The sequence below is a fragment of the Pinus tabuliformis genome, chromosome 1_1, assembly GCF_031772625.1.
Source record: "Pinus tabuliformis cultivar Carrire ecotype Pingquan chromosome 1_1, CPIR1, whole genome shotgun sequence".
NCBI classification, from domain to species: domain Eukaryota; kingdom Viridiplantae; phylum Streptophyta; class Pinopsida; order Pinales; family Pinaceae; genus Pinus; species Pinus tabuliformis.
This window is the reverse complement of record NC_142297.1, coordinates 806,167,546-806,311,724: the sequence shown is the minus strand read 5'-3', so window position 1 is coordinate 806,311,724 and position 144,179 is coordinate 806,167,546. Positions and strand designations below refer to the sequence as shown.

The 144,179-nt window shown below is 39.2% G+C and overlaps 1 long non-coding RNA gene across 4 annotated transcripts; it reads right to left on the bottom strand.

Annotated features, from left to right (window-relative positions):
• Positions 1–24,048: 24,048 nt before the first annotated feature.
• On the bottom strand, positions 24,049–142,394 carry LOC149216470 (uncharacterized). 4 transcript variants are annotated; one of them, XR_016250561.1, is made up of 7 exons: positions 141,852–142,393; positions 141,516–141,621; positions 141,265–141,449; positions 140,896–140,996; positions 140,627–140,709; positions 140,464–140,540; positions 24,049–24,332 (listed from the first exon to the last, which is right to left on the bottom strand). It is a non-coding gene; the product is annotated as an uncharacterized LOC149216470 (long non-coding RNA). The 4 variants fall into 4 exon arrangements; XR_016250559.1 differs by having other exon boundaries at positions 141,265–141,621; positions 141,852–142,394; XR_016250560.1 differs by having other exon boundaries at positions 141,516–142,313.
• Between the last annotated feature and the right edge of the window lie 1,785 nt (positions 142,395–144,179).

Genomic DNA, 144,179 nt, shown 5'->3' with positions numbered 1-144,179 from the left:
TCATATACTACCTTATTTGGGATATGGTACATCGATAAGCGAGAAGGCTCCATCGCATTGAGACTGATGTACAGGTCGCAGACATTCTGTCGAAGCCCCAGGGAAAGGTTAAATTTGTGACTTTCCTGAACGACTTGGAGTCGTTGAGAGACCCTCTTATGAGGGTCCTACATGATTGAGCTTTGGGAGCTCCGGGGTTGAGGTACTTCTTGGAGCAACAAGCGACCATAAGGCAACTCACCCTCCCCTATTGGTGCAATGTGTACAGGGTGAATGGTTCAGCCCAGTGATGATAATATCGGTGAGATATCGTCGATAATCGAAAATATCGCGACATTTTCGGCGAGCCAAAATATCGCTGAGAAAATATCGAGATATTTTGGCTCCCAAAAATATCGCGATATTTTCGAGATATCGTTGATATCTCGGCAAAATATCGTGAGACAATAGAAAATATCATCGGGCAAGTCATTTCATGACTACAAAAAGGGAAAAACGTATTTTTTTTCTTCATTTCTGTTTCTGAGTGTTGGAGAAGGAAGGGGAAGAGTTTTGTGGTGGTTGTCAAGGAGGGATTGAGGATCAAACAGCAATTATCACCACCAACTAAGATTTTTTTGTGGATCAAATCATGAAAGATTGAACAGTGAGACAAACTCCATTTCTTCCATTAACGGATCAAACAGCGATTATCACCACTAACTAAGATTTTTTTGTGGATCAAATCAGGAAAGATTGAACAGTGAGACAAACTCCATTTCTTCGATTAACAGGTATGTTCTTAAAAACCCCTATGTTAATGATTTTTTCATAGATTTAGGGTTATGCTTGCTTGCCTCTTTGCCTACCAACATTTTGTTTCTTTGTTTTTTTTCCATTTGCAATGATTTTCATGCCCATGAGCCAATGCAAGGGTTTTCTCCATATTTGGACAGCAAGCTTCATTTTTTTTTCAACTTTCTTTTGCACCCTCTTATTGCCATTTTTCATTCACATTGCAAAATGCAAAAAATGTAGTAATTTTTTTTAAATGAGTTGGTTATTACTTATTTTTTTGTTTTGGGGGGTTTAATGCCAATTTTTTGTTTTCTTTGTGCCCTAGGTTTGAATTAGTTCACTACAAATGTCAAATATGCCAAAAGCCTTGGACCCATTTTGGGAGTATGGGGAGCCTGTTGGTCGGGCAAATCAGGCATATATATCATGCAAATTGTGTGGGACCAAGATGTCAGGAGGGGTTAAGCGATTGAAATACCATTTGGCTAGACTCCCTACACATGATGTAGATGTAATGCCTTGTATGGTTGCTAGTGCGGAGGTTATACAAAAAACTCTTGAAGCAATTGCTGAACAAGACAAAAAGATAGCTGCTAGGGAGAGGGCATTGGTCTCAGATAGCTCGCTGCTAGTTTTATTTGTTTTGCTACATATAAGTTTATAACTCATGATGAGTGGTTCTCTTGTCGAGGCATCCTACCCATGCAGTATGGGACTCATGGGAAGTACCTCTTATCTCGCCAATGAGCAGGGAAATGGGGTTAAGGACCATAGTAGTACTATCAATTGACGCATCGTTGTATCTACCATACTCCCTATGCTAGGATGACCTCCATTGATCTGGGATCAATGAAACTGATATGGGATTAGTATGAGTGGTTTGAGACACTCTCTTTTGATATTGATCTGGAATCAATTGGAACTGAGTTCGGGTCAGTAAGAGTGAAATTACTCACTCACTTTTGGAACTGTCAGTAGAGAATGGTATGAGACATTCTCTATCAATTCTTCTTCTTCATGGTTCAGTAGAGCACTGATGGCAGAGATAGTACAGTCTGGCAAATGGATCAATGGATGGAGTTCTCCCTAGTTGAGAGGGAGTGTTAAAATTGGAAACTAGGGCCAAACTCCATGTGAGTCATCTTATTTATCACAGCTGATCTTTTTCTTGGATCCTTCTCATCGAGAGGTGTAGGATTGATCTGATGATCATCCGATTCCGATAAGTATTCATGAAGTTATGAATTTATTTGTGTTATAAGACAATTTGTCAAGGTCGGCCAGCAACCAAATAACCCCCACATGTGCTCAACGTTTTAGTATAAAAGGAGATGACTTAAGAGTCATTTCACACACACTTCTCTCTTGATTTTCTCTCCAATCGCTTTATGTTTTAGTGGAAAAGAAATCTATGAGAAGGATGCCTTAGCCGCAATCCTAAAGAATTCCCTAGCTGCAATCCAAGGTAGAAGACCCCTAATTCTATATGTTGCCCAACCTGCCCTCTACGCTGCCTAAAGGAGAGACATAGCACAGTGAAGAAGACCTATTCACGCTGCCCAAATACGCAGATCTATCCTGCCCTAGCCGCAGTAAGGAAGACCGAACAACGTGGGTTTTTGGAGGTTGTTTCAGGGTCATATGTGAAGGTCGAGTTGCTGTTAGGAGGGCCGAGATATCTTCCTAGAGGGTCGAGGCAGAGGAGGGTTGTTTGGGTTTGATGTGTGGGCCGTAAGCTACAACAAAGATACATGGGACAACGTGGGCTGTTTTGGGGTCATGTTATACCCTCATCTTCAGCGTGGAGGCAGAGGGTTTACACTAGCATAGGCCACATTTCATAAGGGCAATTTTGGGCTAGATTTGAGGACAGTTAGGGACTGTTGTGTGCCCTAACCAGTCCCAGAAATTACAACAGTAATGAAGTGACAAACAACAGCGTTTGTATGGTGTGTTGGCAGCAAGATACATGGGACAACAAGGTCACATGGTGCAGCAAAGGAAGATGGGACAACAAGGTCACATGGTGCAACAAAGGTAGATGGGGCAGCAGCAGCATGGTGCTACAAGGTACAACAGTATGGTAAGTGGTACAGTTGGACACGGTGCTTGTTGGAGCTTGGTACTTGGGACAGCAAGATTTGACATGGCACAGCAATGCTAATGGCATGCTAACAAATGGGACAATAGCATGACATGGTGCAGCAATAGTCAATTAGGACAGTAGTACGATAAGCGAGGTACAACAAGCACATGGTGGCAAGCATGATGTTGCAACCAAATGGGACAACAGTGTGGCAACATGGTGCAGCAATAGCACATAGGACAACTATGGTACATGATGCAGTATAGTGAGGTACAGTATGAGGCAGCGTTGGTGAGTCCAGCAAGATGATAAGGTATAGCAAGATGTTGCAGTACAGGAAGGTGCAGCATAAGGTGCCGCAATATGATGTGTGTAGCATGGTAATGAGCTCCAGCATAGTGATGATGGGTGCAGCACGATGCAGAATAGTGAGGTGCAACATGATGACGAGGTGCAAAACTATGATGGGTGATGGAGTCACCTGGGAGAATCAGTTGAAGCAGCGTGTCTTCAACTGAGTTCACCTACCTCGTGTATCATCCTCTTAGAGATGATGTATGCTCTTATATAAGATAAGTCAAAGTGTTGACTTCTGTTGTAAATGTACTATCTCTCTCTCTCTGTTGAACTATTGAAGAACATATAAGAAGAATTGATCAAGGGTTCCCCACATTAGGGTTTGTCCTTGGGTAGTGCCACATCTTGTGTCCTCTTGTCTTGGCTTGTCTTCTGCGATCTATGTTTATGTTCTATCTGCAATTTACTTTAATGTTGATGTGATTGCTAATCTGGACAATATATTGAGCTAACTGTGAAAATTGAAATAAATTGCTCTAAGCATAGAACATACCTAAAATTAACATGGTATCAAAGGTGAGGTGAAGAAAAAGCCCAAGCAAGAGTGAAAGAGCAATCACCGAAGATAGTTGGGAAAGGACAAAATGATCAATGGATTCCTCATCCCTCTTCAAATTCACCAATGGTGAAGTCGAATCAAAGAATATTATCAAAATGGCGTAGCGGAAGCTTCTAATGGCCTACCTAAAGTTCACTTCAATGGGAAGTTCAGATCTAAGGGTGGAAGGAAAGGCAGATGCCTTGTTTGTAATAAGTTCGTCCATTATGCGAAGTTGTGTCCGAATGGTAGGGACACATCACTTGATGATGATAAAAGTCATTCCAGGGACATCTTCAATTATCAAAGGAATGACAGGTAATGAAGGTCATCAAGGAAATCACCGACTCTTCAAAGAAAGAAAGGAACCCCGGGTATAAAGAATTAAATGTTGTTTCTGATAAGATAAAGAAGTGTTATCTTGTATTGGCCCTCTCGTTCAGACTCTTTGGGAATCTGACTTATTGATTGTAGTGCTTCAAGGCACTTCATCGAATAGAAGGGTGCTCTCTCTAATTTGCTAGAGATGGAAACAATCGTGGGATTATACTTGAAGTCGATGCCACCTATCCCAGAAAGGGTGTAGGGAATGTTACCCCTCAATTGGATGAGGGTAACTCGATTCATTTATGAGAATCTCTTTATGTACCTGATCGCAAGAAGAACCTGGTGTCCATTTCGGCAATGGAAATCAAAGGTTTCAGGGTGGCATTCATTGATGGAAAGGTACGTGTTTGAAAATAGAATTTTCAAAGATGTTTTTACTCATGGGTTCAGGATTGGCAATTTGTATCAAGTTGCAAGATGGTCCATTAGGGACCATGTAAGTTGACACATCTCATCTATAGCACTGGAGGTCTACTTTATGGGGCCCTACCCGATGTGAGTCAGATGGTGACAAGGATGCTTGAATTCAAAAAGAGCATGAAGATACATGTCTGATATGTACCAAAGGAAAAATTTACAAGGCGACCATTCCCCTCATGTAGCAAGTCCACGGGTTTGGAGAAACCCGAGGGGTTTGAGATTCATGATCAGGAATCTCATGTAAGCAGGTGGAATAAATCCCTCTATGGCCTGAAGCAAAAAACACCCCAAGTGCAGTATGAAAGGATTGATAGCTATCTGATGAAGCTGAGATTCACTAAGAGTGAAGCCGATCCAAACCATTGCTTGAAGGTTGTGGATGATAGACCTCTCATACCGGCACCTTCTGAGGACGACCTCTTTCTGACTGGTGCAGACCCTCTCATCTGCAAAAGTAAGAGGGAGTTGGATTCCAAATTTGGAACGGTGAACTACAAGCCCGTGACTACCTCGATGGAGCTTAACTTTCAAAAGCTATGTGGTAGTGATGCCTGACCAAATTTGGGAAATGTCTTTGAGTTTCATAAACTCATTCGCATTAATGTTCTTGGTGAACTTCCGTCCGGATATATCTTTTGCAATTAGCATGTTGGGCTCATATTTGGTTGAGCCTCACTGGATTGGTGCCAAGAATCTTCTGAGATATCTTCGAGGCACAATCTCTCATGGATTGAGATACACTATCGGAAATGAGAATTTGCATGATTATTTGAATGCTAACTAGGCAGGCAATGTGGAGGATCGCAAGAGCACTTCTGAGTGTTGGTTCTCTTTGGGTTCTGCTTCAATATCCTCGATGAGCATGAAGCAGAAGTCGATTGCTTTAAGAACCACTGAGACCGAATACATAGCTACAAGTATGAAATTGTGTGACGCTGCTTGGTTGTGGAAGATCTTCAGTGAACTGTGTGTACACATGATGGATACCACCGTGATATTTTGTGTCAACAAGAGGGGGATTTGATTATTGAGGAATCTCGTATTCTATGATTGCTCCAGCATATAGACATCAGATACTACCTTATCTAGGGTATGGTACAGTGATGAGCGAGAAGGCTCCATCGCAATGAGACTGATGTCCAGGTCGCAAACATTCTATGGAAGCCCCGGGGAAAGGTTAAATTTGTGACTTTCCCGAATGACTTGGAGTCGTTGAGAGACCCTCTTATGAGGGTCCTGCATGATTGAGCTCTGGGAGCTCCAGGGGGCTTGGGGTACTTCTTGGAGCAACAAGCGACCATAGGCCGATTCACCCTCCCCTAATGGTGTGTTGTGTACAGGGTGAATGGTTCAGCGTTCCCCTGTGATACCCTGTGGCGACTTATGGACAGGATGAGTGGTTCTCCTGTCAAGGCATCCTACCCATGCAGTCTGGGACTCATGGGAAGTACCTCTTATCTGGCCAATGAGCAGGGAAATGGGGATAGGAACCATAGCAGTATTATCGATGGACGCATAATTGTATCTACCATACTCCCTATGCTAGGATGACCTCCATTGATCTGGGATTAGTATGAATGGTTTGAGACACTCTCTTTTAATATTGATCTGGGATCAATTGGAACTGACTTCAGGTTAGTAAGAGTGGCATTACTCACTCTCTTTTGGAACTGATCTGGGATCAGTAGGAGTGGTATGACACAGTGTCTTAATATGGAACTGTCTTCAGGTCAGTAGAGAATCGTATGAGACATTCTCGATCAATTCTTCTTCTTCATGGTTCAGCCAAGCATAGAAAAGCACCGATGGCAGAGATAGTACAGTCTGGCAGATGGATCAATGGATGGAGTTCTCCCTAGTTGAGAGGGAGTGTTAAAATTGGCAACTAGGGCCAAACTCCGTGTGGGTCATCTTAATTATGGCAGCTGATATTTTTCTTGGATCCTTCTAATCAAGAGGTGTATTGATCTAAAGATCATGCAATTCCGATAAGTATTCATGAAGTTATGAATTTATTTATGTTATAAGTCAATTCGTTAAGGTCGGCCAGCAACCAAATAACCCCCACATGTGCTCAACGTTTTAGTATAAAAGAATATGACTTGAGAGTCATTTCACACACACTTCTCTCTTGATTCTCTCCACTCGCTTTGGGTTTTAGTGGAAAAGAAATCTAGGAGAAGGATGCCCTAGCCGCAGTCCTAAATGATGCCCTAGGCGCTATCCTAAAGTGGGTGATCTAATCGCATTCCAAGGGAGAAGACCCCAGATTCTGTATGCTACCCAACCTTCCCTCTACGTTGCCTAAAGGAGAGACATAGCACAGTGAAGAAGACCTATTCACGCTGCCCAAATATGTAGATCTATCATACCCTAGCTGCAGTAAGGAAGACCGGACATTGTGGGTTTTTAGAGGTTGTTTCAGGGTCATATGTGAAGGTTGAGTTGTTGTTAGGAGGGTCCAGATATCTTCCTAGAGGGTCGAGGCAGAGGAGGGTTGTTTGGGTTTGATGTGTGGGTCGTAAGCTACAACAAAGATACATGGGACAGCATGGGCTGTTTTGGGGTCATGTTATACCCTCATCTTCAACGTGGAGGCAGAGGGTTTACACTAGCATAGGCCGCATTTCATAAGGGCAATTCTGGGCCATATTTGAGGACGGTTAGGGACTGTTGTGTGCCCTAACTAGTCCCAGAAATTACAGCAGTAATGAAGTGACAAACAACAGTGTTTGTATGGTGTGTTGGTAGCAAGATACATGGGACAACAAGGTCACATGGTGCAACAAAGGTATATGGGACAGCAGCAGCATGGTGCTGCAAGGGACAGCAGTATGGTAAGTGATACAGCTGGACACGGTGCTTGTTGGAGCTTGGTACTTGCGACAGCAAGCTTTGACATGGCACAACAATGCTAACAATTGGGACAGCAGCAATGGCATGCTAACAAATGGGTCAGCGGCATGACATGGTGTAACAGTAGCCAATTAGGACAGCAGTACAGTAAGAAAGGTACAACAAGCACATGGTTGCAAGCATGATACTGCAACCACATGGGACAGCAATGTGGAAACATGGTGCAGCAATAGCACATAGGACAACTATGGCACATGATGCAGTATAGTGAGGTATAGTATGAGGCAACACTGGTGAGTGCAACAAGATGATCAGGTACAACAAGATGTTACAGTACAGGAAGGTGCAGAATAAGGTGCAACAGTATGATGTGTGCAGCATGGTAATGAGGTCCATCATAGTGATGATGAGTGCAGCACGATGCAGCACAGTGAGGTGCAACATGATGACGAGGTGCGACACTATGATGGGTGATGGAGTCACCTAGGAGAATCAGTTGAAGCTACGTGTCTTCAACTGAGTTCACCTACCTCATGTACCATCCTCTTAGAGATGATCTATGCTCTTATTTTAGATAAGTCAAAGTGTTGACTTTTGTTGTAAATGTACTATCTCTCTCTCTCTATCTCTCTCTCTCTCTCTCTCTCTGTTGAACTATTGAAGAACATATAAGAAGAATTGATCAAGGGTTTCCCCACATTGGGGTTTGTCCCTGGCTAGTGCCACATCTTGTGTCCTGTTGTCTTGGCTTGTTTTCTGCGATCTATGTTTATGTTCTATCTGCAATTTACTTTAACGCTGATGTGATTGCTAATTTGGACGATATATTGAGCTAACTGTGAAAATTGAAATAAATTGCTCTAAGCATAGAACATACCTAAAATTGACATTTTTTTCACTAATTTACCGGACCCAACATTATAGGAATATACGTCTCTAAGTAGGGTTGCATTTCTCCTTTTTTCCTATCTTGATTTCATGGGTTCAGTGAATTTGACCTAGAGATTTCCCTGTCAGTTTGATGATACAAAAAGGTTCATCATTGTTATAATTTTCTTTTTCTCTTCGTGTTGCTAAGGATTTGCATTCTAGAATGTGTAGGAATGGAGCGTTGGTACCACCATATGGTTGTAGGTATGTATGTATTGTTGTTGGAATGAGTTCAACTGAAGGAGTGCGTGCTTTCCAACCCTTAACTACTAATTACTTTGACACAGGTCAATTTTCGTCACGCTTTTCCCTAGGGATTCTTATTGCTAGATCATCACAAAATGAAAATTGGCTTTCAATCCCATCCTGGGTTCTCTATAGAGTTATTTTAGAAACCCCTCTTTATGAGGGTAATTTTATTTTAAAAACCCCTCGTTACGAGAGTAATTTGGTCATGGTTGGCATTACAATGGTTGTGTAATTTTGCACTATGGCCACTTTCCTTGTCTTCTTTATAAGTTGCAATGAGTTAAATTCCATTAAACATTTGTATGATTTTGGGGTGTTGGGTACACCTTGCCTTTATTGTTTCTATATATACCATAATTACTTTGAATTCTTCTCTAGTTTATGTGATTTGGAATATAATTTCTTTTGTTGGCGAGATGGGATGTAGCAGTAATTGCTAAAATTTATGTGTTATGCTATCTCTGGCTCATATTTCGTTTTATGCACTATGCTTTGAATACCTATGCACTTAACATATGTAATGCACTTATTTATAAACTGAAATAGAGTTCGCATCAAGTTGTAATTTTCCAAAAAGTTGTATTTTAATTTCCATTGATGAGGTACACCGTTCCTTTAGGTTCATAGTGGCGTATGGACATTTTACCCTTCCATGTTCTTTTCTAGACTACTTGATCTAATTTAGGCTCTATCTGTGCTTCCACGGAATTTCCTTAAACAAATTGTGCTGTAGTTCGTATACACTCACTTAATATTATTATACTACTATCGCTGCAAAACCGATAGTATTCTTTTTTCTGAAATTCTCAGGGGGTTTGTTCCCATATTTGGTTCACCCTTATGTATAAAGAAAAATTTACCATTGTCTTCTATTTCTACTTCTTTAATCTTTTGCATGTGAAATATTAGTCCTAAAGTTTCTTGTGACTTATCATACAAGACAAGGCATGGAGTGACCTTCGTTCCTTTTGTTCGCATACAATTTGGTAATGGATGTTATATAGACAGTACGAAAATGTTGGTTACTTCTTAATTCATATTTCAATATCTGACTTACTTCGCATTATGTTACCATTTGTTGGACACCTAATCCTCTAAGGGTTGGTGTGGAAGCCGAATAGACTAAGGAAGTCCAAGAGACCTTGGGATGTGGAACCCAACGGTCACACGAATGTACTATAAATGTATATCATTGTCAAATAATAGATGTACTCTCCTGCTTATCTTTAATATTCTATTGTTGCCATGTGTGTGTTTAACATGGTATCAGAGCGGGCGATCTCCTGCCCTGCTCAACTGTGAGCCACTTGTTTTTGTGGCCCTTCTGTGCATGCTTGTCCTGCAGCTTTGCCCATTTTCCTGATATAGAAAAACTGACATCTTTCCCTCATACCCAGGTGCGCAAGTCTCAAATTAATTTTCTGTACTGTAACTCCTATCAGATTTGTCCCTCTGTTGTGCATCTTTTGCAAACTGAAACCTCTCTCAGCCAAGCATTATTCCCATGACGGTTTTCTCTGCTCGACTGCTACCTTGTCAGAATGCTGACACTTAATGTTTTGCTAGTACGGACCTCGAATCTCAAAAGTGTTACTGTGGCCTTTACCTGCATATCAGTTCTGCCCTCCGCCCATTGAAATTGTTGTCATACCTTGTTTTCTCATCATAATTGCTGCCACGACCATTTATATTTTGGATTCTGCCTTGAAGAGCGATTTGTGGTATGTGTTGTTTTTCTGTGATGAATGTTGAATGATTTGCGTTTAGGAAATCTTCTACACAGAGAAATTCTCAACTTCAAAGCAACTCTCCAATCTGGATCATTAGATTCTATCCAGTAGCATTGTATTCTTCTCCTGGGGGTGTTGTACGATCATGAGACATCTCAGCTACTGCTGTTGTGGCCCTAACTAGTCTCGACATACCTACAATCATGAATGCATTGTAATTGATCTCTCTCACTGTTTCAACTTCTCTTCAAAATCAACATACTCTTTTTGTTGTGTAGTGGTTGAAGATTGTTCTCTGTTAGTATGTCAGATCTTATCTTGGCGACTTCCAAAACGCCTCTTGGTGGCAACTGGCAAATCATTGGTGGGAGATAGATTGTCTACCGAGCCCACAGATGTCCGTTGATGATAAGGATAATCCTCATTTGAAGTAACCAGAGTAGTGTTTGACACCAGACATCATCAGTTTCTTCCACTGAGCTCTCTTGTTGGATTTCAAACTTCAAGGCATTTGTCACTTCATTCGACAGGCACTCTTGGGCTATCGGTATCTCTAAAAGATGGTTTCGTCAATCTGTCAAACACATGAACTATTCTCTGAAGCAAGCGTGCTCATACCCATTTTACCACTTGCCATGACTCCTTCTAGATAGCCATTTTCAGGAATTTGTTTTCCATCAGAATTCATCCGAGACAAAACTCCTACAAGGGAGCTACTGTGACGAACAAGGCTACTCTTGGTCGCTGATAGTGGTAGGCTATTTGCTCTTTCACCCAGTGAATCAATAGCGTTATAGAGAACTGGATTCTGTTTGAACGTGTTGTTAATAAGTTGTTCACCAGACTGTGGGCCTTGTGCCTGGCACATCTTCGACATCTGAGAGCTGCAAAAGCTGTTTTGGGACATCTCCATTCCATTTTCAAGAACTGAAGCAACGTGATTGCGTTTGCCCACATCCTCCTCTGCAATGCTACCTGAGCTTCTCTTTCGATGGGAAGAGCTATGAACAACGATTCCAGGATAATTGTTGTGTTCCTCTAAGTGTTTAAATTCTGCAAGATATCGATGGTAATCACCCTTCATCTTAAGATAAAATACCTTGGACTCACCAGATGTGGATGACGGGATAAGATGTGTATCTAGAAGACGTAGAATGCCATCACAAATATTACTGAGCTCAGACTCAAAGTAATATTCAATCGCAGCAAGCCTTGCCACTTTCAAAAGCCATACCATCATTGTGGAAGATTATTCGTGGGTCAATGGCGTAAATTCCTTAGCTTCCCACTATTATTGTTGACGAATGGTGATGTATTTCAGCCAGCTTGGAGGGATTATGTATTTCTAAAGGCTTCGATAATGCCAAAGTCAGGGCCGAATTTGGGAGCGTGGATTCTCCTTCAACTGGTTTGGATATAGTCACGTCAGAATCTGGAGGTATAAAAATTTGGTGAGTTTGTTCTTGCTGAGAGACCCATCGTTGAAACCTCAGGCCGACGGTTCGAGTCTCCTCAAGTGAACTGTGTGCGCATCCTTTAGGAGTTTTGATGGGTTTTGAGTTTTGAAAATTATGTGAGCAGTGAATTCCTTTGTTCCATATTTTTTCTCTGTTTCAATGCCTGTTGCATTCCAGAGGCTCCCAGCATTAAAAGTGCATATGTGCTAGCGTCGTTGATTGAAATGAAGTCCAAAGTCGAATGATTTAAGTTGATTTTGGTTGTTTTGCATCTGCAATTTTCCGCCATAGTTCTAGTCGCTAAAACTAGTAGCCAACATTATTGTTTCCTGGAGAAGTAACTACCACAACGCGTAACTGCTCTTTGCATAGGGAATTTCTAGTTTTCTGAACAAGGACAACCAACCATTGTTTTGTTAATTTCTAGTGCCAACACTAACATCAACTGAAGACTCTGAACACCTGAGGAAAGTTGTTGAAGATGTTTCATTATGCTGATCGATGTGGTTAATTTTTCAAATGGCGAGGCACGAATGAGAAGTCAATCATACAAATATTAGGACATAGAACTGCAACACAACACAAATTTATCTGGAAAAGTTATTTTCGAACTATATGAAGAGGATCTCTTGAGAAAGTTGTATTCCGTTGGGTATTGGTGCATTAGCATCAACATTTGAATGTTGAGCGTTGAGCATTGAATAAGGCAATCTCTTTGGCATTGTATTGTTCAAAATTGAATGGGGGCAGTTGAAATTCCACGACCTGGAACTACTGTATGCTGCTTTAAATACGTTGAAGGCTTGCATATTTCATATGTTCAATCATATTCAATTGTGATTTTGAACTGATTATATATCTTTACGACTTGGCTTATTTATATATGGCTTGAGATCAAGAATCTGTATTTGTGAAATTCACCTTATTTTTTCAATGAAAATGGCCAGAATCAATGAAGTATTAGAGTTCCTCAAAACTCTGATATTGTCTACTACTCATGATACATTAAAAGTCAGCAAAGTTTCTCTCATAGACATTCAGGTCTGTCTACAAAATGCACAAGAGAAAATTGACTTTTTGCAGCTTGAATCTCAGCTACAGCGAGCAGAATTACAACAATGGAGTCATCATTCTGAACCTGTTTCTATTCAGAACAATGAAACAGACTCCCATAAGCAGCAAGTCAATATTGTTGAAATTGATTCAGATCCAGTGCCCAATAAAGCAGCAAAGTTACATGCAGATGCAGAAGTTCAATTTGCACTTCCCAAGCCCATCATCAGACCTTGGGAAGAGCTTGTCCACAACAAGCACAGAACTGGTCTTGGATATGACAAGGACGTGTCCTTTCATATTCTAGATTACTCAAAGCCCATCCAATTTCAAAGTGTTGGATTACTTCATGACAGTTCACCTTGAGTTTTTCCAGATTCTGCCCCTCCTCCACAGCGACAGCAACAACAACAGGTTGTGAAATGCCAACACTGTGACCAAGTTTGCCATCTAAAAGACCATTGTTTTGATCTTCATCCATGTAAGAACTGTTATAAAACCAATCATTCTTCAAACAGGTGCTTCAGAAACAAACCTCCTGCAAGAACAAAGATTCATCTTGGATGGATCGCTTCTTGGCAATGGGCATCAACAGCCAAGAAGATATTCCAGTCATATGTCAGAACTTGTTCTAGAGCATTGAATAGTCTTGCAGTTGAGTTTTCTCCATTATCTCACCTTGTATCTGACAAGGGGGCAAATTATGGTCATCTACAAGCTTCAAAGCCACATCAAGCGAGCCTGAGCCACAACCTGCCATATCAGATTCAGACTTGTAGCCAGAGACAAAGATGCCCCTAAGCATGCCTTCAGTCGGTGATACCTCTTCAAATAATTGGAGACACTTCCTCTAGCAGAAGACTTCAACTTCTTGTCAGTTTTGGAAGAGTTCCAGGAATTGCATTAAGCATTCCAAAGTTGTTGGTCATCCTTAAACCATCACAGGTTGAGACCTCCCATTTCAAGATGAGTTTCTCCCTTTTATGTAGGGTGATACCTCCCTTTCATGGTTGAAGGTTTCCCTCTTCAAAACATCAGGAGCACTTCCTCTAGCAAAAGACCTGATCTTCATGCCAGACTTAGAAGAGTTCCGGGAACTGCACTAAGCATTCCAGTGATGGTGGTCATCCCTAAACCACCTCCCTTTATACCAACATTTCAGAGAGCACATTCAGCCTAGTGCTGCCATGCATTTTTGCACATTTTGTATTACAGCTCTCTTCTTGGACTCATACATAACCCTTCGGATTAAGGGGGGAAATGTTGGACACCTAATCCTCTAAGGGTTGGTGTGGAAGCTGAATAGACTAAGGAAGTCCAAGAGACCTTCGGATGTGGAACCCAACGGTCACACGAATGTACTATAAATGTATATCATTGTCAAATAATAGATGTACTCTCCTGCTTATCTTTAATATTATGTTGTTGCCATGTGTGTGTTTAACACCATTTATTTCCTGTCTTATTACTCAACTAATTTTATGAACCATCTAAATTTAATTACTTTATATCCTACTTATTGTTACTCGTTCCAAAGTCACAGGAGCTTTGCTACTGCTACACTTTTGGAAATAGGAAATAAAGTATTATATTGCAGCTATTATATACCGCTAACTTCATCGATCCATGTTCTTGCTAACAATTTCCTCGATCATTTATTTACTACACTTGGGTCACTAATGAGATTAATTAAATTCTTCTCCTTTTCCATAACCCACTTACAATGACAAGGAAAAAGGCATATACACTCATGTGTTGTGAGTCCTAGGTTGCTTGTGTACGATACTAAGATTTCAATTTGGTAGCATGCATGTAGAATGATTCCTTGATATACATATTCCCACTGATAACCCTAGCAATACTTCTTGATTCCTCTCAAAAGATTTCTCTATGAATTCAATTACACACATGGATAAAGATCTCATCTACAGTCTCTAAGTTGTAATATTTAGTTCCTATTTTGTTTTTCATGTATATCCAACACGACATACTTTTACCAGTATAACTATAAGTTTTAAATACATAGTGATATAGATATATATATATATATATATATATCGAGAATTGAATCATTCATAAATGCAACAACAACAATCAGTTTTTCTAATACGCTACAGCTACACACCAAATTCCATTCCAATGTTATGATAAGATAAAACCAAGCATCTAACCGCAATTCTCAGCTTGAAAAAATATTTAGGAACCGAGCATGTTCCTCCCAACCACGAACTGCCTTTGCAAGTTCCCCCCGAGCTAAGATCTACTTACCACTAGAATCAACAACCTCATTGATTCCTTGGTGGTTTATTTTATAAGTTTCCTTCCCAACATATTTTTAGTAGGTTTGCAAACCCTTTTGCCTAGGCCTTTTGTTTTTCTTTCGAAAATGGTTCTTTCTTTTTTCTTTAAAGCCTGTCTTTTTCTCCTGCAACACTTTATTTCACCCAGACTTAGTATATTTCTCCAACTAAGTGATTTAATATGATCTTTCTCTCCCATCATATTAAATCCATTTATTTCTAATTATTTTCTCCTAGGGATTTTTAGGATATTTTTAGGGAAGGTCCATCTTGGACTTAACCACCAACAATTGTTTCCAAATTGGCAAGAAATCTTCTAACTCTAGTGCTCTTTTCCTCAGTGTTTTTCCAACATTTTATTTATCTTCCATAGGCATCCAATCTAATAATATTCCACGCCTAAAATAGTCAACATTAAAATAGAAAACAAAGGGTATTATAGGGTACAAGCATGTAAGATCATTTAAGGACATTGTCTGAGTTAGACATGTTCAAAAGACAAAAAAACCTTTCTAAACTAGGGCTAGCACAATGCCATACTTGGGAGAGACCATCCACCCATTATTGGGAAACAAGATGGTATCCCAGAAAGCCTTGAAGGCAAACTTTAAACACAAAAATGTAATTATCGTGTAACAAAACTAGAGGGAATTGGGGGTGTCTTTCCTAGATACTAAGGGTGCTCCTAATCATGTTGGGAAGTAAGTGAAGAGGTTGTCCTAGCCTTTCGGAAGCCACAGAGGTCTCTCTCATTCAACAATTATGCCTCCACAGTAGGTGTCCTCATCCTGATGCTGCATCTTGTCGCTTGGCTTCTCAACAGTCATTGCTTTACTACTAGTGGCTTTTTTTGTCCCTGCACTGCCCGATAGACCCAAATTATTAGTGGTCCTCTCCTCCCTATTTGCAAGATGTGGTTCTCAAGGCTGGGAGGGTAGGTTGAGGGAGAAACCAAGTTCAAGGGACTTGGAGAGGGAGAACCAAAGGAATTAGATGGCACAAGAAGCGGGGGTGGATGGGGAAACTGGATTCCCAACGCTCTTGCCACGACACGCAAAGAAGACCTCGCCTAGACAAGGTGGAAGTCCAAGCCAACAATACAATTCTCTACCACCCTCATCATGTCCTCCTAGTCATGCATATGTCGACCAAGTAATTACACAAAGCCCGGTGCCCATCATCGGTATTTTCGATTTCTACTACCTCCATCTCTGCCATCAATCGTTCGATGCGATGTGAGAGGTCCTCGTCAAATCTGTCAACGCCTGGACCATGCCATGGTGACTGAGATGAGTGACCTCTTACCATGTTGCCACGCTTGGGATGACCTCTCTCTAATCATGGTAACCAAGCTTGAGTTCCCATAACCACCTTTGTATAGTTGCTCGAATTTCTCAATTTTGCAAATGAGCAGGTAAAGGATCTGCACCTGAATTATTCCAAGTCTCAAACTCATTCCCCATTGTTGCATTGATTGTAGGTGCACCAACGTCCTGCCACCCTTCAGCGAGCATGGAATGTAACAGGGGGTGATGGCAGGTGTGATGTGCCACCATCCATCCACCACAAATTCCATGGAGTGACCTGTCATGTAGCCTTTAATTGACTTCATTCTCGGCCTATGCACCCAGGTCCAGGGCCGAAAAACTTTTCCCTAGGAGGTTGACATAGCTAAAAGAAAGTTAAAAGCATAAGATGGCCATAAATAAAGAAAAATAACAGTAAAATGCAAAAGATGGCTGGGACAAAAGATTAGCAAGTGGGAAAAAGCCTAGCATGAGCTCTACCCCTCTCATTAGCGATCACCTAGTTCCAAAGCAGCAAATTGTAACCCTTTCAATGTCTCAACCTGATGAGAAAGAAGTTGTCTCATCTGAAGGGGTAATAAATGATAAATCAATCAAATGCAAGATTAGGCACCTGAGCTATGCACCTTATATAAGCATTATAAAAAAGAAGTAAGAGGAGCACTAGAGTAGTCCGAACAGGGTAACTCATACCACCATGATTTCTCCCTCCCCACATCTATACACTCAGGATACCTGACCCCATTAGTTGGCCCCATGACCATGGCATTTTTCCTTGAAGTCTTTCCCAACTGTAACCACCATTATCACAAACACCTATGGACAAAAGGGTTGACCTTGGTCCTCCCACTTCCCCTTAGGGGCTAGAATCGCCTAATAGGGTTGACAATCTAACCACCTTTAAAGGTAGGGAACACTTTTAGGGGACTTGGTCTAGTTAGATAGTTAAGTGCATATGATGGTCCACTATGATGCATATATGGATATTGTCTCTAATGAATAATTGATTAAAATCTAGTTTGAGAGAGCTTGCTAAGTGGTTCTTCACACATTAGTGGAAACCTTGGGGGCACATTCACTACAAATGATGCCTAGGCCATATGACCCCTCCAGAGTGATGACCTTGGATGTGAAGTGTTGCCACAATTTAGTAGAGGATTGCACACTTGGATGATGTTAGCAATTGGTGGACATCCCAGATCACCCTATGATACTAGAAAGATGAGCTTCTCTTGCCTATCATGGAGGATTCTTGATGATGTGCCAATGGACCCAACATGCACCCAGGCTACTATTAACACTACTTGATGTGCATGCCTTAATCCAGGGCGTAGATGAGGATGGTTATCCAGCAAGATGATTGAGGAGTGTTTGTTGCACCTTATGGAGTACCAAGACTGGAGAGAGAGTACAATGCGTTGACTATTTGGCACCCATGGAGATGACGCAGGGCACCCACAACTAGCTTTTGGACACATGGAGATGCCTTGAGGCTTGATTTGAGGACCTTTCCCAAATTGAGGTTGATCATGATGCTTGGATATCCTTCTAGCCCTTCCATTGCACTTTTGGAGCATCTTGAGCCCTAAAAGGGCATGACACCATGTTTTCTAGAGGATTACAACTCACACATGTAGACATTTATTGGAATATTTTATTGCTATTGAGATATAGGGTTGGCTTGTAACCCTTGTGTTCATGTATACTAAAAAACTAACTTGTTTTAGGGGTATTCAGTGAATTATTATGTTGAGGAGACCTCATATAAACAGAGGAATTCCTCTTTCATTCATTCATATCACATTCGTGGATTCAACCTCTCTAGGAGAGCTCAACTAGCTTTGTTATACCTCGCTACTTGGGAGAGATGTGATCTTATGTGGATTTTGGCTATTGGAGACTAATTTTTGTTTTGGAGACAATATTTTGGGATTGAAAAAAGGCGTGTTTTTGAATAAATTGCGAGTATTTTTGTTGAATAAATTTTATGGTTTGTGCATGCAATTGAATATTGGTAGGGTTTCTATTTTCCTTGACTAAATGTATATGTTTATTGTAAATTAAATGTAATTAAAGCATGCTAAATCCCTTATCCTTGAAATCCCTAAAAAACCTCCTACTGATCCCTTTTCTTGTTAATTTCTCCCCTCAAAAAAGTGATAGCTAGGGTTATAAAATCAAAACTAGGATTTTATGTGAAAATTCCTTCAACTGCAGCTACTAGAATTTATTCTCCTAATAGATTATCAATTTATTAATTTTTTGATTAATATCGAATAAGTCTCGTTGCAATTCTTCACAAAAATAAAATATGTAGCGGAAAAATTAAACTGGAACTGAGAAATTCATGCACACAATTAACACAGTTATTTTGGACTAATGTCCCTGGAAAAACCCCAAAGGGAAAACCAGTGCAACAGATGAGGGTTTATATTATTATTATGCAGCAGTAAAATCTGAGTACAATAATTAGGATGCCCAACTAGCAATCCTCTAGCAAATAATATGGAGAAAAAATCCACCTTCTACAACAATTTGGCCTCCCTCAAGCCTGCTCATTTTCTCTTCCCGACAACACGACTTGCCTGAAACTCACGCTACTATCCTAGGAAATTTGTACAGCATGTTATTCAACCCAAAATGAGTCGTCCAACCTCCCTCTGCCTCTGGAAATGGCTCTCTCTGCTTTCCAGGTGATCTCCTAGCCTCCAACAACTAAAACAACTCCTTTTCTGGCACTCGCACTAGGGTTTTGGCTATGTGACCCTCTCTAAAAAAATATTTGGCCTCCTCTCTCTTGCTAGACTAGCACTAAAGAGACACTGGAAAATCCTCCAAATTGCTTTGTTTTTGCTCCCTCAATCATTGATGCTCCTCCACTGGCTTGAATTCTTCCCTCACTGAACCACTGTGCTCTGGGAAATTCGCACTGACTAGATGTTTGCTCCCTCACTTGTATTTGTCATCATACCATCGATCTACTCTTATAATCCCTCGTTGAAGCTTCAATGACCATGATTAAATCCTCATCAACGGCTAAGATCATCTTAGACTCGATCCATGTGAGTCTCTAGAGCATTCTCAATCATACTCAATTAATTCCCTTTAATTAATTGATTTCCCTAAGTTAGACTTAGGCATTTTTTAATTATCGATCAATTAATTTAATTGAGTGGTCTCTAGGTGTTTTCTCCTGAAACCTTTTATGGGTTTTGGAGATCTTGTGTTCCTTAGTCTCTTAGACACAAATCAAGACTAGAACACCTGTCTAATGCTACAAAAACTAACACTCCCTCTTAGCGAGGAAGGTGTTCTCTCAACCAATACTACTCTCACGGATCGAGACAGTCCTATGCGACTGTTGTCTGATTGACCTTCTCCAAGCTAACCAATCTCCCTGTCACTAGAAATCACTGTGAAGAGAATATTGTCCATCATGTTATTGTGCAAACTTTGATCTACTCATACTATTGGTGTTACTGCTCTGTTGTTATCTCTGCATTGTTGCTTCAACTACTAAAATGATGAGTTTGATCTCTTGAAATCCTGAATCACTAGCTTCCATAGGGTTGCTCCCTCTAAAGCTAGACTCCCCATGTGTCTCGATTTCCCTATGCGAAATCACTATGCTCCCTCCTAGCAACTCACATTGTCCTACTGTATTGGAAACTGAACTGCATAGTTCTGCATTGGGAATCTCCTGGCTATAACTACACCTGCATACTTGAAACTGAGCAATTCACACTACTTGTGTCACTGGAACTAGTTCAACAACTGTCTCTCGATCATGTAACTGCAACTAGCTCTACTACTGTCTATCTGACTGCTATCTGCTGACACTCTATTACTGCAACTAGCTCTCTGACTATCTATCTAGAATCTCACTGCAACTAGCTCTGCTAAAACTAAATCTTGTTACTATGAAACTGTGGGCCCCTGTAGAAAAGGTGTGGTCCTACCATAACAAATGGAACTAATCTTAACTGATCTCATTGTTGGAACTGCGTTGGACCCTACCCAACTTGATATGCACAGGTATCAAGCTTCTCCTCCTCCTAGAGGTATTGCTGCTATCAACGCAAACTCCTCCAATCTGGCAGTTAGTTCATCAATCTTTGCCGAAGTTGTTGTCTACTCCTACTACCCCTTCTTGTCCTTCTTCCTTTGAGGACACTGGGTGACATAGTGGCCATACTCACCACACCTGAAGCACTTGATCTTCGACATATATTTCTTCTTTCTCTCGCCTCCTCCTAATCCTTGTCCCTAACTGGGACCTTTCTTCTCTTCCCATACCTGCAAGGGCCATGTTTTCCTCATCCTCCTCCTCCTTCTGTCCCCCCTTGTTGTTGTTGCTAGTAAAACCATTTGCAAGACTGAGCCTCAACTCTTCTTCAGTGAAGTCACTCCATAGACGATCCCAACCAAGTAGCGTATCTCGCCCAAAAATAACTTGGACGAAAGTATGCCACTCCTTGGTGAAACCATTAAGAGTTGTCCTGACTAGCTCATTATTTGATGGTTTTTCTCCAATAGCCGCAAGTTCATCTCTGACATTCTGAATCTTAGTGAGGTAGGGTGTAGCGCTTTCTCCCTTCCACATTTTGGAGGTCCTCAGCTTCTCCTTGAGAATCATCTTCCAATTCTCTGATGGATTCTCATACAACTTGACTACGACATCCCACATTTCCTTTGTTGTGTTTAATGTAGCAACATGCGGAACAATATGATCCTAAACCCCATCTAGGATCATCCTCTTAACCTTGGCCATTTCTTTCTTGTATGTTGCCTATTGTTGAGAATCTATAGGTATGGCAACAACATTCTCTACATACTCCTTCAGACCATACTCATCTAATAGGAACGACATTCTAGCCTTCCATACGCCAAAGTTAGAGGCTCTGTCAAGCTTGTCTTGATCCCTAAGTCCTGTTGTGGCCATCTCTGCGAAACTCAAGTAATTTGGAGACTAAAACTTCTCCTTCCTGCTCGACCTCCTTCTGTGACTCGCACCCCTCACTGGAATGCATAGATATGCCTTACTTGGCGTCAAAAATCTTTTTCTGACACTTTCATTGTCGGAGACTTGCACTAGCTGGCAAGCTTGCTATGGCCTCCTGCAACTAGAAATCTGGAAATCCTCTTTTGTGTGCTTTTCTCTTCCTACCATGCGCAAATATGCAACTACAACACCTGCTACAAATTTCTGCAACCAAATTTGATAGATATGCTCTGCAAAATCACTAATTTGCCCACCAGAACCCTCTTTCCAGTAAATCCACTGTCAGTTGCTACAAATCTGACGCAATTCACACTTTTCCACCAATCTAGATCTGGAAATCGAACTCTGCCTCTTTGATATACGCACTGCCTAACTGGCCTGCATAGATCTGGAGAAAGTGCTTCAAATCTACCACTAAAATTGCACGATCTCACTCCTTCCTACCTCTGAGCTTCAAATTTGATCAAAATTGCTCTGTTCCCATGTGAAAATTCCTTGCACTGTAGCTACTAGAATTTATTTTCCTAACTGATTATCAGTGTATTAATTTTTTGATTAATAGCGAATAAATCTCACTGCAATTCTTCAAACAAACAAAAAATTGTTGCGGAAAATTAAATTGGAACTGAGAAATCCATGCACGAATTAACACAGTTATTTTGGACTAACGTCCCCCGAAAAACCACAAAGGGAAAATTGGTGCAATAGATGAGGGTTTATATTATTATTAAGCAGCAATAAAATTTGCATACAATAATCTAGAAGCCCAACTGGTAATCCTCCGTCAAATAATTTGGAGAAATTATCTCCCTTCTGCAACAATTCGGCCTCTCTGGGTTACTTGTTTTCTCTTCTCGACAACAAAGCTTGCCTAAAACTCGCACTACTGGCCTAGGAAATTTGTACGGCCTATTGCCCCCTTGTTTACATACCTAAGTTAATGTGGGAAAAATCCTCAACCCGACTAGGTGTGGCCTTGGTGGGAAAGCTCAGAGAAGGGGTTGTCACCAAATCCCATCTTTCTCCGTCTAAGCTCTCTCCTAGCTAAAGCCAAGGGCGGTGGACCCTAAAGAAGATTTCTAAAGAAAGTTTGCTAAAATTAACAAGTCTAGGAGCAACAAATGAAGAATTTAGCAAGTACAAGTAAACATGAGCAATAACATCAAAGTGTGAATAAACCAATATAATTCAAGGAAATGTAAGTAGACTAGTGCCCAAAATAAAATCTTGCAAGGAAATGAAATATACGTTTGAATAGTATTTGCAATAAATGGAAATATCTTCAAGCTACAAGAAGATTGAATTGAATGGAAGCTGAAAAGCAAACATTAGTGAATAAAACCAAAATCATAAAAATATGATACAATTTTGAAAGGAAAGCACTCGCACAAAATTGAGAACTTGCAAATAAAAGTTACTTGTGCTTAACAATGAAATATTGCTGAAAGACAATAATGATGTAAGGTTTTAAACTTGATCAAATGAGCGTGAGTAACTTACAAGAGTGAGTGTAAGTGCTTGCAAGTAAAAAGATGTAAATGCTTTCTAAATCTATTGCATGTAATTGAGAAAGATTTCTAATAATTCAATTAGACGCTAACTTTCAAATGCATGCAAATAAGAGACTTCCAAAATGTGTCATGGTGGTTGTGTGCCAAATGTCTATTCTAGGGTGATTTCTTCCCCTCAACTCCTTTAACTTGGTAAGTACTATAGGTGAGTTGCAAGAAGGCTAGAATGAGGAGGCACTAGTCCATTGTTAACGATACCTGCCTAGTTCTTCATGCAATCAGCATGCCTTTTTTCCTACAAGGGGACTAAGCCACACAAGACAAATGTGAGGCCATATGTTTTAACCCTTAATCAAAACTCAAATCAAGGAAGTTGAATGAAAGCTAGGCAAGATTGTGCTAAAATTCTATCAACCAAGCTTATGTTTGAAGGTTAATTTCAGAAGTGCAAGTAGTGATGCAAAGATGTTTTGCAAGTAAAGGAGCATTCCAAATGTGATGTGCTTCAAGATGCTTCAAGGAAATATACTCATTCACAATTTAGGACATAAAATACTTGCATAGAAGGAAATGGAACTTATATGATGCTAAAAGATAGCTGCAAATTAAATATGGAGCAACAAATTAACATGATATATGGAGCAACATTAGCATCATGAAATAAGCAATGAAAGAAAACATATAAGCAATGAAAGAAAACATATATCAGCAAGAAAATTAATTATATCAGCTGCAAAAGATGAGTTATATCAACAGCAAAATCAGATCTAAATTGCTCCGAAAGGACAATATAAAGTGAGAAATTGGAGTTACTCAATCAACCCAAGTAAGAGTGTGAAATGTTAGATCTATGGCATGTAAGAAATGAGAATAAAATTGCAGAAAATTAAATCTACTTGAATGAAAGAAAAGAAAAGAGAAAAAATCAAGTCACACACATGCAAAGGATCCTCTCAAAGGGAGGAGTGGGATGATAGGAGGATGATCCTCAAGCTCTCTCAAAGAAACCTTTTGTTTTATTAAAATGAAGAATCCCTCTAATGGAATAAGGACTTTGACCTTTGAGGGGAGTTTACAAAGAGCTCACAAGAGCCAATACTCCTCAATCAAAATAAAAGCAAATGGAAGAACAATTACAAATGCTTGTAGCAAGATACAATGAGAAACCCCAAATGGGATACTTTACTTTCCTCAAGGTGAATAATTTCTCAACCAATGGGTCTTCGAGAGAAAACTTCATGCAATGGAAGATGAAAGAAAGAAAATGGTTTGTAAGAGGAGTTTGGACAAGAAGGCCCCAACAATGTGTTTTTGATCTTCAAGAAATCCTCCTCAAATGAAGCTCAACAATGCCTGCGATCCTCCTAAAATTCTGCACAAGGCAAGAGAGGAAAACAAGTTAGTATAATGGTTATTCACAAATGATAGTATACAATATGAAACAAATGCATGCAACAAGAGGAGGAAGAGACTTCCTCTCTTGCGCAAGCAAGGAAAGGCTAGACCTTTCCACAAGCTCTCCAAAAGCTAGATGAAATCAAATAAAGCACATAAAGTATAGATCAAGAAAGATTTGAATTTAAATTTTGTGATCTTAGCAAGCTAAGGTAAAGAAAACCCCCTTCTTCGATTTCTTTTGATGAGATCTTTGAGAGAAACTTGGTATGGGTCCTTCTACTCTTGTCTTTGAGAGTGGGTTAGTCTATATGAAGAGTTACCCCACGCTCAAAGTTCAAACTCCTTCAACCAATCGTTAGATTTCTACACACTTTGAAAAGATGTTAGCACTCACAAGGGATTAGATTGTACAATGGAGGAGAAGGCTAGAGATTCAACCGAGAATCTTCTAGTGCTCCTCTTCCTAGAGTATTTCTCTAATCCAAAAATTATGCAAGATAACTTACATACATTAATCCAAAAAAATGGAAAAATGAGAGCTAATACAATCTAGAATCCATGTAGAAAATGAAGCATAGAAATTGAAGTAATATCACCTTACAATCATAGAAGGAGAACACCAACACAAGATTGAACCCCAAAGTATTTTATTATAGCATAAAGAAGTGAATACAAATTGTAGTAGAGTCTCCCCAAGCACAATAGCTCTTTCCAAAATGATTACAATAAAAGCCCAAGGCTTGTTTAAATAGGAAAATTGGAGAACATCTCAATGTAGAATGCAAGTGACAAGTGGAGAAGCTGACAATCCCAAAGCTAAAATGAATTTGCAAGTGGCAGCAAAATTGTCCAAGTGTAACCAACTGTTGTAGGTGATTATCAACAAGTTTATGAGTTAATCCCTGTTATGACCAGCGTACAAGCTTTTCTTCATGTGCAAAATTGATGGGAAGCCAAGTGTAAAAGATGGTGGGTGATAAGGGAGACACACTCCCATCGAATCTCAACAACCAAAACTGTGGTGTGACACCTCTACAATCAAGCTAACAGACTGCCCTCCAGAACTGTGTGTAGACTGCCAAGAATGCCAGTGCGGTCTCAAACTGCTATTGCATTGAATTATTTTGACAGCTGCGTGTAATCTGAGCATGTGTGTAGGTGATAACTGGTTGCATGGAGCTTTATGAGTCGAGCTGGATAAGCAAATTCCATGAAATCTTCTGCCTAACTAAACCTTGGATCGAACCTTCCAAATCTGTGTTGATATTTTGACTTTGCGTTGAATTACTTTCTGACATGTGCGTATGTGCGTATTGTTTGGATGGCCATGCGTAAACAAGGAATGAGGTGGGGTCTACTCCCCACTCACTCACATTACCTCTACACTTAAATCCATAACATTTGAATTAAATCTAAAGTGAAAATTTAGCCATACGTATGAACTCAGTGTTGGCTCATTTGACTTGCTTTGACTTTATAATTTATAGTTGAGTTGTGCCTTGTCCATTGGGCCCCACGTGGCTTGACCAGTGAAGCACGACCTGTTTTAAACACGCAGGTAAGGGCAAATCTATGCCTGGGTCGGGTCACCCGCATAGCCTGACGGGTTTTGCATAAGACCCGGCTACCCGCATCAAACCCGCGAGTAGCCCATAAAACCCGCATCAGACTCGTATAAGACCCTTCAGGCATGAAAACCCACAAACTGTCCAAAAATTCGAATTTTTTTTCTTTTTTGGAAATGAGGTGGAGGAAAAGGGAAATTGGAGGGGAAAAAACTTTATAAGAACCTCTCTCCCTTCCATTTCTCATTCACTTGTCATTTTGAGTGTTTGGCTAATTTGTGTGAGTGTTGAGATTGAAGCTAAAGTACTGTGAAGGAGTTGTTGAAGGAGGCTAAAGGAGGCTTCATCGGATCAGACTAAGCTTCAGGTAGGCTTCATGAACCTAGTTAGAATGTTTTCCATGTATTCATTTTTATTCATTTTTGCTTTTAATTTTTTTTATGTTTGCAAATTTTTTTATGTTTGGGGCTCAGCCACACAACGGCCCTATGTGGTTGAGAAACTCAACCACAACAACCAAAAAAAATTGCAAATTAAAAAATAATTCAAAACGAAAAAAATAAATAATAATAAATAAATAAATAATAAAATAAAATATATATATATATATATATATAAATAAATAATAAAAAAAGAAAAATAAAATTAAAAAAAAAAATAAAAAAATCTTTCAAATTTTGTCACCATGCCACCAAAGGGTTTTAGACAGACTCGTGATTTGGCACGGGCACGTGGTCAACAAACCATTACCGGTAATGACCACAACATCAAGTGCAATTATTGCAATGCTACAATGCATGCAGACATAAACAGGGTGAAGTACCACCTAGCCAAAATTCCTGGGAATGATGTGGGATGTTGTCAAAGTTGCCCTGATGAACCCACTACTGAAATGGTAGCTGCTTTGGAATCCATTAAAGAAGAAATTTCTAAGAGGGCAAGAAGGAAAGATGAGATTGTTGGGATAGGTAGATCTTCATCTCAAAGTGAAACAAAGTTTCAAAGTCCGGGTATTGGTAACTCCTCTTCAAGTGTTGTGGCAAACAAGAGTATAACCTCTTCTTTCTTCAGTCCTCGTACAACTCCAAGATCTCAACCAACATTGGACAGTTTCAATGAAAAGAAGAAGAAGGAGACAGATATGGTAGTGAGGAGGTTTTGGTACCATAACAGTCTTTCATTCAACTATGCAAAGTATTACTTTTATCAGCGCATGGTGGATGCCATTGCATGTGCTGGCCTTGGATACAAAGCCCCATCTTATAATGCACTTTAGGGAGAAAGAGGTAGATGAGGAGCTTGTGTGTGTCAAGGAACAATTGGAGAGCATTAAAATGTCATGGAAATTGTTGTACACTTATGTCTGATGGGTGGACAGATCAGAGGGGTAGAACAATAATAAATTTTGTTGTAGCTTGCCCTAAAGGAACCATGTTCCTAAAATCCATTGATGCATTTGCAAATGTAAAAGATGTCATTTGATTTTTTCATTGTTGGCTGATGTGGTGGAGGAACTTAGGGTTGCAAATGTTGTCCAAGTAATCACTAACAATGCAGCAAATTATGTGGCAGCTGGAAGGTTGCTTGTGCCAAATATCCCACCATTTTTTGGACTCCATGTGCTGCCCATTGCATAGACTTGATGCTAGAAGACATTGGGAAGTTGGAGTGGGTGCAAGATGTTGTTCAAGAATGCAAGCATATTACCCAGTATATTTATAATCATGCTTGGGTGTTGAACCTTATGAGGGAATTCACACAAGGTGAGCTTAGTCGCCCAATTGTCGCACAGTTTGCTACAAACTTTATTTCCCTCCAAAGCCTTTTGTATGAGTACCAAGCTTTGAGAAGAATGTTTTGTAGCGAGCAATGGGTATTCTGGAAAGATAGCACAAAACCATAAGCAATGTCTATGAAAACAATTGTCTTTGTTGATAGTTTGTGGGACAAAGTGATTGAGATTGTCAACTTCACTGAGCCCCTTGTGAAAGTCTTGAGATTGATGGATGAAGAGAACCCTGCAATGGGATATATCTATGAGGGCATGCGCAGGGCCAAAGAGGCCATTGAGACTTTCTATAAGGGAAATGAATCTAAATATCTCCCTATATGGCAAAATATTGATTCCAAGTGAGTCAGGGAACTACATTCACCATTGCATGCAGCAGGAGCATATCTCAATCCGAGCTTATTCTATAATGAGGGGTCTAGCATTCAAAGAGATCCCAAGGTGATGAGAGGTGTCATGATATGCATTGAGAAGATGTTCCTGGATCAAGATATTCAGGACAAAATCAACATACAACGAGATATGTACAAGGAAGCATCTAGCATGTTTGGATTCAGCTCAAGCCAACGTCTCAAGGACAAGAAAATGCCTTGTAAGTGCAAATTGTTAGAACTTAGCTTGTAATTTTGCTAGTTCTCTTTTATATGTTTGGCATTGCAAACTGATAATCTTTGTTGTTATTTTTTTACAACTCATTGGTGGATAGATTGTGGCACTGAGGCACCACAATTACAAGAATTCGCCATCAGAGTTCTGAGTCAACCCTGCAATGCTTCTTCTTGTGAGCGCAATTGGTCAGTGTTTGAGCACATCCACAGCAAAAAGAGAAACAGGTTGGAGCATGAGAGGTTGGAGAAGTTGGTTTTCATCTACTACAACCTTCGAATGCTCACAAAACAAGTGCAACCAAAGGAATAGATCCAATTTTATTGGATACTATTGATTTAGAGTCTGATTGGGTTGTGGAGGAGGAGGCCCCTGATTTGAGTTGGCTTGATGAAGAGACTGAAGATCTCTCTAGTTTGTCGTCTCAAAGGGAGACTCCAAATACACCTGCCTCACAGTTGCTTCAGCCTTCTGATGTTATCACTAGCTCCACGAGGGCTTATTTTAGGTGTGGTCGTCCATGAGTGATGAGACTCGAGATTGTTATGAGACAATCATTTATCATTTATGACATATGTATTTGAATTTTGAACTTGCTGACATTTTTTATTTTAATTATGGAATCATGAGTCCTTTTCTTATTCAGTATCTAAATGTTTTGCTTACAAAAATCGAATATGTTATGTTGTACTTTTATAGATATGAGATGATGTTATGAATTATTGCATATATTGTGGTTTTTATAACTTATAAGGTTTGGAGTTGTCATTAGTTTCTTTTTTGTGCTTAAAATTTACCATGTTTTAAGTTTTTTTTGTCTTTTGACGATTTTTATACGAGTACGAGTCATGCAAAATTGGGCTTGACCCATCACCTTGACCTCCATATCAACTTCCATGTTACCTTTTGACTCTTTTTTTACTTTGGAAAAATAATTATTTTTTCAATTATTAAATTTGAGGGACTATTAAGTCATTTTTTGACCTTGAAAGTGGGTCTTAAGATAATGTTGGATCTCTGAGGATGAATTTCAAGTTGTCACATGCCCTAGACATTTCTCAAGATTACTTATTTACATCACTACACAAAAATTAATTAAACAATCTCGTTTTGTGGGATTTTTTAATTATTAAAAAATCCTACTTATACCTAGTCAAATTCCGCGAAATTTCAGAGATGACCTAGAATGGTAATGTACATTTACCCTAGACACTAAGATGGACCTACGACATGATCTTCAAGCCGTCACCCCGGCTTTGGGGTGTGTGCGAGTGAGAAAACCTACAAAATTATTCACCGCTAAAAAGTGGAAATAATTAACCAAGTAAAAAATAACACTCCAATATGTACTCCCTTGTTGATCGAGTCTCAACATCCTACGTTTGTTACACAACTTCAATCATCATGCTAGTGACATTTTTACAATATCACTGTAGGGTTGGTGAATCTGAGGACTAAAGAAGAAAAAGAGAGAGAAAGAGCTTAGATGCCCTAATGAAATTTGGAACTTTGTAAGTGCATGAATGCTTTGAAATAATCCTCAAGCACGGAGTCTATAAGTGCAACTTTAGTGGTCAACACATCCTGCTATTCAGCTCAAACTGAGTCGTCCTGCCTCCCTCTGCCTCTGGAAATGGCTTGCTCTGCTTTCTGGGTGATCTCCCAACCTCCAACAACTGAAACAATTCCATTTCCAGTACTTGCACTGGGGTTTTGGCTCACTCACACAGTCTATGTGGCCCTCTTTGCTGAAATATTTGGTCTCCTCTCTCCTGCCAAATGGGCACTAAAGGGACACTGGAAAATCCTCTGGATTTCTCTGTTGTAGCTCCCTCAATCATTGATGCTCCTCCACTAGCTCAAATTCTTCCCTCACTGAACCACTGTGCTCTAGTAGATTCGCATTGCCTGGACGCTTGCTCCCTCACTTGTATCTCTACTCATCCCATTGATTTGCTCTTATAATCTCCAGCTGATGCTTCAGCAGCCATGATTAAATCCTCCTTAACAACTAAGATCATCTTAGATTCGATCCATGTGAGTCTCTAAAGCATTCTCGATCATACTTAATTAATTCCCTTTAATTAATCAATTTCCCTAAGTTAGACTTATGCATTTTTTAATTATCGATTAATTAATTTAATTGAGACCTCTAGGTGTTTTCTCCCGAAACCTTTTTTGGGTTTTGGAGATCTCGTGTTTCTTAATCTCTTACACACAAATCAAGACTAGAACACTTGTCTGATCCTACAAAAACTAATATTTTACCCCTTACTCACTTCAAAGATTCGATATTTCCATGGTTTAAGTTCTTAAGACTCCATCACCCAAGTAGGGAAAAGGCACTTACATCCTTCTTAATGGCCAAAACCTTGAAAATTGCATTAATTGCCTCTTTTCTTTACCCATTCATCCCTTTAAGGCAAGCCACTAGGGTTAGGGAAAGAGGTCAAATTCAACTAGGGCATCTTCAAGGGAAATGTTAGTGTTGATTTAGCATCTCTTTAGCTTGTTAAACCTTACAAACTCAAAATATAGCATGTTCATTGGTGGGAATTACCTTATCAAGGTTGACATCATCAAACCTAGGTAATTTAGGGCCACTTGAAACCCTAATTCTGCAGAACGGATTCAACATGGGGCCATTGAAGGTTTGTTATTCCTTTTGTTGATCATATCCTATGAAGCAAACCTTTTCTATGTAATTGTATTTCTAGATGCACCTTTGTTAAGCTACTCCTTGAAACCCTAGGCCTCAAGTACTACTCTATGAGCTTCTTGATTGGTACCTTGTTCCTTTACATAGAGAATTGTGCCCTAATCCAAGTGATAAGTACCTTGATCAAGCCTCCCTTACATCACCTCAATTCTATTGACTTAGAATACCCTTAAGTGATATATATTGGGAAGCCTCTCGTGTGGTGAAATTCCACTAAAGAGCATGAGGTGGAGTGCTAAGGTGATAGTGGCAACCACCTCATTGTTGTTTCCTAGTCTAGTTTGTTGCTTTGAGAGGCCTCTCACAAATTCTGCTAAATTAAAAGCACAACCCATTTTCCTCTTCAATCAATCAAAGTAAGCCACCTTTGTCATGTTTTTGCATCATGGGTTTCTCTGATTTCTAGTAGCCTAGTTGCCTGCAAAATACCAACCCCTATTGGTTTCAATTTATTTGTAAACATTATTTCAAAGTTTTGTAATGACTTCTTTTTAAAATGGAGTAACTTCATTTGCATACAAAATACCGATCCCCACAAGACTACTATTTTATACTTATTTTGCTTAATGTTACTTAATATAATTTCTATTTTCCTAGTGCCTACTTAATCTCACAACAAAATTGAATTAATTTGAATGCAGTTTTAAATTATAATATTATTGATTTCAAACTAGAAATTTAGATCTAAATGAATATTAATATGGTATGATTTAATATTACACCCATAACGTAGTGATGCCCTAATGCCTAGCATTTGTAATGAGTGCATGGCATTGAGAAGAATTCAGGTCTACAATGACTATTATTTAATATTATACCCATAGTGCAGTGATGCCCTAAGGCCTGGGATTTGTAATGAGTACGTGGCACTGAGAAGAATTTGGGTTTCTACAATGACTATATATTACTATTTCACTTGGTGATTAAGTTCAAGGCTTGACATCTATTATTTGTGGCTATATGGTGTAGCAAGTTAACCCTGAGGAAACTAACTCCCATCTCCTTGAGGTAAGTACTTATGTTACCATGGATCCCTACATTGTAACCAAATGCACTTTATTTAGGTCAAAACATTAAAGAAGGTTGCTTGGGATATGGAATTTTCTAATTCATATTTATATTATATTCACCTTATTCCCATCTTTAATTATTTATTAATATCAATGGTGACGAAATAATAAAATTTAGAATTAAATTGTTGCAATAAAAAATTAACATAACTTAATGGTTCTATATGTGGGCAAGAATAGATATCCTATGATTTCCGTTATAGCCTAGAAAACGTTATATAAAGTATGTTCAGTTAGCTTCTATAATCTAGATAATCACTATAATCTTATCAAACTTGATTTCCTGCAAGGCATGTGAATATGTACTCAAAATTGACATGAAATCCCTGGAACTATAAATGCTAAAAATAGCAGTATCATGTGCCTCTTCGTGAAAACACTCATTGAGGTTTATATGTTTTAAAGTTCTCCAAATATGTAATCACCAATGTCTTGTGGACGTCTAAACTCTACCTTCTAAAATTTACGAAAATTGTTGATAATAGAAATTTTCTTCCTGATTAATGAAAAGACCTATCCATTGTCTCTGATTCTGAACCCCGATCATATCACTTAACCACCCTACATCTAAACTCTGTGGGAACCACCTCTCACTCATGGAAAGTGATGTCTGGAAGCTAACTCTAAACATCAACCTCATGAAGTATGTTGGCCCTTAACCATGTAGTTTGCAAACGAGAAAATCCGGAGGTTAACATGACTAAATTGTTCATGGCAAAGTTTTCTCAAGTCATCCTTATGAGCAATTAACACTGATGGAAAAGATGATAACCCAAAGTTGTCAAATTTGTGCAACTTGGTAAAATAATCAATGATTCCAATGGATAGAACATGCTTAGGATCTTTCAAATCCTTGATTACAACTTGTTGAGGTGAAGACTATTGTTTTACCTTCACATGAATGAGTGATCTAATACATTGATAAACGGTTGGAGAAAGGATTTGGGAGACATAGTGCATCATAGAAATGACCATTATCTATCTAAATTGTTCCAGACATTACAACACTATAAGATCTATCATCACCAAGAAATATTTGTTTGGAGATACAATAATTAAAAGTAGAAACAATGGTTTTCTCCCTAGCCATATGATAAGATGCTCTAGAATCAATAGGTCAACTATCAAAAGAAGAAGTAGATATTTCATTGAAAGAGAAACCAAAAGCATAACATGTGTGTCCATGAGAAGAAGTGTTAGATTAAGAAGAATCAATGAGGGGTAGAGCTCATGGTAGAGCTCATGTTTGGTACATTTCTTGTTGCAAGTGGCCAAATTATGTTTTTTCCTTTCTCTTTAGTTGCATCAACCTCCGAGCATCGTTCTAGGCCCAGCCCAAAGTGTGGAGAAGGGGAGGCGGAGGCTAACCCTATGTGGACCCAATGGACACATGTGGACCTATAATGGAAAAGTGATGAATGGAGTAAAAATGAGAGGAGGGGAGTGATGTATATGGTGTCAGGAAGCGGGACCACGCAACCAAAATTAGGATTTCTCATGTAATGCCAGCCCTAAAGCTAATGGCCAGTAAAGGAGATCCCACGGGACTAGGATATAAGGCAAACTACTGAATCAGTTAGAGGAGACAAGAGTGCAAACCTAGCCCACTCTTTCTGTCGAATCCCCCCACCAATCCATGCACAAAAGTGTCCAAGTAAACAAAATTATTCAACTAAACCAATGGAAAGTCATACCTTTGGGGACGGGAGGCCCGCCTTCAAACATGTGATCATAACAAATGGGGCAAGGGACCACAAGGTTGGATTGAGGGGCAAAGAAATGGCACATCGAGCTATCTGGTGGCTACAAGGGGCTATTGTCTGCCGATTGAGGACCATCTTGGAGAAAAAATTTCTCCTAGGGATATCACCCACAAATTGGTGGGTAACAAGGACTAGCGAAGGAGAGGAAGAGGGAAGTTTTGGGTCTGGTTTTCTCATGATAGCTAGGCCGAAGTTTGGAGAAGCTACCAACGTGGAAGGGAGGATATCTAAGTTACCAGGATACGGATACGGATCCGTTGGATTTTTGAAAAGACAGGATCCGGATACGACAAGGATACGGCAAGTACAAAAATATATAATAATATTTTTTAAAATTTTATAAAATACATTTGATATTTAAAATCAAAACCATTAATGAATCAGAACATTAGAACTAAAATTATTAGATAATTTATGAATCTGAACACTGAAATGATGAAATTTAAAAACTAACAAACAAATAAACATATAAATATTAATACTAACGTATTGATATAATTGTTAAAATAAAGTTATAACATAAAATATATATTTTTTTTATTTATAAAATTAAAAAATATTTTAATTTTTAACAACCAAACATAAAGTTATATAAGTTATGACTTATAAAAATAAAAAACTTAAAATGAAATACAAAACATACGATTTATTAAACATAAATATATTGATTTAAAATAAATAAATTAAAATAACTTTATTATATATATTAACATCAAAATAAACTTTTTAATTAAATCAGAAATCTTTATATTGAAAGCTTATTTAAAAAACATATTGATTTAAAATAAATAGATTAGAATTACTTAATTATACATATATATTAACCTCAAAATAAACTTTTTAATTAAATCAGAGCTCTTTATATGGAAAGGTTATTAAAAAAAATTGACGCATAATTTTACTGAAATCTTTATATATATATATATATATATATATATATATATATATATGCGGGAAGATGGTATTAAAAAACTTCACGCGTAATCTTAATAAAATCTTTATATATATATATATATGTCAGATGGTATTAAAAAGCATATATATATGCCAAATGGTATTAAAAAATATGACGCGTAAATAAATTAAAATAACTTTATTATATATATATTAACATCAAAAGAAACTTTTTAATTAAATCGGAAATCTTTATATTGAAAGCTTATTAAAAAACAGATTGATTTAAAATAACTTTATTATACATATATATTAACCTCAAAATAAACTTTTTAATTAAATCAGAGATCTTTATATTGAAAGGTTATTAAAAGAACTTTACGCATAATTTTATTGAAATCTTTATCTATATATATATGCGGGAAGATGGTATTAAAAAACTTCATGCTTAATCTTAATAAAATCTTTATATATATATATATATATATATATGCATGCCAGATGGTATTAAAAAACATAACGCATAATTTTATTTAAATCTTTATTTATATATATATATATATATAAATTAAAAAATATTTTAATTTTTAACAACCAAACATAAAGTTATATAAGTTATGACTTATAAAATAAAAAAATTTAAAATGAAATACAAAACATACGGTTTATTAAACATAAATATATTGATTTAAACTAAATAAATTAAAATAACTGTATTATATATATTAACGTCAAAATAAACTTTTTAATTAAATCAGAAATCTTTATATTGAAAGCTTATTTAAAAAACATATTGATTTAAAATAAATAGATTAGAATTACTTAATTATACATATATATTAACCTCAAAATAAACTTTTTAATTAAATCAGAGCTCTTTATATGGAAAGGTTATTAAAAAAATTTGACGCGTAATTTTATTGAAATCTCTCTCTCTCTCTCTCTCTCTCTCTCTCTCTCTCTCTCTATATATATATATATATATATGCGGGAAGATGGTATTAAAAAACTTCACTCGTAATCTTAATAAAATCTTTATATATATATGCCAGATGGTATTAAAAAATATGACGCGTAAATAAATTAAAATAACTTTATTATATATATTAACATCAAAATAAACTTTTTAATTAAATCGGAAATCTTTATATTGAAAGCTTATTAAAAAACAGATTGATTTAAAATAACTTTATTATACATATATATTAACCTCAAAATAAACTTTTTAATTAAATCAGAAATCTTTATATTGAAAGGTTATTAAAAAAACTTTACACATAATTTTTTTGAAATCTTTATCTATATACATGCGGGAAGATGGTATTAAAAAACTTCATGCTTAATCTTAATAAAATCTTTATATATTTATATATATATATATACATAAAAGCCGACAGATGGTATTAAAAAACTACACGTAATTTTATTCAAATCTTTATATATATATATATATATATACACGCTCGCAGATCGTCACTAAGTCACTAACTGACCGTACGGGGATCCTAGCGTATCTGTATCCGTACCAGTTTCGGATGCGGGGATCCGCGGTTCCACCTCTTGCCCTCAGTGGATCCGGTAACGTAGGAGGATATTCTAGGCAGACTTTGTGTAATGTTGATGTGTTTTCTACTTTGATTTTGGGCCAAAAAATTCTTGTGTAGTTGAACGACTCATCCCTTGATGGAGGTCGAGAGGCCTAGAAGAAGGATTAAACCAAGTCGCAAGAACGAGACAATCCAACACAGTTAGGAGCAACCTGAGGTGAGGGAAAGCACAAAGTTCTGGAGAAAATTTAGGGTTGACTTATGCCCTAACAAGAGCTCATATTTGCACAGGGACCGAGGATAAGAAGGAAAACAGAACGTTGATGAATAACGTAAGGTTATTCTCTTGTATTTGTTAGTTTTTTGGTAGCATCGGAAGTGCTCTAGCCTTGAAAATTGGTGGAGAGGCTAAGGCACATGAGTTCTAAAGAACCTAGAAACCGTTTGGTGAAATTCCACCCGGATTGTATTTTATTAAAATAATTAATATTTTTAATGGAGTTCCTAAGTCTAAACTTAGGGAAATTAAAATATTAATTGGCATTAATCAAAATATGGGTGAGAATGATATAGAAGGCGGATCAAGTCATGTTTTAATCTTAGTCGTTGATTAGAGACTTAATCTCGGCCGTTGAAGACTCAACAAGAAAAGTATAAAATGGAGGCTTGGGGTTCATTTGGATATACACAAAGAGATTGAGCAAATTGATTTTCTGAGGTGAAAAGTTCTCAAGAGGAAAATTGATTGGGGAGATCTTGCAGTTGAGGGGCAAAGAGAATTCGAGAGAAGGACTTTCCAGAAAATACAAAACAGAGAGGCAGAGAGAACTTGCGGAGAGGCAGTGCAGTAGCCGGAAGAGTTGACGTTGGGCTAGTTTGGGCCCACGCAATCCTGACGCAGAGGCAGAAGAACCAGCGCAAAGCAGAAAAGTTGCCTTTCACACAAAATCCAGAACTGTCGGAACAGCCGCAACTGTTGGGAACTGCTGGAACTGCCAGGAGCTATTGAAACTGTCAGAACCACCGAGAGAGCTGATGCAGAACGCAGAGAAGGTGACGCAGAGCCAACGTAGAAATAGACGGGGTTACCCATTCTTGTGCCGAATCAGCCGGAATTCTGCCAGTTGAAGTGACGTAAAACTCACTCAGATTTTCCGCCAGTATTTTCTGTAAAGGATTGTTAGAAATATTTACTACCAATAATAAGAATCCTCATATCTGCTACACCGGTTTTCCCACAATGGGTTTTTTGGGGACGATTGTCCAAAAACAAGTGTGTCAATGTGATTGTTCATATGCTGATATTTCTCTTGTCGTTTAATTTTCAGTTCTAGTTTGTGAAGTCTACAACTGAATTTATTTTGGTATTTACCGAAGTATTGCTAAATAAATTATCATAAATAAGTTATTTATGATAGTTGGGGTTAGCCATTCTTGTGTCGGATCAGCCGGAATTTTGTCAGGTGAAGTGAGGTAAAACTCACTCAAATTTTCCGCTAGTATTTTCTGTAAAGGATTGCTAGATGAGCATCCTAGATTGTATTTGGATATTTATTGCCAATAATAAGAATCCTCAGATCTTATGCATCGGTTTTCCCACATTCGGTTTTTTCGAGGATGATTGTCCAAAAACAATTATCAATGTGATTGTTCATATGTTGATGTTTCTCTTGTCGTGTAATTTTCAGTTCTAGTTTGTGAAGTCTGCAACTAAATTTACTTTGGTATTTACTGAAGTATTGGTAAATAACTTATCATAAATAAGTAGGAGGTATTTACTGAAGTATCGGTAAATAACTTATCATAAATAAGTAGGAGAAATAAATCAATTATTGCAGTAAATTTTCACATGGTATCAGAGTAAGGTTCAGGCAAGATGGAAGCAAAGAAAAAGGGCATGGAGAATAGTAGGGATCAGAATATTTCCGAATTAGCTTCTAGGCTGGAAGAGGAGTTTGCTTGCCTATCAAATCCTGCATCAGCCGAGCACTGGTACATTGATAGCAGGGCTTCAGCTCATATGACTGGAGAACGAGAATATTTCTCAAGCTATTAGGAAAAACAGATGAACTTTCAAATGACAATGGGTAATAGGACGAAGTGCACCCCAGTAGGAAAAGTAACCGTTATATTCAAGACAGTAGCAGGAGATAGTCTTCGGGCCACGAATGTACTGCATGTGCCAAGTATGGGAATGAATTTGATTTTTGTCTCTCAATTACAAGATAAGGGATATGATGTATACTTCATTAGTAATAAAATATATGTCAAGCATCCAAGGTGGAAAAAGAGGGCCCATATTGGAACTTGAAGCAACAGATTATACAAGTTGCAACTCGAGTCTCCTATGGCACCGATAAGCAGTAATGCCGATGGAGAAAAAGAATTAAATGTGTTGTGGCATAGGAGGGTGGGACACTTACATCATGGGGCATTACGGATGCTCAAGGAAACTATTACGGGGGTTCCAATGCTTACTACCAAGCATGATGATACATGCAAAGGCTGCATGCTAGGTAAGTACGCCAAAGCAGCATATTCTAGAAGAAACAATAGAGCTAAGAGTGTATTAGGGTTAACACACTCAAACATTTGCGGTCTGATGTCTACAAGGGCCATCAGTGACGTTGAGTATTTTGTTACCTTCATAGATGACCCTTCCAGGAAAACTTGGATCTATTTTTTGAGAACCAAGGATGAGGTCTATGATCGGTTTAAAGAGTTTAAGGCTCTAGTGGGAAACCTGACAGGAAGGAAGATCAAGATATTGCGCTCATACAATTATGGAGAATACACGGATAAGAAGTTCACTAATTTATGTGCAAGAGAAGGGATCCGAAGAGAATGGACAGTGCCCTATAATCCAGAACAGAATGGAGTCGCAGAAAGGAAGAACATAACTATTGTTGGAGCAACAAAGGCAATGTTATATGATCAGAATCTACCCAAGTTTTTATGGGCAGAAGCATGCAGCACGGTTGTACACATTCAGAACAGGACTCCTCACAGGGCTTTAGGAAAGAAGACACCAAAGGGAGTTTTCATGGGAAAGAAGCCAAAAGTAAGTCACCTCAGGATATTCAGAAGTGTAGATTATTGCCATATTCTAGAAGAGAAGCGGAGCAAGTTAGAGCAGACTGCTGAAGTTGGGTATCTAGTAGGTTACAGCGAGACTTCAAAGACGTATCAAATCTACATTCCGAGCAGCAAAAAGATTGTAGTAAGCAGAGATGTGAAGTTCATGGAAGATAAAGCCTTGAGGAAATCTCGTGAGATGCCATTTGAAGAACAGGATGAGGATGCTCCTCTAGTCCAGCAACAGGGATCAAATCTGGCAGGAAGGCAAGCATCTGGCTCAAGCACGGTAACCAGTACTAGCATCTCCTCAAGAGAAGAGGAGCTAGGAGTGTCACAACAAGGACAGAAGAGGAACAGATGGCACCTACCACCACCAGTGGAAGAATTAGCCGAGAAGTACGACAGACTCTGAGGGACACAAAGGAATTCGTTAGAGCTCCTAGAGCCAAGAAAAAGAAATGTAGGCAACCTGACAGCTACCAAGCACTGGTAGCTCAGGTCGAAAAACCCTCTAGTTTTCAAGAAGTCGTACAACACCAGGTATGGGTGGATGCCGTGGTAGAAGAGTGTGGTTCTATCATGAAAAATGATGTCAAAGAATTGTACCAAGACCAAAGAACAAATCACTGGTAGGTTCGATATGGATCTATAAGATCAAGTATGCTACAGATGGCAGTGTAAATAAGTACAAGGCTAGGTTTGTCACAAAATGATATGCGCAAAAGGAAAAATAGACTGAGGAAACTTTTGCCCCAATAGCTCCATATACCTCTATCAGATCCATTATATCCCTTGTAGCACAGATGGGATGGGAGATTCACCAAATGGATGTCAAGACAACATTCTTGAATGGGGTGATAGAGGAAGAGGTATATATCGAATAGCCAAAAGGTTTCGAAACACATGAAAAGAGAACTCATGTGTGCAGGTTGAAGAAAGCCTTGTACGGGTTAAAACAAGCAACAGAGCTTGGTATGGTCGAATTGACAGCTACTTACAGCATTTGGGATTCATCAAGGGCGATGTCGATCCCAATCTTTATTATCTGCTGGTAGAAGGTGAGCAGTTGATTCTGGTATTGTACGTGGATGATTTATTTTTTACAAGATCATCTAGACTCATAGAGGATTGTAAGAAGAACCTGGAAACTGAGTTTGTATGAAAAATTTGGGGTTAATGCACTATTTTCTAGGATTGGAAGTTTGGCAGCAGGATGGTGATATCTTCCTTAACCAAGGAAGACATGCATCAAAAATTTTGAAAAGATTCAGAATGCAGGATTGTCGACCTATGGCTACAATATGATTACCAATTGGAAGAAAATAGATGCTTCGGGAGACAAGCAAGTGGACCCCACCTTATACAGACAACTCATTGGATCACTTATGTATCTGGTCAACACTAGGCCAGACTTGTGTTATGTTGTCAACACCCTTAGTCAGTTCATGGTGGAACCAAAAAGGGCGCACTGGGCAGCAGCAAAGCACATTCTCAGGTATGTGCGTGGAACAGTAAATTTTGGATTAAGGTACACCAAGGGCAATGATATCGAATTGAGTGGATTCACTGATGCAGATTGGGCAGGAAGTTTAGTAGACAGGAAAAGTACCACTGGGTATTGCTTCGGTATTGGATCTGGGATGACCTCATGGTGCAGTAAGAAGCAGAAATCTATAGATTTGAGCTCTATTGAAACTGAGTATATGGCAGCTAGAAAAGCAACATGTGAAGCTATATGGCTCAGGAAATTGCTTGTAAATCTATTCAGGAAAAGGATGGAAGCGACAAGGATCTTCTATGATAATCAGAGTTGTATCAAGCTCTGTGAAAAGCCAGTATTTCATGATTGCTCCAAACACATCAATATTTGGCTTCACTTTATCAGAGATTGTGCTCAGCGTGGAGCGGTACAATTGGAGTACACTCCCACAGGAAATCAGGTGGCAGACATACTCACCGAGGCTCTAGGAAGAGCCAAGTTTGTTCAATTTCGAGAATAGATGGGTATGTTGGAAAATCCCTTTCAATAGAATGATGCAGCATCTGAGAGGAAGTTGTAGTACAGATGCAGCAGTGGCAGTGGAAGTGCCATTGGCAGCAGTACAGTAGTAGCAGTGGCGGTGGAAGTGCCATTGGCAGCGGTACAGTAGCAGCAGCAGCATAGTGTTGGTGGCCGCAGCAGTATAGAAAGGAGATGCTTCAGAAACAGAGCAGCATGAAGGTGGACATCGTTGTTAGAGCACTTTCCTCGCTAAGAGGGAGTGTTAGTTTTTTGGTAGCATCGGAAGTGTTCTAGCCTTGAAAATTGGTGGAGAGGCTACGGCACATGAGTTCTAAAGAACCCAGAAACTGTTTGGTGAAATTCCGCCCGGATTGTATTTTATTAAAATAATTAATATTTTAATGGAGTTCCTAAGTCTAAACTTAAGGAAATTAAAATATTAATGGGTATTAATCAAAATATGGGTGAGAATGATCTAGAAGGCGGATCAAGTCATGTTTTAATATTATCCATTGATCGTTGAAGACTCAACAGGAAAAGTATCAAATGGAGGCTTAGGGTTCATTTGGATATACACAAAGAGATTGAGGAAACCGATTTTCTGAGGTGAGAAATTCTCAGGAGGAAAATCAATTGGGGAGATTTTGCAGCTGAGGGGTAGAGAGAATCCAGGAGGACTTTACGGAAAATACAGAACAGAGAGGCGAAGAGAGCTTGCGGAGAGGCAACGCGGTAGCCGGGAGAGCTGACGTTGGGCCAGTTTGGGCCCACGTAGTCCTGACGCAGAGCCAGAAAGGCCAGTGCAAAGCAGATTAGTTGTCTATCACGCAAAATCCAGAACTGCCAACACTGTCGAGAACTACCGCGAATTGCTAGAATTGTCGGGAACTGTCGGAACAGCCAGGGGAGCTGACACAGAAAGCAGAGAAGGTGATGCAGAGACAGTGTAGAAATAGTCGGGGTTAGCCAGTCTTGTGCCGGATCAGCCAGAATTTCGCAGGGTGAAGTGGCTAAAACTCACTCAAATTTTCCGCTAGTATTTTCTGTAAAGGATTGCTAGATGAGCATCCTAGATTGTATTCAGATATTTACTACCAATAATAAAAATCCTCAGCTGTTGCATCGGTTTCCCACATTGGGTTTTTTCGGGGACAATTGTCCAAAAACAAGTGTGTCAATGTGATTGTTCATATGCTGATGTTTCTCTTGCCGTGTAATTTCAGTTCTAGTTTGTGAAGTCTACCACTGAATTTATTTTGGTATTTACTGAAGTATTGATAAATAAATTATCATAAATAAGTAGGAGAAATAAATCAATATATTATCTCCAATTCACAAAAAATAAAAAAGACAAAATGCAAAATCATAACTTACTGATTTTTAAATCAAGCATTATATAAAGATAACAATCTAAAGTGCTCTAGCTTATTATACTATATCAAACATTAGATGACAATACATACTTAATAATCCAATTTGTTGCAACTAGATTCTACCCGTACATATCTAGCAAATTCAAAAAATGAGAATTGAAAGCTAAATATATTGTTAGAGATGCTCCAACAGTGTTGTTTGTCGAACCTCACTAATTTCCTCTGCATTTGGAAACTTTGGTGCTTCATTCCTTTATATGAACATGCATTTCTTACACACATACAAAATTTCACATGAACATGCACTTATAAAAAACAAACTTATATTTGTGCTTGTCACTTGAATAAGAGTTTGAATTACCTAGAAGAATATTTTAAACCTAGGGCTAAGGCATCTTGAGAACCAAGTTCTTCTCCACATATTGGTACCCTTATACATGATGAATATTGAAAGATGGAAACATAGCTTCTATTCATGTGATTCTATATCTGCACACAAATTAGTCTTCTTACTCATGAATTCTAAAAGGCATAGGATAGTAGTCATAGCCAATTATGCAACAAGAAAAAAAAAACACCTTCAAAGGAAACAAACATGTTTTCTTTTAGCTTTGGCATCAAAAGTGTAATTGCATAAAAGGAATGTCGGTCTCATGCCAATAGGTCTCCTACGATGAATGCACAAGAACCTAGTACATAGACTGTTTTTCTCTTCACTTAGCTACCCAGGGCTTATTTCCCTTTCCAAATATAAATAATTATTTTCCAAAAAAATATAAAATAAGAATAATATTTTACTATATTCTAAAAGGTGAAGATGTTGAAATCATGCCACAAAGTGAAAGGAAATAAAATATATTTCCTCAAACCACCAAATATATAAATAAAACAATAATAATTATAATAATAAAACTAGATCTATGGATCTATGCATGAAATGAGAACTATAAGCATTCAAGGGACTAACAAAATATTTTACCAAAATAAACAAAAAATTTCAAATTCGACAAAATTCTCTAAACACAAGCAGCAAACAAACCACTAAAATTATCCAAGATATCAGAGCTAGACATCAACACATTTTCATGGACTTGAATAAGTCCATTGTTGCTTAGCGTTAATTATTTATCATTTAATACTATGACACTATCTATGTGAAAATAAATAGGTCCCAGCTTCATCAAATCCGACTTCATTTCCAGTCATGGATCAAATCTAGCTTCATTTCCAGTCCCAATATAGAATCACACCCTTTATAAATCTTAACACCTAACCACTTAGACCCCTAATATAATCATTTTCATAGCTCAGCAAAAATATATCCCTAACAAAAATTGAACTTTTCAAAAATATAACATGATCATGTAAGACATTAAATACTAAATATGAACACAACTAGACAGACAACAATTCAATGTTGGTTCAATCAACCTACAACAAAAAAAACCAATAACTCCTTTAGCGATATTGAATGCCACATTCTTGTAATCAATAATTATGTTGACACTTGAGTTGTTATTGTTGTGTCAAAGTAGCCATTGCTCACTACCTACAAATGTTGAAATACAAGATGGTGTTAAAGTTAAAGACACAAAATAACAAAAAATAAAGATATGACAAAAAAACAGACTTGCAAGACTATATTGGTTGAGTGTGACAGGGACACTGTTAAATTTAGGATTAAGTAATTCACTTCATTATCCCATTATTAATTCCATTATTCCATTACGACTAATATTAACCATTGACTAAAAGAACATCCAATGTAAATGCAGAAGACAAGCCAAGACAAGAGAACACAAGGATTGGCTCAAGCTAAGGAAAAACCCCAACATAGGGAAAACCCTTGAACAATTCCTCTTATTATCAAAATCAAATGATCAACAGAGAGAGAGAGTACAATCAAAGTCAAAATTGACTTTCCATGAATGATGATTCAAACCACTGTCCAAATGCCAAGGAGGCAGCGCAATCAAGTATGCAATTCGGCGTTCAGGTAGTAGCAGACAAATCCTAAGTAGAGAATAGGACTAGCTTAAGCAACGATAGAATGATATCTTAAAGGAACTTGGTCCTGGATCATATGATGCGTCCCTTCTTTGCTGAATGTAATGAGCTCAAGATAATTCAAGAATGGACAGTCAAACAAGGTCAATGAGTTGTGGAACACTGTTGTCTAATGTTTGCAATTTAGGGTTTGAGTCTTCAGTCCTGTAGTAGCATTAGACTGCCCACAGGAAAGGGTTACACCCTTTGAATTGACTGTGGCCTACCCTCCTTGACTGTGGCTGAGATCGAGGATACAAACTAGCCCATTCGGCCCTTCCACAAGTGCCTTCAACATGTTGTAGTAGAAACCTTTCCTGTGGCCCAAACAGAGACATATACAATACAAAGACAAACACAGAAAGCCTTGTTACTTCCTCTCTGAATTGCGGCCTGAGATAGTAAGGCATCTAAAGCCCTAAACTGCCTCCAGACAACCCTCTGAGCCTCCTTGTTGGCTATGGAAAACCTAAGACAACTACGGCCCTCTCTCCCACAGAAAGTTGTACCCAAACAAAGACAATCCTCTCATAAACTTGGCTCTTTTCCCTTGAATGCCCTAGCCTCAGATCTGCACCTTATTTCAGAAGAATTATGCTCCTTTATGTTGTATCAAATGAGGTTGGAAGCACCTCTATATATAGGAATTGGAGAGGGCCAAGAGACATGTCATTTGGACTTTAAGGAAGTGAAGTCGACCTTGACCATTTTGCATATGACAGTGCATATAATCAAAAATGCATTTCTCCTTAACTGAATTTGATGATATTTAGGTCAATCTTGGTCTTCTCGAAAAGAGGAATTCAATGCCGCAAATATCTTTCTCAAAGAAGTTGTCCGAAGTGGAATCTGGTCTTAGTTTCCAATTTTAACAGACACCAATAATTAAGAATATAGAGATTTATAGAATGTGGTAGTTTAATAGTGTGTGTCTATTATGCGATCAATGGTATGGTGGAGAGACCTACCAAGAAGAGACGTTAGACTCAGGAAAGTATAGTAGGGATATCCATAGAAAATTTATGTAAAAGGAAGATGATAAGTGTTTTAAAGTTGGGTTATGTTATGGTAGAATTTTGTTGGTGATAAGTGGTAACAAACGACTTACATGAATAGGTAAAAAGTAGACTCGGGGCATGAGTTGGATTGACTGATGTTATCTCATCCCTTAATGGTCATAAAGACATGTGGGGACCTGAACAACATAGTACTCGAAAGACTTCAAAGCATGGCTGACAAATGACTAACAAGACTCTATGCAAAAGAATTTTGATCTCATGCCAATGGGTCTCCTACGATGAATGCACAGAAAACTAGTACATAAACTATTTTTCTCTTCGCTTAACTACCCATGGCTCATTTTCCTTTCCAAATGTCAATAATTATTTTCCAATAAAATATAAGATAAGCATAGTAGTCTACTAGATTCAAAAAGTGAAGATGCTAAAGTCATGCCACAAAGTGAAAGGAAATAAAAACAAATTTCTTCAAACCACCAAATACATAAAGAAAACAATAATAATTATAAAACTAAATCTCTGAATCTAAGCATGAAACAAGAACTAAAAGCATTCAAGGGACTAACATAATCTTTGACCAAAACAAATCCAAAACTCAAAACTCAACAAAATGCCCCAAACGCAGGAACATATAAACCATTAAAGTTTTCCACAATATCGGAGCTAGACATAAAAGTAGTTTCATGTACTTGAATGAGCCCATTGTTGCTTTGTGTTAATCTTGTTAATTAGTTATTTATTATTTTATACTATTCGGACACTATCTATGCAAAAAGAAATAGATACCAGCTATAAAATTCATCTTCATTTCCTATCGCGGATAAGAAATAGACAATGTAATAATTAAATATGAAACATTAATCTTAAAATAACACGCATCAAATAAATGTAGCTGCAATGTTACAATGAAAAATACAAAATATAGAACCTATTTTTACTTTAAATTTACATATAGTAATCTTGCATGATCAATGGAACATATATACCAAAATAAGAGTCTCCTCACATATATAGAATTAGATTACGTCCAAGGGTATAACAATTTCACAGTTCTCATCTTGGTCTTCATTTTCTCCATTGTGAACATGATCTTCTCCAAATGAACAATAATTATGAGCCACCAAAACATTATGTTTTGTATCAAGTTCATTAGAGAAATTTGTTATATTGTTTTCTCCCATTCTATCACAATCTGATCGCCAAAGAGCTAGTGTTCTTTCATATGGAAAATTGTTAATGTCATACTTTGTTACATATAATTTTAAACATATATCCATATGTTTATCGAGCTTGTTCCTCAACTTTGACTTCAAGAATTACAATATGATCACCAAAGAGCTAGTGCTCTTTCATAGGGAAAATTGTTAGTGTCATACTTTGTTACATATAATCTTAAACATATATCCATATGTTTATCAAGCTTGTTCCTCAACTTTGACTTCAAGAATGATAGTTCACTAAATATTCTCTCATACTCCACTGATCCCAAAATCGTGGTTTCACACAAATATGCTAATTTGAAATATTCTAATATGTTTTCTTACAAGTATTGGCTAGCACTTAAAGTAGTCCACAATCTTGTTATAACACAATTTTCATTAGGATTCTCCAAAATAGTACATTGCTTCAACATTGTTTTAGCAAAGCATCCACTTTGTTGATACAATTTTGATGAATCTAAAATACCTTGCAAAAGTGATCTACTAAAAAATTTAATCTTTTTTGAAAATCTGTTTTTAAAGTTCTTGGACATTGACAATTGTTCCAATATTAAGGGTATATACCACATACATGGCTTCCAACAATTCATGTCGAGGAAATCGTTCTCATATCTCTGATGATAGTGATCTTGCGATTTCTATCAAATTTTGTCTCACTGAAATCAAAAAATTATCAAATTTGTCTCTTGACATGGAGACCTCTTTGGTGATTCGTCCTGCCTTGCTAATATAATGAATGGGAACCCACGCACTATGATACATAGTATCCCTTTTTCATCAAACAAAAAAAAACTCAATATTTTCTATATTTATTATCTTAGTCCAACTTGTAAACTCAAGACCAGTAAAAGATTCTGGTGTCATATACAAATTATCCAATGCAAGACATGCTGACTTTCTTGCATTTGTGTGTTCTACAATATAAATTGTGTGATTCTAAGACATTTTCATGAAGACATTCATTTCATGTAGCATAGGAACAATTCCATCTAATGTCAATCATGTCGCTATATCAGTGAGTCGAAAAAAGAAAATCTTGAACTTTGTCTACATTGTAGTGATTTTCATACAGCAACCCTACCAAAGATTTGAACTCACTGGTCCATTCAATGAGATCCATCTTGTATCAACATCTTTCAGTAGTTTTTTTCCATCCATAACATCATCTACAAATTGTTGAAACTCTAAAAAATTCTTGGGACTACGAGAAAAGTATGCATGAGTCTCACGTACAAGATCTTCAACTTTTGAAACTGATGGAAACTTGCTTACTATTTTAAAAGCAAGATTCATACTAAGAGACATACACTGAATATTAAGCATATATGGTGAAGTTGATGGTTGTAGTCTAACATAAAGGCCACTCCTTTGTCCTTGCATTACTGATGTTCCATCCGCTCCAGCACATACCAACTTTTTTGCAATCATTAAATGATCCATACCACTTTCCTTCAAATCATAAAGAACAAGTTCATAAATAGTTTTAGTCTCATCTTTTTAATCCCAAGTAGATAGGAATGCCTAATATGGTCATTAACCATATAAATGTTCATGCAAATCCATGAAGTATTAGCTATAGTCGTAACTTCATCTATAGACAATGCCAAAAACCTAGCATTTGCAATCTTCTCTTTCAAATCATCATTTTTTACTTTGACCTATATATCTTGCCTATTCCAAACCACTCATTACATACCAAAAAGAAGATGGAATGTTTAACACTTGAAGAAAAGATAGATATTTCATGTGATCTAGATAATCTGTCATAAGACGACCTCTAGATAAGATGTAAAATACAGTGCTCAATTGTATTGTCTTGGATAACAAACTTGTTTCCATCATCTTTTTAAATAGAGATATGATGGTTCTCTTACTTATTAAATATTTCTTGTATTCCTCTGCATATTAGATATGTTGACATTCCTCAAAAAAATTTCATCTAAGAATAGATTTCTCTTCACCATTTACATCTTTCTTTTCATACATCTTTCCTGCAAGTTTTTATATTGTATCTAGCTTCAACTAAAATTTCACTACCTTACAAGCTTTCCAACTACATAAATTACATCTAACTTCTTGGTAAACCTCATTTTCATTTGTAGGCGGTATTGTTTCAATAAATGGAAAACTTGAGACCCAATCTTCTTGCAATTATCTCCCTACGATCCACTGGCCTTTTTTATTTTCCATGAATGGATTATGTCACCTTCCAAGGAAAAATCTTCAACATTTTCATCATCAATTTCTGTTGAAATTTCATTTATCTCACCCTAATCACTTGAGGAACCTATTCTTTCATCCATCATATGGATATCAGATGCATCTCCACAAGAGTTAACATCTCTCTCTGTAACAAATCGTTCAAAGGAGCTTGAAGCATGAAGATAATGTGTATTTTTGGATGGAGGCTTTTGAAATTATGATAATACATCCATTTGTCTTGATGATTTTTTCCCATAATTAACTTTTGACATTTCACTGAATATTCCACAAATAAAATTTCAAACCGATCTAAAAACCTGCATCAATAGTTTCCAAGAGTTGAAAATTACTAGATTTGTGGATAGTATTACGATATGGCATAGTTCAAAAGTACATATGAATCAAAAAAGATTTCATCATAACCCATAAAAAAAAACATCAATTAAAGAGCCAATAACATTATATGCCCTGTTTTTTTTGTCTTGAGCATTCATGTAAAAAGAACATGAGAAGTGGTCCTAAAGTTGGGTTATGTTATGGTATAATTTTGTTCGCGAAAAGAAGTGGTAACAAAAGACTATAGGTAAAATGTAAATTTGGGGCATGAGCTAAACTGACTCATGTTATCTCATCCCTTGATGGTTGTGAGAACATGTGGGAACCCGAATACCTTAGTACTCGAAAGACTTGAAAGCATGATCAACAAATGGCCAACAAGACTCTATACAGAAAAATGTCAATATCATGCCAATAGGTAACCAAAGACTTGCATCAAAAGGTAAAAAGTAGATTCGGGACATGAGTTGGATGGACTCATGTTATCTCGTCCCTTAATAGTCCTGAGGAAATGTGGAGACCCGAATAACTTAATACCTAAAAGAGTTGAAAACATGGCCAAATAAATTTTGGAGAAGCCCACTTCGCCTTGAAAATATCATTTGCATGTGGGATTTTCAAACCTACAAACGATATTTTCAAGGTGAATTGGGCCTCTCCAAATTTCATTCGGCCATGTTTTCAACTCTTTTGGGTACTAAGTTATTTGGGTCCCCACATATCCTCAGGAACATTAAGGGATGAGATAACATGAATTTGTCCAACTCATGTCTCAAATCTAATTTTTACCTTTTGATGTAAGTCTTTTGTTACCCATTGGCATGAGATCGACATTCTTTTGTATAGAATCTTGTCGACCATGTTTTCAAATCTTTCAGGTTCTACATTATTCGTGTTCCCACGTGTCCTCGGGACCATTAAGCGATCAGATAACATAACTCAGTCTAAATCATGCCCCGAATCTACTTTTTACCTATCTATGTAAGTATTTTGTTATCAACAACAAAATTCTACCATAACATAACCAACTTGAAAACCATTTTTCTCATGTTCCTTTTACATAAATGAAACAAAAAAAATTAGGCATAGAATTTTTATTGACTCTTTAATTGATGTTTATTTTTATGGGATATGATGAAATCCTTTTTAATTCATATGTTTTGAACTAATGCCATATAGTATACCTTGAATACTACCCACAAATATAGTAATTTTCAACTCTTTGAAACTATTGATGAAAGCTTTTAGATCGATTTGAAATTTTACTTGTGGAATATTCAGTGAGATGTCAAAAGCTAATCATGGGAAAAAACCATCAAAGAAAATGGATGTACTATCATACTTTCAAAAGCTTCCATCCAAAAATATACATTATCTTTGTGCTTCAGGCTCCTTTGAACAATTTGTTACTGAGATAGATGTTAAATCTTGTGAAAATCCTTTTTAATTCATATGTTTTGAACTAATGCCATATAGTATACCTTGAATACTACCCACAAATATAGTAATTCTCAACTATTTGAAACTATTGATGAAAGTGTTTAGATCGATTTGAAATTTTACTTGTGGAATATTCAGTGAGATGTCAAAAGCTAATCATGGGAAAAAACCATCAAAGAAAATGGATGTACTATCATACTTTCAAAAGCTTCCATCCAAAAATATACATTATCTTTGTGCTTCAAGCTCCTTTGAACAATTTGTTACTGAGATAGATGTTAATTCTTGTGAAAATGCATTTCATATCCATATGATGGATGAAAGAATAGGTTCCTCAAGTGACGAGGGTGAGATAAATGCAGTTTCAACAGAAATTGGTGATGAAAATGTTGAGTATTTTTCTTCGAATGTGACACAATCCATTCACGGAAAATGAAAAAAGGTCAGTGGACCACAGGGAGACAATTCCAAGAAGATTGGGTCTCGAGTTTTCCATTTGTTAAAACAATACCTCTTACAAATGAGAACAATATTTCTCAATAAGTTAGAAGTAATGCATGTAGTTGGAAAACTTGCAAAGTAGTGAAATTTTGGATGAAGCTAGATACAATATAGAAGCATGTAACAAAGGTGTATGAAAAGAAAATTGTAAATGGTGAAGAGAAATATATTCTCGGATGGAAATCTTCTAAGGAATGTCGACATATCCAATTTGCAGAAGAACACACAAAATATTTAATAAGAGAGAAAAATTGAAGAAAGTGGAGGAACTATCATATCTCTATTTGAAAAGACAATGGAAAGAAGTTTGTTATCCAAGACGATACAATTGAGCATTGTATTTCACATCTTATCTAGAGGTCGTCCTATGACAGATTATCCGGATCACATGAAATATCTATCTTTTCTTCAAGTGCCAAATTTTTCATCTTCTCACTGATCTGTAACGAGTGGTTGGGAATGGGTATCTACCTCAAGTAGAAAAGGATAATTTAAAAGAGAAGATTGCAAATTCTAAGGTTTTGACTTTTTTGATGGGATTACGGCTATAGATAATACTTCAAGGATCTGCATGAGCATTTATATGGTTAATGACCATATTAGGCATCACTATCTACTTGGGATTAAAAAGATGAGAGAGAATTCTACAGTTGAAATATTTATTAACTTGTTCTTAATAGTTTGAAAGAAAGTGGTATGGATCATTTAATGATTGCAAAAATGTTGGTATGCGTTGAAGCATATAGAACATCAATAAGGCAAAGACAAAAAAGTGGCATTTGTGTTAGACTACAACTATCATCTTCAACATATATGCTTAATATTCATTGTATGCCCCATAGGATGAATCTTGCATTGAAATTGTAAGCAAGTTTCCATCAGTTTCAAAATTTGAAGGTCTTGTATGTGAAACTCATGCATACTTTTCTTCAAGTCTCAAACGATTTTTAGAGTTTCAACAATTTGCAGATGATGTTACAAATAGAAAAAACTATTGAAAGATGTTGATATAAGATGGATCTCATTAAATGAACCAACTCAAAGACTATTTAGTGAGTTCAAATCTTTGGTAGGATTGATGTATGAAAATCGCTACAATGTAGACAACGGGCAAAATTTTCTTTTTCTACTAACTGGTATAGAGACGATATTGACATTGCCTGGAATTCTTCTTATGCTACATAAAATGAATGTCCTCACAAAAATGTCTAAGAATCACACAATGTATATCGCAAAATACACAAATGCAAGAAAGTCAACATGCCTTGCATTGGATAATTTGTATATGATGTCAAAGTCTTTTACTGGTCCTTAGTCTACTGGTCAATATAGAAAATACAGTATATTTGTATGTTTAATGAAAAATGATACTATACATCACTTTGCGTGGGTATATGGTTCCCTTTCATTATATTAGTAAGACGATAAGAATCACTAAAGAGTACCATGTGGTCAAGAGACCAGTTTGATAATATTGTGATCTCAGTGAGACAAAATTTAATAGATATCGCAAGATCACTATCCTTAGAGATAAGAGAACGATTTCCTCTAAATGAATTGTTGGAGCCCATATGTGTGATATACCCTCAATATTGAAACAATTGTCAATGTCCAAGAACTTTAAAAGTTGATTTTTAAAAGAGATTAAAATTTTTAGTAAACCACTTTTGCAAGATATTTTAGATTCATCTAAATTGTATCAAAAAAGTGGACGTTTTACTGAAACAATGTGGAAGCAATGTCCCGTTTTGGAGAATCCTAATGAAAATTGTGCTATAATAAGGTTATGGACTACTTTAAGTGTTAGTCAATACCTGCAAGCAAACATATCAGATATTTCAAATTAGCAGATTTGTGTCAAACCATGATTTTGGAGTCAATGGAGGATGAAAAAATGTTTAGTGCACTATCATTCTTGAAGTCAAAGTTGATCAAAAATCTTGATAAACATTTGCATACATGTTTAATATTATATGTAACAAAGTATGGCAGTAACAATTTTCCATATGAAAGAGCACTAGCTCTTTCGCGACTAGATTGTGATAGAAGGGGAGAAAACAATATAACAAATTTCTCTAATGAACTTGATACAAAACATAATATTTTGGAGGCTTATAATGGCAGTTCATTTGGAGAAGAACATGTTCACAATGTAAAAAATGAAGACCAAGATGAGAACTCAGAAATTGTTATACCCTAAGAAGTAATCTAATTCGATATATGTAAAGGGACTCTTATTTTGGTATACATGTTACATTGATCATGCAAAATTACTTTATGTCAATTTCAGGAAAGATGGGTTCTATATTTTGTATTTTTCATTGTAACATTGCAGCTACATTTCTTTTGTGTGTTATTTTAAGATTGATATTTCATATTTAATCATTACACTGTCTCTTTCTTATCCGTGACAAGAAATGACGTTGGATTTGATGAAGATGGAACCTATTTCTTTTCACATAGATAGCATTCGACTAATATTAAATGATAAATAACTAATTTAACAAGACTAACATGAAACAATAACGGGCTCATTCAAGTACATGAAACTACCTTGATGTCTAGCTCCGATATGTTAAAAAAAATTAATAGATTCTATGTTACTTGTGTTTGGGGCATTTTGTTGACTATTGAGTTTTAGATTTGTTTTGATCAAAGATTAAATTAGTCCCTTGAATGATTTTAGTTCTTATTTCATGCTTTGATTCAAAGATCTAGTTTTATAATTATTATTGTTTTCTTTATATATTTGGTGGTTTGAAGAAAGTTGATGTTATTTCCTTTCACTTTGTGGCATGACTTTAACATCTTTATTTTTAGAATCACTACTATGCTTATTTTATATTTTCTTGGAAAATAATTATTAATATTTTAAAAGAGACATGATCTATATGTAGATAAGCGAAGAGAAAAATGGCTTATGTACTAGGTCCTTGTGCATTCATCGTAGGAGACGTATTGGCATGAGACCGACATTCTTTTGTATAGAGTCTTGTCGGTCATCTGTCAACCATGCTTTCAAGTCATTCAGGTACTAAGTAACCATACCATACCATACCACTAATCGCACAATAGACACACATTAATAACTACAACATTCTATAAATCTCTCTAGTCTCAGTTATTGTTTTTTCTGTCACACTCAACCGATGTAGCCTTGAAGGTCTATTTTTTTGTCCTATCTTTATTTTTTATTATTTTTTGTCTTTAACTTTAGCACCATCATGTATTTCAACATTTGTATATAATGAGCAATGGTTACTTTGACACAACACTAGCAACTCAAGTCTCAGCATAATTATTGATTACAAGTATGTGGCATTCAATATCGCGAAAGGAGTTATTTTTTTTTCTTCGTTGCATGAAGGTTGATTAAACTGGCATTGAATTGTTTCCTATCTAGTAGTGCTCATATTTAGTATTTAGTGTTTTACATGATCATATTATATTTTTTTAAATTCAATTTTTGACAGGGATATCTATTCGTTGGGCTATGAAAAGGATTATATGAGGGGTTTAAGTGGTTAGGAGTTTAGATTTAGAGGGTGTGATTTTATATTTGTACTGGAAATAAAAATGGATTTGATCTGTGACTGGAAATGAAGTCAGATTTGATGAAGTTGGGACCTATTTCTTTTCACATAGATCGTTTCCTAGTATTAAATCATAAATAACTAATTTAAGAAGACTAACGGTAAGCAACAATGGGCTTATTCAAGTACATGAAATTGCGTTGATGTGTACCTCTGATATCTTGGAAAATTTTAGTGGTCTTTTTGTTGCTTTTGTTTAAAGGAATTTGCCGAGTTTAAAATTTTTGGTTTGTTTTGGTCAAATATTTTGTTAGTCCCTTGAATGCTTATAGTTCTCATTTCATGCATAGATCCATAGATCTAGTTTTATTATTATAATTATGATCGTTTTCTTTATATATTTGGTGGTTCGAGAAAATATATTTTATTTCCTTTCATTTTGTGGCATGATTTCATTATCTTCACCTTTTAAAATATAATAAAATATTATTCTTATTTTATATTTTCTTATAAAAAAATTATTGATATTTAAAAATGCAAATAAGCCTTGGGCAGCTAAGCGAAAAGAAAAACAGTCTATGTAGTATGTTCCTACCCATTCATCGTAGGAGACCTATTGGCATGACACCAACATTCCTTTTATGATATTATACTTTTGATGCCAATGCTAAAAGAAAATATGTGTGTTTCCTTTGAAGGTGATTTTCTTTTGCTTGTTGCATAATTTGCTATGACTACTATCATACGTCTTTCAAACTTCATGGGTATGAAAACTAATCTGTGTGCAGATCTGGAATCACATGAATAGAAACTATGTTGCCATCTTTCAATATTCATCAACATGTGTAAGGGTACCAATATGTGGAGAAAAACTTGGTTCTCAAGATGCTGTAGCCCTGGGTTTAAAACATTCATCTAAGTAATTCAACGTCTTCTTCAAGCACAGATATAAGTTTTTTGTTCATAAGAAGTGCATGTTTGTTAAAATTGGGAACTAGAGCAAAATTCCACTTTGGACAACTCATTTGATGGAGATCATCACTGCATTAAATTCCTCTTTTCTAGAGGACCAAAATCAACCTAAAGAGCACTAATTTTGGACAAGGATAAATGTGTTTTTGAAGTGAAGCCCACACATGTGCAAATTATCAAGGTCGGCCACATCATCATGTAGACTCATGAAGCCCAACAAACATGTCTTTTGACCCTCATTGATATATATAAATAAGAGAGACCTTCACGCTCATTTGGCATCATCGTCACACAACACATTTTTCTCTACTCATCTAATTGGTTCGTACACTTCATTGAGTAGTTGTTCTTTTCACACGTGTGGCGGAAAGGAGGATTAATTTCAGGAGGTCGAATTTCAAATCTGTTGCACGGCTTTGACCAATGTCGACCACGGGCTATTTGACCAGGTTTCACTGTGATTTTTGTGGGAGATTTTCTATTTGGGCAGGTCATACTATTTCGCATAGAAACCGACAAGTTTTGGGCACTTTGACCTGCGTTGACTGTAGACCCGTTTGACCGCAACGTTGACTTCAAGTTGACCAATTTTGACTATTGTTTGTTGTGAAAATCTCATCTATTGTAGTAACTAGAAATTATTCTCCTAACTGTAAATTTAATTATGCAGTTTATTTGCACGGCAAATAATGAATAAATCACTACTGCAATTTTCACCATAAAAAAATATTGCGACAAAAAAATGTTGGAAACTGGGAAAATCTAGCACAAACAAAAATTTAACACTATTATTTTTGGACAATTGTCCCTGGAAAAACCCAACTTGGGAAAATCGGTGCAATAGATGAGGGTGTTATTATTATTCTTCAACAACAAATCTGAGTACAATAATTTGGATGTCAAACTGGAAATCCAATCTGAGAGAATCACTGGCTAAATTATTGTGAGGATTTTTCCTCACCCCACAATTATTTCAACTTCCAAAACTGGCCCCGCAGCAATACATCCTTTCTTTTGCATCAACCTCTACGCAATGCTTGTGCAGGCCTTGTTGTTACTGCCTCCCGAAACTTTTGAAATCTATAACTCTGCTTCTCTCTGGCTCTGAAACTAATTCATTGGTCCTCTTAATCAAAATCCCAATCACCAGCTACTGAACCAACTGCTCCCCCCGCTAGATCAAATTGTTTTCCTATTGCTACCTACGCAGTCCCTCTTGGAAAACTCGCACTCCCTCAATCTGACTCTTCTAGCACTGGAAACCTCGACCGGAATACTACCTCACTACTCTCCCACCTACTACTCGATATTTGGCTTGAATTCTCCTACTGAATAACTTTGGTACTAGAAATCGATCTGCCTAGATCACTAAGTGTTTGCTCTGGTGTTTCTTCTCCAAGTGCCCATAGACTTCCTGTTATAATCCATTGTTGGATCGCCAACGACCTTGATTAGAACTTAATCAATCGCTAGGATCATCTTGGCATCGATTCTAAATGATTCTCAACTTATCTCAATTAATATTGATTGATTAACCATCCTAAGTTTAGACTTAGCAAATATTTAAAAAAATTGCTAATAATCTAATTGAGACACTTTGAGGTGGAATTTCCAAAAATGATTTAGGGGTTTTGAAGAACTCATGTATTCTAGCCTCTCCACCAAATTTTGTGGCTAGAACAGATTTGATGCTACAAAAACTCTCTCACTTAATGAGGAATGTGTTCTAGGGTTGTACACCCTTTCATCTATGTATCACTTCCTGTCACGCTGCTGATATCTAGCTGTTGTTGCCCATCAACAACTGCACAACTCTGATGTTGCATCTGTGTCGCTATTGACATTGTTATCTGCACTGCAACTCCCTCTCATCTCTTGCTGCCGCAACTGCAACAACAGCAACTAAAAAGCATCCAAAATAATTTGTCCTTGCTACTAAAATGGATTCTCTACCATACGCATTTGTTCTCTAAAATAGACAAGCTTAGCTCTCCCTAGATATATTGTGAGTATATTTGCAACCTGCTCTTCTGTGGGAACATACTGTAGCTGGACTGCACCACGCTATACATAATCTCTGATGAAATGACATCGAATATCTATATGTTCCGAACTATTATGAAACACTGGATTCTTGGAGAGCTTGATGCAACTCTCATTATCGCAGCAGACACGAGTTGCCTCCATCCTCTCCCTAAACAAGCTTAATAGCAGCTTCCAAAGCCATATGGCTTCGCACGTAGCTGTGCTTGCTGCCATGTACTTTGCTTCTGCAGAGCTCAATGCTACTAACTTATGCTTCCTGGCGCACCTCAAAACCATCCCCGATCCAACACTGAAGCAATACCTGGAGGTACTTTTCCTGTCTACTGAACTGCCTGACCAATCCGCATCTGTGAACTCACTTAGTCTGACATCATCCCCTCGGGTATATCTCAACCCATACTCGACTGTGCCATGCACATACCTCAGAATATGCCTCGCTATTACCCAATGTACCCTCTTCGGCTCTTATATAAACTGACTGAGGATATTAACTACAAAGCAAATATTTGGCCTAGTGTTGACCAGGGACATGAGAGATCCAATAAGTTGTCTATAAAAGGTGGGGTCGACATCCTTGTCATTTGATGCATCTATCTTCTTCCAATTGGTGATCATGGGTGTAAACATGGGTCTACAATCCTACATTCTGAACCTCTTCAAGATATCTGTAGCATATATTCCTTACCCAAGGAAGATCTCCCCATTCCAATCATAGGAAATAGTGCATCAACCCCAAATCCTTCATATCAAACTCTGCTACCAGGTTCATCTTGCAATCCTCTATGAGCCCTGATGATCCTGTCAAGAAGACATCATCCACATACAATACTAGGATGAGTGGCTCACCTTCTACCATCAAATAGTATAGGTTGGGATCTGTGCCACTCTTGACGAATCCCATCTACTGCAAGTAGTTGTCAATTCGTCCAACCATACCATGCCCTGGGAGCTTGCTTGAGTTTGTATAAAGCTTTCTTCAATCTACACACATGAGAGCACCTCTCATGACTCTCGAAGTCTTCTAATTTTTCTATGTACACATCTTCCTCTATCACTCTTTTCAAGAATGTTGTCTTGACGTCCATCTGGTGAATCTGCCATCCCATCTGAGCTGCCAGGAATATAACTGACCGGATAGAAGTGTATCTGGCAACTGGGGCGAAGGCCTCCTCATAATATATCCCTTATTTCTATGCATACCACTTTGCCACGAACCTAGCCTTGCACTTTTCCACATTGTCATCTACAACATACTTGATCTTGTAGACCCATCTAGAACCTACAACTGACCGGTCTTCAGGCCTTGGCACAACCTCCCAAACATCATTCCTCATGATAGAGCTACACTCTTCTACCATGGAATCTACCCACACCTAATGTTGTGCAACCTCCTGAAAGCTGGAAGGTTCTGCAACCTAAGCCACCATGTTGGAGCATTCAGTGCACAGCTAGTTAAAATAGACAAGCAACAACAGATAAAACACATCACATAAGAGACACAGGAGTTTTACGTGGTTCACCCAACCAATCTGGGCTACGTCCACCAAACATAGGCATCGGCAAAATTTTATTATCAAACAGGAGATTACAAGATAATTCAGTTCCTCACAAACTCTCACGCTCTCAACCCAATCCGTCTGGACACCTGTTTTATAGCTAAGAGGATCTAACTGCCTCATAAATCCTCCTACAACAAATATAGGATGCATTAACTCACTCCCAACAAAATAGAGCTAATATAGCAACCGAATCAGATTGTTGTCACCTACTGAGATCTTTTCCTATTTTATTAAAACAGAAAATCTCAACAATCTCCACCTTGACAACAATTACCCTGATGCCCTGTTTCTTTATTATTTATTTTTTCTGCAAGCCGAGAGAAGCCAAACACCAACGCAGTTTCTCCAACAAAACTGGTTTCGTGAACATGTCTACACAGTTTTTCTTTGTATGCACCTTTTCAAGAGAGACTCCCCTTTCAGTGATAACCTGTCGTACAAAATGGTACTTAATTGGAATATGCTTTGATTTACTATGATAGGCCGGATTCTTAGCCAAATGTATTGCACTTTGACTATCACAAAGTAACTTGATGTTGTCCTGTAACCTACCAAACTCACCAAGCAAACCTTTCAACCAAACCGCCTCTTTGCAAGCATGCGAAGCAGCAATGTATTCTGCTTCAGTAGTGGATAAAGCAACAATGTTTTGTAGCTTTGACATCCAGCTAATAGCTCCACCTGCAAGAGTAAAGACATACCCTGAAGTTGACCTTCTCTTATCCAAATCACCTGCAGAATCAGAATCAACATATCGCCAAACAGATTCACTACTCTTATTGTAAGTAATACAATAACTACTTGTGCCTCTCAAATACCGAAGCACCCATTTCACTGCTGACCAGTGTTCTTTACCCGGATTTGCCATATACCTGCTGACAACCCCAACTGCATGTGAAATATCTGGTCACGTACAAACCATCGCATACATCAAACATCCTACTGCATTGGCATATGGAATTCGAGACATATAGTCCTTTTCTTCATCTGTGTTTGGACATAAACTGGAAGAAAGCTTAAAATGGGACGCTAGAGGGACTGACACAGGCTTCACATTATTCATACCAAACCTCAAAAGTATTTTCTCAATATACTTCTGTTGTGATAGCCACAGCTTACCATTGCTTCTGTTTCTGAAAATCTCCATGCCCAAAATCTGTCTTGCTGCTCCTAGATCTTTCATATCAAATGTCCTTGCCATCTGAGTCTTCAACCTGTTGATTTCTTCAATGCTTTTGCTTTCTAAAAGCATATCGTCAACATAAAACACTAAGATAATGAACATGAAATTACTTAACTGCTTAAAGTAAACACAATGATCATATTCACTTCTTATATATTTTTGACTCAACATGAAAGAATCAAATTTCTTGTACCACTGTCGAGGCGATTGCTTCAGACCATACAATGACTTCTTGAGCCTGCAGACAAATTTCTTATTGCGACGCTGAACAAACCCTTCCGATTGTTCCATATAAATTTCCTCATCTATTTCTCCATGTAAAAAATCAGTCTTAACATCTAGTTGTTGTAATTCTAAATCAAGCAAAGCAACTAACGCTAACACAATTCTAATTGAAACTATTTTAACAACTGGTGAAAAAATATCTCATGAAAGTCAATGCCTGATTTCTGAGAAAACCCTTTTGCAACCAGCCTTGCTTTGTATCTGTCCTCCGAATCATTCACACCCCGTTTTACTTTGAAAACCCATTTGCATCCCATATTTTTCCTGCCTTTGGGAAGTTCAACCAAATCCCATGTGCCATTCTTACCTAAGGCCATCATTTCTTCCTTCATAACGGCTTTCCATTTGTCACTCTTTGAACCTTCTACAGCTTCCTGATACCACAAGGGTTCATCATCGTTAATGGTCAAAGCAACTGAAGTAACATAATCATCATACCTTCTCGGAGGGCGTTTGATCCTTGTAGACCTCCTTAAGGATGTTTCCGGTGCTTCCACAATTGGCTGACTACCATCTGTAGGAACTTCTTCATGATCACCATTTGAGACCTGTTCATGACCTACATCTGAACCCTGTTCATAATCTGATTCTGAACCCTGTTCATGACTAGAATCCGAACTATGGTCATCATGACTATCATCAGAAGTGTTGTCAAACTGAATGTGCTGAAAATCAGATACATCATCCTGTTTCAATTTATTATCTACATCTAATTGTACAAGAGAGGATTCATCAAACTTTACATCTCTGTTGATGATGATTTTGCGGGTAGTAGGATCCCACAATCTAAATCCCTTTGTTCCATCACCATACCCAACAAAGATATACCTTTTTGATTTTGGATCTAATTTAGTTCGTTGATGTTTAGGCACTAGAGCATATGCATCACAACCAAACACTCTGAGTTTAGAATAATCACAAGGGTGTCCTTTCCATACCTCTTGAGGAATCTTGCAACCTATCGCTGTCGATGGCGATCGATTTATCACATAACAAGCTGTAGCCACCGCTTCTGTCCACAACTCCTTCTACAAACCAGCGTTACTCAGCATACTCCTTGCTCTCTCCAAAAGAGTCTTGTTCATGCGTTCAGCAACTCCATTTTGCTGAGGAGTATACACAGTAGTCTTATGTCTCTCGATCCCTGCATCCTTGCAATAGTTGTAAAACTCCTTGGAAGTAAACTCACCACCATTGTCAGTTCGTAAACATTTTATAGTTCTACCAGTGATGTTTTTTACCAATGCTCTAAACTGCTTGAAAACTGTAAAATCATCAGACTTCCATTTCAACATGTAGACCCATACTTTCCTAGAAAAGTCATCAATAAATGATACAAAATATGACGAGCCACCATATGAAGTTGTAGGTGCTGGACCCCAAACATCTGAATGGATGTAATCAAGTATTCCTTTACTAGTATGTTTGCCTGTTTTAAACTTTTGTTTACTTTGTTTGCCAAACAGACCATGTTTACAGAAATCTAACTTTCCAGACCTTAGATTAGGAAGTAACTTGCGATCAGCCAAAATCTTTAACCCTCTTTCGCTCATATGGCCCAACCTTTGATGCCATAGGCGAATGGAACTACTGTCATGTTCAGACACGGTAGACACATGAACTGACCCTATTCTTCCTTCTAACTGAAACAAATTTCCTACTTTCTTAGCTTTCATTACTAGTAAAATACCTTTGTAAATTTTCATTACTCCACCTTGAATGACAGTGTTATATCCATTTGTGTCAAGTGCCCCCAGTGAAATTAGATTTTTCCTTAAATCTGGTACATGTCTTACATCAGTTAACATTTTGGTTGTCCCATCAAACATTTGCCATTGTATACTCCTTATTCCCACAATATTAGATGTGACATCATTACCCATGTACACGACTCCATCATTCAATGATCTATATGTCTTAAACCAGTCTCTATGAATACACATGTGGTTTGATGCACCGGAATCTAACAACCAATGTTGATCATGATTTGACAAATTAACTGATAAGACTTCGTCGCTCATACCTGAACCAGATACTGAACCTGTATCGGTCGTGTTCGCTTCCTTCTTTTCTGTCGATGAAGCTTCTTTAGAAGTTTGTTGTCGCTTCCAGCGATCCTTCTTCAAATGCCCAGATTTGCTGCAGAACCAGCACTTTACTTTACTCTTCTTTCCTTTTGACTTTGAACGCGAATCGCTGCGCTTAACAGAGCGTCTTTCTCTAGAACGACCTCTAGCCATCATTGCTTCTGATGTAGAGGTATCAGCATTCGACCACTTCCTGGTCTCCTCGGACAACAAAGCTCCGACGACATCATCAAATTCAATGGTTTCGGGTGAACTAAGACTTATAGAAGTAACAAAATGATCCCACGACTCAGGCAACGAGCACAATAAAGTTATGGCTTTATCCTCGGCTTCAAATTTTACTTCTATGCTTTCTAATTGCACCGTTACAGTATTAAAAACATTCAAATGATCAGTAATGGAAGTACCTTCCTTCATTCGCAAACTGTATAGCTGCCGCTTCAGGAGAATCCGATTTGTCAAGGATTTTGTCATATACAGCTTTTCCAACTTCGTCCACAAACCAGCAGCAGTCTTCTCTGACACGATGTTAAATAAAACATCATCAGCCAAACACAGTCGAATACCACTCAAGGCTCTTCGATCCAATTCATTCCACTCATCGTCTGTCATGGGGTAAGGCAGTTTGGATCTGCCCAACAACGCCTTCGCCACGCCTTGTTGTACCAGCAGATCATGCATCTTTACCTTCCAAATCTCGAAATTATTTTTGCCATTAAATTTCTCGATTTCAAATCGAGCACTCTGAGTTTTCGCCATCTCGTTTAAAAAATCAAAGAATCTCCAATTCCAACTTTTAAACAAAAAAAAAAATTAATCTCAATAAACGCCTATGCCTTATTTTACCTTTGCCTTTATTTAAAAAAAAAAAACAACACAAACCCCTTTGCTTTGCTGTTTGAATCTCAGATTTCAATTAAAAACAGTGTAAATAAATTTGGCACTTGCTGACGAACACAAGAACCGCGCCAGCTGAAAAACGCTCTAAGTGTTGACAATTTGGCGCGTGTATACCTCTAAATTACGCGCCGATCTGAAAATTGGCGCACTGGCGCTCTTAATTGAATCGGATCTGCGCCATCCTAGTTATTGGCGCGCCTGTTTTAACATAAACCGCGCCAAGCAGAAAACTTATAACAAAAATAATTAACGCCGCTCACCAGTTTTCCAATCATCAACACGCACCAGAAATTAATGCAATATGCATCTGGCATCTGGCACAGGTCGACGGAAAGTTTACTCCACCGCAGCAAACGTGTCAAACTCCTATCCGCGCAAGTCCAATCCCACGCAGCAATTTCAATGCTCAGCAAATGCGCAGCATCAACAATCAATGCGCAGCATCAACAATCAATACAATACGAGTCACATATGGTATGTATAATCCCATACGCAGGTCTACGCCAGCACAACCACGTCGGGCCTTGTCGCAGGCAGTTTCAACACAATGGTTTGTGCTTTATAACCAACGCGCGCAAACAGTTTCAACGCTATCACTTATCACTAATCCACCATTCAACGTTGTTTTCAATGATTTAATCCTCCCACGCGCATGTAGCTTGTCTTCTGCACGCACACGCACCAGCCAGCACCTTCAAGCAATACGCATCCTCGCATATGGTATAATCCCATACGCAGGCACGTGGAGTGGATCAAACTTGAATGCTTTTTCAAACGCGTTAATTCACCAGGTTTGCGAACAGATGGCGTAAATCCTTAGTTACACAGCAACGGAGCGCAGTTCAGCCAGCACCGTTCAGCCAGCACCACCGTGCAGCAGCACAATTTCCCACGCAGCAGGTCAATAATCGGTTCAATCCACAGCAGACTTGGACCACTCCTCCGCTGCGCGCTCCTCCAACTTGCTCTGATACCACTTGTTGGAGCATTCAGTGCGCAGCTAGTTAAAATAGACAAGCAACAACAGATAAAACACATCACATAAGAGACACAGGAGTTTTACGTGGTTCACCCAACCAATCTGGGCTACGTCGACCAAACATAGGCATCGGCAAAATTTTATTATCAAACAGGAGATTACAAGATAATTCAGTTCCTCACAAACTCTCACACTCTCAACCCAATCCGTCTGGACACCTGTTTTATAGCTAAGAGGATCTAACTACCTCATAAATCCTCCTACAGCAAATATAGGATGCATTAACTCACTCCCAACAAAATAGAGCTAATATAGCAACCGAATCAGATTGTTGTCGCCTACTGAGGTTTTTGCCTATTTTATTAAAACAGAAAATCTCAACACACCAATGCTTGGTACCTGTCAAGTTGTCAATGTTGTCTCTTGTTCGTCCTAGGAGTTCCGATAAACTCTTCTACATCACTTAATGTCTAACAAACCTCTTTGCTGGTACGACCACTAGTGGTGGGAGGTTCAACCAGCTCCTCCTCATCTGGCCTCTGTTGCTTCATCTACTGTGAACTTCCTGGATCTCCTGTACCTAAGAAAATACGGTTACTAGTCACAGGACTATCCTACACGTACTCGATCCCTGTGACTATCCTATTGCCAATCCCATTGGTTTCCCCTGCTGCTAGACCATAAGAGCTTTTGCTGACTGATTTTGATCACTTGCAGGCATCTCACGAGATCTTCTGAAGGTTTGGTCCTCCATGAACTTCACGTCTCGTCTCACCACAATCTTCTTACTGCTAGGAATGTAGATCCTGTATGCCTTTGAGGTTTCGTTATACCCAACAAGAAACCCCTTCTCTGCAGTCCGATCCAATTTGGTACGCTTCTCATTTGGCACGTGGAAATAAGCAACGCTGCCAAAGATCCTCAAGTGACTAACTTTTGGCTTCTTCCCTGTGAAGACCTCTTCTGGTGTTTTCTTCCCCAATGCTCTGTGAGAAGTCCTTTTCTAAATATAAATTGTCGTGTTACATGCCTCTACCCATAAAAACCTGGGCAAATCCTGATCATACAACATAGTTTGTGCAGCTCCTACTATGGTTCTGTTTTTCCGCTCCGCTACCCCATTTTGTTGTGGATTATATTGAATTGTCTATTCTCTTCTAATGTCTTCCTTCGCACAAAAATCTGTGAAGTCTTTATCAATATATTCTCCACCATTATCTAAGAGAAGCACCTTGATCTTCTTCGTTGTTGCATTCTCCATGAGAGCCTTGAACTCTTTGAAACAATCGGAGACCTCATCTTTGGTCTTCAAGAAGTAGATCCAAGTTTTCCTGGAATATTCATCAATAAAGGTGACAAAGCATTCGGCACCACTAAGAGCTCTAGTGGACATCAAGAGACAAATATCTAAATTTATAAATCCTAATGCGCCATCTGCTTTGTTGTCACTTCTTGGGAATGTTGCCTTAGCATACTTCCCAAGTACACATCCTTTGCACACATCATCGTGTTTCGTGCTAAGTTATGGAACCCCTGTAACTGTTTACCTGAGCATCTTGAGTGCTCCATGGTGTAGATGTCCCATTCTTCTATGCCATAACTCATTCAGTTCCTTCCCACTGCTACTATTATTTCCTATTAGTGCCATTAGAGAGTAGAGCTACAACCTGTACAATTTGTTGCTTCGAACTCCAATCTGTCTTACCTTCTTCCCTACGGATTGGATATCATATCCCTTATCATGTAAATGGAATATTGAAATCAGGTTCATACCCAATCCTAGCACATGCAATACAATTGTAACATTGGTGCCTGCTCCTAACTCCCTCTGAAACTCGATGGTACCTCTCCCTACTGGAGTACAGTTTGTTATGTTTCCCATCATAATCTCAAAGTCCATCAACTCCTCCTTGTAGCTAGAGAAATATTCTCTAACTCTTGTCATTTGAGTTGATGCTCCATTGTCTATATACTAGACACCTTGTGAAATTGACCCTGACAAACAAGCAAATTCGTCTTCCAACCTGGAAGACAAATTTGAATCCTCCTGAATGTCAATTTTGTCCATGGTCATACTAAAGAATTTACAGTGTTATTCTTCTTTCCACCCGAAGTTGATTCTGCAACTCCAAACTGTTGTAAAACCCTCTACGTCCAACCAGAAATCTGCTTAGTGAAAATCTGAGTTGTTGTTGCTCCTTCTGACTGTTAGAATCAACATCCTAGGCAAATCGAGTTTTTCTGCCAATCCTACTCTGAAAATTCGAACTCCTGCCTCAGCGATTTGAACTGCTTGTTCTGGGCTCTACACAATTTCTCTAGGAATTTTGATATGTTGCTCCCTCTGAACAACAAAATTCCTTTCTTTGCTTCTAAGATTCCCAGTTGATCAATTAAGCTCTAATACCATGTGAAAATTTCATCTATTGCAGTAACTAGAAATTATTCTCGTAACTGTAAATTTAATTATGCAATTTATTTGCTACGACAAATAATGAATAAATCACTACTGCAATTTTCACCATCAAAAAATACTGTAGAAAATAAAAATGCTGGAAACTGAGAAATTCTAAAATACATAAAAATTTAACACTATGATTTTTGGACCCCGAAAAAACCTAGCTTGGGAAAACCAGTGTAGCAGATGAGGGTTTTTTTATTATTCTTCAGCAGCAAATCTGAGTACAATCATTTGGATGTCAAACTAGCAATCCAATTTGAGAGAATCACTAGTAAAATTATTGTGACGATTTTTCCTCACCCCACAACTGATTTCAGCTTCCAAAAATGGCCCCACAACAATATGTCCTTTCTTTTGCGTCAGCCTCTGCGCAATGCTTATGCAGGCGTTGTTGTTACTGCCTCCGGAAACTTCTGAAATCTATAACTTTGCTTCTCTCTGACTCTAGAACTGATTCACTAGTCCTCCTAATCAAAATCGTGATCACCAACTACTAAATCAACAGCTCCCCCAGCTAGATCGAACTGTTCTCCTGCTGTTGCCTATGCAGTCCCTCTTGGCAAACTCGCACTCCCTCAATCTGACTCTTCTGGCACTGGAAACTTGCACCGGAATACAGCCTCACTCCTCTCCCATCTACTACATCTCTGGTTCGAATTCTCCTGTTGAATCACACTGCTACTAGAAAATTGATTTGCCTAGATCACTAAATGTCTACTCTGGTGTTTCTTTTCCAAGTGCCCATCGACTTCCTCTTATAATCCACAGTTGGAGCACAAACAACCAAGATTATAACTTAATAAATGGCTAGGATCATCTTGGAGTCGATATGTGTGATTTTCTAGATGATTATCACCTTATCTCAATTAATATTGTTTAATTAACCATATTCCCTAATTTAGACTTAGAAAATTTTTTATTTAGCTACTAATAATCTAATTGAGACACTTTTAGGTGGAATTTTCATAAACGATTTCTAGGTTTTGAAGAACTCGTGTATTCTAGCCTCAACACCAAATTTTGTGGCTACAACACATCTCATGCTACAAAAACTAACACTCCCTCTTAGCGAGGAAAGTGTTCTAGTGCTACACACCCTGTCGCAACACCCTGTCTCTGTATCACCTCCTATCATGCTACTGATGTCTAGTTGTTGTTGCCCATCAACTACTGCGCAAATCGGTTGTTGAATCTGTAATGCTACTGACATTGTTGTACTCTTGCCAACTTTGCATCTGCACTGCAACTCTCTCTCATATGTTGTTTTTGCAACTACAACAACTGCAACTGAGAAGCATCCAAAATAATCTGTCCCTGCTACTGAAATGGGTTCTCCACCATACCCATATGTTCTCTGAAATAGACGAACTTAGCTCTCCCTAGATATTTTGTGAGTATATTTGCAACCTGCTTTTTTGTGGGAACATATTGTAGTTGGACCGCACCATGTTGTACACAATCTCTGATGAAATGACATCGAATATCTATATGTTTCGACCTGTCATGAAACATTGGATTCTCAGAGAGCTTGATGCAACTTTGATTATCACAATAGACATTGGTTGCCTCCTTCCTCTTCCTGAACAAGCTTAGTAGCAACTTCCGAAGCCATATGGCTTCGCATGTAGTTGTGCTTGTTTCCATGTACTCTGCTTCTGCAAAGCTCAGTGCTACTGACATCTGCTTCTTGCAGCACCATGAAACCATCCTTGATCCAACACTAAAGCAGTACCCTGAGGTACTTTTCCTGTCTACTAAATTGTCTGCCCAATCTACATTTGTGAACCCACATAGTCTGACGTCATCCCCTTAGGTATATCTCAACCCATAATCGACTGTGCCACGCACATACTTCAGAATATGCCTTGGTGCTGCCCAATGGCCCTCTTCGGCTCTACCATAAACTGACTGAGGGTATTGACTGCAAAGCAAATATATGGCCTAGTGTTGACCAGATACATGAGAGATCCAATAAGTTGTCTATAAAAGGTGGGGTCGACATCCTTGTCATTTGATGCATCTATCTTCTCCACTTGGTGATCATGGGCGTAGACATGGGTCTACAACCCCTGCATTCTGAACCACTTCAGAATATCTGTAGCGTATCTTCCCTACCCAAGGAAGATCTACCCATCCTTCTGCCACACTTCCAATCCTAGGAAATAGTTCATCAACCCCAAATCCTTCATATCAAACTCTGCTACCAAGTTCCTCTTGCAACCCTCTATGAGCCCTGTCAAGAAGAGATCATCCACATACAATACTAAGATGAGTGGCTCACCCTCTACCATCAAGTAGTAGAGGTTGGGATCTGTGTCAGTCTTAACAAATCCCATCTGCTGCAAGTAGTTGTCAATCCGACCATACCATGCCCTGGGAGCCTACTTGAATCTGTATAGAGATTTCTTCAGTCTACAGACATGAGTGCACCTCTCATGAGTCTCGAAGCCCTCTGGTTGTTTTATGTACACCTCTTCCTCTATCACCATGTTCAAGAATGTTCTCTTAATGTCCATCTAGTGAATCTGCCATCCCATCTGAGCTGCTAGGGATATAATTGACCAAATAGAAGTATATTTGGCAATTGGGGCGAAGGTATCCTCATAATCTATCCCTTCTTTCTGTGCATACCCCTTTGCCACGAACCTAGCCTTATACTTTTCCACACTGCCATCTGTAGCATACTTCATCTTGTAGATCCATCTAGAACCTACAACTGACTTGTCTTCAGGCCTTGGCACAACCTCCCAAACATCATTCCTCGTGATAGAGTTATACTCTTCTACCATGTCATCTACCCATAACTGATGTTGTGCAACCCCCTGAAAGCTAGAAGGTTCTGCAACCTTAGCCACCAATGCTTGGTACCTGTCAGGTTGTCGTTGTCTCTTTTTTGTCCTAGGAGTTCCAATAAACTCCTCTGCCTCTCTCAATGTCTAACGAAACTCACTACTAGCATGACCACTAGTGGTGGGAGGTTCAACTAGCTCCTCCTCATCCTGCCTTTGTTGCTCAGTCTGTTGTGAACTCGCTAGATCTCCTGCACCTAAGGAAATATTGGTACTAGTCACTCTACTCAATCCCTGTGACTATCCTACTGTTGGTCTCATTGGCTGCCCCTGCTGCTGGACCAAAGGAGCTTTTGTTGAATCATTATGATCACCTGCAGGCATCTCACGAGATCTCTTAAAGGCTCGGTCCTCCATGAACTTCACGTCTCGTCTCACCACAATCTTCCTACTGCTAGGAATGTAGACCATGTATGCCTTTGAGGTTTCGTTATACCCAACGAGAAACCCCTTCTCTGCAATCTGATCCAATTTGGTACACTTCTCATCTCGCACGTGGAAATAAGGAACGCTACCAAAGATCTTGAAGTGACTAACTTCTGGCTTCTGAAAGCCTCTAGGAAGAAAGGTATATTCGTCGACTACAATGAAAATTAAAAGGCATATAGAATTTATGCACGTGGTCAAAGAGATGTGGAAGTAAGCCGAGATGTCACCTTTGGTGAAGACTCTGCCTTTGGAAAAGCCAAAGTTCTCCCCATCTCAAGGAAGGAAAATGATGACGCTACCGAAAAACAAGATGAACCTCTGACGGATGAGCTTATGCCCCATGTTGATGGCCCTATGGATCCTATTGATCCACCTCCTAGTGATCCCTTTACCTCAAGGAAAATACCACTATGCCTCAAAGATACTCCTAAAGATGTTGAAAGACATACTCCTCCAAGAGGGACATTTCATGTAAGTAAGAAGCCGAACAGGTATCAAGGGCACTTGGCTTCCATGAGTACTATTGTTCGGATTGAAACTTACACGTTCGAAGAAATCATAAGGCACCAAGTATGGAAAGATGCAATGAATGAGGAATATGAGTCTATCATGAAAATGATGTATGGGGCGTGGTGCCTAGACCTAAGGACAAGTCCCTAGTAACCTCTAAATGGCTTTACAAAATTAAACATGGATTTGATGCCAATGCTGAAAAATATAAGGCCAAGTTCGTACCTCATGGCTTCTCTCAAAAGGAAGGAATGGACTATGACGAAATATTTGCACCAGTTGCCCGATATACCACTATTTGATCAATTATTGCTCTAACTACCAATCAAGGATTGAACCTACATCAAATAGACATCAAGACTAATTTCTTGCATGGCTCGCTTAAGGAGGAAGTCTACTTGGAACAACCTTAGGAGTTTGAAGTACAAGATAGAAGGACACATCTTTGTCGGCTGAAGAAAGCCCTCTATGGGTTGAAGCAAGCCCCTAGGGCTTGGTACGAAAGAATTGATAGCTATCTTATGAAGCTGGGGTTTACTAGAAGCTATGTTGATCCAAACCTATACTTCAAGGTTGAAAAGGACATGCCTCTTATTTTGGTCCTTTATGTTGATGATCTCTTTTTAACTGGTGCAGACCCTCTCATTTATCAATGCAAGAGGGAGTTGACTTCCAAGTTTGAGATGAAGGACCTAGGACTGATGCATTATTTCCTAGGCCTGGAGGTCTGGCAAACGCCAAGCGATATTTTCCTTTCTCAAGGAAAATACATTTTGACGTGTTAGAGAGATGTGGAATGGCGTAATGCAAGTCTGTATCTACTCCGACGAAACTCAACTTCAAGAAGCTATGTAGAAGTGTTGTTGGGCTCGAATTAGCAAACCCTTATGAGTATAGACAACTTGTGGGAGTCTTGATGTTCTTGAAAACTCTCGTCCGGACATATGTTTCATTGTAAATACTTTGAGTCAATTTATGGTTGAGCCTCATCACATACATTGGGTTGCTGTAAAGAATCTCTTGAGATATCTTTGTGGCACTATCAACCATGGACTGAGATACACTGCCAGAAATTTGAGGGTACATGGATATTTTGATGTTGACTGGACTGGCAATGTGGTGGATAGAAAAAGCACATCAGGATGTTGCTTCTCATTGGGATCTGCTTCAATTTCAAGGATGAGCAAGAAGCATAAATCGGTTTCTCTAAGCACCACCGAGGCCAAATATATTGTGTTATGCTCTTAACCTGCAAGACGATACCAGAATACCAAATATGCAAAGAAATATACCCAGAACATAGAACAATGAGAAATAACAGCAAGTATTTTATTATTCAGAAAGCAATGTTCACTTGCCTCTTCAAGGGGGCAACCTCCAATAGAGCAAAGCTCGACTACAAAATAAGACACAATGCTCCTCGCAGGGAGTCTCTATCCTTTATATAGGATTCATAGATGCAATACCATGGGGCAATACCATGGTTCTTATTAATACCATCTATCTAATACCATGGCCCATTTGCAACTAACTGTGGTCCCATCATTAAATGCGGGTTAACCACTTACAATTATTAATATGGGCTTTATTGACTCTTTACTTAACTATAACTATGAATCGATCTCATTACATAAATAAGGGGGTTAGGGTGGGACCCTAACATGCCCTCCCCCATAAGAATAGCCTTGTCCTCAAGGCTGAAGCTGCGAAAACTACTGAAGAATAGTGGCTGGTTCCCAGGTTGCATCTTCCGGAGAGGTGTCTTTCCACTTGACGAGGACTTCCTTGATCATGCGGCCACGCAGGTGCCATTCTCGTGTGTCCAGGACCTGTTCAGGTTGGAGCCAAATTGACCCTTCTTCATCCAGTTCAGGTAGACTGGTTTGAATTCTGCAATTGTTCCCAATCACTTTCTTGAGGCATGAGACATGGAAAACTGGATGGATTTTTGCAGTGGGTGGCAAAGCTAGCTTGTAGGCCACTTCTCCAATGCGTTGGAGTACTTGATGCGATTCGTAGAATTTTGGAGATAGTTTCTGACAACCCTTGTCTTTGAGTGATGTTTTCTTATATGGTTGCAGCCTCAAAAATACCTGATCCCCTTCTTGAAATTGGCATTCTGAGCGATGTTGATCTACCTGTTACTTCATGCGGTTTTAAGCTTGATGAAGATTCTCTCTAAGATGGGCGAGCATGGTTGTGTGGTTCTATAGGAGTTGATCCACTGCTTGTACCCTTGAGCACTCAATATAAGAAGTAGGGGAAGGAGGGAGCTGACCATAAACTGCTTCATATGGAGTCATTTTGGTGGTGGCATGATAGTTGGCGTTATACCACCATTCAGCTAGAGGTAACCACTGTACCCAGAGATGTTGCTTTTTTGAAGTGAAACACCTAAAGTAGGTTTCTAGACATTTGTTGACTGCTTCAGTTTGACCATCAGTTTGTGGATTATAGGAAGTACTGAGTTTTAGTTGGGTACCTTGTAGCCTGAAGAGTTCCTGCCAAAAATCACTGGTGAAGACCGGATCACGATCAGACACAATGGAAGTGGGCATGCCATGCAATTTGAAGATCTTATCCATGAAAGATTGAGCAACCAAAGTCGATGTAAAAGGGTGGGGTAGGGCGCAAAAATGAGCATACATAGAAAGTTTGTCCACAACCACCATGATGACTAACTTGTTTCCTGACTTTGGAAGACCTGTAATGAAATCCATAGAAACCTTTATCCATATTGATGTCGAGATGGGCAATGGTTGTAATGTGCTTGGTGCTTTGACTGTCTCTCCTTTGTGGCACTGACAGACGTCACATTCCGCTACAAAAGTAAGAATGTCATTTTTCGTGCCTGTCCAAAAAAATGATCTTCGAGTGCGAGCATACGTCTTCTGAAAACCTGAATGTCCTGCAGTGGGGGATGAGTACAACTCCGCCAAAATGCAGCTTTTGAGGGTGGATGTTGGTGATATTACGACTATGTCCTTGTAGCGAAGAATCTCATCCTGCCACGAGTAGCCCTTCGTGGAATTTGGATCTGCCTGCAATTGAGTAATGAGTTGGGAGAGCCAGGGATGTGAAAATCATTCCCTGCGAGCCTCTTCAATCCATTCTGGAATGGGAAGGGAAATTGCGAGCAGGGTACTTTCTTCCTCAAATTGGCGAGATAAAGCATTTGCTACAATATTTTCGTGCCCTTTCTTGTAAATTATCTCATAATCATATCCCAGCATTTTGGCGAGCCATTTATTTTGTTGTGGTAAGGATAGGCATTGCTCCAAAAAATATTTAAGACTTTGATGGTCTATGCGGATTTGGAAGCATCGCCCCAATAAGTAAGGTCGCCAGGTATCTACTGCATGTAAGATGGCCATCATATCCTTCTCATAGGTAGATTGTCCCAGATTCTTCCTGTTAGTGCCAGTGATTCCAGCCTTCCTCCAGTGATCAAATATGCTCTTACAAAGTGATTTTGAAGTGTCAAGGTCAAATTTTGTCATTTCAGTGAGTCTTCAAGCAAAATTTGGTCACTAGGCATTAGGTCTAGGGTTTGATCTCACTCCTTCTAAAGTTGTCCAAATGTCAGTCCATGTCATCATTCAGCTGAGTTTATCATCATTCATAGGGTTGTCATTATCATCTTAGTGTCTAATGAGTCATTTTACACCTTGTCCATGCTTCAGTTGCGCCTAGGCAGGGTCATTTCCCTCTCCTAGGGTTTTGAAAGCCAATTTCTCTTGGACGGTCAAGTCATCGGCAAAACTTGTATCCAGATGTTCATACACCTTCACCTATCCTTCATATACCTTATCAAACACTTCCCATCCCTTAGATCCGCCAAATTCCTCATTTTTGCACAAACCCTAGTTTCTAGCTACAATCTGGCAATTTTCTAGCTTTGGCCTGTGTTTTGCCCTTTGGACCCCTTCCCCTCGCTCAATCTCTGAGATTCCACTTTCCCCTGCTTCCTAACATCCCTCCCCACTCCCAAAAATTTCCCCAAGAATTTAGAAGCCCCTTATCCCCTTCATTTCGACAAAATTCCTTGTTTCACACATCGGGGCAAGTTTCACTCAAATGATGTTCCAGAGCAATCAAAGATGAATTTTGCAAAACTGAGAGAGGTTTTTGTCCATAACATGCCAAAGAAGAAAAACCTCCTTCACTTTTTGCACAGGTGTCATGGTTTTAGAGAAATGTCAAAATTACAATCGTCGGATCCAAGGAGGTTGGCCAAGGCACTAAAATGACGGAAAAGGCCCGATCCACTCCAAATTTTGGTCAAAGCCTCTTTGACTGAGCATGGCACTAAATAGCCTAGCCACAGCACAAATCCCAAGAAATTTTGAAAATTTTGGGTCAATTTTGATTTTTCAGGCAATTTACAGGTTTTTGCTCATTAACGGGTCTCACCCCCCGCGCGGCCCTTCATCATGGCAACTCCATTTGGCAAAAACTCAGCATTTCCAGATTTTTCATGCAAAGTTACACATGCTCATGGATGGACTTGAGATTTGGTGAAGTTTTGGGCCTCCAGAAAGTCAAAAAACTGGCAAAAATTGACTTTCTGCCACATTTTTGAGTTGCAGAAAGCAGTCTTGGGAGATTGCAATTTTGGAGGGGCAAATGACCACCAAATTCAAAAATTCCAGTTGGGTTGGAAAGTAGACTCACAGACCTTTCCAACAAGCCTACTCTTGCTCAATTTGGACACCGGGAAGTGCCCCAAATATGGTCCCAAAGGCGCGCGACCCGTCAGGCAAACTTCTCCAATTTTCAGTGTACAGCTCAGAAAAATGCAGTTTGACCCTGTTTGACTTTTTGGGGTGGATTATTAGGCTCTTTGATGTAATTAATGTACTTTATTAACACTTTTATTCTTATGTACCTCTTCTAGAAGATTCATTCATGAAAAAGGTGAAAATTAAATGAATGAATTGGTTTCCTAGCTTATAGAGGCAAGTTGTTTTGACTGCCTAGTTTGTAGTGCTTAGTTTAGAAGTGGTTGAAACAGCTCCTAGGATAGTGAGCTCGACCCATGGAGGCAGGGAAAGAGGTTAGATGATCTATATTATGTACTTTCTTGCTCATTTTCATGGTTGGACTCTTGAGGGAGAAGCTATCATTGTATTATTCACTGTATCTCTGCAATTTTTGGCTAAGGAAGACCAGGGTTTTGCAGTCCTCTTTGGGATTCTTGTGGACTCATGTGTTGATGGTGTGTTTCTCAATGTACTTGTAAGCTTGTTATGTGATTCATTTCCTTTCTTTTACTTCTGCACATTAAACAAATGAAGTGTTAAAGTAAGAATTCATGTTTGCCATGCTCTGCTTTTAAGTTTGTTTAATTTCAATGTTTTCTACTGTCTAAAGAGAATTCAAAGTGATTGTTTGCTCTCTTTAGCTCCTCACTTTCATTCCTGACCATCCACCTCAATCAAAAGCATCAACACTGTCTCCTACCTCGCCCCAAGGAACCCCCTGCAGAAACTGTGTCCAATCCCCGCACCCAAAATTGCCCTCTCCTCAATTTGCCACCAAAAACCCTAAAAACCCCCAATCAAACTCTTTGATCAGTTTACTAGCCTAATATCAGTGTTACCCTATTGGTCATCTCATCTATTGAAGATTTTACCGAGATAGACCGGAGATAGCCTTCTCCTGCCCCGTAGGGCTAGCTACGAGGCTAAATGGTTTGATGTTGCCTTGAGGTTTACCTTTCTCAGCCTGAGGTGAAATTTCAAGCGCTAACATACTGGCGACCATACTGGGGAGAACAAACTTGTTTGTGGGTTGATGTGTTTGTCTCATAAGTCTTAGACGGAGCCTGAAGTCATGCCAAGTAGCCTTCGAAACGCTTTTGCTTTGCATAAGCGGAAGTAGATAAACGTTGCTTCAGTCAATCTCCGTGAGCTTGTGAATACAGCACTTCATTTGCATTTTACCCCAGTACATGTATCAAGTTCAGATCTGATTGTTGATAGTGGACAACGATCAGACACTGACAAGGCTGAAATCATTCACTGGCGACTCCTTCACTGAAAACTCCAGATATCAATGCTTCATGGTGACTTCACTACAGAGAGATCAGTAGCTTTGACCTTTTCAAGATGGATCGGATCGCAAGAAGATATGCTCCCTTGAGCCGAGATCACATTCCAGGGTTTCCGAATAAAATTCCGAAGGTAGATTGGTCAAGGAATTTGCCTACATTTAAAGATGATGGTAAGAAGGATGTTGCTCTTCATCTAGTTAGATTTCATATGCATATTCGCAAGTTGAAGGTGGATTTTCCTGAAGATTGCTTGATGAAGATATTCCTGGCCACTCTGGAAGGTGAAGCCCAAGCATGGTATGAAAGTTTGCCGCCTGCTTGTATTTACTGTTTAAAGGATTTTCATGCTATGTTCATTGAAAGATATATGGACTTTTATCCATCATTAAATTTGGTTCATGACTGTTGTAAGCATGTGTATAGTTTTATTGAAAGCCTTGAGAAGTTTTATGAAGATGATAATTTTATGGATGTTGAGATCATGGAGGCTCTGTATGAGAATCCATTTCAGCAGCATAAAGAAAACTTAGAGAATACCCATCAGGATGATCAGGAAATTTTGCAGCAGAATCAAGATCAGCAGGTTGAAGATGGTCATATGGTTGTAATCGATGAAAGAGAAGAGCTTGTTTCAGATCTGCCCACAGAAGAAGACCGGATTGCAGAATGTGATAATGTTAGGACAACTACTTCAGAACAACATTTAGATTGTGATGACCAAGCATACCTTGTGCTGAAGCCCATCAAAGAGAGCTCTGTTGTTGAGATCATAGACAGAGTTTTGGATTCAGATGTTCATGAACACCAAGGTGAGATCTTTGTGCAAGTAAGTGATGAATCTCCTTTCAATAGCTCAGTAATAAATGATAGTTTGAGTGCCCTATCGTATGAAGATAATTATTGTTTGAGCAGAAAAAAACAAAAGGCATTGTCTCCTTTGTCTGAAGAGGAGATAGATCAGCTTTTGAAAGGTCTTGTTACAGCCCAAGCTACAGCAGATTTGCAATGCACACATAGTCAGGAAAGTGTTGGGAAAACTTCTTCCTCTGTTGAAGAAAATGATTGTCTTGTAGATCAGCAAACAAATAAGGTTTTTCTTCACAAAGATGATAATCCGGATGTCATATCGTATGAAGATCACCTACCATATTGTCAAACTACAGAAGATCAGAGCATACAGGATTACCTTTCAGATTCTTCATATGTTTCATGTGCAGAAATGTTTTTCCAAGAAGAGATATGCTCATCTACTTGTTCATAATTTTTTGAGGACCAGGAACATACTCTTTCTGAAGCACATGATGAAGGCAGATCAGAATTTGAAGCAAAAGACACCTTGTTCTTTCAGCAGGAGGTGGCAGTGGCAAATCTTCATGTTTTTCACGATCCTCTAGCAAGTTTGCTGCAGCAAGCAGTGATAGTGTTTATTGCAGTGTTCAATGATGAAGGAGATCATGGTCAACTATGTTTTTGGATGCCTAGTTATCAGTTTGTATTGTTGACCAGAAGATCTAATCAGGAGAATCAATCAAGAAGGCATCTGCTTGATTGGTTGCATTGGCATTTTGATATAGTTTGATGTATATTGTCTTGTAAGAAACATAGGTGGTTGTCATCATGATTTCAAATCTTGATGGACTGCTGCCCTTCAAAAAGCTTTGTAAGTTCCTGTTTTAGTTAAGTCAGTCATGAGTCATTTGTGTTTGTTCTGTTGAGTGAGTTTTTCAAGTTATTCCAGTTTTCCATCGAGTTGGTTTGAGTCAAGCTTCAGTTAAGTTTCAGTTAGTTTTCAGTCAAGTTTTCATTCAAAGTTTTGTGTCAAAGGTGTAAATAGTGACTCCATCGCCCAATGGTTGAAAGGCACTGGTCTGCTCTCCCAGAGGTCTAAGGTTCTTGGCACCTCCAAGGAGTTACCATCCCCATTGGAGCCAATGTTAGTGTCAGTCATTCCAGCCTTCCTCCAGTGATCAAATATGCTCTTACAAAGTGATTTTGAAGTGTCAAGGTCAAATTTTGTCATTTCAGTGAGTCTTCAAGCAAAATTTGGTCACTAGGCATTAGGTCTAGGGTTTGATCTCACTCCTTCTAAAGTTGTCCAAATGTCAGTCCATGTCATCATTCAGCTGAGTCTATCATCATTCATAGGGTTGTCATTATCATCTCAGTGTCTAATGAGTCATTTTACACCTTGTCCATGCTTCAGTTGCGCCTAGGCAGGGTCATTTCCCTCTCCTAGGGTTTTGAAAGCCAATTTCTCTTGGACAGTCAAGTCATCGGCAAAACTTGTATCCAGATGTTCATACACCTTCCCCTATCCTTCATATACCTTATCAAACACTTCCCATCCCTTAGATCCGCCAAATTCCTCATTTTTGCACAAACCCTAGTTTCTAGCTACAATCTGGCAATTTTCTAGGTTTGGCCTGTGTTTTGCGCTTTTGGACCCCTTCCCCTCGCTCAATCTCTGAGATTCCACTTTCCCCTGCTTCCTAACATCCCTCCCCACTCCTAAAAATTTCCCCAAGAATTTAGAAGCCCCTTATCCCCTTCATTTCGCTTCATTTCGACAAAATTCCTTGTTTCACACATCGGGGCAAGTTTCACTCAAATGATGTTTCAGAGCAATCAAAGATGAATTTTGCAAAACTGAGAGAGGTTTTTGTCCATAACATGCCAAAGAAGAAAAACCTCCTTCACTTTTTGCACAGGGGTCATGGTTTTAGAGAAATGTCAAAATTACAATCGTCGGATCCAAGGAGGTTGGCCAAGGCACTAAAACGACGGAAAAGGCCCGATCCACTCCAAATTTTGGTCAAAGCCTCTTTGACTGAGCATGGCACTAAATAGCCTAGCCACAGCACAAATCCCAAGAAATTTTGAAAATTTTGGGTCAATTTTGATTTTTCAGGCAATTTACAGGTTTTTGCTCATTAACGGGTCTCGCCCCCCGCGCGACCCTTCATCATGGCAACTCCATTTGGCAAAAACTCAGCATTTCCAGATTTGTCATGCAAAGTTACACATGCTCATGGATGGACTTGAGATTTGGTGAAGTTTTGGGCCTCCAGAAAGTCAAAAAACTAGCAAAAATTGACTTTCTGCCACATTTTTGAGTTGCAGAAAGCAGTCTTGGGAGATTGCAATTTTGGAGGGGCAAATGACCACCAAATTCAAAAATTCCAGTTGGGTTGGAAAGTAGACTCACAGACCTTTCCAACAAGCCTACTCTTGCTCAATTTGGACACCGGGAAGTGCCCCAAATATGGTCCCAAAGGCGCGCGACCCGTCAGGCAAAGGCGCGCGACCCGTCAGGCAAACTTCTCCAATTTTCAGTGTACAGCTTAGAAAAACGCAGTTTGACCCTGTTTGACTTTTTGGGGTGGATTATTAGGCTCTTTGATGTAATTAATGTACTTTATTGACACTTTTACTCTTATGTACCTCTTCTAGAAGATTCATTCATGAAAAAGGTGAAAATTAAATGAATGAATTGGTTTCCTAGCTTATAGAGGCAAGTTGTTTTGACTGCCTAGTTTGTAGTGCTTAGTTTAGAAGTGGTTGAAACAGCTCCTAGGATAGTGAGCTCGACCCATGGAGGCAGGGAAAGAGGTTAGATGATCTATATTATGTACTTTCTTGCTCATTTTCATGGTTGGACTCTTGAGGGAGAAGCTATCATTGTATTATTCACTGTATCTCTGCAATTTTTGGCTAAGGAAGACCAGGGTTTTGCAGTCCTCTTTGGGATTCTTGTGGACTCATGTGTTGATGGTGTGTTTCTCAATGTACTTGTAAGCTTGTTATGTGACTCATTTCCTTTCTTTTACTTCTGCACATTAAACAAATGAAGTGTTAAAGTAAGAATTCATGCTTGCCATGCTCTGCTTTTAAGTTTGTTTAATTTCAATGTTTTCTACTGTCTAAAGAGAATTCAAAGTGATTGTTTGCTCTCTTTAGCTCCTCACCTTTCATTCCTGACCATCCACCTCAATCAAAAGCATCAACACTGTCTCCTACCTCACCCCAAGGAACCCCCTGCAGAAACTGTGTCCAATCCTCGCACCCAAAATTGCCCTCTCCTCAATTTGCCACCAAAAACCCCAAATCAAACTCTTTGATCAGTTTACTAGCCTAATATCAGTGTTACCCTATTGGTCATCTCATCTATTGAAGATTTTACCGAGATAGACCGGAGAGAGCCTTCTCCTGCCCCGTAGGGCTAGCTACGAGGCTAAATGGTTTGATGTTGCCTTGAGGTTTACCTTTCTCAGCCTGAGGTGAAATTTCAAGCGCTAGCACTTCCCACGTAGTTGTTGGCTTGAGAAGGCCAAGGGTCGACCTTCCTGCATTAAGACCGCCCCAATACCCGTACCCGAAGCATCACATTCAATGACAAAAGATTTGGTGAAGTCGGGTAGTGCTAAGACTGGAGTGGAACACATGGCATTTTTGAGAGCTGTAAAGGCCTATTGTGCTTCATCATTCCAGAGGAATGAATTTTTCTTAAGGAGTTGAATGAGGGGCCTCGCAATGTGACCATAATTGCAGACAAATTTGCGATAGTAGCTCGTCAGACCCAAAAATCCTCTCAGGCTCTTTAAGATCTTAGGTTGAGGCCAATCTTGCATTGCCTGGATCTTTTTGGGGTCCACCCTAACACCTTCACGCCCCACAATGTGGCCCAAATACTCAACTTCTTCCATGCCAAAAGAACACTTGAACATCTTAACAAATAATTTATGCTCGCGGAGCAGTTGCAAGAGCAGATCTACATGTTGAAGATGTGCGGCCCAAGTGTGACTGTAGATGAGGATGTCATCGAAGAAAACAAGGACAAATTTTCTGAGATGTGGTTTGAGCAGGTGGTTCATAAGGCTCTGAAAAGTAGATGGGACATTACAAAGACTGAATGGCATGACCAGGAACTCATAATGGCCTTCATGAGTTCTGAAAGCAGTCTTTGGAATGTCAACTTCTTTCATGCGAAATTGGTGGTAGCCTGAGTGAAGATCAAGCTTAGTGAAGAATTAAGCCCCATTTAGTTCATCCAGCAAATCATCAACAACCGGAATGGGAAATTTATCATTGACTGTCAACTTATTGAGGGCCCTGAAGTCTGGACACATATGCCATTCCCCATCTTTCTTAAGCACCATGACCAACGGTGATGAATAAGGACTAATGCTGGGACGAATGACACCTGCTTCCAAAAGTTCCTTGATTATTTTTTTTATTTCATTCTTTTGGGCGAACGGATATCTATATGGGCGCACATTTGGTGGTTGGGCCCCTGGGACCAAAGTGATGGTATGATCATGTTCCCCTCTCGAGGGTGGAAGCTCATGAGGCTTGTCAAAGATTGGCAAATGGTTATTTAAGATCTGTTGCATCTCAGGATGAATCGGAAGAGAATTGGGTTCGAAGGCCTGGATGGCATTAAATTGAGCTATAACTCCATGATGGCCCTTTTTTAACAATTTTTCCATCCGATGTGAGTTGATGATAGAGGGAGCTCCCGCCTGGAGTCCGCAGAGGGTATGTGTGTGGTTGTTCTGCTTAAAGCTCATATATAACTCCTGGAAATCCATTGTGATTGGGCCAAGTGTGCGAAGCCATTCAGCACCTAGGACAATGTCGCACCCTCCCATGTGTATGGAAAACATGTGGGTCTTTAACTGATAATCCCCCATTTGAAGTTTGACATTTTCACAGTGGCCTTCACATTTCATTGTTCCCCCATCAGCAATTTGGACTTGGAAGTTAGAAACTGCTCGTACAAAACAATGCACTGCTTCCGCGACTCTTTGATGGATAAAATTATGTGTACTTCCACTATCAATCAAGACTACTATTGGGCGATGCTTAATAAAACCTCTGATTTTGAGAGTTTGAGGCGAAGAAATCCTTGCCAAAGCATGCAGCGAAATAACTGGTTCTTCAGGTACATTGTCCTTCTGGTTGTCCTCTTCTTCCTCCTCTGGTTCCTCAAGTGGTGGGGCTTCCTCCGATGAGCTGTGATCAGTAGCATCAATTTGAAAAAAATTGGGCTCCTTGCATTTATGCCCGGGGGAGTATTTTTCATCACAGTAGTAACATAATCCCTGCTTTCTTCTTTCCGCCATTTCTGCAGGTGACACCTTTTGAACCTTAAGTGTTTGGGTAGTGCTGTGAGCCTGTGGGGGGCGACCCTTGGCGGTGAAATTTGGGCGATTGGACTGGGCCGCTAACGCACGTTCTACTTCACAAGCTATCCTGCAAGCCTCCAACCATGAGGGAGGGTGGTGCAGTCGAACGTGAGCTTGTATGGCCTCTTTAAGACCACTGATAAAACATTCCGTGTAGAACTCATCTTGTAGACCTAAAGTGCGGAAAGCTAAGGCTTCAAAGGCTGTAATATATTCATCCATTGTTCCAGTCTGTCAGAGCTTAGTGAGACGACCCAAAAAAGCAGAGTCATGGTCAAAGCGATCCATAAGAGCTTTTTTGAATGTGTCCCAAGTCAAGGGCCTTCCATAGCAACGTTGATGCCATTGCCATCATTGCCATCTTTCATTGTCCAAGTACATGCTCCCCACACTAAGTTGAGTGGCATTATCCAAGATGTAATTCAGATTGAAATATTGCTCCATTTGTGCTATCCATGCTGCCGGGTGAGAGCCATCAAATTTATGCATGTCCAGCTTGGGTGGTCACAGACGGGATTGTTGGTGGGTGCCCCAGAGGTGAAGAGAGTGGCTAGACTCACCCTCACTGTGTTCATTGCCAATATATGCCTCCTCGCGGGCTTCCGCCTTGCCCATAGAGAGTGTTGTAGTTATTTTTGTCAGCTGGTCTTGGATGTCTTTCAAGGATGCTTCAAGGGTGTCCATCCTTTCATTCGCCATAGCTTGATTTCTAGTTTGTACCATGCACCGAGCCGATTTACTTGAAATTTGGGACCGCCCGAATTTTTTTGGCACTAACAATTGAATGGTACCACCTTGCTCAGCTCGTCGTCCTGATTCTTATGGGCTAAGTCACCAATAAGTGCCCTGGGGGGTCTCAGACTTCTTTTTTTTTTAAAACTCCTAACGGAGTTTTACTCCTTGCTTAGGAATACTGCAGTAGCCGAATCTCCGAAATGTCAATGCTGCCAAAAGTCCTGTGAAAATCACGCCCAGGTATAGGAACCCACACAACTACTCAGATCTGGATGGCAGATCTGATGGATCTAAGAGATCTGAATGGCTGATCGGATAGATCTGAACGGCGAAACAGATTGTTGCTGCGGATCTGATGGATCTAATAGATCTGAATGGTTGTTCTGATAAATCTGAACTGCGGGACTGATTGTTGTTGCTGCTGCAAAACCCCACTTGCGAGATCTGATCTGGCAGAGATTATGCGTGATCCAGAGATAGAGAAGGGAACTATGGTCTCGAGGAGTGTCAAGTGCTACAGATCACAATATACATAAGAGTCTGACAGTAGTACTCGGCCCAATTTTTTTGGGCACTAACCAAGGAGGATCAACCGTACCCTTAGCCGTACAACCCGACTACCCTATCGTTCAGGCAAGTAATCTCTCCGAGTGCTGTTCTCGGTGTACTGTAGCAGCAAGACGGCCGACGGTTTATCTATGGCAAGGTTTCAAGGGAGCTAGGGGGCTTCCGATATACCCAGAGGGTACTTGGAAGACAATCCATGCGCGATTTTGTCTAATGCGCTACTACTCGAAGGGGTACCCACGGGGGTTACAAGGGAGTCCAACAAGCGTGACCACCTCTTGTATTTCCTGCGTGCATGCCTCCCCAAATCCACAGGTTTATGCGCTCAACGACAGATCCCGTGGTTTAAAGACGCCAAAACACGTCTCTAGCCAAAAAAAAAAAATTGCTAAAATATGGGGATCCCACCGGCCCTGGAAAGCGCTCTGATACCACTTGTTATGCTCTTAACCTGCAAGATGATACCAGAATACCAAATATGCAAAATAATATACCCAGAACATAGAACAGTGAGAAATAACAGCAAGTATTTTATTATTCAGAAAGCAATGTTCACTTGCCTCTTCGAGGGGGCAACCTCCAATAGAACAGAGCTCGACTACAAAATAAGACACGATGCTCCTCGCAGGGAATCTCTATCCTTTATATAGGATACATACATGCAATACCATGGGGCAATACCATGGTTCTTATTAATACCATCTATCTAATACCATGGCCCATTTGCAACTAATTGTGGTCCCGTCATTAAATGCGAGTTAACCACTTACAATTATTAATATGGGCTTTATTGACTCTTTACTTAACTATAACTATGACTCAATCCTATTACATAAATAAGGGGGTTAGGGTGGGACCCTAACATATTGCAGCTAGTATGGCATGTTGTGAAGTTGTTTGGTTGAGGAAACTCTTCAGTGAGCTATTTGAGCATGTGCTAGATACCGATGTTATCTATTACAATAACCAGAGTGGGATTCGTCTTTCAAAGAATCTCTTGTTCCACGACCGCTCCAAGCACATTGATATTAGGTACCACTTTATCTGAGACATGGTACAACAAGAAGCAATCATGCTCCAACACATCAAGACAAATGAGCAGGTTGTTGACATCCTCAAGAAGCCCTTGGGTAGGGTCAAGTTCTTTGCCTTTCGAGAGAGACTTGGAGTCATGGAAGGACCCTCCCATGAGGGTCCTGTTTGAGTTCGACATTAAACTCCAAAGCTCTTGGGGGCCTAGGGTACTTGGAGCTATGTGCAACCAAAGGGTGAGTGGTTCACCTTCCCCTATGATACCCCATGATGACATATGAGAGCATAGGGTGAGTGGTTCACCTTCCCCTTGTTGAAGGAAATGTAACTAGGTTCGGTCTCCATAAATGTAATTTTGATATTTGTGCTTATTTAAGAAAAGAGAAATTATTTTTGTGTTATTTGTCAATGAGTTTCTTGCTCATTGAAAATAGGTCAAGCACATTTTTAAGTGCTTCTAGAGAGTCAAAGTCAAAATGTAATTATGATAAGACCCTTTGAGGGCATGTAAGTTATCATACAAGGTCGTGAGAAAGCCTCCAAGCATGGTCAAATCCTCTCCTAGCACCAACGAAGTCTACAAGCAGCGAAACAGTGAATAAAATGAATTATAAAGCAAACTGTCATGTCAGCTTTAAAGACAGTCAAGTTGGCCTAAAGAGGAGGGACAGACCTCTATTTATAGAGGTTTTCCACTCCTCATTCAACGTGGAATGCAAGCTCTGAAATCCGCAAGCAAAGGGAGACAAGAAAGCCGAGATAAGAAGTCTACAAGAGTAGCAAGACAAGGAGAAAAACAACGAAGGTGTAGGGTTGTTTCTAGGGCATCAACAGCCACACGTGCGAGGAAGAAACGACTTGTCTACAGCCAAGTACAACGCGAAATCATAATAGCAAATATCTATGTTTTGGGCTAATACACAAGGTCTATTAGGCCTCCCCACCCACCGAAGAAGGAAGGAAAAGAAAGCGAAGAAAGGAGGATTATTCTAGGGTTTCTGTCCACATGTGTGAAGATTCCAGAAGTAGATTGTTGCAGATTTGATAGCAGATGAAGGCAGCATATTAAGAGACCTCATTTAGATGTATAACAAGGTCTACAAGGTCTCCAAGAAAAGTGAAGAAGGTCCTCCTTATAACGAAGTAGAGAAGCCCTAAGATTCTAGGGTTTCCTAACTTAGACAAGCAGCAGAAAAGGACGAAGTACTAAGGAGCAGAAGTGTCGGAAGACAGAGGTCCATGTGCCAGAAGTGACAGTGCAGAAAGAGGAAGGATTTGACTTATGCTTGGAGGATATCCTAGCCAAGGATCTAGGGTTTTGCAGTTGTTCAAATAAGAAGCTTCAATAAGAGAAACCTTACAAAGGGTTTTCCCCTCAAGGGTGAAGAGGGTTTGTCCTTGGCAGAGACCCAAATTTTGTGCTCTTGCTATTTTGTTTTGGTACTAGTTTGATGAAGCACACGCATATGCACTAATAATAAGAAGAATAATAAGCTAACAAGAAAAGTAAAAATATTTCACAAATTGTTATCAAATCACGGAGAATCATCCCTTATGCCCTAGATTCTCCAACACCCATATGGTTGATGATATATGCATAGGATGAGTGGTTCACCTTCTCCAATGGCATATGAGAAGGATGGGTGGTTCACATTCTCTTGCGAATGCCCCTGCATACATCCTACACCCATGTAGTCTGAGACTCTCAGGAAGTACCCCTCATCTAGCCAATGAGTTAGGAAAAGAGGATAGGGACCATAGAACTATAGATGGACGTATCGTGTACTGTTGTACTCCCTATGTCTAGGATGCATTATGTTCAACAACTTGATCTGGGATCATGTCCGATTGGGGTTCTACCCTTGGTTATGTGGACTGAGTTTTGTCAGTGGAGACTGGCAAGGTCTTGTGACTCACTCTCGACCGATTCTTCTTCATTATCTATATCAATGTTCAGCAAAGTTGAGATGAGATACAGAGATGGTTCATGATGACAGGATGGCATGATTATCGATGGTCAGATATTGGCAGATGGAACTCTCCCTAGTTGAGAGGTAGTGTTAAAATTTGCAACTAGGGCTAAATTCCACTTTGGACAGCTCAATTGGCGGAGATAATTATTGCATTGAATTCCTCTTTGCGAGAAGACCAAAATCAACCTAAAGATCACTAAATTTGGACAAGGAAAAATGTGTTTTTAAAGTGAAGCCCACACAGGAAAATTATCAAGGTCGGCCACATCATCATGTAGGCTCATGAAGCCCAACAAACATGTCTTCTGACCTTCATCGATTCATATAAATAAGAGAGACCTCCACCCTCATTTGGCATCATCACGAAACACATTCTTCTCTCCTCATCTGATTGGTTCGTACACCTCATTGGGCAGTTATTCTTTTCACATGTGTGGCAGAAAGGAGGACGAATTTCAAGAGGCCGTATTTCAAAGCTATTGCAGGGCTTTGACCAACATCGACCAAGGGCTATTTGATCTCCTCTAACTACGATTTTTGTGGGAAATTTTTGTTGGGCAAGTCGTACTATTTGGTGCAGAAACCGAGAATTTCTTAGCACTTTGACATGCATTGACCCCAAGCCTATTTGACCGCGGAGTTGACTTCAAGTTGACCAAGTTTGGCTGTTGTTTGGATGACTATTTTGGGATGACTTTGACCAACAAGACAGGCTGATTTCCTCGCTCCTTTGATCAAGTTGATTTAGAGAAGTTTGACTAGACTTTGGTTATTGTTGACTTTCTGGTTAGGGCTGATTACACTGTTGTTGACTGAGGGCGGAATTGCATATTCCAGGGCTGTTTTGAACGTTTGATATTTATAATAAGAAGAATTGATCAAGGGTTTTCCCCATCTTGGGGTTTTTCCCTAGAATTAGCCAAATATTGATATTCTCTTGTCTTGGCTTGCCTTCTACATTTTATTATTTATGTTCTATCTACATTTTTTGTCAATGTGATTAATGGTTTATGTCATTGCTATTGGAAACTAAGTAGAAATTATCATTGGGCTAATAAAAGGACATTGAAGAAATTGTTGCAATCATAGAACATACCATCATCTAAAATTAACAATGTTCATGTGCAATTTTGTATGTGTAAGAAATGCATGTTCATAGAAAGTAATGAAGCACCAAAACTTCCAAATGCAAAGGAAATCACTGATATTTGACAAACAACACTATTGGAGCATCTCTAACAATATATTTAGCTTTCACTTCTCATTTTTTGAATTTACTAGATATGTACTGGTAGAATTTTGTTGCAACAAATTGGATTATTAAGTTTGTATCATCTAATGTTTGCTATAGTATAATAAGCTAGAGTGTTGGAATATGTAACTACATATGATCTTCATAATGACATATGTAATCATGATTTTATGTATTTAATGTAATGAGAAAAATAAATTTATTATTATTGTTCTTGAGGCATGGGGTTCATGCTCAAGGAAATTTATTTTTAGGTCTAGTTCCCATTCTGAACTCTTAGGGCTTTTCGTTGAGTCTACAAGTCAAGAAAGTCATTGTCATGTATGAATGACCCATTTGGGCATCTTACATATTATAAGAAAAATTATCTAAGAAAGAGTCAAAAAGACCCTCTAAGACCATGTCAATGTGCTACAATCAAGTCGACCTATCAAGAGGACATGTCGGCCAAGGAATAATGTCAATTCGGCCTAAAAGCATGGGAGAGGAACCTATATATAGGAGGACTCAACCTCACTCAAGAGATCATCGATCAAGCAATCAAATCAAGGAAAGAGGACCGAAAATTTTGGGATATGTTTTGCGCTAAAATATCTCACACGTGCGAGGAGAATTAGGGCTCTCGTTGTTGCAGGAAGACCAAATATTACAGTTACTCTAGAGGTCCAAACATGGGTGGCACAGGGATCATATTGCAGGCCAAATCGTTGAAGGAGGAGTAACTCACCAAGCGAAGAAGAAAGGAGGACTATTTCTCCATATTCTCACATGTGTGGCCTAGGGTTTCTGCAGTAAGGCTGAGTTGTAGTCAAAATATTGCAAGTCCAAAAATACGTCAAAAGAGAAGCTCATCAAGGAGAGGCACTGACTTGGTCTTTGATGGGTCTTGGTCAAGGGTCAAGGTCTTGGTATTCATCAATTGAATATTTTGTAAGAAGACTAATTCTTGTGGGTTTTCCTCTCATAGTTGGAGAGGTTTTGACCCTGGTTGATCGCCTATATCTTGTGTCCTTTGTCTTATTGCTCTTTATGGTCTAGTAATTATTTGATAAAGAAAATCAATAATAATAACAAGTGAAAGAAGAAGCTAATTAAGGGAAATAAAAATACACCACAAACAATTATCGAAGCAAGAGAAATCATCCTATGTGTTGCCCCCTAGATTTCTCAACATGGTTTCAAAGCTAAGGTGACAAGTCAAGAAAGGGAAACTTAAAAAAGGACATTCAAGGGCCGAAGCATTAGAAGATCATCAAGAGCATCAATCATCCAGAAGAATCTCTCGTATCAAAGGCATCACAAGGACAAGGATTTCATCATCATCTTGAAGAAAGAAGTTACTAAAGAAGACCTAAAAACCCTAGTTCGTTCAAAGAAAGACTCTACACTTGAAGCATTCTTGGGAACCACGCACAATCGCACAATCATCACCTCAAGAAGAAAGAGACCTCAAAGACCCTAAGGACTACAAATTGCAACATCTTGAAGAAAAACAAGGAGAAGGAGTTGTCATCATCATCAAGAAACCAAGGTAATCTCCCTATCTTTGAAGGATCACTTGTGAAGGAATACATCTTCTATAACCATCATCATCATCAAAATCAAGAAGGCAACAAGTTGAAGATATTGTCATCAAGGAGTATCTTCACAAGTAAGTACCTTTATGTCCACATATGAATCTATCAAAATGACTTCATTTTGAAAAAAAAAACAACAAATTGGTTGGGTCACCAAACTTTCCCGCTTGGAAGAAGTGGACTGATTTGATCCTCATAGAAAATGAAGTCATTGATCATGTTAAGGGTTCAATTACTAAACCTCCAAAGGAAGAAACTCAAGCACATGCAAAGTATATGAAAGGGGAAGTAAGGGGCTCAAAGGATCCTAATAGACTCCATCAAAGATCCCCTTATTCCATATGTATCAAAGTTGGAGACATCAAAAGAGATATAAGAGAAGTTAGCAGAATTGTTCTCCGTAAGTACTGTTGGAGAAGTGATATCGTTAAGACAATAACACCACAAGATGAAGATATCAAAGGAAGATAGAATAGCCTCATACTTATGAGGGTATCCAAAATAAGACAATTAAAAGCATTGGGAGAAATAATGTTTGATAAGGAGATGACCACTATAGTACTCAATGCACTACCGGAGGAATGGGGAAACTTTACATCAATCAAATATGGAAACAAGGAAGCTATATCATTCAATGAACTTTGGTCATTATGAAAAATTGAAGAAACAAGGCTAAAGGCAAAAACCGATGTAGGATCAAACGAGCAAGCACAAGCATTTGCTACCATGGCTAAGAGAAAAGGAGAGTTTGGGAAGTTTAGTCCTCAAAAAAAAGAAGAAGAATATGGCGAAGGTTCAATGCTATGGTTGTCAAGAATATGGGCACTACAAAAGAGATTGTCCAAAATTCAAGAAAGACAAGAACAAACGAGGAAGGGCAGAAGCCCATATCACCAAAGAAGTAGAAGAAACTGAAAAGAAGAATCAAAGGAGGAAATAAAAGATCTTTGCTATGATTGAGGTAATCTTCTTCACCAAGTTCTTTTTAGTTTTGTAAAGTATAGCTATCATGATAGGGAACATTAGAAGCATGATAGGATGCATCAATTTAGGAGATGGCATCATAAAGCAAGAGCTCATGACATCATCATAAGAAGATTGAAATATAGTTGAACTAGAAGACTATGGCAGTCATCATTAGAAGGAAATAGCTCTTGATAAACTCATTAGGAAGCATAAGTGTTACTTGTGGGTAGAAGGAAATCATCTACTATAGAGCTCATCATATATCATTAGGAGGGAGCATTTGCAGGATGAGGATAATCAAGGCCCTCCGTTGGAATCTTCATTAGAAGGTTCATCTCTTGGAAGAAGCAAGTGTCTTGCTGAGAATTCCACCTTGGATGGGATTCATTATTGGGAAGAATGAAGGTATGATGACAGAGGAATGCAGCATGTCAAGATAATTGAAATACTTTCAATCAAGAAAAAGAAGATGTTGAAGGAAGTCAAATGACCAAAAGAAGAAGAGAGGTATGTATGCATATGTTTGATAAATTAAGTCATGTCATCATATAGTAGCAAATAGCATGGGAGAATACTCTACCTCATGAGTATGATCAAAGAAAAGGGATCTCTTTCAAAGGATGCATGAAGGCATGGTTCACATATTGGCTAGATGAAATCAACATAATATGTCCTCATATGGAATATGAGGTGGTTGACAAAAATGAAGGAGCTATGAATGGAAGCTCTTGGCAAGCAATATGTGAAGAAAGAAAGAAGAGATCATGAAAGATGCAACTATGGTCACATAAATAAGGAAATCAACATTCAATAACTAGAAGAATTGGCCATGATATATCCATGGGAAAGATATGAAGACCTAAGGAAAGTCTGGAAAGAAAGAAGACCCTTGAAGGAGTGATTTCTGAGCAAAATTGTGCAAGGAAATCAAGGCATAGAAGAAAGCAAAAGGTACAGTATGAACAACATTTAATGTTGTGAGCTGCACGTTGTTCGAGAGAAGTTTTTGGAAAAAAAATGAAAATTTTGTACAGTCAATACAGCGGTACAAAAATCCGTACAGTCCATATTTGTACAGTAGATATTTTCAACTTCAAGTGGGCATGGAAATCGAGGTAAAGTGGGCACGGTTGTCAAGGAGTTTTGGGCTAAAGAGATAAGTTGTATTTCGTTGTTTTGTTTTGTCTGCAAATGTATATTTCTTGAACTTGAAAGATAAATAAATTTGAAGAGCTGTCTAACAAGTTTTCCACGAAGAAGAATGAAGGGGTTTTGTCTAGGTCTAAGTTGACCAAAAATATGTGTATTTTTATGTGTGTTGCTGGTCTGTTTATGTCCATATTTATTTTCAGCATGTGTTGGCAATCCCATGTGTTTTAATTTGAAAAATTTACTTCCAAAATTCTATATGTTGAATGTATGTTTATGGGAAAGGGCAATTAACTGAATGGGAGTGATAAGGTGAAATTAAAACTAGGTTGGGATTGCAGGAAACCTTTAGTCATCAAATTTCAACATAGTATCAGAGCTACAAGCTGAAAATTGCAGTTTGAACGGCAGACAGTAGTTTGAGACAACACACAGTGGTTTGGACAACAAACTGAATTTTTGGACAGCAAATTGATATTTTGGAAAAGCAAGGTGATATTTCACACAGACTGAACTTTTGGGACAGCAAGGTGTGCTGGAAAGTTCATTTCTCCAATTTCTTAGTTTTGTAAATTTTGGACAGCAGTCATGGCCATGTTCTTAAGGATAGAGGGCAGACTGGATGGTATATCCAACTATGCCATTTGGAAGGACAGAATTTAGACAGTGTTTGAGAAGGCATCAGTTTGGGCATAGTGCGGCAAGCCGGTGTACCTCCTACTGATGCAGATGAACTTTTTGAATTCACAAAAAATAATGCAAAGGCAAAAATGATTTTGATGGATAGTCTGAAAGATCATGTGGTTCCTTAGGTGAGAGGAAACACATAGGCATATCAAATGTGGACAACTTTAACCACTCTCTATCAGTGTACCAATGAGAACAGGAAGATGGTACTCAAAAAACAATTGAAGAACATCAAGATGACAAAGGCTGAAAATGTAGTTCATTATCTTGGCAGGGTCAAACAAGTACGTGGTGATTTGACTGCTATTGGTGAGGCAGTTGCACCCACGGAGTTGTCGGGACTAAGGGAGCTATGCAGATTGTGATTTAAGGAGCTGGTGGGACGTTGTTTCTGTCTGTACAGAACAGTGTCTAAGGAGACGGAACCAAGGGAGAGGGAAGCACTACCTTGACGGATTTCTAGCCAAGAAATCCAAATCAATGTTACAGCAGCAAAGGGGGATTGGAGAGGAGTGATTCGATAGTTGGCAGAAAGATTTCCAGGAGGGAAATCAGGACTCAGAGGGAGTCTAGTGGAGAAGAACAGAGATGGCAGTGAACAAATTGAGGGATTAGGACAGATTGGACATGGCTTCCAATTTTGTCATCTAGAAAGCCAGGACTACGCCTTGAAAACAGTTGTTGTCCTAGTGACCCAACTGCAAATGAGAAGTATGAGGAGGCCCAAGCGAAAGCGAAATGCATGATTCTAGACGGGGTCAAAGATCATCTCATACCACATATTGTTGCGAAGAACACAGCAAGAGAAATGTAGGAGACCTTGGCCACCTTATACTAGGGCTCTTCCGTGCAATGGAAGATGTTATTGGAGAATCACCTAAGGTCATATCAAATGCAAAAAGGAGAGGAGATAGATTTGTTCCTTCTCAACTTGCAAGGAATTTGTAACCACCTTACTTCTGTGGGGTCAACACCGTACCCAAAGTTTATGGTCAGGACTGCTCTAAATGCAGGCTCCGAGGACTGGGATATGTTTGTCCAAAGCATTTTGGGCAGAGCGACTCTCCCCAATTGGGAGGAGATGTGAGCAGCTCTTCGATATGAAGAGATTAGGAAGTTGACTAAGGCGGGGAGTAGCGGTAAGAGAGTTTGAGTCAAGAAAGAGGAGGAGGATATGGCTCTAGCATTTGCGGGACAACAGAGGGTTCAGAAGAGGAAGAAGAAATATATCTCCAAGGTCAAATACTTCAACTGTGGGGAGCTGGGACATTATGCATCTCAGTGCCCCAGGAAGAAAGACAAGGGAGAAGCTTTTGACTCTAAGGCAGCTCAAGCAAAGGCGGAGAAGGATGTCGAGACTGATCACAATTGTGACATGAGTGCTCATGCACCTCTAGAGAAGAGGTGGGGAGACACAGAGTTGTAGTCGAGAGGACTACATACAGAGGCAGGATCCTTGAGGTTCCCAAACTCGTGGATCACATACGGCTATGGGAGCCCTTAACGACAGTAGCATGACGACAAGTGTCGGGTGGATCAAGGTGTGAAGGAGCAACAAGGCAATGCTAGAGTGCAGAAGTTTGTAGCAGCGCAGGGGAGGTTGCAGCAGTGCAAGAGGCATAGAAGAGGTTGCAGCAACGCAATGGCAGCAGAGGGAGCATAAGATAGCAGCAGAGGTAGCTTCAGCATCACGAGGCTTCCAGACTTACCAGGATGTCAGTATTTGGGTGAAGTCAATTACTTACTTCTCGATAACTGAGTTGCAGTGCAATAGTTAGCAGTGGCAGTGCTATGGCAGCATGATGCAACATGTTGAGAGGGAGTTGCAGTACAGATGTAGCAGTGGAAGTGGCAGTGTCATGGGCAACAGTGCAGTGGATGTGGGGCAGCAGGCCAAGCATCAGCACAGAGGACCGATGCAGAGGATCAGTGTGATGCTTCTATGGTGAAGCATTGCTAGAGCACATTCCTCACTAAGAGGGAGTGTTGATTTTTGGTAGCATCGGATGTGATCTAGCCATAAAATTTGGTGGAGAGGCTAAGGCACATGAGATCTCCAAGACCCAGAAATCGTTTGGAGAAATTCCACCCGGATGAAGAGATATTAAAATAATTAATATTTTTAATGGGTCCCTAAGTCTAAACTTAGGAAAATAAAAATATTAATGTGTATTAATATAAAATGGGTGAGAAAATTCTAAGCGACGAGGATCGAGCCAATTCTAATCTGAGTCGTTGATTAGGGACTTAATCTCAACCGTTGAATCGTCAACAGGAAAAGTATAAGAGGAGGCTTGAGGACTAGTTGGAGATACACCAAGAGAGATTAGTCAATTCGAATTTCTGGGATGAGGTTTGCTAAGGAAATCGAACAAGTGATTAGTTGCAGTGAGGGGCAATTCGTAAGGAGGTCGAAGAATACATAGCAGAGAGGCAATGAAGTGCCTAAAGAAGCAGCGCAGGCACAAGGAGGACTGACGCAGAGGCTGAAGGAGCGTGCACAGAGGACGCAGAGGGCCGTAAAGGCTGACGCAGAAGCCATAGACGCTGACACAGAGGATGCAGAGGGCCTTAGAGGCTACGCTGAGAGATTCTGTGGGGCAGACTGGGAGCTAATTAGTACATCCTGAGCCGGGAGAGGGTGACGAAGTTCCAGAGCAGTGCGTGGAGCATCTTTAACTATCCAGCACAAGGAACGATCAAAGTCATTGTGGGGTTGATCATCCAATTGCTAATTTGCCGAAATATGTGTCTCCGGAGGGAGGTACTACTGCCAAGGAAATTCTCTGCAGGGCGAGCCATATATGGCACCCTAGTTGTATTCAGAAATCTGCTTAATAATAAAACCCTCAATATGTTGCATCAGTTTTCCCGAATTGGGTTTTTCCGGGCATGATTGTCCAAAATAACGATGTCCCTTGTCTTGTCTCAGTTTATTTTAGTTGTTGATCTGTATATTTGTGAAGATTGCAATAGTGTTTACTTCAATGTTTATGTTAATAAATAACTTGTTAATCTAAAGAACAAGTAGGATATAGTAAACCAGATATTGCAGTAGGGGTTTTTGATGTGTTAATTAAAAAAAAATCACATTCTCCCTTTGCGTTTTTCTCCATTATCGACCTCCCTGCTGCCTGCAAAACACTGCCATCGAAACCCTTATTCCTCCATTGATTTACGCCCTCTTTCCTCCTGCCCGAGTTTCTTTTCCCCTCGCTGCTGCAACTTCATTCTTTCCCTTTGTGACTCCCTATCTCCCTGCTCTCCCTTGTCCAAACCCCTCCGTGACCCTCTTTTCCTCCATTCTGCTTGCAAAAAACCCTTGCCCAAGCTCCATTTCCCTTATTGCTCTCCCCTCTTCACCTTGCATTCATTACCCATCAAGCTCGTGCGTCCTCCTTTCTACTCGTCCATCTCCGCAGACCCACATTCACGTGGCTCCCTTGTCTCCTGGGCCTTCAAGCTCCTATCCCGCAACCACTCCTACCTTCCTACGTGTTGCCTGCTCCCTCTCAACCTGCACTGCACACACTGTTAGTGTCGGTCTTGAGCCCTCCATCAGTGATCAATAGCTCTTTGCATATGCATAGGTAGGTGTCTCATTAGTGTCAGTTTTGCATCCCGCTAGGCATGCCATAAAACTGAATGGAGGGCTGGTCTTTGTTCCCTTCTTGGCTTTGCTGGATCAGGTCATACCACAATGAAATTGAGTCATGTTTGTTTTTATTTTTGTCTTGAGGTCCCAGGTCTTAGGTCTAGGGTTTTGAGTCAAAATCACTGCCAGGTCATGAGTTCAAATTCAGTGAGTGCCCAGCAAGCCAGAAGGAGGTATGTACATATGTTTCATTGTTATTTTCATCAGCTACAGGTCATTTAATGCCTTGGATTTAAAAACCCTGTTTTTAAGTTCAAGGCCATGAGAAATTTGTAAAAATAAAGAAATTTTCAAAAGTTTTCAAAAGTGCCGGCAACAACCCTGGTTCCTTCGCCACAGCCCATCAGATGGTCAACCTGCAAAAAGAACGAAGTCAAACGCCTCAAAGAGCTAATTTCAGGACAAAATGAACTCCAAAACAGTGTTAAAAGAGAATGCAAAATGAAAACATTATAAAGTGGGTTTCTAAAGTCAAATTTTTTTTAAAACGACCCTATAAAGGTAAATTCCCTCCTTGCAAAGTTTCATTGTGCATTTGAGAGCGAAAAATTACAAGCAAGAGGCAAAGAGGGCGAATTTGGGCGATTTCCAGCAAATTCCAGGCTTTGGAGGGTGCGCGACCACTCCACAGGGGTGCGCGACCACCTGGGTGGTGCGCGACCACTCCATCCAATTTTCGCAGTGTATTTTTGGTCGCGCGCGACCACTCCAAGGGTGCGCGACCACTCCAAGGAGGGGCGCGACCACTCGTTCCGCCTTCACAAAAACTCACCCAAACTTCAATTTTCTCTCAAATTCGCTCGTGGATTCTACAAGGTATGCCTCCTTTATCAAGTTTTGAATTGTGTCATGGATCCAAAGGAGGGTTATGGTCATAAATATCATGCAAGAAATTAATGAAAAATAGGTTAAGTGACATGATGTCTTTGCAAGCTTATGTTAGGTTGTATTGTTTGTTTTTCAAGGTAATTTTTCCTTTATTCCCTTCCATTATTTTCCCATTATAAATTCACATGTGTTAGAGTGTCATTTTCATTAATCTCATTTGCAAAGAAGCGCTAAAACCCTACCCCAAATTCCATGAAACCCTAACCCCTCCTAAACCCTATTTCAAACCCTAGTTTTCTACCATGCATCATGCTCAAACCCTACACTATTACACACAGCAAATTATATATGTAAATTGCACAGCAAAAGAATGAAAACAAATATAGTAAAAAGAAAAGAAAATGATGACAAGGCATGCTTATAATCACACAAAAACAGAGTAAAAAATATAACTTGCATAGCCTTATAAAAAACAAAAGAAAAATGTCATCTTGCTGTAAATATCAAAGGTTAGAAGCTGTGTGAAAATCATGACAAAGTTTATCAAATGTACCAGCTGCTAGCTATCAAAAAGGAGCAGTTTTGCTGTGCTAGGGTTTGTGCATTAACATTGTATCATCTCCCTTTCCCTAGACACTGTTTTCCTACCTATTCCCCTCATGAAAAACCCAATTCAATTGCCTATCCCTTCTTCAAACTCCCTATGCAATTGAATCTCCTTCCCTATTGTCAAAACATGCAACGAAACCTTAATTCACTCATGACAAATGCAATTATGAAGCTGCCAGCACTATTGAAAGACTGTTGTTGTGAAAATTGGTTGGCAGACTTTGTTAATAGGTTTCATTACTCCCTAACCCTAATTCCCTATATCCCCTCATTCCCCTAATTCCCTTGATACAATCCCTCTCCCTTCCATTGCAAAATAATCACAGCAACCCTTCTCTTCCCCTTGTAATCAAATACCCAAAACCCCTGTTTTCCATTAGCATCAAATGGCCATTTTTACATGTGAAAAAACAGAGTATGCTTATGAAAGGCATTAAAAGACAAAATAAGCAAAGGAGCAGCCTGTTACTTGTACATCATTGATGCTACCCTATTCCCCTGTGCCCATGCCATTATTTCCTCCATGATGGAGATTTTTATTGTCCTTTCCCTTGGTGCTCAAAATACAAATTTTCCCTAATAAAGTATTAATTTGCAAATGATGAGAGATAGAATGACATGTTTAACATTGTGTGATTGTTTCCTTCGAAATTCCCTGTTGTTTATATATATATTTTCCCTTTCCTTATGTAAATTCCCTCCCCTAACATTTCCCTCATGATTTTTCCCCTTGAAAACAGCATACTTCACAGCATTTTGCAGGCGGGGCAGCAGTCATCTTGACTTATTTATTCCACCTTGCTCAATAACACCATGTCAACCACTGAGACTAATGAGCAAGGTGATGACCGATCTTCATCCACTGAGATTGAGACACAGCGGAGGCCTCGCAAAGGAGGTAAGGGTGGTCATCACAAGAGGGAAGAGCCCACATCATTGGCAGAGTTGCAGGCTTGCCCATTGGCAGTGGCTTGTTTTCAGCACATGGCTTGCTATCAGTTTTGCGAGAGGCTGTCACAGATTCAGCATCATAGAGAGCTGGCCCGGCTATTTGTCCTACACCTTCATGACGGGCAGGTCACCCTTGCAGGGGTGAATTTTGTGCTTTCTCCAGAGGCCATCTCACAGGCTACCGGGATACCCAATGTGGGTGAGGTGTGGCCAAAGCGCAAGTGGCTGGATTTTGTTTACTTTGAGCCATATGTCAGGCCAACATACATACACAACTTGTCAGGGAACTTTCCTTTCAGATTCCTCCGAGAGGAGTATGCTCCTATCATGCAGCTTATCATGCACTATTTCACATGCGAGGGGAGATTCTCACGGGTATTTGCTTGTCACATCCGCATGCTGATGCACTTCACCAGGGTGAGGATGATGAACATCCCGGCTTATCTCTTTCATGACATTCAGAGGATGGTCTCTATGTTTCAGAGGCAGTCCCCAGCTCAGCAGCTCAGGAGCTTGTGTCATCATGGTCTCATCCAGCTGGTTGTTTCCCATCAGCTGAGTCAGCAGGGCATTTCTTGGGCAGATTTTATCTCCCGTGAGTTCTTCACACAGCCACAGCCACAGCCAGAGGTCATTCATGAGGTGAGAGGTCCATCACACCAGCCTGAGATTATTGTTCCGAGACATGTGGCTTCTTCACCTCGGGTCACCTATCACAGAGGTCCTAGGACCTTATTTGCAGCAGCTCGACGAGTATTTTCTCCACAGCAGGTGGAAGGGGTCTCGTCATCTTCTTCAGATCAGCGAGTGTTATCTCCACACCAGGTGGAAGGGGCCTCGCATTCTTCATCAGCAGAGGCAGTACGGGAGGGCAAGCAGCCCATGATTGAGGATGAGAGAGCTGGTGATACACATGATGATTTCATTGGTCGTGATGCCCGCTCTCCTTCTTCAGATTTTTATGAGATTATCAGGCAGAGAGAGGAGGAGAACCTCGTGTTGCAGCAAAAGCTCCAAATGGCTCAATGGACCATCACTTATCTAGAACAGCGCACCAAACAATTAGAAGAAGAAAAAGAACTTGATGAGCTATGGAGGATCCGCAATGATCGAACTTTGAACCGTAGGAGGCCCGGTGACCCATTGCCTGCTGACCGGGAGTCCATGCTTATCCGTGTGAATGCACACTTGGAGAGATTGTTGGAGAAGGCAAATCGTGACAAAGAGCTGCTACGCAACATGAAAACACACTATTGGGCAAGATTGCATGTTTGCAAGGCTAAAATGAAAATTCTCCAAAGGAAGCTGTCAGAGGCCCAGAAGAAGAAGAAAAGGACAAACCCACTCCGTATCTTGGCTGAGGCATCCCTCACTCACCATGGTACTCATTAGCCTTCATCCAGCAGCAAAATCAGAAAATTTTGAGAGTTTTGGGGCATTTTGGAAATTTACGGGTTTTTGCCTGTGGAGTGGTCTCACCCCCCGCGCGACCACTCGTGAGGATTGCTCGGAATTGCAAAAAGTTGACATTTTTGGAAAGGGTATGCAAAGACTAAAATTACCTATACTTGGGAGAAGCCTGATTTTGAGATTTGAGCCTCCAAAAGCTCAAAATACATCAAAATAATGACTTTCTGCCCACTTTTTGAGTTGCAGAAAGTGACTTTGGGAGAATTGACTTTTGAGGAGTCAAATCAACTCCAAATCCAGAAATTCCACTTGGGATGGAAAGTAGACAGACCAAGCTTTCCAATGAGCCATCTTGCACCTGATTTGGACCAGTGGAACCCACTCAAAAGTTGCTGCAAAGGGGCGCGACCACTAGAGCAGGGGGCGCGACCACTCGAGCTGAATTTGGCAGTTTTGACTTTTCAGGCCAGAAAACACTGTTTTCACCTTGGTTGATGATTTTTACTTGTAGATGATGGATGAATGTATAATTTTCATGGCACATTGATAGATTTTATCTCTCTTTACCCTTCTAGAAGCTTCCTTGATGTAAAAAGTGAATAATTAATGCATGGATGAGTTAGCTAAGTAATAGAGGCAAGTTGTTTGACTACCTATTATCTAGTGCTTAGTTTAGAATCAGTTCAAACTGCTCCTAGGAAGCTGAGCTCGACCCCTAGAGGTGGGGAAAGGAGTTAGATGGTCTATATTATGCCTTCTCTTGCTCATTTTCATGGTTGGACTTTTGTGGGAGAAGTATTATTGTATATTTTACTTGTATCTCTGCAATTTGAGGAAAAGGAAGGCCAGGGTTTTGCAGACATCATTGTGGATTCTTGTGGATTCTTGTGTTGATGGTGTGTTTCCTACTTGTCATTGTAAGTGTGTTTATGTGTTCCATCTCTTATTCTATTGCTGCTAATTAAACAAAAGAAGTGATAAAGTTTGAATTCATGCATGCCATGCTCAGCTTTCAATTTTGTTTAATATTTATGTTTTCCACTGTCTAAAGAGGATTCAAAGTCATTGTTTGCCCTCTTTAGTTCCCTCTCTTTCTTCCTTGATCATCCATCTCAGCTTAAGGCATCAGCACAAACTCCTACCTTGCCCCAAAGACCCACCTGCAGAAACTGTGTCAAATCCCCGCACCCTAAAATTGCAGATCCTCAATTTGCCACCAAAAAAACCCCAAAAACCCCCAAATCAACCTTTTAATCAGTTTACTAGCCTAAAATCTTTATTCCTAATTGGTCAGCTTATCATATTGAAAGATCTACCGAATCCGACCCGAGAGAGCCTTCTCATACCTCGTAGGGCTAGCTACGAGGTGAAATGGTTTGATGTAGCCTTGAGAGTTTGTCTATCTCAGCCTAGGTGAATTCCAAGCGCTAACACACACAACAAACATTCGACTTCTTTGTTTCATTTGTTTTATATTTTGTGCATGAGTTAGGTTTAGGTTTGTTTCGAAAATAAAATTCGATTTCATTTGTTTTACTTTTCAATTTGTTGGATTTTATTTTAATTTTTACATTTTTTCATTTTTATTTTTACTTATGACTTTGTGTTTTGATTTTTTTATTTTCGTTTTTTATTTCATTTAAAAAATATTAAAAAAAATGGTGACTTTGAAATTGAATGAAATAAATCAAAAGGAGAATTTGTGACCTCACATTTAAAATATATATATTTTTTACGTGGCCCATAAAAAAATTTAAATTTAATTAAGTACTTTTGATTTTTATTTTTAGTCACATTAAAAAATTTGATTGCCACATTAAATTTGCTTCATAAGCTTAGCACATTAGAAATTTACCTAAGGAATAATTAAAATTCTAATCTAAAGTTCCCTGGTGTCTTTTTGTGTTAAGTGTAACATTTTAAGTGTAGGATTTTGTGGTATTAATTTCTCTATAGTCAAGCACAGTTAATAACTTTTTTAAATCACCTCTAAAGATTGACTATAGGAGAACGATACTTTTTTCTAGATTTGGGTCATTAAAAAAATCATTTTAAATCAAGAATTGTATACTGCTTAAGTTTCATAGCTCTTCATGGTATTTAATTGAATATCTTGCATGATAAAGTTTTGGGTGATTACATTTAATCATCCATGATCATCACTTTCACCACATTTATAAATTGCTCTGGATAACTTGTTTTTATTTAGTCAATGGTTAATTGAATATAAAGAAATTGGTCTAGAATCATTTCTATCTTGTGGTTGTGTCTTATTCGTATTAATTGTTTGATCTATTCATCTCAGTTAACCAGGACTTGTTCTATATTCTACAAGTTGTTCGTCTTTCACTCTCATGTGCTCCACAGGCTATCCTCATTCATTCACCTTAGGGAATACCCCCTTGACTTGTCTAGGAGAGAGACTAAACGGAGTAAGGATTAGAGTGACAGCCCTTACTCTAAGCGTTGTCGTGGTGCCTGGACACTTTGTGCAACAACAAACCCATTCCCTGTACACTACATTGGGAATCGGCTCTTCACAGTGACCACCTCTCCTTATTAGGGTGATAAGAGGGTGTGTTACAAAAAACTACAAAGAGAAATAACGACTACTCAAGGAGATATCAACAAGTTTTCCCATTGGAAAGGACTAGTTGGGAAACAATGTACACATTACTAAATGGGGGAAACAAAGGAATCAAGGAAAAATGGGGGAGATAGGTCAAGACAAGAATTCTCCCAACCTTTTGGAAAATGGGGAAAAAAGGATCTTCCACAATAAAAAGCAAATCGAAATAACATATAGTGGATCGAACCCAAAGGGTGTTGAGAAGTCTAGGGCATTATAATTAATTTATTTCTATTTTATTAGTGACTGCTTGTGAATGCTTTTTCCTTGTTTAGATTAGGATCTTCTTTATGTTAGTTCTTAGTGTTCTTCTTCATCAAACAATAACCAATGCATGAACATAAAAGACAAGAGACACAGCATGTAGGCTATGAGCCAGGGCCAAAACCTCTCACTCTTTGAGAGGAAAACCCACACAAATTCTTCTTATAGAGATTCCAATTGACGAATACCAAGACCAAGACCCTTGACCTAGTAGCCTCTCCAAGATCAAGACACAAGTTCTCTTGACAGTCAACCTTCTCCTTCGCTCCTCTTCCACTTCGATCTTCTTCGTATCTAGACCTTCTTCATGAGATAGTACCGAGACCTTGTCACATACTAGTGATCTTCTTCCAAGATCATCATTGTGGTATAGCACCAAGACAGTGAGAGGATGTCACTGTGATATCACAGAAATCTTGCCAAGCTTCTCTGCTTCAATCCGAAATATGACCTCTGCAATTACACCGAAACAGAGAGAGACCCTTCTTGTACTTATACCGAACTGTGATTACTATAGTCTTCACCAAATTTACTCCTTGTTGTACCGAGACAGAGTTTCACCTTTGTCACTATAATCCAAACTTGTTGTTCTTCTTTGTCACTGTGATGTATCAATCTAAACTCAGAAAAGGATCCGAACTTCTGTTGACTGAGATTAGCCTTCTTCATCTCTTCGTTGTCCCTTTCATCCGAACCTGTCTTTTGTGCTACCCATCCGAAAAACTCAGAGACATGTGACCGAAATTTTGTCTTTGTGGAATAGGCCAAGGTGCCTATTTATAGTGGTCTATCCGTCATATTAAGCCGACATGAACTTATGAATAGGTGTCTTCAAACTATGAGCCGACATGAGTTTGTTACTCCTTTTTGAAGTCAACGTGAAGAGAAGGACTTTGGCTTATTGTTGGAGGGCTATTTGACAATGCTATTGACTCATATACATTTGACACATGCCCAAGAAGGGCTCTTCATACATGACATTGACTCTTTGACTTTTAATGACAAATCCTAAGGCTCTCAATGGGAGCCATCTAAAATAAAATCACTTGCTCATGAAACCCATTAAGCAAGGCTTAAAATAATAATTTTATTTTCTTCACTACATTATTTGCAAAAGTCACAATTACATGTAATTATGAAGACCAAACCTAGTTACACTTTTCAACACTCCCTCTTAACTAGGGAGGTATTCATAATGGTACTTGGTCATTCTCAATTTGAAGAATTTCTCATAAGAAGAATTCGGATTGGTAACTCATTTGTATAACATCACATCAACCAACATTGTTACATAGCAAGGCCATGACTAACAACTCCTTATCTCCACAAGGTTTGAGCTCAATGTTGGCAAGACCAATGATTTATAGACACCCTCATCATTGTCTATCTCAGAACATCGCTGCCCGAGTACTCAGGGTGTGTTCCATGAAGACTATTCTTATCTTGGACTCCCAGGTGAAGACCAGAATGACATGTCTATCTCTCCCTCTCAAATAGGAAGGACATATTCCAATAAAGTAATGTACTCATTCCTACCAAAAAGGAATGTACTTAAGCTCCCTCTTGGCTTAGGAATTTCCAAGTTTCTTCCAAGTAAGAAACTTCTTTTTCTGACTCCCTCTTAACTAGGGACCTACAACAGCGCTTCATGTGGAACAACAAGCTGCCTGAAGAACTCCTCCCCTCTTCAATGTCATCAATTTCTTTTGTCAGGGAGTCTTCATATTTCGGGGACTTCTTCAAGAGCACAGACCATCCATCAATTTCATCCATGAGTTAGTCATGTGTTCATTTTTGTCAAAAAGTGATCCATCAAATTTCCATCTGGCTTTGCTTCATGTCATTCTACTTTCATGCCATATTTTCCGGAAGGACCTTACATTCTTCAATATGGTCCTCTTGGAAGTCATCCACAGATCTTCCCTTCGGCAGTTCTACATAAGCCCATCCAGATATTAATTCAAAAATAAGAGATGAACATTTAAATGAAAATTACCTTAGTTATGGTCTTTCATCATGACATCTTCCTGTAGATATCAGCGTCCTGCATACATGTTGACACATTTCCCAAAGACATTCATTATCAAAAGTCTCCATCTTTTCCGCCTCCTATCAGAGTCTTCATATCTTTCTGGGAGATATTCTAGTCAACTCTTCTTGGTCTCGGATGTTGAATACCTTTACCATGGTTGCATATCTCATGATCTCTTCCTTCCTTTCTTCACATGTTTCTTTCCCAAGAGCTTCCAATCAGAGTTCCTCAATTGTAGTCAACCACCTCATACTTCATATGAGGACATATTATGTTGATTTCATCTAGTGTGACTCATGCCTTCTGACATTCTTTCATAGGAGGAGATTCCTTTCCTTTGATCATGCTTCTCAAAATAGAAGTAGTGATCCATGTTACCTGCAACCATACGACATGACATTATAATATTAAATACAAGCATACATACCTCATTTACCTTTAGGTCATCTAGGCTTCTTTCAGCAGCTTCCTTGATTGAAAAGATCTTCAACCCCTTGATCTGCTTCATCTCTCATGTCATCATACCATCATCCCATGAACTCCACAAGTTGGAGTTTCTGATGAAACACTTGCTTCCTCTCTAGATCAGTGAATCCTCCAATGAGGATTCCATCTCGCATATCCTTATTCAGCAGATGTTTCCCTTTTAAACTGATGTATGATGAGACTTGTCCTGGATGACTTCTTCCTTTGATCTTTCAATGAGGTCACCAAGAGCTATATCCTTCAAAGTTGACTATCAGACATCCTTCATGTTTCCTATGGTGATGTCATGAGCTCTTGTTTCTAATGCTTCCATGATGCCACGATGCATCTTATTATTTATTATAGCCATATCCTATAACATAAGATTTAGAAGCTATGTCAAGCCCCTTTGTGAGGGAGACTATCTCAGACATAGTAGAGATCTCTTACTTCCTCTTTTCTTGGACTTCTTTTCAGCTTCCTCCACTTCTTCGGTGATATGGGCTTCTTCTCTTCTTTTGATATTGTCCCTTTAAGACAAACTTTTCTGAATGTCCATAATTTTACATTCATAGCATTGAATCTCAGCTATGCTCTTCTTTCTTTTTCCGAGGAACAAATTTTCCAAACTTCCCTTTTTCTTTCTACAAATGTTTGAGTCCTTTAACCTTCAACACTTTTGCCCTCAACTTGTCTTCTTCTATCTTGCATAGAAACCACAAGTTGTCGAATGAGGTAACTTTCTTATCCTCGTGGATATTTGTTACCTTGTTCATCAATTAGCGCAATCAGAACAATGATGATTATCATCTCTCCCAGATCTCGCAGTTGAGACCTTATGAAGATATCACTTCATTCTTTGATACCTCCAATTTTATGTAGATAAGGTCTAAGTCATGTGACCACCTTTATCGCATCTCCAAAGAATATTCTTATGAGTTTATCATCTACATCTCTTTGATTTCTCCAATATTGTTATATGAGGGGACCTTTCATAAGAATCCCTTTCCATGAATTCAGAGGAGACCTTTCAATGACTTCACCTTCTTTGAGGAATATGTCTATTCTCCTTTTTCATGCAAGGAATTTCGATGACCCAACCAGCTTATAGATCTCCTTGCAAATACAAAGTCATTTTACCAAGTTTAATTAAAGAATGAAAGATACTTACTTGACAAGTGAAGATGAAATCTTCTACTTGATCACTTTGATGATGGTTGAAGAAGATGTATTTGTTGCTTCCTTGGATGATCTTCTTCAAGGACAAGGAGAGGATCCTTGCTTCAATAAGAGGGAACTTGCCTTATAGCTTTGGAGATGATGATAATGCCTTCTCGCCTTCAAGATACTTTGACTTCTCTCGTAGTGTAGATCAGAAATGCTTCTAGGATTTCGACTCTCTCCAAGATGATGTGATCGTCAACTTTAAAGTACTTCGAGCTACCTTGCTTTGTAGATAACTTGATGAGGGTCTTTGTGGTCTTTTGATGATGACTATAGGATCAAAAGCTCTTGTTGTTGTAGACTGCTTCTTTGATCTAGGGTTTGATTCTTCAATGTAGATCTTGATCTTTTTCTTTGATAACCTTCGACTTGCTTTGATGCCTTTCTTGAAACTCAATCCTTGAATGTCTCTTTGATTAGAGTACCTTCCTTTGACTTCAACATCTTAGCTCTGATACCATGTTGAGAAATCTAGGGCATTAGAATTAATTGATTTCTCTTTTATTAGTGACTGCTTGTGAATGCTTTTTCCTTGTTTAGATTAGGATCTTCTTTATGTTAGTTCTTAGTGTTCTTCTTCATCAAACAATAACCAATGCATGAACATAAAAGACAAGAGACACAGCATATAGGCTATGAGCCAGGGCCAAAACCTCTCATTCGTTGAGAGGAAAACCCGCACAAATTCCTCTTATAGAGATTCCAATTGACGAATACAAAGACCAAGACCCTTGACCTAGTAGTGTCTCCAAGATCAAGACACAAGTTCTCTTGAAAGTCAACCTTCTCCTTCACTCCTCTTCCACTTCGATCTGCTTCATATCTAGACCTTCTTCATGAGACAATACCGAGACCTTGTCACATACTAGTGACCTTCTTCCAAGATCATCACTATGGTATAGCACCGAGAGGATGTCACTGTGATATCACATAAATCTTGCCAAGCTTCTCTGCTTCAATCTGAAATATGACCTCTGCAATTACACTAGAATAGAGAGACCCTTCTTGTACTTATACCGAACTGTGATTACTGTAGTCTTCACTGAATTTACTCCTTGCTGTACTAAGACAGAGTTTCACCTTTGTCACTATAATCCGAACTTGTTGTTCTTCTTTGTCACTGTGATGTATCAATCCAAACTCAGAAAAAGATCTGAACTTCTGTTGACTTAGATTAGCCTTCTTCATCTCTTCGTTGTCCCTTTCATTCGAACCTGTCTTCTGTGCTACCCATCCGAAAAACTCAGAGACATGTGACCGAAATTGTCTCTGTGGAATAGGTCGAGGTGCCTATTTATAGTGGTCTGTCTGTCATATTTAAGCCAACATGAACTTATGAATAGGTGTGTCTTCAAACTGTGAGCCGACATGAGTTTGTTACTCCTTTTTGAAGCTGACATGAAGAGGAGGACTTGTGCTTATCGTTGGAGGGCTATTTGACAATGCTATTGACTCATATACATTTGACACATGCCCAAGAAGGGCTCTTCATACATGACATTGACTCTTTGACTTTTAATGACAAATCCTAAGGCTCTCAATGGGAGCCATCTAAAATAAAATCACTTGCTCATGAAACCCATGAAGCAAGGCTTACAATAATAATTTTATTTTCTTCATTACATCATTTACAAAAGTCACAATTACATGTCATTATGAAGACCAAACCTAGTTACACTTTTCAACAAAGGGAGCCACCAAAGGAATAAAGTAAAATTAGCACTTACCATAGGGAAGTGAAGGAATTGCCAAAATTGTTATAAATAATGTAAGAAACAACATGCATGCCAATCTTCAAAGGATGGGGATTACTCAAATAGCCAGAGTACATGGAGCCATATTAGTATCTTCCTAAGACAAACTCAAAAAAGGGTAAAGTCGGCTCAAAAAGAGAGGGTAAGTTGATCAAGTTTGTTGGATTTGTGAACGTTTCAAAGGATTTTGTGCTTATTCTAGAGGATTTGGTTTCATGTTTCATTTTGTTACCACATGATTAAGACCAATTTCACTTTGTGGAAGCCTTTTCCATAGTTTGATGTGCCCTAGAGAGTTCTTAAGGGACTTTTCAAGGTGTTTATAATCCACCTTCAATAAGACCCAAGAAGATGGGCCATAAACATCAATAGCGGCTAGAATCTTGGTGCAAATTTAAAATTTGGCAATTGTTGCTACAAAATATAGCATCATAGTGCAAAACCTCACTAAGCAATCTAGATTGAAAGCAACAATAGGATCAGTCACCATTGTCATCTTAGAAATTGTTCCCCTACTTTCCATAGTTGGATGTTATCCACACAGGGAGGCCTGCCCAGTAGAAGTTAGAGATTAACCCAACTAACTAAGGCTAAATACCCCCTAAGGGTTCTACTAAGAGATCACCCAAGGATAAATATTCAAATATTTGGGTTTTGGGTGGTTTAAGGTATATTTTCAAGAAAGTGAGTTCAACGATCCCTATGGGTAAAATCGTGGGATTAATTAGTCTAGGAGAGGCTCAAATAGGTACCCAAACACATGAAATCAAGAAACTACACTTTATGTTATAAAATAGATTTCTAATAGTACTTTTACAGCAGGCAAATATTTATAACAGCTCAAGCAAAAAGCCCAATAAATTGTTATAGACAATTGTAAATTTAGGGCTATTTGATGAGTAAATAAGGGAATAAAATACAGCAATGTTTAATGGCTGAAAAGACATGAAACAACAATAAAAACACAAGACATCAGCCCCAATTAATGGCTGAAAATGCATGTATAATGATATTTAGATTTCTAATAGTAATTTTACAGCAGGCAAATATTTATAACAGCTCAAGCAAAAAGCCCAAGAAATTGTTATAGACAATTGTAAATTTAGGGCTATTTGATGAGTAAATAAGGGAATAAATTACAGCAATGTTTAATGACTGAAAAGACACAAAACAACAATAAAAACACCAAACATCAGCCCCAATTAATGGCTGAAAATGCATGTATAATGATATTTTTGCATTTCCAAACGAATGCATTTGAAGTCAACTCTAGCAAAATAAAGTCAAAGGTAATAATGTTGAAAAATGCAGATTTTGCTATAACCTAACTCTAATTTACTCTAGAAAACATAAAGAGAAAAATCCAGGGTTCTATTTTTATTATTTTATGGCATTGACACAAAATAATGGATTATTGCCCTTCTAAATCAAGGGTTAATGAAGTATAAGGCTATAATTCTATCTAAGTAATTTCAAAGAGAGAGATAAAGCTACACTTAGGTCTCTCAATCCCTTAAACCCTAGCATCTTGATGTCTTCTTCGTAGACTAAATGGGAGGAAGCTACACTTAAGTTCATCAAGAGAAACTTGATGAAAAATCTTATGAAGGAGATGTTGAAAGGTAGCGAAGAGATGGATTCCTTGATTTGTGCCTTAATGCAAGGAATTGATTTACTGATCCTCTTAATCCTGCACAAGTTCTAGTGATGTGGACAAGTTCAAGAAGCAGTTTGATTAGTGCGAGTTTGTGGAGGACCAAGTTATCTGTCCTCTAGTGTGAGTTAAAATGGGAACTAAATGCTCAAGTTGAGTTAGACTCCAAAATTTTAGGAGCAACAAGTTAACAACTTGTGTTGACTTTTGTTAACTAGAAAAGCTCCAGTTCAACTTCCTAATTTAGAAACTCACTAACAATAGCCAAATTGAATTGCTTATAAGGAGATCAAAGGCACACTTTGTATTCATTATTCTTGAGCACGAGTTTGTGAGCAAGAGAGCTTGTGGAGGAACGAGCCAAGGTTTCCTTGTGCGAATTCTTGTGGAGGGCAATTTCTTCTTGAAGTGCACATAGAAATAGGGAAATTCCCTAGTTAATAGGAGCTCAACCAGCGCTAGCAAAAAGAGGTTATTTCCTAAGGATTTGCGCTAGGAAATCAGAGCCTCTAGTGTGCATAGGAGGAGGAAGCAGATCAGCGATCAAGCAGGGGTTTCGGGCCTAGGAAAGGCAGGAGAATCATTGTATTTTCAGATTGAAACAAGCTTGTATTTGTATCAGATCTATTGCTCAGTTTTCCTCAATAAAATTATGAAGCAAGTGAGGGTTTTCCTTGTTGGGTTCCCTAGAAATTTGTGTTGTTTCTTGTGTGAAATTGTGCATCTTATTTCTGTTCTATTCCCTTGCTATTTGATAGAGAAATTTTGTGTCTATGTGAGAAGAAAATTTGTTTCCAGATTATTCATACTATCATATCATAATTTCGTGGAACTTCTACATGGTATCAGAGCAGTGAACAGAATTTAGACCAGCACACGGAGAATGCAGTCCTAAAGTTTTTAGGGCAGCAGTACATGGATCCACGAGTGCAAAGATTTCTCGAGTGGCTATGCATGAGGTCTGAAATATGTCAAGGATTTGACAAAGAGACCTAGATATGCAAGGGCAGCGAAGGTGACATAGAGATATTATTGCTAGGTGGAAGACAGTCCTAGTGGTGTTTGGACAGAGATCTGAAGCGACCTAAGAACAGTAAGCGTATGGATTGTTAATGGTTGATTTGCAAGCCCTAGATCAGTCAAAGAGTTGACTGTGTGGGCAGTTTTGGAGGCCCAGAGGAGAGTGACAATAGGGTTGATGTGTCATAATGACAGGGCAGATTTGTGTGCCCTAGGAGCAGCATTCTGGAGCAGCGAGAATCTTGACAAGTGGGCAGTCCTTGAAGTCCTCATGTACAGTGATCATTGAAGGACTAATGAGCTGTTAGGAGGCAGAGTTGTGGAGCCCTAGTTCAGTGGGTTGCAAATGGCCAAACCACTGATAAGAGGGAAGATCCAGAAGACCCAATGAGAAGACTTCTTAGTGGAGCTAGAGGCCTGCTAGTGGGACAAATCAGTGAGCCAAAGTTCAGTGACACAAAAGGAGTTGTGATCATTGATAGTGGCAGATTGTGGAGCTGGAGATGCATGCTTTCTAAGGGAGCAGAAGTTGCAGTGATCAACAAAAGAGGAGGCAAAATACTTTCCAGATGTGTTCAAGGAGCATCCTTCCACATGACCGGGAACAAGAAGAGAAGGACATGCAGTTTCAGATCGATCTAGGAGATGATGGCATGTATGTAGCTAGAGGAGTTGGCACAGTCAGCTTTTAGAGGGAGTCTAATAATCCTTTTCATCTCAGAGATGTTCTTTATGTTCCAAGATTGAGGCAGAATCTTGTTTCAGTAGCTACCCTTGAAGAAAATGGATATGATATCCTCTTCAACAAAGGTAAGGCGTAACTCCAGCAATTAGCTTCATGATGTAAGAATCAGATAGGTTTGAAGGTGAAGAATCTCTACAAGTTGCAAGTAGAGACAGGTGCAGCCTTGAGCAGCAAGGCAAGGAGAACTCAAAGTAGAGAAGTGGTCATTGCGCGAGAGTAGGATAGAGCTCTCAAGATGGAGCCTCAACCAGTATCTCAATTTGAATCTAAGCTAGTTGGCAATTGGGTTGAGCAGTAGGATGATGAGAAGCATAGCCCAGGGCGAGTGGAGGCAGCCACTTAGTAAGAGACTTCCAGTATAAGGAGAGTTCGAGCTAAGTGAGCAGAGGATTTGGCTACAGGAGATCAGGATAGAGTTGGATCTTCCAGTATCACTTTCAGCCAGAGGAAGTAGCCACAAAGGTACATGGCACTTATGACTAAGGTGGTGAACTCACAAAGCATGGTGGGAAAGAACATATCTTTAAAGCATGTTCCACAAAAGAAAGCAACGAAGTCTTCTAGTTCAAAGGGAGCAACTGCAGAAGCAGAGAACTTGGTAGAATTGAAGACAGATCCAGGTGGACGAGGTTCTTCCAGGAACACCTTCCTCACTAAGAGGGAGTGTTGAAAATATTAGCAAGAAAAGGGTTCCTTGATTTGTGCCTTAATCATATGAGCCAAAACGAGTTCCTTCTTGTGCATGACTCCAATTCCTGAAAATTAGGAGATGCTATATAAATTAAGACAAGTTCCTATAATTTAGGAATCAGTCCCTAAAAATTAGGATGAGTTAGGATGTAGTTAACTGATGTGTTGAAATTGAAAGTCGAGTTCTTGATTTTCTAGTGTGAGTTGATTGAGGAAAAACACAAGTGATTGAGTTTCAAGTGGTTGAATTGAAATAGGATGAGTTGCATGAGCAGTTAACTCATGCTAACTCAATCAATCACAAAATCATTCCTTAATTAGAAAACTCACTAATTTTAACCATTTGAATTGCCTTTAAAAGGAGGAACGAAGGCACAAGTTTAATCATTGTTTTGGTGAGCACGAGTTGGTGAGACCAAGCAAAAGGAAGCACGAGTTTGTGCGGGGAGCTTGTAAGATGAAGAATGTGCAAGAGAAGCTTGTGCACATCCTGGAAGAGGGCAGCGTGATCTGCATTTTTGCAAGGGTTTCATGCTTAGAATAACCAAGGAGAAGGGTGTACTCTCCAAGTGAAACAGTTGTATTTGTAAGAGATCAATTGCTCAGTTTCTATCAATAAACAAGTAAATGGTTTTCCCAATTGTGTTCCGTAGAAAAACAATGTACTTTTATTGTGTGACTGTGCTTTTATTTTTATTCCTATTATGTTGCATCTAGTAGAGAAATTTTGTGTTTATATGAGAAGAAAATTTATTTCAGATTGCCCATATTAGCATATCAAAAATTCATGGATTTTCTACATGTTATCAAAGCCAACAGCTCAGAGTCAGCCACAGCCACAGTCTAGTGGCAAGAGGGTAGCGCAGCAGGATTTGCAACAAGATGAGGAGGACAAGCCAGACCGAGAGCAGATAGATCAGCCAAAGCCACCCACCACAGGGAGGAAGAAGGCCAAGTGGGCCGAGAGGTTGATCCAGGAGGCTCAAGAGCAGGTCGAGGCTCCTAGCACCATGTTTAGGCAAAGTAAACAACCATAGAGGTACATAGGTTATATGGCACTAATGACAGAGTTGGTGGACATTGAGCCTTCTTCTTATAAGGAGGCAACTTCTCAGCAGGTTTGGCAGGATGCCATGGTGGAGTATTCCTCTATCATGAAGAATGATGTTTGGGAGGTTGTTCCATGACCTGAGGGGAAATCAGTAGTTGGATCCAGGTGGGTGTACAAGTTGAAGCATGGAGCAGATGGGAGTGTGGAGAAGTTCAAGGCCAGGTTTGTGGCCAAGGGCTTCTCATAGATTGAGGGCATAGACTATGAGGAGACTTTTGCCCCAATAGCACAGTATTCATCCATCAGGACTATTTTGGCACTTGCAGCACAGATGGGGTGGAAGATCCACCAGATGGACGTGAAGACAACCTTCCTCAATGGAGTTGTTGAGGAGGAGATCTATATAGAGCAGCCAAAGGGGTTCGAGCAGTTCAGCAAAGACACACATGTGTGCAGGCTAAAGAGAGCTCTTTATGGGCTCAAGCAAGCTCCGAGAGCATGGTACACTCAGATTGATAGCTACCTTCGAGGATTAGGCTTCACTAAGAGTGAGGCGGATGCCAACTTGTACTACATCATGGTTGGAGGGCTTCCACTCATTCTAGTTCTCTATGTTGACGACCTTATATTGACTGGAGATGAGAGCTTGATCCAGGATTGCAAGGAGGACCTTGCAAGGGAGTTTGAGATGAAGGATATGGGGCTTATGCACTATTTCCTTGGCTTGGAGGTTTGGCAGGGCGATGTTGAGATCATTGTGGGATAGGCAAAGTACACAGCAAAGATGTTAGAAAATCGGAAAGGCAAAAATATTTTCTTATGTTGATAATTGCTTGTGATATTATTATGTTCTTATTAACTTCTTTATGTTCTTCCTTTATTTTCTTCTCATCAAGCAATTATCAAAGCAAAAACATGAAGATCAGGGACACCAGAAGTAGGCACTCAGCCAGGGCTAAAACCCCTATATAGGGGAAAAACCCAGTCAAACTCTTCCACCACCAAATTCAAATTGAGATAGACCAAGACCCTAGACCCAAATACCTTCCTCCTCCACCAAGTCAGCCTTCCAATATGATTTAGTACTCTTCAATAGTCTCTTCTTGTCCATCAACTTCAACCCAACAATAATCCAGAAATTCCACTTCCCAGCGACAGAACTTCGACCCCCAGCTATAGAATTTCGACCCAACAACAAAAATGCAGTTTCAACCCTCCAACAGCTTCAATTCCTTCACACGTGTGAGATAAGAGAGATAAAACTTAGACTTTCTTAGATGGATAGTGTTCTCCTTCTCCTTCACTAGCCTTTTCCTTTTTCCTTCTTGAATTTCGCACTTTTACAGGCCCCAAAAGATTTAGATTGAACTTGGTGGGTGAGTGTCTCAAATGAGGTCAAGTTGTTGCCTTTATATAGGAATTTCTAGCCCTCAATTAGGCAGACTTGTCCAATTTGAAGTCGACTTGTTGGAGGAGGCCTAGAAGACCTAATTTACATAAACCCTAGAAGCCTTCAATGGAGGCTTTGACCTAAAAACAATTGACCCAAGCATGAAACCCATGTTTTAATAAGTCAATTTCTTTAATAATAAAATTTATTTTTCTTTCTTTTGACAAATAGATTACATCATGACTCAAATATAATTATGAAGACCGACACTAGTTACATTCTTCAACAAGAGATTCTCTAGAGATTTCATATGCAAGATTGCAAGCCCATGGCCACACCTCTAATCACAAACTAGAGGAAGATGGATGTTGGCAAAGGACAGTGGGTGGATCTTACAATATACAGGCAACTCATTGGGTCGTTGATGCACCTGGTAAACACATGAACTAATATTTGTTTTGCAATCGACCAGCTGAGTCAATTCATGGTTGAACCGACCAGAGTGCATTGGGTTGTTGCAAAGCATGTGTTGAGATACCTCAGAATCAACAGACTATGGATTGTGGTACAGACAGGTTGATGGAGTGAGGCTTGAGGGCTTCACAGATGCAGATTGGCAGGGAGCTCCACAGTTTCGTGGTACAGCGAGAAGCAAAGATCAATTGCACTCAGTTCAACAGACGTCGGGTATATGGCTGCTAGTCAAGCAGCTTACGAGGCTATTTGGATGAGGAAGTTACTTGTGGGACTTCTCAAACAGAGAAAGGAGCCTACCATGATACATTGTGATAATGAAAGTTGCATTAAGCTCTCTAAGAATCCAATGTTTCATGATCACTCAAAGCATATTGAGATCTGGTATCACCATCTTAGAGATTATGTGCAGAAGGAGATAGTGAAGCTATCGTACATTCCAACAGGGGAGCAGACAGCAGACATCTTGACCAAGGCATTGGCAAGAAGCAATTTTGTTCATCATAGAGATAAGTTGGGAGTTGTACATAATCCCTTCCTCGCTAAGAGGGAGTGTTGAAAAGTAGCGAGGATTGGATTCCTTGATTTGTACCTTAATTCAAGGAATCGATTTAGTGATCTTCTTAATCATGCACAAGTTCTAGTGATGTGGACGAGTTCAAGAAGCAGTTTGACTAGTGCGAGTTTGTGGAGGACCGAGTTATCTGTCCTCTAGTGTGAGTTAAATTGGGAACTGAATGTTGAAGTGGAGTTAGCCTCCTAAATTTTAGGAGGAGCTAGTTAACAACTTGTGTTGACTTTTGTTAACTAGAAAAGCTCCAATCCAACTTCCTAGTTTAGAAACTCACTAACAATAGCCAAATCGAATTTCTTATAAGGAGATTGAAGACACACTTGTATTTTCAGATTGAAACAAGCTTGTATTTGTATCAAGATCTATTGCTCAGTTTTCCTCAATAAAATTTTGAAGCAAGCGAGGGTTTCCCTATTGGGTTCCTTAGAAAAAATTGTTTCTTGTGTGAGATTGTGCATCTTATTTTTTTCTATTTCAATATTATTTGGTAGAGAAATTGTGTCTATGTGAAAAGAAAATTTGTTTTCAGATTGTTCATACTAGTAGATCAGAATTTCATGGAAATTCTACAGAAGATGTAAGAGCCATAAAACATTCAACAACAATTTGGTGAAAATTTCATCAAAACCCTAATTCTTCAACAAGTACAAGATGGAAGAAGATACTTACAATAAATTAGCACATTATCATAGAATCACCATTCGACATCCAAGAAAGAGAACCATTCAATCACAATATCCTCCATAAGACAGATTTCCTCATTTAATGCTCCATAGCAAACAAGAGAGAAGAAGCTAACCATCCAAGAGAAATCAAAATCCCTCTATTTATATTAAGGAAACCATTCAATCACAATATCCTACCCAATACAAATTTTCTCATTTAATGCTCCATAGCGACCAAGAGAGAAGAAGCTAACTATCCAAGAGAAATTAGCCTCCATCTATTTATATGAGCGAAACCAAGATGATTTTCTCTTAATTTAGACTAAAATCCCTACAAATAATATTAAATGTGATTACAAGTTGCATAGATCATAAGCCAACCCCCAAAGATAAACATAAAAAAATAAGCCTCATTCAATCCACACAGGTGAACTAAAATCCCTCCAAGGGTGATGTCATCCTCCAAAAGGTCGTTAGTTTTTGTAGCATCAGATGTGTTCTAGGAGAGGCTAGATTACATGAGATGTCCATAACCCAAAAATGGTTTCTGGAAATTCCACCTAGAGATGGCTTAATTAGATTATTAACCTATTTTTTTAATGTTTCCTACGTCTAAACTCAGGAAAACTGGTTAATTATCAAAATTAATTAAGTCAAGGTGAGAATTCTCTAGAAACTCACACAGATCAATCCAGAAATGATCTGAGCCATCAATTAAGATTTGATCTTGGTCATTGAAGTCGCAACAGGAAGATATAAGAAGGGATCAATGTGGTGATGGAGATGAGACACTTGAGCAATAGTTCGTTGTGCAGATCAAGCTAGTAGCAGTACAGTTTGCATTAGAGAGGGACGCAATGTCAGTGAGGAGCAAGGACAGTGATCTGGAGGAAGATTTCCAGATCAGGAGGTAGCAGCAAAAGGCTAGGTTATTTCCAGTGCAAGAACACGCAAGTGTAGGAACGTGCGAGTGCAAGAATGTGAGTACAAGTAGCACGAGTGTAGGCAACATGAGTGTCGGGGTTGCTTAGGGAATATCCTTGCTAGATTTTCTTGTTGTGGATTGCCAGTTTTCGGCATCCAGAATGTACTCGGAATTTCACTCCTGCATAAAAATAAAAAACCTCATTGTTGCATCAGTTTTCCCACATTGGGTTTTTCTAGGGATATTTGTCCAAAAATAACTGTGTAAATTTTATGTGTGTGTGCTAGATTGTCTCAATGTCCAACGGTATTTAATTCCACAGTTTATTTGTGAAAATCACAATGTGAATTATTTGATATTTGGCGTAGCAGATAACAAATAAATTGTTAAATAAATTAACAATTAGAAAAATAATTTCAAGTTGTTGTGATGAAATTTTCACATGGTATCATAGTGTGAGTGATCAACCAGGAAACTTAGAAGCAAAGAAGGGAATTGTTGTTCAGAGTGAACAGCAAGCCAAAATTCGCAAAGGTTGCACAATATCCAAACAAGCAAGACGAATTGTTGGGCAAGTGTTCAATTTTCAGTTGTAGGGTGGCAAAAAAAAATCTATTTGCCCAAAATAGTGATTCCAGCAGTCAGAGGGAGTAGCAACAGTTCAGATTTTCGCTGAGCAAATTTCTGGTTAGACGCAAAGGGTTTTGCAACAGCGAAATCAACATCGGGTGGAAGAGAAAAGCACACACATAGGGGAAATTTCTCTCAAGGGATCTCGAGTTTTAGAGATCTAATTTTTCCAATTGCAGATTGGCAGTGGTTGTGAGCATATCTCACTCGAGAAGGGAGTGCGAGTAACAGACCCAGCAGTCAAGCAATGGGAAAGAGGGAGATTTATGGGTTTATTTTACCAGTTTTGAGTTTCCATATCACTTCAGGTCTTGGAAGGAGAGAAGAGTCATCAACTATCTAGAAGGCATCCCAAGGTCAACGCTCCTCAAAAGTGCTCAACACCCAAGGTCAAAGTGCCCAATGGAGTCATCAAGTGGGTTGGACGTCCATTCTAAAGTGCTAAAGAAGCATCACACAATCCTTCAAGGAATGGTAGCTATACCTAGGAGCAAACATCTAACACTACTCACACAATCAAGTGAGATTAACATTATAAGTATGCAAACCATAAGAGTATCAGAGTGGGCCATATTTAATGTAAAAGGGATCGAAAAGTACTTTACACAAGCATCATCTTCAAATGTCTTTCTAGTTTATGATTTGTAAACAAGTTACCATGCTTAGATATGGGAGTGTTATCATAAGGCCCTATTAGGTGCTTCCAACCCTAAGGGGAGAAACAATTCCTAGGTTGACCCATCAATCAATAGGTGCAAGTGATTAATGATATGGTTGTTGAAATTTGGTACCGGAGGACAGGTGGTTCCCTAAGTCTTTGATCTTTGGCCTAGGGAAAAGTGTCCAAAAGAATTTAATTTTTCTCCTAAAGTGACTTTATAATTTTTATAAAGTCAAATCTAGTTTAAAAGTGACTTTAAGTGATAAAGTTACTAAAATCTAATTTTAAAGTGACTTTAATAAAATCAATGTAAAATTAGAAAGGAAAAGTGACTTTGGAAATAAATGACTAAGTGGGTCTTTATTAAAGTGGGGTGAATTAAAAAATAAAAAGTGAGATTTAAATGAGCATTTAATCTCAGCCCTAGATCTCACTCTATTTCAGCCATTGGATTTAAGGGTTCCCCAAAAGTCACTTAGGGTTAGATTAAAGGAGGAAAATGAGGAAAAGGTCATTCATTCTTTCATGAGCAGATTGAGAGAAGGAGAGCAAGGGAGATTTCTGGACAGGGAGGAGAAGGAGACAGCATCTTGGCACACATTCCAAGGCAGCAGTTTAGCAAATCCGTACAGCTGAGCTAGCACACAGTGAAAGGCAAATATTGGGCACGTTTTCTAGAAATCCATACAGCAAGGGCATAGAAATCCATAGAGCAAGTGGTTGTACTTTGGCACACAAATCAAGGCAAATCCGTGCAGCTATTTTGCTGGTTTTTTTCTGCACGCAAATCGAGGAAATCCGTACAATGTATTTAATGGCAGCTTGCACGCTTTTCTAGGAGGTCGTACAACATTTATTGCTGTTCTGTTTTGCTGTTGCAAGTTTTTCCAGTTGGCTGTGAGGCACGGAAAACGAGATAAGTTGTAAAATTTGCTTGCTGATTTTTTGTTGAATATTTCTCACTGTAAAAAACATTTTTCAGAAATAAGAAGGAGCTCTCGAACTGGTTTTCCCCAAGAGTTGTAGGGGGTTTTTCCAGGGTCACCTTGACCAAAAATCACTGTGTTTAAATGTGTTGAATGGCTGTTTATATGTGCTGATTTTTATATTTCTGCATTTTCCAGCATTCTGTAAAATTTCCAGAATTTGTGTTTTCAGCAAAATTTATTTTTTCAGTTGTTGAATGTATGGATATGAGAAAGGGCATTTAACTATTTTGGAGAAATAAGGTGAAACTGAAAACCGGGGTGGGAAATGAGAAATTTTTACATGGTATCAGAGTTTGAGTGTTGAAGTGCAGTTTGGGACAGCAGGGAGGAAAATTACAGCCTGCTGATTTTTCACTTAGAAAATTCCAGCAAGCTGATTTTTCACAAACAACAGTTTTATCTTTACTACAGCAGTGCTATTTTTCAGTTTTAAGACAGCGGGATGTCATTGGGATTGAGGTTGGAGGATAGGTTGGATGAGCATAACAATTACAGTGTTTGGAAGGAGAGAATGCAGAGTATCTTTGAGGAAGCAGAAGTCTGGGACATCATGGTGCATACCACACAGACACCCTGTTGTTGTGCCTACTGATGCTACTCAGTTGGCTGTTTATAATAGAAAGAACAACAAGGGTAAGAGACTGATTCTAGACGGAGTCAAAGACCATTGCATTCCTCATGTGAGAGGAAAGATAAATGCCCATGAGATGTGGACAGCATTGTCCAATCTCTACCAAAGTACCAATGAGAACCGGAAAATGGTCCTGAAGGAGAAGCTAAAGACCATTAAGATGGGTAATGATAGTGCAGCTGGATATCTCACAAAGATTACCAATGTGAGAGATGAGTTGGCAGCAGTTGGAGAGGTCATTCCACCCACTGAGTTGGTGCGGATTGCAGTGAATGGCCTCCCCCATTCATGGATGAACTTCGTTGATGGGGTTTGTGCACGTGAGACCCTTCCCACATGGGAGAGGTTTTGGGATGATTGCATTCAAACAGATATCAGGAAAGGTCAGCTTGGGGCAGCCACGCCAATTGAGTAGGATGAGGATGTAGCACTGTCAGCAGGAGGCAAGAAAGGCAAAGGGAAGAAGCAGGCTTCCACAAGCAATTGTGGGGGCAAAGGCAAAGGTAAAGGTAAACAAGGTAACACACAGAAGGACTATTCCAAGGTGAAGTGTTGGTATTGTCAAAAGATGGGACACTATGCAGTTGTGTGTCCGGAGAAGAAGAAGAAGAAGGGGAAGAACCAGAGCGTGGCAACTTCAGCAGAGGTTGAGGACTTTGCAGTTCGTTTTGACCGGGAGTTTGGGTTCACTGTGTGTGAGTCCTCTAGTGCAGAATCACCTGCCACACAGGTTTAGAGGGAGCATGCTTTTCCCTCGATTAGCGGAGCATCTTCGGGTATCTGGTATGTGGACAGTGGGGCTTCACGTCACATGACAAGAGTCCGTGAGTACTTCTCAAAGCTTTCAGAGAGTGGCACTGATATAAAGGTAGTACTCGGTGATGACAGAGTTGTTAGAGCAGTCGGTGTGGGGTCTCTGACATTTCAGAGGGAGTCCAAACCTCCCTTGAAGGTGTCAGATGTTCTTTATGTGCCAGGGATGAGGAAGAACCTCATATCCGTCTCAGCTTTGGAGGACAGAGGATATGAGGTACTGTTCAGGGGAGGACAGGTGTTGATGTATCCCAGGGGCACTCCAGCTGATTCAGCTAGAGTGATAGGTGTACGCCATGCAAAGGTGTACAAGTTTGCATTCCAGTCCCTTGTGGCATTGAGCAGTAGTACTGACAACAGAGCTAGCAGTTCTGAGCTGTGTGAGATTTGGCACCGCAGGATGGGACATATGTATCATGGAGCCTTGAGGACCTTGCCGAAGATCACTACAGGTGTGCCAGATTTCAGTATTGATCACTTTAATACTTGCAAAGGATGTGCGATGGGCAAGTTTGCCAAATCCCCTTTTCCCAGCAGTGACAGCAGAGCGACTGGGATACTTGATTTGATTCATTCCGATGTGAGCAGTCGGATGTCTCATGTTTCCTTGAGTGGATATGAGTACTATGTTTTATTCATTGATGATCACTCCAGGAGGACCTGGATTTACTTCTTGAAGACCAAGAGTGAGATCTTCAAGCGGTTTCAGGAGTTTAGAGCTCTTGTGGAGACACAGACAGGTCGGAAGATCAAGTCCCTGAGGTCGAACAATGGGGGAGAGTACACCCTTGGAGAGTTTGTTGACTATTGTGCGGAGGCAGGCATTAGGAGGGAGTTCACTGTTCCTTACAACCCCCAGCAGAACGGAGTTGCGGAGAGGAAGAACAGATCCATCGTAGGGGTTGCCAAAGCCATGTTACATGATCAGGGGTTGCCATTGTTCTTGTGGGCAGAGGCCTGCAACACAGCTGTTTATTTGCAGAACAGGACTCTGCATCGTGCCTTAGGGCACATGACTTCAGAGGAGGTTTTTTCTGGGAAGAAGCCTGATATTGGTCATCTTCGTATCTTTGGGTGCATTACATACTCCTACATACCCAAGGAGAAGAGGACCAAACTAGAGCCCACCGTAGAGAAGGGTATCTTTGTGGGCTACAGTGAGACCTCAAAGGCCTTTCGGATTTACATTCCTGCACAGAGGAAAGTTGTTGTCAAGCGGGATGTGAAGTTCGAGGAGGACAGGGCCTTTAGGAGGTCACGGGAGTTAGAGTATCTGGATCAGCCAAACCCTCAGCAGCAGTTGAGTCAGTCGCAGGGATCCAGTGGGCAGGGATCAAGAGGATCCGGAGGTACATCTATGAGGATGCCAGGTCCGTCAGTGAGCAGTGGCTCGCCGAGCCAGAGGGGTGGTGCTCCAGGCAGCATGCAGAGCAGTTCACAGAGCAGTTCACTAGGGAGTCCACTGATGGACAGTTCACACGGTACCTCAGCTTCTACAGGTTCAGGTGCAGGCAGGAGGACAGCAGACAGACAGTCAGGAGTTCAGGCTCCTGATGATGATGAGGAGGAGGAGTTTCATTCTCCAACGGGAGAAGTACACTCAGGGAAGAGGAAGCCCAAGTGGCTTCAAGACACCTTGAGAGATGCCACATCTGTTGCTAAACCTAAGAGGCCGGTCAGAGAGAGTAGACCACCCGAGAGGTTTTGTAGCTATATGGCAATGGTTACCAGCATTCTTGACTCTGAGCCTTCTAGTTATGAGGAGGCAGCTAGCCAACAGGTCTAGAGAGAGGCCATGCAGGAGGAGTATTCTTCTATCATGAAGAATGATGTTTGGGAGGTGGTGCCGAGGCCTGAGGGCAAATCCGTGGTTACTTCCAGATGGCTTTACAAGGTAAAGCATGCTGCAGATGGCAGCATTAAGAAATTCAAAGCGAGGTTTGTGACTAGAGGGTTCTCCCAAGTAGAGGGAGTTGATTAGGAGACCTTCGCTCCCGTGGCTCAATATACTTCGATTCGCTCCATTATATCGATAGCAGCAGAGATGGGTTGGAAGATCCACCAGATGGATGTGAAGACTGCATTTCTCAATGGCTTCATACAGGAGGAGGTGTACATTGAGCAACCACAGGGCTTTGAGGTGCATGGGAAGGAGTCGCATGTGTGCAGACTGAAGAAGGCCCTTTATGGCCTGAAGCAAGCTCCCAGAGCTTGTTACTCCAGGATAGATACATACTTGCAGGGGATGGTTTTCACAAAGAGTGAGGCAGATCTGAACCTTTACTATATTGTGATAGGTGAGGAGCCTCTCATTCTGGTGCTGTATGTGGATGACTTAATCATTACAGGTGCAGAGAGACTCATAGAGCACTGCAAGAGAGATCTTGCGGCGGAGTTTGAGATGAAGGACATCGGCTTGATGCATTACTTTTTGGGTTTGGAGGTGTGGCAGGAGGAGGGGCATTTCTTCCTGGGGCAGGGGAAGTATATTGTGGACATCCTTGGCAGATTCCACATGGAGGATTGTAGACCCATGTCGACACCAATGATCACCAACTGGAAGAAGCTTCATGCTTCGGATTCCAAGTTGGTGGATCCCACATTGTACAGACAGCTGATTGGTTCCTTGATGTATTTGGTCAACACTAGACCAGATATTTGTTTTGCAGTCAACACGATGAGTCAGTTTATGTGTGAGCCTAGGAAGGTTCACTGGGTGGCTGCAAAACACATTTTGCGGTACTTGCAGGGGACAGTGGATTATGGTTTGGACTACAGACAGGGGGATGGAGTGAGATTGGCAGGTTATACTGATTCTGATTGGGCAGGTTGTGCTTTTGATAGGAAGAGCACTTCAGGGTGTTGTTTTGGGTTGGGTTCAGCAGTAGTGTCATGGTTCAGCCGGAAGCAGCAGTCAGCAGCATTAAGTTCAGCAGAAGCAGAGTATATGGCAGCCAGTCTAGCTAGTTGTGAGGCCATCTGGCTTCGCAAGATGTTGTTTGGCTTATTTGGTCAGCCGTTGAGACCTTCAGTGATTTACTGTGATAATCAGAGTTGCATTAAACTCACGGAGAATCTAGTATTTCATGATAGGTCAAAGCATATTGGGATCAAATATCATTTCATCAGAGACTGTGTTCAGAAGAGCGCTGTGAAGCTTGAGTATATTCCCACTGATGAGCAGGTTGCAGAAATTCTTACCAAAGCCTTACCACGGGGCAAGCATGACTACTTTAGAGACAAGATGGGTGTGGTGAGGAACACCTTCCTCGGTAAGAGGGAGTGTTGAAATTTGGTACCAGAAGACATGTGGTTCCCTAAGGCTTTGATCTTTCGCCTAGGGAAAAATGTCCAAAAGAATTTAATTTTTCTCCTAAAGTGACTTTATAATTTTTACAAAGTCAAATCTAATTTAAAAGTGACTTTAAGTGATAAAGTTACTAAAGTCTAATTTTAAAGTGACTTTAATAAAGTCAATGTAAAATTAGAAAGGAAAAGTGACTTTGGAAATAAATGACTAAGTGGGTCTTTATTAAAGTGGGGTGAATTAAAAAATAGAAAGTGAGATTTAAATGAGCATTTAATCTCAATCTATTTCAACCATTGGATTTAGGGGTTCCCCAAAAGTCACTTAGGGTTAGATTAAAGGAAGAAAAGGAGGAAAAGGTCATTCATTCTTTTATGAGCAGATTGAGAGAAGGAGAGCAAGAGAGCAAGGGAGATTTCTGGACAGGGAGGAGAAAGAGACAGCAGCTTGGCACACATTCCAAGGCAACAGTTTAGCAAATCCGTACAGCTGAGTTAGCACACAGTGAAAGGCAAATATTGGGCACGTTTTTCTAGAAATTCGTACTGCAAGGGCACAGAAATCGAGGAGCAGAAATCCGTATAGCAAGTGGCTATACCTTGGCACGCAAATCAAGGCAAATCCGTACAGTTGTTTTGCTGGTTTTTTCTGCACGCAAATCGAGGAAATCCGTACAGCGTATTTAATGGCAGCTTGCACGCTTTTCTAGGAGGTCGTACAACATTTATTGTTGTTCTGTTTTGCTGTTGCAAGTTTTTCCAGTTGGCTGTGAGGCACGGAAAACGAGATAAGTTGTAAAATTTGCTTGCTAATTTTTTGTTGAATATTTCTCACTGTAAAAAGCATTTTTCAGAAATAAGAAGGAGCTCTCGAACTGGTTTTCCCCAAGAGTTGTAGGGGGTTTTTCTAGGGTCACCTTGACCAAAAATCACTATGTTTAAATGTGTTGAATGGCTGTTTATATGTGCTGATTTTTATATTTCTGCATTTTCCAGCATTCTGTATAATTTCCAGAATTTGTGTTTTCAGCAAAAATTATTTTTTCAGCTGTTGAATGTATGGATATGGGAAAGGGCATTTAACTATTTTGGAGAAATAAGGTGAAACTGAAAACCGGGGTGGGAAATGAGAAATTTTTACAATGGTATGGAGTTTACTTCAAGTCGGATTGCTTCAGTCTTGTACCAGTTATGAAGATTCCAACATCCTTAAGCATTATGATGCGAATAGGAAGCAATCATGGGACCTAAGTTACCCTTCCCTCGGCCTATGATTACCATCCCTTGTATGCACCTTTTTATTCATTGATTTTTCTTTTACATACATACCTTAGGTTACAAGCTTTCATTGATTAACCATTGACCCCATATAGATGAAACATTTCATTGTTCATCAAGGTTGGGATATTCAAAGCTCCTTTCATTTAGATAGTTTATGCATTAGCTAAAAACTAGGTGGCAACTAATGAGGGGGATAAAAGCTTAGGCTAGACCTTTGTCCACACACTTTCATTTGTCCTTGTTAGTCTCTTGCATTTTAACATTATGGATCATGCTCTTTCCTTTCTTGCTATTGCATAAAACTCTAAGGGCAAAGTTTCCAAGTCCCTACTCAAGGATACAGAAAACTTGTATGCAATATTAGGTGACAAATAGCAATTAACCTGAAGATGGGATGTGGATACAAGGGAGAGGTAGAAAGTGAGATGTATGGACTACCATTAACAAGCAACATCAATCAAAGCTTTCGATTTGTGCCCTTCCTAGACAATGAAAGAAAGGCTTCAAGGAAGGTCACAACGGACTACGAAAAAGTGATAACTACCAAGGTGAATCATGGGAACAAGGGTACAACCAAATCATTCTATCATCCAATTCAATCTATGATCCATACTAGAACGCCCTTAAACATTATGAAAGCACTCAAATACAAAAATGGTTAATGTGCATTATAATAGATGACCCACCTTCCTCAAATGAGAAGGCTAGATGAAATAAAGCACTGACCAAAACATGGATGAGAGGCACCTAAGACTAGCTATATGTGGATCATCATAGGGTTGTTGGCTAGGTTACCCACCAAAATGGCTAAACCTATAGGAGATAACCTTTCTCCCGTCCATGACAACTAGCTAGTGAAACAAGCAACCAGCATCCCCTAACATCCACCACTAGCTGATGATATGCCATTTTCTGCACCACTTGCACCAGCCATATGCTTCTCACCCACCCGACATGAGCACATGGACAAAAGTGGGCTTCCACTCAAAAGGTACTCTAATCATTTTGCAATCGAGTGCTTATGCTTGTTTGTCTTCGAGCATTTGATATGGATTATTGTTGATCTGGAAAAATGATGGGCTTTGACCGTGATCTTGTTCTCTCGCTTTAAATGGGGGGTTAATCTTTGATCCTAGTCCAATGGGACCTACCCTAATGGCCCAATGGGTGTAGGAGGGGCACTACTTGGGAAGCCTTGATTGAGATAGCATAGTTCCATCCCTATGTGGTACTTGTCACATTCCATCATACATTATAAGCCTTTATCTCTAGGAGATAATCTTTCCCCCATCCATGACAGCTAGCCAGTCAAACATGCAGCCAGCATCCCCTAACATCCACCACTAGCTGATGATATGCCATTTTCTCCACCACTTGTACCAGCGATATGCTTCTCACCCATCCGACATGAGCACATGGACAAAAGTGGGCTTCCACTCAAAAGGTACTCTAGTCATTTTGCAATTAGGTGCTTATGCTTATTTGTCTTCGGGCATTTTATATGTATTATTGTTGATCTGGAAGAAGGATGGGCTTTGACCGTGATCTTGTTCTCTCACCTTAAATGGGGGGTTAATCTTTGATCCTAGTCCAGTGGGACCTCCCCTAATGGCCCAATGGGTATAGGAGGGGCACTACTTGGGAAGCCTTGATTGAGATAGCGTAGTTCCATCTCTATGTGATACTTGTCTCATTCCATCATACATTATAAGCCTTTATCTCACCTCCATTCTTTGGTATCAAAACAATTGGTTCTTTGGGATTTGGCATCCATACATCTGCATACCTCTAGAGGTTGATGGAACTAAAGCAAACAGAAAAAACATATCATGGCCACGAAAAAACAAAAGAAATAAAATCAAAATGCAAAATATGGCCAAGGACATACATATTAGCACGTGGACAAAAGCCTAGCATGATATCTACCTCACTCATTATGGCTATCACCCAGTTTCTAAGCACATGTTGCTCCATTACATCAAAAGAAGGAACCCTTGTGTGTCCCAACCCCAATGAGTGATGAACTACATCATCATTAAGGGGTAATTCAACTACTATATTATTCAAAGCGGGCTCTAACCCTTGAGCTATTTGCAATAATACAAAGAAAAATCAAGAAAAATTAAAATGTGCGCAAGAGTGGTGGAAAAACAAAGGTCGAGTTGGTAACTCATGCATCCACAATTGCTCCCTCCTCACATCTATACTCTTAGGATGTGGATCCCCCATCAAGTGATCCCTTTAAGCATGTCACTTGTCCATGAAGTCTTATCCCCTCTGTTACCGTTATTATTATTCACTAACACCTATCAATTGAAGGATAGATTGAGGAAATGCTACTTCCCCTTAGCAATTGGAAAAACCTAATAAGGTTGTCCTTTAGCCACTCCTACCTAGGGAGAAAACACCATTACGAGTTCAACGCCCTAATTTTGGAAGGTGATCCTCATATGAATTATTAAAGAGCCCATGACACTAAGGCTTGGTTCACTTAGATGCAATAATGATTTTTGTCCCTAATGATTGGTTGCTTTCACCAAAACCAAATTTGGCCCTCTTAAGGATAAGCGGCTCAATTAGGGCTTGGAGTGAAATTGCTTAGCAGAGGAATTTTCACGACTGGAAGAATTCAACATCAAGGGTTTAATAGGTTGCCTCAAAATCAACCTCCTTGGTGGCCAATGCATCCATTTTTCACCATAATTTCTCTTGCCCTAGTAGAAACCCTACTTTGTCCAAGCTTCCACTTGAGGGCTTCTTGAAGGTTTCATAAGCCTTTGTTTGTTGATATTCATTGTTGGAAACCTTTTCTCAAGCATCTTGACCTCGGGACATTCCATTTTCCACACTATTACTCACACCCTAGGTCTAGCATGCCCTAATTAGGTCTCACTAGGGATGTGAATTGCCTCATCTTTGTTGCTTGAACCTTGTACCTAAGTTGTGTCATCCTTTAGTGCTTATTTTCTCACCTTACAACTCTACTAGATTCTTGACTGCAAACAAAACTCGAAAGGAAAATATGAAGGAATTTACTCAAAGATTTGATAACCTCCTTAGGGAAGTCCCTGATAGGTTTAAACCCTCTAATGTTGTTATCCTTGATAGATAAATTACGCCTCTCCATGGACATCCAACTTATTCCCTTAGAGATAAGAACCCTAATGACCTAGTTGAAGCTAAGAAAATTGTTGTTGAGGTTGAGCAAAATTTCAATGTTGCACAAATTGATTTCTCCAACTATCCTAGAGTTAGGATTGAGTCTAAGACAAAGCCCATTTTTCTAGTGGACCCTGCTATGCAAGAACTTTTGCCTTCACTAGTGAAAGGGAGTTGCCTAAGTTTCTTTGATGGAAACTAACATGTTAGTCATGCATGGTAGTTTAGTTGTATTGCTATTGTGTGAGCATTCTAATATCATTCATATCATGTTTCATGCTAGAATAGATTTTATTTTTTGTACAGATTTATTATCTTCATATCAAACATGGGTGATACCCTACACCCAGTGCACATGCTCCCAAACAAGTTGATTGCAATGTGCAGGTTAGAAGTCTACGAGTCCGGGGATTGTTGGAGTTCTCATGAACTCCTCGTTCAAGCATATAGATCGTGCGCTCTACTGGGAGCTCATGTCCCTGAGTTGGAGGCAGATGGTACCCATCAAAATGGGTAAGCCTATAGGAAAAGACCTTTCTCATATTGATGACAGCCAGTCGATCAGCCACGTAGCCAGCAACCCTTGATAGGCACCACTAGCTAATGATATGCCATTTTCTCCACCACTTGCACCAGCCATATGCTTCTCACAAATTCGGCATGAGCAAATAGACAAAAGTGGGCTTCCACTCAAAAGGTACTCTAATCATTTTGCAATCAGGTGCTTATGCTTGTTTGTCTTTGGGAATTTGATATGGATTATGGTTGATTTGGAATAAGGATGGGCTTTGATCGTGATCTTATTCTCTTTCCTTAAATGGGGGGGTTAATCTTCGTGGGACCTCCCCTAATGGCCCAATGGGTATAGGAGGGGCACTACTCGGGAAGCCTTGATTTAGATGGTGTAGTTCCATCTATCCCTACATCATACTTATCACTTTCCATCATACATTAGAAACCTTTATCTCGCCTCCATTCTTCAATTTCAACTGACCATTAGTTCTTTGGGATTTGGCACTCGTACATCTGCATAAATGGGTAGGGCCTAGAAACTTTGCCCTGGGAATTTGATGCAACTAAAAGAAACAGAAAAAGTGTATCATGGCCATAACAAAACAAAAGAAAGAAAATCAAAATGCAAAAGATGGCCAAGGACATGCATATTAGCATGTGGGAAAAAGCCTAGCATGAGAACTACCTCACTCATTATGACCATCCCCTGGTTCCTGAGCACATGTTGCTCCCTTACATCAAAATAAAGAACCCTTGCATGTCCCAACCCCAATGAGTGATCAACTGCCTCATCATTAAGGTGCAATTCAATTGCTATATCATTCAAAGCAAGCTCTAACCCTTGTGCTATGAGTAGTAATACAAAGAAAAATCAAGAAGTAAAAGGCGCACAAGAGGGTTGGAAAAACAAAGGTCGAGTTGGTAATTCATGCATCCACGATTGCTCCCTCCTCACATCTATACACCCAGTATATGGATCCCCCATCAGTGGGTCTCTTTGACCATGGCACTTGGCCATGAAGTCTTATCGCCTCTGTTATCATTATTATTATTCACTAACACCTATCAATTGAAGGATGGACTGAGGAAATGCTACTTCCCCTTAGTGATTGGAAACACCTAATAAGGTTGTCATTTAGCGACTTCTACCTAGGGAGAAAACACCATTATGAGTTCAAGGCCCTAATTTTGGAAGTTGATCCTCATATGAAGTATTAAGCATCCCATGACACTCAGGCTTGTTTCACTTAGATTCAATAATGATTTTTGTCCCTAATGATTCGTTACTTTCACTAGAATCTGTGTTGTGATTGCGCCTCTTTGCACTAGATTTGATGGTTCTTTAGGATGTCACACTTGGACTCACCATGACCCCAGGTTGGCCTTAGCACCTTATGAGGGATGGCATCTGATCAAGGGCCCAAATGAGGATGGTCTCACCTTCTGAGACTTGGGAAGGCTAGTAGCACCTGGAAAGGCCTCAACATTGGAGTAGAGATGATACTTTGAGTAGTTGAAGACCCATAAAGACCACTTTGTGGTGCCCGAACTGGATTTTGGGACCACAAGGAGCCATTGAGGTGGATTTGAAGGCCAACCCTCAAATCATGTTTTTTATATGCTTCTACATCACATTTGGCACCTTATAGCACCAACATGTGGCATTTGGATCCCAATTCATGCATGACATGAGCTTTAGAAGCCTCGTGGCTCACACGTGTGGGCTTGTCTTAGAATTTATGATCAAAATGCTAGTGGGTTGGCTTGTAACCCAAGGGCTTCTTATGCTTTAACTTGTTAGTAAGGGATTTAGGGCTAATATTATGACTCGTCCTCCTCATATAAATAGAGGAGATAACTTTTCATTTGAATCATCATCAGTTGGACTATTTCAGCCCTCCCTAGGAGAATTTCAACCCTCTGTATCTTGGAGAAGATGTGATCTATGGAGTACTTTACATTTTGGAGTTATTTTCTTGTCTTTGGAGAAGTTACCTTGGATCAATCAAGGATTGTTCATGCATGTTCTTGTAAGTGAGCTTCATTGTTGAAAATTTATGATTTTATGTCTAATGTATGGAATAAATTGATAATCTAGGATTTTTATATTACACCATTGTTATTGAAGATAAATTGTATAGAAACTAGATATCATTATTGCATGCATTACTCATGAATAATATGTGAATGACAATCCCCTTGGTGAATCTTAATTAGCTCTCCCAAGTGAATTTTGATCCCTCACAAAGGTAATAGTTAGGATTTTGTTGCTAGGGCATGAAAATATCCTTACTCCTTTGCAAGGATTAGTCAATCTTATACATGCATAGACTCCATCTGCCCAAGGACTAGGCATTGGCCTTGTCTAATGGGTGATCAAACCAAATTTTATCCATAAATTGAACATCGATTTATCTCTCCTCTCAAATTACGCCTTCTTAAGGATAAGCGGCTCAATTAGGGCTTGGAGCAAAAATTTCTTGGAAGAGGAATTTTTGGGACTAGAAGGATTCAACATCAAGGGTTTAACAGGTTTCCTCAAAATCAACCTCCTTGGTGGCCAATTCATCCATTTTCACCATAATTTCTCTTTCCCTAGTTATTTTGCCCTAGGAGAAACCCTAGTCTGGCCAAGCTTCAACTTGAGGACTTCTTGAAGGTTTCATATGCCTTTGTTTGTTGATATTCATTGTTGGAAACCTTTTCTTAAGCACCTTGAACTCAAGACATTCCATTTTCCACGATATTACTCAAACCCAAGGTCTAGCATGCCCTAATTAGGTCTCTATAACGAATGTGAATGCCTCATCTTTGTTGCTTGAACCTTGTACCTAAGTTGTGTCATCCTTTAGTAGCCTATTTTGTCACCTTATACCTCTAAGCCTAGAATATATCTTGTAGGTGACCTCATACCAAGACTCCTCCCATTGGTGAAAATCCATAAAGAGCAGGAAGTAGTGGTTGTGATGATAGTGAAACACTGCCTTATTGTTGTCACTTAGTCTAGTGTTTGCCTTGTAGGGTATCCCTCTACAAGGCCTGCTCGATTTTGCAGCAATAGGCTAGCAAGTTGACAAAAAATACAAAACAAAAAAATCTCGTAGGGGTCACCCACATGGGTGGGTAACATGGCCAAAATTCACCTTTTTGAGCCCTCATCCACATGTTTTCATGCATATTTACTCATTGAGGATGTATATCACATATTCCATGGCAAAGTTACATAGTTGGAGCTATATTTCTGCATTGAATATTTCTATGAAGTTACATAGGTGGAGGTATATTTTTGCATTGAATATTCTATGGTTCAAACATGCCAAAGGAGGGGTTCATGTAGAAAATTTGTTGATCAATGAATGTTCACTTTTTTGGGCTATTGATCCCATTTATACCTGGGATCTTTCCACTGGCATATTTCTGTTATTTTACACCTTTTCTATGGGTTGCTTTGGGGTATTAGGGAAGTGTTTTATGAGAGCTATCCACCCCTCTAAACCCTAGATGTAACCAGAGTTGTTAATGAAGATAGGCTACTGTTCACTCACAATTTTGATGATTGTTTGCTGCTCTCTTTACATTGTAAATTATATCATTTGCTGGTTGATATTGAGTTGGAGATGAATGACATTGTTAAGAGCTTTTCACTAGTTCTATGCATCAACGTGGTTGTTTGGAACATTAATGTTTATAACTTGTTTTTTCCTTGCATTCTAATCTTCTTCATCAAGTATAGCTTTAATTCCTTTTTCCCAAAGGGCAAGGCACTTGCTCTAGCTTGTCTCCTCATCCTTTTATTCCAAAGAAGATTATTAAACACACAAATCACTAATCTAATTTTCAAATTCATGCTAATAGAAACCCTCCTTGTGCGAAGAAGAGCCAACCTAAAGTGAAGGGAGGTTCTACTAAGGTGACAGTGAGTGGGACTTCCAAGATTTCCCTAGAACCTATACCTATAAGATTGGACTTACCTTATGTGCCATTGAAAAGGAAAAAAATAGTTTATTCCCTCAATTTCATTCATGCAAACCTACTTTGTCTATTATAATGCATAAAAGTTACGAAAAAGGAAATCAATACAGCTTATTTTGCGTGCTACAAGACTTACTAGAAAATAAAGGTTATTTAACTCATTGCCTTTTGGTGATATCAATGGCTACTTCTTTCCAATAGGTCCAAGCTCCAAGCAAAGGTGCAAATGGGAAGCACTGAGAGAAAATGATGTAGAGTCAAGGCCAAGGAAGACAAATGGAAGGGGTAATGAGGGAAGTAACTTGGCATGGTGAAAGGATGTCAAGTTTTCACAATGAAACGGAATTGGAGGTGAGGACCATTTGTTATCTTCCATGAATTAAGGGTTCTGACTATTGTGGCAACAAACCATCAATGTAATCAAAGAAAAATGGGTTGAATATAGACTCTTGTGAAAAAAATCACCATTAATTGAGTTAGTAGACACTGCCATGGGAGTCACAAAGCAACTCCTCACTCTTAGACATGAAAATAAAAGAAATATTACAAAGACTAAGTGCCATGATGGCCAAGGACTTGTTACAACAAATCTTTCCTTTGCAAAGATGTTGCCTATCAGAATCTAACTAATCAAGATGAGGTTGGTCGTGTACTTGATTGAAGCAGTAAAGGTTCTAAGGGATACATCCTGCAAGACATTGGAATCTTCAAATACTATAAAAGAGGACATTAAGGGCAAAAGCACGGTCAAATATGCTGAATGCAGAATTTTAGACCTAACTTCAATGTACTAGAAGACTGTAATGATGACTGGTGATACTCAAAATTTTCAAGGACATAACCTTTTATTGCCAGCATGATTTTACAGTATTATTTGAAATTTTGAAGATGTATATGTTATCTTTGCAAGTGCCCAGAGTTTGGCAAAGTAGATTCGTATGTGTCTTTTGGCCAATGATAGTTTGAATATTAATCAAATTGGGAAAGCTCCTAGATATGCATTAACTTTAAGAGATATAACCAATCTAGGTGCTATCATCAAAGCTGCATAAATATCAACGGTGTTCAGAGTGTTTTTGAATAATTTCAATGACCTTTTGGGTAAATTATTAACAGAACAGGCAGAACTCTATTCTCATGATTTTTCTGGGCAATTATTTCTACCCTCAATCAATAGAAGATTTTTTTTTGAATGACGAATTTTACAGCAGAGTGAAGGTGCAATAATTAGTATAGCTTACCTCGTTGGTAAGGTTCCCAGCTGGGAGTATGGTTGAGAAGCAAGTTCGGTATTTGCAATAGAAATGGATCCCTTTTAGCTGATAGAAATAGATCTCTTTTAGCTGACTTGCTCATATCCTAAAGTTATTGACATGTAAGAATGTATGCTTCCAAGGTATTGTGCCCTTTTCTCAGACAACGTGTAAATGCAAATATTAGGTTCATTCTTTCCAGATCTAGGGCTTATTCAAGACAAGAACATGCTAGCATTAAGGTCATGTTGATGCATATTTTCTAGCAAAGGGGGATATATGTTAGCTTTGACAGGCTAACAAAGGCACAACCTTTGTAAAGAGGAGATAATATGAAACAACATACTTACCCTTTTCCAAGCAATTTGAAGGCACATGCATGTACTGGAGTTACCTTCTATTTTTTTTTAATTACGCCGCACTCCCGCATTGAAGTATTTTGGTTAATTTTGGCATATGGATAGACTAGGAATTGGAGAGTTGACGTTAGAGGATACCTTGCCTATTTTGGAGCATGGAGAGTTTATAGCTATTACCAAATGTAACATGCATGCATGGCACTCTTAACATGTGATCCTCTTGATACCTATTTCCAGTATGTGTTGGTTATGAATTGTAACGAAGGGAACATATCACCTAGGTTGTTTGTTCTTATTCGTGTTTGGTTTGACTGCACATAGGAGGGCACACTCCATGCAGGCCCTTGGATTTATTAGTATTTTTATGGGCATACTTTTAGAAATTCTAGGGGGTGCACAACTTTGGAAGAGGTAATGCAATACTCCATGCAAAAATGAGGACACACTTAGCTAGAGATGAGATATTGTCTATTGTTTTTAGTACATCAAATTAAGTTTTGTTGGCCTATTCTTAGGCCCATTCATGTGTTGAGTGCACAGTGTGTGGGAAGGTGACTCAACTAGGGAGGTTGGTCGTCATTTTAGCACCTAAAGGGAGTCACACATCAGACGTACATTCAGATCCATGCATACATCTAGTTTTCAGCAGTTGTGTCTCCATTTTTAGCAGCTAGTGAGGATGTAACTGTTGGAATAATGACACATCTATGTTGGATTGCATCCATGTTACATTCACTTTCAGATCTAATAGCATGAGAGCACATCCTTCAAGTAGACCTAAGGGTCTATTAAAAGATGGAGAATTGCCTGTAATAGGGTTGGATAATATTCAATGAAATTTAATCTTCATTTTTTAACTTGTATTTTCTTATTGAAGGCTTGACGATGAATGATAATTGAACAATTCATCCACAATTTCTCTACTTTCTATTGGTTAATATTTTTTAGTTGATATTATGGTGCTCTCACTCAATCAAACCACCTGATTTCCTAAGGTTGTTGGGTTTGTCATCCCTAGATTAATGAAGTTTTAGTTCACGAGCTTACAAACATGGACACAAAGGGTGGAATTTTCCAATTTACAAAGGCTAGGAAAGGAACCCTCCAATAAACTAATCCAATTAAATGTATGTGTCCTACACATTAAACCAAGAAATCAAATTCAACACTCTTGGTTGGCCCTTCTTTTGAATAGAGACCAACTGTGACAATACTATTGGGATGGCTAATAATATAATGTGATAAGTCAACGTTGGTAAGTGTCAACTACAGTGGAAAAGACCAATTAAATAAATTAAATTGAGGGCAGAAAAAGAGATAGAAAGGGAATAATGAATCCTTGTGTAAGGTTAGAGGACCTTCTTAAAATCAATTGGCAAATTAGCATGAAATGTCGATTTTTTTGTGCTATATTTTTCCTGCCATTAGGTAAACATGCCCTATATTGTGAAGGCATGGTTTCTCCCATTAATGAACCCAATTATTTGACTCTTCACCAATAGTTCCTTCACACAATGGGGTAATGACGAAGAGAAATGATGATTGGGTGATTATAAGAAACAAGGAAGGATGTGCCTCCCTTTTTACCAACTAGTAAACTAAGCTTATGGTATAACATTACTTGTTGCAACAAAGAACATATTAGGAGAAGGAGAAGATGGATTGAGATACTAAAAGTCAAAGGTAGGCCAAAAGTCCAAAAGGGTTGTTGAGAGACCCAAAAGAAGGGCCAAGAAGCAAAAGGGAGGTCAAGAGACCAAAAAGAGATGTGAGACCAAAAAAGGACAATAGTGAGGTGGAAATGGAGACCAAAACACCACAGTGGGAAAAGGCCAAAAGAAGAGGTGACAGATTGAAATGGACGTTGAGAGGTCAAAATGACCAAGCAGGAGCACCAAGCCCCCAAGTTTTTCTAAGCAAACATTTTAGAAAAGAACCAATGGATTTTCCACTCATGAAATAGAAAAGGAACAAGAAAACTTTCCCCCTAGGCATTGGAGGTACCTAAAAGAAGTGTTAGAATAACTCAAGGCAAGGAAGCCAAAGTAGGAAGGCTTACACTCAAGGCATGGAGGGAAGGAAGTGTCAAAAGCAACACATAACAAAAGAACAAATGACTAATGTAGGGTTTGGCACACATGGACCACAAACACACTTTTGACCACAAAGGACAATGAATTATGGACAAGGTAAAGTCATGAAACTATGATGGGCATCGCTACAAGTGCAATGGTTCACACTAATTATGACATAAAAGCATGTCATTGGCAAGGCTAAGACTAACTTGGGGATGCAAACAAGACTAAGAGGTAAGGCACACAATGGTTTTGAGTCAAAGGTTAGCTAGGGTGAGGCACACCATGTGGGCTATGCAAGTGGGCAAGCTATTGCAAGAAACGAAAAACCAAAGAGGGGAGAATGAGTGGATGGAGGAAGCTTGGAAAAGAAAGGTGTAACAATGTCTAGACTATTGACAATGATAAGAGGATGCACATGGTTTTCTATAACCCTCATGAACAATTAATCGACCAATGGAGGAAATGTGGCAAAGTAAAATTGTAATCTTGCCTATAGAAAGGGAGCTACTAAACTATCCCATTTCCTAATAGACACAGAATAAGAGAAAAAGACAGACGGAGCAAAACAATGTAGTAGGGGTTCTCCTAGAAATGAAAAAGCTACAAAGAAAGAAAATCAAGGAGAAAGAAGGAACAACTAGAGGAGAAAGGCCAAGTGAGCAGTAGGGATTAGAGCAAAGGTTGTCTTATAAATCAAGAAAAAGGAAAAGAGACCCCGCCAATATGGATGGGAGTAGGCAAGACAATTGTTTAGGTAAAGACAACGGTAGTAAAAACAAAGGAAGAGAATGAGAAATCTAACATGCCCGAGGGAGGTGGAGAGAGACAAGGTCCTGAAATGAAAAGGAACAAGGAAGCCTCTTGCTCAAGAGAATCCAATGTGGACTTGGCACATAACCCATGAAGGTTAGAAGAGATACCAAACAGTTCACTAATGGAAAAGGCCTTGTTGGGAGATAGGGCAATTATAGAAAAGGGAGGGTAAGGAAACTAGGAAGGGAATGCAATGGGGAGCGGGGGGGGTGTTGGAGATAACTCTCCCACAAATAAAAAGAAAAATGGGGGAAAGGTTTTTACCTAAATAGTAGTGAATACAACCCAAAAATAGTGGGTTTCAACCAAGAGGAACCCACTTAAATAATGAACTAGCTCAAGGCTCTAATGTGGGGCCATAGTGGAGTAACAAAAATATAACAGATAGTTCAATAGTCAAAATACTTGTCATAATCTAAAGGAAGCAGATGGCTCATGAGTTGGCTCGAGCCAAGTAACGTCCAAGGCTAATATTAGGAAGAGGCAATGATAGGCCAAAAAGTGAAGATTTAATAATCTAGGTTGTTGGAGTTGTAATTGTTTCAACGCACTTCGCTTCATGCTTTACACATTTTGCATATGCCATAGTAAAAGAAAATTAAAAGCTTCATTTATCTACTCCTTTCATGTTAGCCTGTTTAGTATGTTTAGACTAGTTAGTAAAAGTACAAAAGCGAAAGAAGGGAGATAAATTTCTTCACAACCATTGAAAATTTCCAATAGAAAACTGAAATGGTTCTTTAGGCCATTGTCTAAGGTGAGAATTGAGAATAGTGATATAATATTTCCTACAAAATGATTGACCTCCCCTTGCAAAATATAAATAATTAAGTTGTCAAAATGAGTAAGAAAGAGAGAAATTTTTGCGGGTTAGATGAGAATTTCATTTATAGCAACAACAAATAATCAAAATAGTAGGCACACAAAGAAATCTTGATTCAATTTAGTTAAACTTAAGGTAGTAAGTAGATGAACCCTAGTATCTACAACCCTAGTAGAATTTACAACCCTACTATCTTTGGGGACTTCATGTGGCATCTAGTTCTCCTCATCCTAATAGAGTTGTGCACCACAAAATCTGAGCTTACACACAAAGCAGCACTAAATTACCTCATCCCAATCATGACCATACACACTAATTTGTGACCTAAGAAGGGAATATGGGCTGCTAAAAAATCATGGACATCGAGCAATATTTATGGAAAACATCCCAAACAAATGAGCAATTGAAATTTGGCATGCACAATACATGACATTAATACATTTGCATAGTTGGCCAATGTAATCATCTATAATGATCTAACTTCTGGCTAACCTTGCTTCTACTAGTGTCATCTATATCATTTAGTGACATTTCAACAAATAGATTTCTATATAATAGTTTTAAGCACCGTTAAATTAATAGAAAACTAGAAATAAGAAGAATAACCATATGACCTATGGGGTTTGCTATAGAATAACCATCTAAACAAAGAATGAAAAAAAAAGTCTACCTACCATTCTGGCTGGTAGTCTGATCATATTCTTTATCATCAATTCTCCTTCTTCGGCATGTGATCTCATCTCTAAAATGACTGCAAAGAAAGATTAAAAAGGAATAAATCTCCAGTCATTACAATTATATATAAAAGATATAATCAACGAAAACAAACAAACCTACTTAGGGAAAACATGGGACAGCTTTCCAATTGAAACAAAACATTCCTTGTCTCATCTTCTTCATCAATAGAAAACCCTAGTAACCTGCTGCAAATTAGAGCTCATTTCAAACCATATATCAAGCCAAAACAAATAACCCAGAACTATCGAATAAATTGAAAGCAAACAAGAACCATTCTGAAACGAAATAATCAATAAAAACATTTAATCTATGATTGAAATAATCAATGAAAAGGTTTAACCTCTCCTAAACAATGAAACAACTCTTACAGCTATCAGCATACTAATCCACCACGCAAAATCATCTATCAAGCTCCTCCACTCCAATGGGATTCATCTCTATCCATCCTTCTTCCATGTTGTAGTACATCCTGCAACAAAATAAATCCCCCAATCAGTCAAACAAATGCAAACACACAACTCACAATTATGATAATCATCTCTAGGACTTCTGGTTAACCTTACTTAAGAATATCTTTAGTGATATTCAATCGAACAGATTTCTAAAAAGTTATTTTACATCTGTTTAGCAAGACATTTTAACTGGCTTAAACCCATCTTCTATGGGGTTAGCTGTTCACCTCACTGGAAAGTACAGAAAAGTCTACATGAGCGACAATCCAATGATATGGCACATACCTACGCCATCTTCACACAAAATGAGCATGAAAAGATCTTATGTAAACCACCAAAATGTTTTAATCTCACAGCCTGTCCCCCGCCTCTCAAATTTCACTGACCTAACAAGTACGAAAGGCTCTCGTGTCCTCTTTTTCCTCCGAGACAACCAAGTAAGTATTCCTCATTATTTCCCTGCAATTCCACTGCAGACGATTTGTGAGAGGGAGAGACAAGTATAGAGTCACGGCTCAAAAAAAACCAAAACAAACCTGAGCTGTCATCTTCGATTCCTTGTGGCTAGCCCCGTTCTTAATCTTTTTACCTGTTTCAAATAATTAACCAATATGCAAGCAACTGCCAAAAAAATATGAAACGCTGCAAACGATCTATATCAGTAAGACCATAGGACAACTATTGCTGCTCTGTGCAAAAACTTAAAGCCCTTGCGACTGTTAAATAATAAATAAAAACGCTTAGCCTCTCCTACCGAATACCGAGAAATATCAATTATGGCTATATGCAACAAAATAAAATAAAAATGCCCCGCCAGAGGATGCGCGTAGGGCAATACTGAATAAATTAATCCTCTACGGGGTTAGCTTTACCTGGGGCATGATTCAGAACATAAATATCTTGTAGGTAATTTGAGAAATTACGGAATGCGTGCCTACATATTGACGGAAATTGTACCTACATATAGTATGCCGAGAATGACAGACTGAGTTCTCTCTTTTTGAGGAACTAGGAAGCAAGAATCGGTACTTACCTAATATGGCTCGCCCAACATAATAGAATGAATAAGACAAAAGATGTACGAACATCCTTTGGCACGCTACTGCTAGTACTCTTCTTCTCCTGCGTGTGGCCTCATCTTCCCAAATTCACTGTCACTGTCAGACATTTAAAGTTTAAACACGGCCGTAGATAGAATTGGCAGAGAGACATAAGAATAAACAGATATTGAAACAATTGAGAAAACACATTACAGATTTAGAAACCATTAAGTAGGTTAAAACCATTAAGCAAGAACTGCCAAATAGAATAAAAGCACAATCTCTATCGCGGTAGCCCTTGCAATTTTCCACAGCTTCACTGTGAAATAGAGACAATCAATAAAAACTGTTTAACAGTTTGAGTTCTCTGCATAGACATTATCTACCAGGCGGCTTTTCACTGTTCAAACTTACTAGTAAAAACTAAAGATATTGAAAAAGTAATGCATACCTCCTCCTCCATTGCAATGGATAATTAATAAGGGTTTCATGTCTGGTGATTATTCTCCTCTACATAACAACAACAAAATAAAATCTCCTGGGCAAACAATGCAAACAGAATGGAAACAAAAAAGGAAAAAAAAATATCAATTGCAATCATAATGGAAAACCCAACGAGAAAAAAAAAAACTGTAAAACCCAAAATGCATGGCCATGCAACATAGAAAACAAACATGGACAGGAAAAAAGGCAAGCCAATGCAATGCAGAGGAGAACAGAAGCAGATGAGATGAAAGTGAGACAGTGCTGTGTGTAAGAGATTGCCTTATATACTCTCCCTTTCAAACGGTCACATTGTATCTGAACCGGTAGCTTTTTAGGAAGGGGTAGTGAACGTGCCATCAACATCCCACTTACAGTTCGTTCGAATTCATGCAAATTTGAAATCGCAGTCAAAAGAAAATTAGAATTCCTCTGCTTTTTTAGCTTTTGTAAATGTTGTCAGAATATGGTTGTTATTTCTTCCCACCTCTATTGGGCTGTGTTTGATTTGAATCCTTTTCATGAACAGAAAAACGTTCGCGCGTGAAACAGAAAAAAAAAACTATGGTGGAATATTTTGCCAGCGAGGCTAAAGGAGTGGGTTTTTGTTTTTTCGCTTCTGCAATTTTCCGTTTATTTTAATTGGCAAATTAATATATGTAATTATTATGGAAATGGTGGGTTTTTATTTATGTTTATATGTCCTATATTTTTTTATTATTAATAATAAATTTATAGTTTTGATCATTTAGATCGACTCTCACGTTTTTTTTTTTTTTCCGAAGGTGGTAAAACCTATCAACTCAGGTGTCAAACCAACAGTGAGGACAGCCATCTCTGGCTGCTATCCGCGAATGCTGGGTTTGACTCATCACTGTTAAATAGGAAAACCACGCCACCTGGCATAACCCTGCTGGTGGTCCGTAATCGGGAGCAGGCTCTCACTCCTGCCAGATGCCTCTGGGTCTTGGGCCGTTAACCTGTTTCCTTACGTCCGAGGAAGACGAGCTCTTAGCCAAGCAGAAGCAGTTTTACGGCACTGTGTAATTTAAACAAATAATTAAAATAGATTTTAGAAACCATAATAAAAGTAATTTTTTTTAAGCATAGCAAAATTTTATTGAAAAAAAAAAAAACAAAAAATGATATTTTTTTTTTAAATTTATTTGGTAAATTTATAAAATATAAAATAAATGTGAGTACAAAAGTTTCATGTTTAAATTCTTAATCATTTATGAAATGAAATGAAATGATATTTTAAGGTCCACAAGACTAAAAATAGCCTATGAGATCATTAGTTCTCTGTGTTTTGTTTTTTGCAATTCAATCATTTTCTGATTCAAACTGACGATGAGCTGACCCAATCTTCCAACAATCCCCTTGCTAAAAAGACAATGCCAAGAAACTGATGCTAACATGTTCTCATAACTTTCTCTAATGCCTTTGAATGCATCACATTCCAAAATGAAATGTTTTTTCCAATTCCACAACCCCAGACGTGCAAAATGTACACACTCGTTCTTCCCAAGCTTCTTTAGGCCTTTTCCACCGTCCTGTTTCACACCGAAGTTGATGTGAGTTGGTCCTTAGTTGAGTAATAAGAACCTTTGCCCTCCACGGAATGCTAGCTCCAATGAACTCTTTTTGTTGGAGATCACACATAGGGTTGAATTCCTC